The sequence below is a fragment of the Brienomyrus brachyistius genome, chromosome 23, assembly GCF_023856365.1.
Source record: "Brienomyrus brachyistius isolate T26 chromosome 23, BBRACH_0.4, whole genome shotgun sequence".
Taxonomy (NCBI): domain Eukaryota; kingdom Metazoa; phylum Chordata; class Actinopteri; order Osteoglossiformes; family Mormyridae; genus Brienomyrus; species Brienomyrus brachyistius.
Genome location: NC_064555.1, coordinates 21,807,823 through 21,944,580, shown reverse-complemented (window position 1 = coordinate 21,944,580; position 136,758 = coordinate 21,807,823). Strand labels below are relative to the sequence as shown.

The 136,758-nt window shown below is 40.7% G+C and overlaps 1 protein-coding gene and 1 long non-coding RNA gene across 6 annotated transcripts; one reads left to right on the top strand and one right to left on the bottom strand.

Annotated features, from left to right (window-relative positions):
- The first annotated feature begins 49,889 nt into the window (after positions 1–49,889).
- Positions 49,890–124,397, top strand: khdrbs3 (KH domain containing, RNA binding, signal transduction associated 3). 5 transcript variants are annotated; one of them, XR_007384976.1, is made up of 11 exons: positions 49,941–50,303; positions 80,688–80,806; positions 91,305–91,421; positions 95,205–95,351; positions 95,955–96,094; positions 98,668–98,854; positions 104,414–104,496; positions 112,826–112,884; positions 117,234–117,578; positions 119,889–119,931; positions 124,338–124,397. XR_007384976.1 is itself a non-coding variant. In XM_048993210.1 (10 exons), exons 2-10 carry the CDS (start codon positions 50,213–50,215, stop codon positions 117,323–117,325), a joined length of 1,035 nt encoding a protein of 344 aa, XP_048849167.1. In that variant the 5' UTR covers positions 49,890–49,931; positions 50,202–50,212; the 3' UTR covers positions 117,326–118,625. The 5 variants fall into 5 exon arrangements, 3 of the variants coding, with proteins under 3 accessions (XP_048849167.1, XP_048849166.1, XP_048849168.1); XR_007384975.1 differs by lacking the exon at positions 124,338–124,397 and adding an exon at positions 121,104–121,678; XM_048993210.1 differs by lacking the exons at positions 119,889–119,931; positions 124,338–124,397 and adding an exon at positions 49,890–49,931 and having other exon boundaries at positions 50,202–50,303; positions 117,234–118,625.
- On the bottom strand, positions 106,891–124,220 carry LOC125718917 (uncharacterized). The gene is made up of 5 exons (XR_007384979.1): positions 124,144–124,220; positions 108,551–108,640; positions 108,050–108,338; positions 107,404–107,461; positions 106,891–106,995 (listed from the first exon to the last, which is right to left on the bottom strand). It is a non-coding gene; the product is annotated as an uncharacterized LOC125718917 (long non-coding RNA).
- Positions 124,398–136,758: the final 12,361 nt, after the last annotated feature.

The window sequence follows — 136,758 nt, the reverse complement described above, 5'->3', positions numbered from 1 at the left end:
CCACTGAGATAAAATGGGAATTGCAGTACAGCCTGTAGACTTGAATTTGCAGCCCCAAAAACAACCCGAAATGAAGGATTGTGACCTACAGTAAGTGATAAGGCAGTGTGACTCAAGAAAGCTAATTACAGCGTCACTACTAATAGGATCCCAAAGCTGTACTTAAACAGCACCGGGTAAAATAAAAACTTACACTAGGCTGAAGGGGTTGGTGATGCGTGATATGCCTCCCTATAGCAACAGGCTGGTGTTTATGTAAAATTTGTTATATACAATTAAACAGTGAGCAGTTAACCACACAGAAAACTTATGAAGAATACAGGGCAAATGCAAGTTTCATTTTTAACATTCTTAGTTTTTGCACAGAAAGCTTCATGGCAGTATTACACTTTCCAAATAACTAGTGCAAATTAAACTTATATTCATGAATATCCATGCATCCATCCATCCAGTACAGGGCTACAGTGGAGCCTGAGGTCTATTCCAAATAGGACAAGGCAGGGATCCATGATGAACAGGATACCTATTGCAGTTTATCGTGTAGCCACATAATGATACAAGTCAGAGGTGGAAAGGTCATATCCAGAAAGTACAAATCCAGGCCAAGATTTTGTTTCAACCAACCAGTTAAGTACTCTGTGACTGTGACTCAACTGTGTTCAACTGGTTGGTTGAATCAAAACCTTGGTCTGGATTTGTATTTGATGGACCTGAACATTCCACCTCTGATGTTACTGGCTTATTACGAAAATAGGAACATAAGACGAGTCAAGATGGTGATGAAAGAAGCCACATGACCCAGGAACAGGTGAATGGAATGGAGACTTTGGGTGTCAGTTTGCAGAGGAGACAGACGGAAACAAAGGGACTGTTTTGGATCCGGCACTAAGGGGAAACACAGAGAAACAAAAGCAGGGTTGTGTCTTGGAAAGGAGAGCATGGTCTGGGCATGCAACTTGGGACTAGACACGAAACAGAAGTGTGTTATATCAGGTTGCCGACGTGCCCCAGTCACACAGGGAAATGAACAGTGTTTCAGTAATTGCTGTTTTAATATATATTAGAATACAAGGCCATTTTCAATTCATACACCATAGCTGGCTCACTATTCTTCAAAATCAGCTAAACTATTTCCTTCCTGGTCTCCAGACATAATGGATTTTTATCTGAATTTCAGTTCAACCGAGAAGCGTCCAATAAAGTTTTAATGCAAAGCATTAGTCAAATGAAACTCGCTACAATGGTTGCTATACTTTATTCAGCTTAATAAAACAGCTTCAATTGCTAGGTAACAAAACAGAGAAGAGGTCACAAAGTAACAGAATTGAAATATAAAACCTTTTTGCATCCAAGGTTACATTAATTTCTTTACAGGTCAATGGATACTCCTATTATGAATTAATTATATATATAATTATATTATGGTCTCTAGGGATGTCAAAATATCATTTGCTTTGCATCGAATCAAATTGTTTTAAATATATGTTTTAACTAAGAGAAGTGGATTCCCATTATCAGTCTTTACTGAAATCACATGCCTCACATATATCTTTTCATGGTTATTATATATGAAAGGGTTGCATCACTGAACTCACTATAACTCTCTTTCACCATAAAAATGAAAGGGTTTGTTCTTTACACATTCGGGTCTGACCAGCTCTTCCTGCTTTCAGGAGAATGCTTGAGGAGCTGTATCATAGACAGAGAAAGGCTTCAAAGCAGCTTAAATGAAGTTGTCCTTTGGGGTCTTCTGGGAAAGAATTCTCTATTTAGTGCAATGCTCAGTGTTTGCTGGCAGTTTCAATGCAATTTTCCCGGAACAAATATGCCCAAGTTCCCAAGGCTGATTGTCCAAAATGTATGCATTTTCACTTGGATCAAAGCGTCTTCTGCATCGCATTGTTGACACAACATGAGCTCTTCTTAATGCCCATTGATCAGTCTGAGCTTACAGAGTCTTACACGCTTCCACAGTTATCATTCTCTGCAGCAACCAGAAGACCCAGAATCGTTGTGGCTCCCATCTGTGTCGCTGTGTTCGCCTCTCGGGGCAGCTAAGTCACGCGGCCTTGGGAAACGTCAACACCGGCAGCCAGATAAACTGCTGCCACATGGGAAGCTGAACATTGTTACTGTGCTGGTATGTGATTTATTGAGCCGGCGAATTTGCTTCCCGGTTCCGAAAAAAAAATTGGTGGAAGGCCAGGTTGTGTCACTGGCTGACCCTCATTTTTCAAAAGGACTTTCTTCCCAAGCAAATCAGATTTGGTGTAAACGGCATAAGAACCTCACACAAGTGTGTATCACTTTACTGGGTGAAGCAGGCACATTTTCTGGGAGATAAAACATTCGATTGAGGCCACATGCTAAGTAGTTCCTATATTCCTTTTTAAAACACGGTAGCTTCGTTAGCGGACACTATACCAATGCTGATGATTACTGCTACTGGGCAGCCTGTGCAGGGAAAAAATGCAAACAAGCAAACAAAAGCTAAATTAAGCATCTTCCCGTCAGACATTACTGTCAAATTACAATGGTACAGGGCAGCTTCTGAGATTCCGCCAGGGCGCTATATCACCCCACTAGCACATAGTGGCGTGCCAAGATACCTAAACCCACAAATGTCAAAATGCAAGGCTCAAGTGTTCCTACAACACTAAAAGGAGTGTGTGTGCGTGGGGGGTGAATTGTGGTCTTAAGGAAGTGCAAGGCAAAATGTCACTGCAGGAGGACGCAGCACCAAGTGAGGGTGAAAAGGGGGCAGATGGGATTTAGCCAAACATCACAGACCATGAAAACGTGACAAATGCAAAGAGATTTACATAGGAATATTGTTAAAACTTTATTTGAGGGTACATGAATAATACTTATTTGCTTTCTTTGTTTTGGGAAATAGTGCTTACTTAATGCATTAATTACTCAGTAACTAAGTGTGGGATCAGTACGTAACTAACATTTAGTCACTGGTTAATTAATGCATTAATAAGCATGTACTACATTATTCATGTCCCCTCAAGTAAAGTGGAACATTTTATCGGTTTTCCTAATTCAAAAGCTTCAACTCAAATACAAAACTGGCAATATTCCAAATACACATAACAGATAACAAAACGAAAGGAAGCGGTTCAGTATATTGATCACATGCATTTCAAAACAGAATTTTCTCATGTATTTGGAAAAAAAAAAACAGAACAATAATTTTGAAATAAAAGAACAATAATAATTGGAAATATCTTTTATGTTTTCGTGCATCCAGATGTTTATACTTATACATAAAACATTTAATTTATTTAACGTCTCAGTAGAGATTTGAGTTTTTAAAAAAAACCCAGCAGCAGGATTATATGTGACAAGTAATTAAAATCTAATTTAGTTTTAATATATAAAATTAAATTTGCTCTCAATTTTTTTGTTGCAGATTTAATACATATTAGACTCCGTAAATCCACACCTAGAAAAACATCCGTTATAAAATTTGATCTGTGAGCCAAGAGTCTGGAAATGTCATCATGAATACTGGTTAACGCACGTCCTGCAATTCCTAGGCATTTAATATCGCCGATAAATCATGATTTACCCCATAGTCTGTTTTAAAGTGACTAAGGTATCTTTGAAGAAGAGTAACAACAAAACTGCCAAATGCAAGACAGCAGAGTGATCAAACTACTTGGACTGCGGATGTTCTTCCTTCACGGAATGGCAAGACTTCGCAAGTGTTCTCAAATGAGGAGTTTTGCTAATTAAGACTTAAATATGAATCAGTTGCATAGATATGCAAACAGCGCAGAGAAACAGAGACGACGATGGCTTTGAATGTATCATAGTTTTCCATTCCAATGGTTTAAAATGGGCTCATTGCAGCTGGTTAGCCTGCCATTTATCCATAAAGGCAATATCACCCCCACAAGCTGTCGGGTGAATCCAATTTAAATGCAAACTCCACACATTGATAATGAACATCTGGGCTAGAGCTGGACTGTTTGAAGAGTGGTGTCAACAAAGTGACTTCAATACTCACAACAAATGTATCTAAATAAATAAATAAAGCCTCATGGCCACTAACGAGAATTCCAAAACTGGCAAGATAGAATTGGCAAATACTTGCGGAACGCTGGACTGACGGCCAGCAAAATACTTTCTTTGGATTTGGTAGCTGGGCAACCGTTAATCTGGCCCTCGGTTTGATTCCTGTGTTCTTAATGGGAATTGCATCAATTAGACAACTAACGAAGTTAGCAAAATGCAATTCCTCAAAGGCAGGACAAATTATTCTACGTGCGGCACATCTAGTCCAACTGACGGTTTTCACGAATCAGAGCCCCCCCCCCCCCCCCCCGATTCGTGTGCGTAGATTGGATTGCCAGCGTCAGAAGCCTGCGATGACAACGCCGTTCGTGCCATCTTCCTCAAACAAAAGGTTAAGTGAATAAGCTGACAGTAGCTAAACTTCTTCGGGGCAGAAGCTGAAACATGAAGGGCCGCTGCTATTATAAATCAAACACTTCAGAGAGAGACGTCAGAGGAACCGTCGGCAGGTGAGGGGTGCTTTCAACATCAAACACAGCCAAAACCTACAGGTGACAATCGCCTTGACACAAAAAGCAAGGAGAGGAACATAATCCTTGCCTGTGTTTTGCACATCGTGCTGCAGAAGTACTTAGAGTACTAAGGGCAGAAATTACACCAACCTCGACAAAATTAAGGTAAGTAAATTACAGTTCTCCAGGACAAATAAATATTTAAGTGTATTTCCAAACAACAGAGTGTAATAAGCACTTGGGACACATGGACGACATAAAGAGGCCAGAATACTTTGCTCTCCAAGGTAGACTGAGTAGAGTAGCTGTAGCTGTGCTGGAGTAGAAGATGCTGTATCAGATGTCTGTGGACCTTATGGACGAAGCTTTGCCCCCAGAGAGTGTGAAACCTGCAGGAGAAGTATTGAGAGCAGGAGATGCCACAACCGAAGGAATATGTACTATAATGTAACTATAAATCTGTAGTGTATTTATTCCATTTGCCCATTGTGCTCCAAGTCCATGACCTCTCTGTGTATGTAGTGCTGTCTAGGGCAGGGTTTCTCAAGCTGTTCAAACACATAGCTCAGCTATTCGGCATCGGTTCTGCATCGGTAAATCTATAAATCGATATTCATAATTATCACAATACAATTCAAATTATTATTTCTTTACCTCTTTACTTTTTGCTTAAAACTTGTATAATTTGCCCTTAGATTCAGGACATGAAAAAGTACAGGTTTGAATGGATTTCAAAATGGGATTTTAATACGTAAATCATACAAAAATAAGCCTGTTTGTCATACGGCATAACACTAGAAAAAGCAGACAGTACGGGTTGTTGCTGGGTTTTTCTCTGACTGCCTCACTGCTCCTTCCAGGGAATGGGCGGACATTGCTGGTAGAGTTGTCAGCTGCCCTGTAATGAAAAATAAAATGCTGTGTCCCCAGTATGGGATGTGATTTGACCCATATTTCCTCAGACTGAATGTGGAAGCCCTAATTGCTGATGCTTGTGACTGTAAGCACTTGCATTCTCTATGTCCTACAGAATGGCAAAGCTCCAAGTGGTGGAATAAGTTGACGTTTAGTTGGCACATGTTTTCAGCATAGTTCACAGCACACAGCACCAGTCCGTTGGGTGTTGGACTTTAAACTGTAAAAAGTACCACCGCACCACCGACGTCTTTTTACCTTGTTTATCCACAATATCTCCTTTTTGAAAAGATTCTGCGCTGTCAGTTTCTTCACCCACAACTGAACCTTCCACTGAGGGAGCACACAATCTTCTTCATGGTATTACCAAAACAGTAGCCTGTGGCATGCTCTGCTGACTCGGTCAGCTCTGTAGGGGATAGGCTGTTCCTTTTAGAAAGACTACATGTGATTGGTTGAAACTGTGTTTGGTTGGGTGATGTGTGCTATTAAAAAGTCTTCCCTATCAACAGCTGTTTTTCAGTTTTTTCATTTTTTCAATTTAGAAAATTTTATGTTGACGATAATTCATGTGTTGTTTACACTGCCCAGTCCTACCGGTTAACCCGATCCAGTGGCTGAGAAACATGGGTTTATGGAAACCACAACTAGACGGAGTAACTGTTTGAATTTTTAATCAATGACACTAGCAGATGAGTAAAAGGGTAAAAAGCAAAATGAGTGAAATAGAAATGCATCATTTTAACTATGCAGTTTTAATTATGGCATGTTAAACTGATATCATTAAGTATGTATAGCAAAGGACAAACGGGATTTCATCTGCATAAGTGAGGTTATGAGGTGGGAATGAAAAAAGTGGTGGGAAAAATACTGAACTCTCAGAAAGAACACAAACATATACACACACATATACACACACATACACACACACACACACACACACACACAGACACACACACACACACACACACACACAGACACGCACATATATGCACAGACACACACACACATATACACACACAGACACGCACATAGACACAGACACACACACAGACACACACACACACATACACATACACACACACACACACACACACAGACACGCACATATATACACAGACATACACACACACATACACGCACGCACACACACACACAGACACGCACATATATACACAGACATACACACATACACGCACAGACACGCACATATAGACACAGACACACACATTTACCGAAACGCTGCTAAGCTTCCATTTTCTGAGTTCGCTATAAATTGCTTTATAAGTTGTAACATGTTTAATGTATAATCTTTATATTATTTATTGTGCAATTATTTGTGGAGAGCGCAAAATTAATGAAGGGTTTAAGAAGGTTTATTTTCTACTAATTATTTCTAAAATCCATTTTATTTCCTTCTAATTTTAATTAGAAACCCTAAACCTTTTTCCATTACAGTACTACACATACATTATTAATTAGTCAAAAAAAGCTCTCGGTTTATGCAAAGCAGCTGACAGTGCCTACAGTTCTGTGTTACAATCCATATTTACAATTTAACTAGTTTGTTGCTCAGCGTCTCCAGCTCATTATTTTAGATGTTCTGAAAACACTGAAATCAGGTAAAATGAAAGCTGCTCAGCCAGTCACTGGATAATAGGTTTATCATCATAGCATAACACTAAATTAATAGGTTATAAATTCTTAATTTCTTGTTAATGGACAAATACAGCAAGAATGCATGGATCTTAAACAAGTGAAGGCCGACAGAATACAGGATAAACCTCTGATTGTAAAGTTACCAGTTGAAATGCTGGTACCGCATCCTGAATTAATCACAGTTGTTCCCATTGAATACCAAACTTTATGGGTAAAAGTCAAGAATAAATAATTAGTTGCTTAATTTGGTGGGAAATCAGTTGAGGTAAATCCTATGTCAATCTCTCCGTCTTCCAACTGCTTATCTAGTACAGGGTTGAAGGGGGGAGTTTGGAGCCAGTTCCAAAGCAACATAGTGATTGCAGCTGAGGAACACTCTGGATGGGCTGCCAGTCCATGACTGTATACACACTCGACAACTATAAGAAATATAGTTCCGCCAGTTCATCTAATTCTGTATCTTAGCACTACGATAGGAAACCTGCAGGACAAAGGGAGGATGTGAAGACTCCACACTCACCAAACCTCAGCCCTTGAAGCATGAGGCTACAGTACGTCCCACTGAGCGCCACGCCACAATGTAATTACAACAGCTACGAATAAAACCACAAAGAATAAAGATCCAAGTCATCAAAAGTAATAAAATGTGAAACACGGAGACCAAAGCAGATTATTCACCCTCCTGTCAATAATCAGTAAAACCGACACACATTGTCCAAATAAAGAATAAAACCCGCATGATATTTTACCTGTATGTCTATGCAAGCTTAAACAAAATTCTACACAGGTTTGTCAGGAAGCAGACAGTTCAATGCTGGTGCACATGCTTAGTAACCTTAGATAACTATTTACAGGATCACCGATAACCTTAAACCTTAGCTACACTCAGAATAGTAACCTGAAGACAGAAAAAAGAATCACATCTGTCTTCTTTCTCAGGATGGAAAAGAGGTTCGAGTTCACCGTTTTGTATCACTGAGTAACAGGCAGATTTCACACTAATACTTATCTCTCACCTTCAGCCAAACAGAGGAACCAATCTATCCATGCAAAATTCTTAATTAATTTTTTTTCACAATTAGTCTGTGACTTCAGATAAACTGAATTGTTGCAATGATTTTACCCTGTTTGGCATTCTCCGTGACTTGAAGCAATTAACTATTCGATTTCCCATTTGGAGAAAGGTCTTCATTTAAATAAACTGCATTTTGTGGACGGATGCGTAACATTTCAGACACACAGACACATGTATATACGAGGGATTTATGTTTAACTTTCCAAGTTGTAAAAAAACTTTTGAAGTGTAATTGATCGTCGCCAGTATTACAGCATGTTGCATTATTCACTGAAGATTTTATTCGCTTGAATTAAGGATCTTAATCACAGCTGGGGCCGTTTCATGAACGGCTGGTGCTGCTTCAGGCACCATGAGGGATACGCTGCCTCCATACGAGGCCGAAAAACCGCCTCAGCTTCAAGGAGACCCAAGGTCACAGCCGGAGTTCCTCGTGCCTGGCAATTCAGGCAGCGTTTATTGTGGAAGCTGCTCTATTCTCTAAGTGATAATGGGGAATAGCAGCTCTGTCATTGGGTTTCAGTGCCAGCTACAATCGGCTGTAATGTCCCTGAGGAAGGCTTTGCAACCTTAAGAGAAGAGCAGAGACTCTGAGCTAAAAGGATTTTACTATGCAGAGCCGAAAACAGAACCATTAAGAATAAATAAACATGCATGGGGGGGGGATGTTGTTAGATCAGGTATATTTTCATTTGGGGGTCCATGGTTCAAACATGGATGTAAACCTCTGATCGAAGGTCAGATGTCAATGTCCAGTTTCACTGGTTGATCACTGGAACCAGGTAATGAACCACTTGGTAATTGGTTGAGTAGTGGAATTAGGTGGTGATTTAAAAAAATAATATCAAAGGAATATTACTCTTCTATGGTAACATTATATTGGTACCTGAGAATAACATTTTAACCCTCCCCTCTGACTGCAGGGGTAGAAAACTAATCCAAACCATAGTATTTCCCTCATGGATATTAGTACAAAGAACCAACTGTGTGCCACAGATACAATGAAGATTTTCAACGCTATTTCACGCAGAGACATAGGAATTTGTCTTTTTTTGGTCTCATTTACAGCTGGCACATACTACAGTTTTTGTTTTCAAAAGAAGCCACATGCTTGGTAGCCTTTGAAATCTGCTTGCGCAGAACATTTCTTGACTGGCAATATGTGTCCAGAGATAAACAAATTACAGGCAAAGATATTGAACCACAATCCTTGTGGCCAAGAATATTTTTCTTGTCAAATGGTGGGGTGCCAATGCCTAGCAACAATCAACTTCCCTTTGTCTCTGAAGGAATAGAAAACGCATAATCAATGTTATTGCTGTCTACCTTTTGAAACTACCACTATGAGGATTTATTTTTCCATTTGCATGCTATTTATATTGCATGATGATTATGCAAGTTATTCAGCAATAATTTGGTAGGGTGATTTTGTGCTACATAAATCCTTTCTCATGACACATAACATAACGTATGCTATTTCCAATGTGGCTATCAGCACAGAATGATTCACTTACCCAGTTGATATTACCCCTGTCCATTATAACCACAAGATTTAAAACAAGCTATTTAATTGACCGGGGAGGAAGTTCACATGGATAGCAAAGCATTACGAAATGATACTGGGTTTAGAGAAGGTCACGGTACTCACACTTGTTATTTATGTCGTTATGTGGGTCGACAAGGTGGCAGCTTTCAGTTGTGTTTGCATGTAGCTGAAGAGTTGGAGCATGGGGAATTGGATAACAAGAGGAACCTTGACGGGTAGAGCTTGTGGCAGTCAGCTAATTAATGAGGTGGCAGATAGGGCTCTTAGAGGAGCATGAGCGACGGGTGGAAAAGTTCAGAAGAACATTGTCTAGGATCTCACACATGCATCTTGGATAAAATGCCATTGAAGTTTTATTGGGGGAAGTTTGCCTGTAGGGGTGGGCTTGCAGGAGAAGGTCTTTCCGATAAAACAGTTCTGTAGCGATTAGATACCTGCAAGAATGATGACGCTCAAAAGTGCGCAATGAAGATGAGAACCCTCAAGGAAGAAGGCAATTTGAGCTCCTCCATCATTCCGATTAAGGTGTAATCAGAGTTCTGGGGCCTCATTGTGCCCCTGGGTGCTTGACCATCGCAATAAAAAAAAAAAAACACCTTTCTGACACTAACTCCCAGTTGCAGTCTGTTCCTATTTCAGATGTGTTGTGAGATGAGAGTCATGTCATGGTAAATTGATGCCTAGTTATGTAGTGGGTACATTGTGTAGAGTATCAAGACAGAAAGTGTGATTTAAGAGCTGTTTCCTGCTCTGTGGTGCACACAGTCAAAACATGCCGGAAAAAAAATGCTTAGACTTGCACAAAGTCTACGAGTAACTTCAAGCAAATTGACACAATTTTCAGATACTGTTCTATTGCCTCAGGACTGCTTTATTGCCTCTTTCATGCAGCACTGGGATTTTACGCAGGTATTACTTTCATTTTTCTACACACCTCAAAGCTGAACCGCGCCTGTGATTTTATTTGCAGTGAGAGTGGTTCCTTGTAAAATGTGGGGGACGGCCTACTGTAGGGTTCTCGCTACCATTACACCGAACTGATGGGTTTTGCTTGGAGAGCACAGTGGAGCACATTCAGAAAACACAGCCATCTTGCTGTTGGCTGAAGTGACCCGCGAGGTTGGGGCAGTGCACGTGGTCTTTGTGATGGGAAAACCGAGATGAGGAAGGGATCGCCGGGCACGCCAGTGTCGAACAGACGGCCGTGTGGCAAGGACACGGCCGTCATCAAAATCATTTAGTGATGATTAAGAGATTTAACAGACCACAGTGCTGGCAGGACTTGTCAGATTGGAGACAGGGAAATCAGCATTAATCTGGGTCAGGGATTCATTAGAGACGACCTGCGGGGCACCTTCATTTAGGATGTGAAATTAAATACAGAGAATAAATCATATGGCAGAGTACGTTAGAGGTGTTTAAAGTGGTACTCTGCCAGAATTTTTAATACAATAAGTCCCCATCTGTTACCTCCATTTGGTCTGTCGCTACTATAGCCCCCCCCCCCCCAAAATCAAAACATTCATGCGCTGCACCCCCCGCTGTGTCATCTGAATGGGGAAAATGGACAGTGCAGAAAGCTAATTTGCTCCAAATCAAATGCACCTATTTTGAGGCCCACAAACCTGCAGGTTTTCAATCCATCTGAGGGACCCTTTGGGAGGAAAGCTGCAGACTTGTGGAACCCGTGTCTGGCCTGGGACATTCAGACAGTGAGGCACGCTGTAGTCAACCCCAAACAGCGGCACAGACTGGTCAGGCGAGTTCGATTTCTTAGTTTAAGAGTAGAACTTACACCTTATATATTTTTTGGCTCTTTTAACAACTGCTGACTTTGTATTATATGTGTAGGGGCTTATTTGTGCAAACTTAAAAGCTGTGCTGCCCCTGGTCCTGACATCTGTTTGTCATTTGCTTCGCATATGAGTATCTCTCAGTTGTTGTTTCCACAGTGTCATAGCAGTATTACTAGTATTACTCTTGGTGAGTTACCCTGTGCCCCCCCCCCCACAGGACACATAGCCAGTCTGGTTAAATGGTTCTGGCCTTGGGGTTTCTGCCACTGTTTGCAAATCTGAAAATACTCATTAGACTTCTTAATTGCGTGACCTGTTATCCATTTTTTTAAATAAAGAATTGAAACAAAAATGTTGCTCTTGCGTAAATTGCTAGCATGGTTCATCCATACTTTGGTTGCCTTGGTAAGGGTACTGAAGAAGAACTTTCCCTGGTCCCTCAAGGTAACGTGAGTCGTGCGGAGAAATTATATGGCCGTACTGTCCCAACACAGCAGACAAAGCTATCTGGACTGAACTATGAAAGAAATAAAATCACTAGGTCACTTTACAACAGGTAAAGTTCCATAATGCACATTTAAAGAATAACACCAGACTTTCCCACTTAATGCAAATGGCTAAGATGGAACGGTAAAAGAGTTAGTGTAAGAAACTAAACGACCAATGGGAGGTAAGCATGACCTCCACAGCACTGTCCGTCCTGCCATCTGAAAACTAGGTGACGGTCTATTAAAAAGTGCCTCAGGGAGAATTCAGACCCCAAACAAATATTGAAATGCTTCAGCAGCAGAATGTTCATTTAAACAAGGTGAGCCTCCTTAAGCCTTGAATAATGTCTTTGCCAGCATGATGACATCAACTATTTTACATCCATACAAATCCATACCGCCAGACCATTTTATCATTCCTACTAAATTAAAAACCGACATGTGTCAGCTTTAATAATTAAACAGCGCACAGTCAGTGTGGCACATTGATAAGATGTCAAGTGTCACATTCTTAGTAATTGCGTCTCAGAAATCTGCATGCTTCCCTACCGAAGCTTCTTACTTAATGATCAGCCTTAAAGCTGCCATGTCATCCCTGAACACAAACCGCAAGCATTCCCCTCTTATGAGTCCACATTAGTCACAGCTTTGACCTCATCGACTCCAGTGACTTTCGTCTTTAATTAGCAAGTTACTTGCTAAGGGCAACATTACCTCATTAGATTCTTTATCCATAGGTTAGTCTGCTTCTGCTCAGAAAGGTTCAGGTTCCATAACATGATGTGCAAACAGTCACAATAGCAGACAATACCTTCGACGTTGCTTTGAACTGAACATTTCTCTAGGTTAAATTCTTACTGTGAAAGATCGATTTGAATGCATATCCTCTTTATATTTGTTTCTTTTGTTCTGTTAAATGCCACTGGAGCCAAATTACAGTCAGGTTTAAGTGTGATTTTCTTTTAAGCATACTATTCAAAAACCCAGAATATCCCATCCCTCAGGTGACTATTAAAATTGTGCAAAATAATGCAAAGATGTAACAGTGCTGTAAGGCTTTCAAAATGTAAATGTTTCACTTATTGGCTGAATTCAAAGGAAGACTGAGTACTGAGATAGCAAATAGCTCAATCTAAGCGTACCTCGCACATTTATAGCGGACATGGTAATTGAATGGGAACTATAAAGAGTAATGGTGAGAACGAAGTCTTTGTGGGATTCATATCCACTTCCCATTGCGGGAAAACAGGCAATGATTGACAACACAAATTTTTCCATTCGTATTTCTCCAAACACATCATCTTTCCCAGTGTACCAGCTCGCTACTTCCGGACCTCGTGCCTGCTAAGAGTGTAACATTTGGACCCGGGGGAAACCAGATGATCAGTTGAAACTCTACAGCTTACTATAATAAAGTTATAATAACAAGTATTAAGAGATTCCGGCTTTACCGTTTCACTGAATAGTAATTATCGTCACGCTGCTGTCGTAAAACCCCCGGCATGCACCCACTCACACTCACCAGGCCTGATGGAGATACTGTAGCTTCTTCCTCGACATGTAGACCAGGTGGTCCTCGCTAATGGACTTGGAGGTCCAACACTCCCAGCTATGCCCCCCCCCCAAATGTGGGCGCCAGCGTTGGCAGCGATCGCACACTCCCCTTCCATGGCTCTCTCCGCTTCATATTATCCACGAAGAACCAGTGCTTGTAATTACCCGCTTGAAGGAGAAGATTGCAGGGCCTGACCACTCCATTGTGTTTTGGGAGAAGGACATACTCAGTATTCAGTTCTGCTGCAGTGACTATCTGCAGTCGTGTGTGAGGCCTGACTCTTTTGGTCACCGTCCGCTGTCATGTAAAAGGTTGTGGATGCTACTCACTCCCCTACAAAGACTGCCGTGGTGACCCCAACCCGGGTGGAATGCTTCGGTTAAAAAAAATGTCATTCAATCACTGGAATCTTTTCATTACAAACTTCCAATATGCTACTTCTAAAAAAAAGTTCATATTCTAGACGGCATAACTTTTTTTTTTTTTTTTAGCGTACAGCATCACAAATATTGAAAGAATCGTCTAATATTACTAATATTATTTTTTTCCCTGGTTGCAGCAAAATGTACGATCACTGTCTACCACGTATTAATTTCAAGCTGCTGCTTTTGCATATAGGAAAAAAATATGGCTAGTAACTGACAGTAATTTCAGGCAAACTGATGGTCATTTTAGGCAACTGTCCTAATACGTGCATAAACTATGGGTAGAACATACAGTATCCCAGCGACTGGAAGACTTGCAACGTGGAACAGCAGCGACACCTGCTGCTCATCACAAGTACAGCATCAGGGGGCGGCGACTAATAAATCTCCTGCATTATGACAGTATGCATTAATTCCGTTTTTCCCTTAGCTAACTTTGCCTGCTAAAGAGGAAGGAAGAGAATATCGAAGCAGAGAACACAAAAACATTCAGACACTCCTAAGACGACTGCAAACGGTAGACGATCCAATTCAACATCCTTTTCCCGCCGGCTGTAAAGATTACACATTTCATACGGCCTACAGCGCTTCCCTCTCTGCAAGGCTCAGTCGTGTCAAGTATTAAAACAGGCAGTGATGCAAAACATAAACGCTGGGAGCAGGACGCGTGTGCTGCCCGCAGCTCCCTATTAGCGCTCCATCATGCTGTCAGAGCAGCCTGCAACGTGCGCACTCTTCCAACCCATCCATCCATCCATCCATCTTCCAAACTACTTACTGAGTGGGGATCGCGGTAAAACATCATTGCATTATTCATTCACCAAGCAGGTGCTTTTATCGAAGGCGCACAGCTTGCGGTTCCACACTCGTAAATCATTTATAAAAACTAAATATTTATTGTAGCGATTCAGGCTGCGTGCCTGCTCAGGGCCGATGGAGTTACATTCGCTTGTTTGTACTGCGGATTTGAACACGTACGTAATGCGTGAAAATGGAAAAAACAAACAAAAGAAACAACACAGGAATTTGGGCAGGGCGGGGGTGTTATCGGAAAGTGTACGTAAAGCAAACGGAGAGCTTATGACGTAACTAAACAAAAGTGTGATATTGTGGGCAGCGCTGTCACCTTACAGGGGGGTAGGTTTGAATCCCACGCCTACCATGTTGGTATAGCCCTGTAATGGGCTTTTTGAGAGGCATCCCTCAACAAAAGTGTTCATAACTTGTATTCACTTATCACACCGTAATACTAGTTAGACCTGTTGGCGGGACTATACAGGTTTGTGTTTCCGGCTGTCCTTTAATTCTGGCATTTTGTTTAATTAGGGATTCTGAAAACTACATTTCTCCCAATGATCATACAGTTCAGATATGTCAAAGATGATTAAGTCCTAGGAGACAAGCGGAACGAGAATAAACTGAATTGTGTCTGATTATGACGTGACATGAACTCATCGTTTGTCTCCAGTGCACGGGCCGTATAATATCACACCAAGGATTTTAATGAATTTCTGTCATTTCAACTTTAATGACGAGTTTAACTGAGGCAGTTGCAGCCAGCCTTATCAAATTATACAACCCTAACCAAATAATGAAGTTTAAAAAAAAAAAAGTCTAAGTGCCAGGAACTTCACTATAACACTTTGCTTACACATGTATGAACCTGTTGTGGTTAAGAAAATACCAGTTATGCCACTCAGAACCCACCCATTTATCAAGCTGTTCTTAAGAATTCGCTGATGGCCCTTGATAGATATGATAACATTAATCAATTATGATTACTTTATTACACAGACGTACTCCCACAGCTGACAATTTCTGACAATAAGTCAAAGATGCACATTCTGTTTAATGCAACTTGCAGTTCCCATCCTCTTTCAGTGCGTTTGGAACCTACAGTTTCACAGGGCCGGTATGAGCATTTACTTAAACACGCAGATGTACATATATCACATCAGATCCCATTCATTATGTATATAAAAGAAATAGTACGTTTTCTTACACAGCTCAGAAACCATTCTAAAGCCATTCTGAAAGTTACTGGAGGCACAACCCTGACGTTTCCTCAAGTGTGTGGAAAGCTGTCATGCTAAATTTTAAGTTGGTAAAACTGTAGAAATTCAAATGAAAACAAAAACACACAAAGGCAGAACATGTAGACACGAGAATTTATTTTATTACACAAAGTAGCATTTCTAAACAGACCTCACTCAAGACAGGCCCCACCTCAATACCTACGCGATATGCCCCACGAAATCAAACTTTCTAAACGCAAGAGACGTTTGGGCACCTTCAATGTTACCACACTCTGTAAAGCGTTTGGCATTTCAGAGCAAATTACGCCGATGAGTACTCGACTCGTACGACATTACGTAATGCATGTATAACGCTTACAATGACGACCTTAACGGAAAAGGTGTCCAACAGCATTTCACAAGAGCTGACGTGACTCAGTTACAAAATAAAAAGAAAATTTAAAAACTTTGCTAAATGTCTGCATTGTCAAAGCTTTACTTTTCCCACTTTTCCCAAAGCCTCTGGATTGGCATCCCTGTTGAGCTAAGGAAGCCTTTCTGACACGTACAACGTTCCCATTTAAAAAACAAAATCTCTTCCTCAGCAAGGGAGCACACCGGGAGGGTCACTAGAGGATTCTCCAAACCAGTCAAAGTAAACACCCTTCCCTCAGCCTTCACTGCCATGTCACAGCTGAGTGTAGGATGTTTACATTAACTAAACTTAGACCGTCTGCAAACTGAAAGGAGTCGGCTTCCAATTAGAGTCTGTGCCATGGAGAAAAACAAGCTTGACAGGCAATAGAAGGCGCTTATCTTTTGTCTTGAAATTACAGGCTTGGTCATATCAAGTCTCCAGAAGCAAAATCCCTTGACTTCGACATTTCTTCCTGACTACCTCCCCCCCCGCCCACCAAACAGAGCAGATTGTAAAACTCTGCAATTTCCCACTGAAACCTGGCTGCAGAAATATAGCAAGAAAATAGACATTCTGTACGACAGAAACAGGAGAGTCAACATCACCTTGCGCAAGTATGATCAAAGCTGCACACACACACACACACACACACACACACACACACACACACACACACACACACACACACACACACACACACACACACACACACACACACACACACACACACACACACACACACACACACACACACACACACACACACACACACACACACACGCCACAACCCAACCTAGCGAAGGTAAAGGACAGCAGTGGAGGCGAACGAGTGTGACCGCCACAGGGCAGATGACAGAGCTCTTTGCCGTTTCCAAGGAGCTGAAGGAAGCTGGCTGCCGCAAACATCTGACTGAAAGCTTAGGTGGTGCTGTACAGCTTCCAGTCGGGGATGTTTACAGCAGCAGGCCACCAGACATCACATGGCAGGCAAAATCACAGCCTCCCAATGACAGAGGAGCTGCAGTTCTGCACGGTGATAGCAAAGAATCGCTGTCAAACACCATTACTACAAATAAGACGGTTCACACCTCATTTTTTCCCCCCATTCTGGTATGCAAAGTGCGATCCAGACAAAATAAGCATTTCTCTTTTCCCATTTAAACTTCTGTGCGTCCAATTTATCTACAGAAATAACATTTTCACACAACAGCTGGTGGCTACGGATGGGAGGGGGAGTCTTTCACATTTGAGAGTATGCAGATTTGACTTATGTTAGCATGCAAGAAAGGCGACCATCATCGAAACAAAAAGTGCATGTTTCATAGACTCCAAGATAAGCACTATGAGCTGACACTTCATCATCATGTCAACACGTTGGGGTTGGGGAATCTGAGCGAGGGAGAAGACATTACAATCATGCAGACCCTGGCCTACTTTACCACCAGCCACCCTAAGTATAGCATGGATTTAACTTTGATCTATCCTCCAGAGTGAGTGGCACGGGTGTGCAGCACGTCGCTGGCTTTACATACCGCAGTGTGGCCGTGGCAGGGATCAATAACAAGCCCCCCCCCCCCCCCACGGGTGGCTATTTCTTTTTGTCCAGAGTGGATGCTCATTCCTAAGCTCAGCTGGGAGGCACATTTCCTCCGGCTGAACTTTGTTAACCAACAGATTTACGCTGATGGAATTCATAATTGCAGCTTCACGGGGGAGAAAACAAACCTTTGGTCCCATACAAAAGTGGGTGGAAAACATATCTACTGGGGCAAAATTCATGTGGGGGGGGGGGGGGGGCGTGAAAAAAAAAATAAGTTTCCTTAGTATGAAAACTTTGCAGAATGTTTATTACAAAACACCCACAAACACACACAGACATGTGTGTATATTTTTGATCTGATCTATATACAACAAACATTCATAGACACCTGGTCACCATCCTACATGCTTTCGAAAAATAAGCAAGAAAATAGTTCGTTGGCCCCCTCTGCGTCACTTTGTGACAAAAACTGCCAGTTCTGTATGTGACACACGACACTCCGGCTCCGTGTCAGATGAAAGGAGAATTTGACTCAATGCAAAAACTTCAGAGACATGCTTAGATGCATTTTCTGAACACACACACACACTATTCAGATAACCAGGCCCTGAGTGAGCTTAATGATCAGTTTAAAAGGAACAATTTGGCTCATTTTCTACTTTTATAACATACACGACTACACTAAAAGCCTGACCACCAAGGTATTATTCTAGCTCAACAACCTCTTTCACTGGTGAAGCAAAAGAAAAAAAAAGAAAAATCCAGGCCCTGAAGGTCTTGTTATATATTTAATGAGCAGTTGCACAGCGCAATACTGTTAAATATGGAAACTGCTATACAACTGGCCAACTGTAAAGAACAGAGCGTCTTTAATAATGTTTAAAGTGAACTCCCACCTCCTCAGTGCTACACTCCTTTAAACTAGGAATTCAATCAGCTACTTCATCAGGCATGGGGAGTGATCGCCTTGGTATGCATAAACATCTCTCCTCTGCCTAACCTTGATGTCAGAGCCTGCGTTGGAAGAGTGGGTATTAACCAATGCGGAATCGGCAATGCAAAAGGGCACCAGCAAAAAAAAGAAAAACTCAATTTTTTGGAGGCCACTTAGCCGTCCTGAAGGATGAAGGAGGACATTTACAGATCATACCCTGCAGCAAACACGACCGGTATTTTCACAAACCGGGAGAAATTGAAGAAAATTGCAAAGACTTCAAGTTTCACAAAAGCACACAACTTCTCAATTTCAAATTACTACAGTCATTTGCTCAAAGATTAAAATACTTGGCAAATTATGTCATTCATATAAATTACTTCTGGCAGTCTGGTATAGGCTGCCACCTAAGACTGTAAATGCATTCTGTACAACGGACGCCTGAGGTTTCAGCACTTTGCTTAAGATACATTTTTCTGCGTTAATACGGTACAAATCTCTTACTAGAGGTAGTTAACATGCCATGCTTTAATAAAGCTGTAATGAGGTGAGTCAGCTCAGAAAAGTGCCCCAGTTCCTCATCCACCACTAACTGCTTCACATACGTTAGAAAACAGGGTTTGTTCTGTGGGAAAATTCAGGGAAAGCACGGGGAGCCTGACACTGACCCCCAAGCAAACTCTTCAAATAAAAAAAGGAAATGAGGTATTAACTAGATGCCCTTTGTTAAAGTATACAATCCCGAACAAAAAACAGGGAACACAGGGCCTAAACGTACCATGCAATAGGCTCAACCATCGACCTTGAGCCCTGACTTAAGAGATTTCCAACATATGTATTTCACAGAGAATATTACTAATATACAAGTATATATTCTACGTTCTGAATATCTTCATAATACCCTGGTTTATTATTTATGCCACATTCCTATTAACCCTGTACAGTATGAGATTAAGACGCGGCTTGGCGAAAAGCTTATCAAACACTTAGCAGCCATAACCTCGCATAAACGTACAGGCAACACACGGCGGCAAAAGCTTAAAATGATAAATACTGTAAATAAGTGGGTAAATAACGGCAGCGAAACGGCGCAGGGTCGCAGTTCGTCATTGGAGTGACATTGTCCTCGATGGAGGCAGCCTGTCCCCTTAGCAGGTCATCTTAAACTTAAGGAAACTTGTCAGAATACGGCGTTTAAACGTGGGATAGCGACTGGTTAGCAGTACGTGTCCGACTAGACGCTGATCTAAAGTGAGAGAGAAGCCCGGGGTACTAACTCGGTAAGTTGTTAAGCGAACTGAGCCCGTAGGATGAAGAGCGAGGAGCCACGAAGCCGAAGTTCAGCCGAGATTAATAACGTTTCCCTTCGAAGAGACCGCAAGGACAGACAGAAGAGGAGGATAGTAACATTTCAAAGGCTTTTTTTGCATGTATTTGCATGAGGACTCGGCTAAGCGACTAGCCAGCTCGTATGGCAGCTCCAGCCAGCTGCAGCAAACTCCTGCTAATGCCGCTGCCCCTGCTTTAGGTGGAGGAAAACGGGCCCGTGAGATGCATTTCCACGGCAGAACCCGCACGAATCACCGAGCACACAAAAAAGGCAGCAAACCCGCAATGCAACGCAGTATACACTGCAATTAAAATCTGTATCTAACAAAAAAATCGCCCAAAAAAACGTTTCAAATGCGGATTTCTAACTCCGAAAGAAAGGAAAGTGGTGACTGGCCGGCGTGCTGACATTGGGGGGGATGCCGCATGAACGATCGCGGTGACCGGCCAGAACGGGCAGGACTACAAGGACCTGGCGCTAGTTAGCAAGGTTAGCCGTAACACAAGTAACTTTAAAACATCAGGGCCGGCTCCGTCTGCCAGCACTGCCCTTAGAGTGAACCAAAGTTGCCGCAGCCCGAAAAATCAAACCTGTAAAACTTGGCTCTGACAGCAGACTAAGTTTAGTTATTATTTTAAACATTGCTACTTGTCCAGCTAGCGACTCAGTTAACTACACAGCTAGCTAAATCCGAGGAAATTAACTTCCCTACGAGACTTTGCTAAATCCTTACCACTCCCTCCAACTCCAACCTGCAGTAAATTCAGAAAAATCAGCTGAATCGTAAACATTTTCCCCCCTCCGGCCTCTGCTGTCCAGTTTTAAAGCACCTCCGCCATTCTGTTCCTGTTTCCTTCCGTCTCTCTTGTCTTTAGTTTGACCTTTAGTTACCCGACACTGATATTGACGTCACTGCCATGGCAACGTAGTCCCGCCCACAACATGGCTACGAGCAAAAAATGAAGAATAACGGTGGGAAAAAAACACCAAAGCGCTGCATTTTTGTTTAGATTTCTCTGCATGTAAATAGCTGCCTATAGCGAAAGTTGTAAGGTTTACATGCACACTACTAGCGAATAATACCGTGTTAGTAACGTAGCAAATTACAGCTTCATACGGAAACAACGCTAACCTATGCAGTTTACAAGCTGTGATATGTGAGTCAGGACTTCATGTAATTTCATTTTTTTGTGAAGCAATAAACAGAAGCTGGGAAAAAGAATGAAAGAAACGGAGCTTGTAAATGAAACTGTTCTGCGCAACAGGGTAATTGACTGAATATATCATGCGTCAGAATGACCATCTTCGTTTAAGTCCGGTAGTGACCAAGTCAGAAACAGAATGAAGTTTCAGGTGCCGAACAACCTTAATTACAAACCCTACTGTTAAAAGTGAAGTTAAGTTGGAAAAAACGAAAATGTAAATATACGGTGTGCCGACTGCGTAAAAGGATACAGGATATGTAGATGTGTATGTGTACAAAAAACATGAAATTGTCGAGCATATTTCTACAATAAAATACATTTTGTGAATAATGCAATGTCTCATCGCTGCCACCAGATGGGGACCTTGTGCCACAGCTGGAAACATCCTTTGTTTTTATTTCTGCGAGGTGCAGTACTCAAGTGCTTACTTAATTGTTTCTCATTTTTTTCCATAAGACAATTCTGTGACTTGCAGTACCTTTTACGAAGATATCTATTTATATTTATTAGGCAACCGCCATTTTTTTGAGTTGCGGATAACTTCAACACGGTCCTCAACAGGATCAAACGCAGCCGGGGCATTCATGATTAAGTATAATTCATTTTAATGAGACCGCGTTATACCAATCTACGAAGTGTGATAAAACACCGGTAGTGTTAATTTAATATTCTGTCATGTCACACGCCATTCTGATTGTTCTTGGTTAAGTTTAACAGGCTTAATACCACAGCAGTGTATCAAATATCATTTACCTTTTTTAAGGCATAAATTACTCTAGGAAATGATTTAAGGAATTAAATGTTTTCATCGATGTGTCAAAAAGGCTTAAACCACTCCTTTGAGAGAAAACAGGCTTTGTACTTTGAAATAAGCACATTTCTGTGTGTAATTGGAGATCCCTCGCAATATTTTATGCATTTCAAACTTTTTGTATTTAATTCGACCAATTCAGTTCTGTACAGTATGTTACTCAATTTATGTCAATTTATATTATTTAACACAAAGTTTCTCTGTTAATGGCCCCAATCAAAATATTCCAGTATAAAGTCCATTCTAAGATATGGGGTAGTCCTCTTTTAAGCACAAGTGTCCATTGTGTTTTCACCTAAGTAGTTATTGTGGTGTCTAAATTCAGTCTCTGTTGTGTCAGTCACCAATCCAGATAGCATTGTATGATACAAAGTAGACAAACCTAGGAATGACATTAATGTTTATGTGCTAATTTGTCCATTGCAATCCAGTAGAAATATATTCTCACAAAATATCCATCCATTCATCTTCTGAGCGTTTGTCTTGGGGGAACCTGCAGCGTATCCCAGACAGCACAGGACATAAGGATCAGCACAGGACATAAGGATCAGCACAGGACATAAGGATCAGCACAGGGTGCCATCGCGGCACACATGTACACACACATTCATACTCCATGGAGAATTTAGAGACACCAGTTCTCCTTTGGCTGGAAACCAAGCCTGAACAATATTGGGAGAATGGTAGGGAGCTGGGAGGGAGCAAAAACGTGCACCGTCTGGCCCCCCCCCCCCCCCCCCCCCCGAGTACTGGGTTGGGAAACGTTGACTAAGTGATACAGAGACTTTTTTATCCATCCATCCATCCATCCATCCATCCATCCATCCATCCATCCATCCCAGAGTTTCCTACCATTTCTCAGTTGGTATAACTATTATCCCAACAAATGTTCTTGGGAGAGCATGGGGGGTCATGAGGTCGCTGGAAAGGGGTGTGTGACGCTCCCAATGTCTTTGTAAGAGGATGAAGGTCCAGGTCTTTAGAGTTCCGGTGCTCCCTGTCTTGCTGTCTGGCTATGAGGCATAGACACTATCCAGTGACCTGAGACGAAGGCTGGACTCCTTTGATACTGAGCCTCTTTGAAGAATCCTTGGGTACCGCTGGTTTGACTTTGCGTCGAACGAGCGGTTGCTCAGGGAGTCCAGAATGAGGCGCAATATCTGCATTGCGAGGGAGCATCAATTACAGCAGTAGGGCCATGTGGCCGATTCCTTCGAGGGTGATCCGGCTCGCAGGATCCTCATTGCTGAGGATGCGGGCGACTGGACCAGGCCGAGGGGACGCCCATGTAACATCTGGCTGCGGCAGATAGATGGGCACTTCTAGAGGATGGGACAGGACCACGTGTCAGCCTGAGAGGGTCACCAACCAGGATCCGGGGGTGTTTCGTCATGTGATGGGTGCAGAAATGCGCTGCACCAGTGCATGCTCCCTAACCTAGCCTGACCTGTAAAAGTTTTCACAGTAAGTGGGTTATAGCATAGATATGTCACAACGTGCAGGCGCAGGAGTCCAGAGAGTCAGGTGAACCTGTGGTTTCTTCGGGGGGAAATCCACACTCAGAACTGTGGACTAGCAAGCAGGATTGACATTATGACAGAAAAGCACTTAAATAATAATTAGATAATAAGAGGATTCCACACTAGGTAAATGAAGGGGCGTAGCACATAAGAAGATCGGACCAATCGGGATGTGACAAGATGTATGTACATCACCACCACACACATTTTATGATACTTAGGCATGATCAGGAAAACCTAAAATTATAATATTTAGTAAAACAAATATATATACATGTACAGTAAATATATATATTTTAAAATTATATAAATATATCTGGGGTGGCATGGTGGTGCGGTGCAGTGCACTGTTGCCTCACACCTCTGGGACCCAGGTTCGAGTCTCCTCCTGGGTCACATGTGGAGTTTCCATGCTCTCCCCATGTCGTCGTGGGGTTTCCTCCGGGTACTCCGGTTTCCCCCCACAGTCCAAAAACATGCTGAGGCTAATTGGAGTTACTGAACTGCCCATGTGAGTGCATGGTGTGTGAGTGTGCCCTGTGATGGGCTGACCCCCCATCCTGGGTTGTTCCCTGCCTCGTGCCCATTGCTTCCGGGATAGGCTCCGGACCCCCCGTGACCCAGTAGGATAAGTGGTTTGGAAAATGGATGGATGGATAAATATATCTAAAATGTCCCAATGCTACCATCAGAGGTGTCTTACTCCACATGACCCATAGAGGGCGGTAAAGTATAGCACACAGTACATTATGAAAGCAAAGTCCTACATTGGTCCAACAACTTTCCAACAGTTCAAACGCATTGCGGGGAGTTTTCCTAGATTAAAAATATGGTACCAGTTAAAAGTTTGGACAAACCTATCCATCGAAAGGTTTGTTTGTACTATTCTGTACATTTTAGAATAATTATATAGACATCAAAACTGTAAAATAAACATTTATGGAATTATGCACTGACCAAAAAAGTATTAAACATAGTAAAATTAATTTGCCGTGGAGGGTGGTGGTGTAGCTCTGTGGGTTGGATCTCAGAAGAGTTGGTTCAAATCCCACGGTCAGCAGAATGATCCCACCATTGGGACCTTGAGCAAGACCCTTAAATCCAATTGGTCCAGGGACCGGCTGCCCGAACTGTCTGCTATATGCCAGTTTCATGAGGTTGCCTCCTGGGATGCTTTCCCAGCTGTCCTGAAGGAGGCCCCACATATATGCTGAGCTCTCATTGGCTGCTTTTCCTTCACTCTCTGGTCAAACTCCTCCAAAACCATTTCTTCAGTGTTTAGATCTGGTGGCCAGGTCACGATGCAGCATTCCATCACCCTCCTTTGTAGGCGGCTTGGCGTGTTCAAATTTTTGACTGGCACTGTCTATCAATAAAAGGTAATGAGCACCACTAATGTGAACATATTATTTAACCCACATAAAGAGAGGGTATGATTTATTTACAATATAGTGATATAATATTAATAATACTCGTACTATAACTGTTGTTCTTCGGTTTTTCCCGTTTTTATTTAAAAAGAAACCGTTTCGGTTTAGGAACAATGGATGTTGGGGTGGTACTGTTTCAGGATGCCGGGACCAAGGTTCGAGTCTCCGTCATGGTCCCATATATTGGTGTGGGGTTTCCTTGAGAGCTTCTCCAGACCCCCCGTGACCTTGAATAGGACAAATGGTCTCAGAAAGTGGATGGATGGTTTATGGAAGTTTTTTGAATATTTTATAGGAGCTTCCCACTGGACTTTTATCTCAAACTGTCTTTCGTTTAAGCATCCATCGTCGGGGGGGATCTGTGGATGGGGCACATGACAGTAGTATACCCAAATGACAATGCTAGGGCACCACATGACTGCTATATACACATACTCACAAACACAAGCAATTTAGAGATGGCAGTTAACTGGGCTGCATGAGAAGGAAGGCAGGAAACCCACACAGCACAAGGGGAGAACGCAAACCCCACATACACAGAGCAGAGGCAGGAACTCGAGCCCCCAGCCGGGAGGGGTGAAGCAACAGTGTATCCCACTGAGCCACCATGCCCCCCCCCCATGCTATGTTCAGGTTGTTGAATATATATTTTTAAAATATGAACAGAAACGTTAATATATGTGGTGATTGTTAGTCTAGGAAGAAATTCAATATTTGGCAGGTTGAGGGCTCCTACAGACCAAGTCATGTTGCTCAGCAACAGCTATATGACTCACTGAAGCTGCATGCAATGTGCACAATGTGTCCATTTATTGACGGTATATAGAAACTACAGCACTAATAGCAGTTAGTCAATCTTACACACGCTGAACCGGCACAGACCCAAGTCGCTCTAGCAAGACGAAGACCTCAATTTTTTCAGCAAACAGCAATATTAAGGCTCAAACAATTCTTAGCTAATAAGGTCACTGGATAGTGTGGTGTGCTTTTAAAGGACCTATTAGTAATGGGGATGTAACTTAAAAAGCAATGCCAGGTGAGGTCAAATTAATAAAGCTATCTGACGTAATAAAAGGTAACCTTTTGCCACTTGACCTGCAAGGTTTATTATGGTGACATGCCAGAAATTCAAAATATCAATGTTCTATTGAGGATGTTCATTTTCTTGATTGAAAAATGTGAAGGATATGATCTTTTATATACTGTATATTTGTTCATCTTTTACTGGAATAGCACACACACTTTTGTTACACATAGGGTGATTGATTTTCATATAAAACTTTTATATTAATAAAACAAAAAAAGGAATATTAACAAACGATTAATGAATAGTCTCTTAGAAAGCAGTGGGAGACGTTGACCTTGAGAGAGGTCAATCAAAAGAGCATGTGACCTCTAGGAGGTGGAATCAATCTGTTCCTGGATTGTCTGCTCCTTGAACCGCAAACTGAGTACTGTGACGTCCAGAAATATTCTGAGATCACCACATAAAGCCAGTTTTTCATTTCCGTGGTGTATTGGAAAAGAATTCCATGTCAAAAACGACCTGATGTCAGCAATGCACAGTGTGTTGCCCTCCCTAGTGGCCGAGTTTGCATAATTTACTGGGAAGTAAGGTAGTGCTTAAGGGTATTTATTTCTGTTTGTTGAGTTTACGATCTACTCGCTTCCACAGTGTAACAGAATCATTCTCCATCAAAATAATGTAGCATAAGTACAAGCGCGTAAGTCACAGTAAAATTCAATGCTATTTTAGTTACACTGAATATTAAATTAGATTTTTTTCAACATCGCCAACCACTGCTTTTATTGAACCATGCCTCTTGAGACTTGGAGTTATTTTGGCCGAATGCAGGCTATTATACCTCAGAATATCTACACACATAAATCATTTTTTTTTAGTAGTGTAAACTTTGGTGACTAGTATGAGCAGAACGACATGTATCTTTTACATGTATTTTTCTTGCATGCATTTGACAAAAATAAATTTATAGTGTAATTTATTTACGAACTGGGGATATATCATATTGCATTACATTATATTTAATATTGATAGTTGGTACTATTGCTCTTTGTCACATGACAGCCCGATTGCTGATATGACATTTCTAGCTGTGTGCATGATGCACAGGATCTCGTATAACTGTTTTTTTTTTTTCAACAAACTTGTTTACCTGTTTTATATGTTCTCAATATAGCCAATACTCTCTTCCTGTATATATGTTATTATGTATTTTTCCTTGCGCAGTTACCATTTCGCATTAAAAGAATCCCCCAGTTAACTGAGCACCATCAGCACTTCAGGTGTGCTTATTAAAACACATTGATATCAAACAAGCCTCTGTGGGGGAAATGAGTTAATTATCCCATGATTCATGCTAGGTCTCCCTGCTTGTGTCGCTCCATTGTTAGTTCCCTGCTTTTGAAGCGTTGGCACATCCCTGAAGGATACGATGCGAGTTTAAATGACACTAAAGTTAGAATAGTCCTTCCGCCGATCTGTGTTTCTGCACCAAACTGCATGATTGCCGTCTTTTCATTCAATGCACTATTTTTAAACATCTGCAAGGATGTTGCATTGCTGCTTTGGAATAAAGACCTGAAATGTGGTACGAGCACAACAGTCTAGTAATATATAGACTATAACCAATAAAGAGAATTGTCTTCCCTTCCAAAAATTGTGCGTAATCTTAAAATAAGTGGCTTAAGAAATGTTGGCTTTAAACGCAACAGGGTGAATGGGCTATTGCCTTCTTTGCCAACTGGCATAGCCAGTGATTGCTTTCAGTCACTGGCAGTGTTTTTTTTTTTTGGTGCAGTGGTGCAGAACACTGCATGGTTATAGATCATTACATGTCCAAACAAGAGGACAGTCACTTATCAACACTGGCATGAGTGAACATCCCATATGAGTTTCAAGAGTTTCATGAGAGATGTCTCAATCCCTTTCATTTTACTCTGGTCTTGATAGACTCACGACCAAAATTCTGAAAGGACGCCTTCTGCTACTTCAAAGAAATGATGCTTGATGATATATTGGAGAGCAAAAAAGAATCTCGGAAAAACTTGGCGGATCATACTGCAGATAATATCAGCAGAGTGTTTTTATCATAATGTCAGAATATTAGATAATATTAACCTTCCCATAAACCTATATACATAAACAAATAAATAAATTTATGTATGACATCACGTAATGAATATTAAAAAGCCCGTAACGGAACAAGTGATCTGAACACATTTGTGTTACCTTGCTAAATCATCGGTTAAATTAGTCTGACAGAATATGAAATGTCACATCCTCTTGTGACCCACTGTACACGACAGATTGTAGTGTTACTGTAGGGACACAGTGCTCTAGGTTCAGCAAAGTGCATTGTTATATACAGATAACACTAAAAGCTTTGTGGGAGGATTTCATTACACAGTGATTCATCTTGCAAGACATGTCTTATGTATTCATTTAGCTTTATTAAATAAATTAAATTGAATTTTTTTTGGATATTGTCAAATGTCAGTGCTCTTACTCTTGCCTGGTAAATTGCACTGGTATATTTCAGCTGCATGAAGGCAAATACAAGTATATCTAATTTACATTCAGTCTTTACGAAAAATGTTTACATGCTTTATGAGCTGACGAAGGTTGCAGGGGATGTGGTGCCTGTCTCCTAACTGCCCAGTCAAGAGCAAACAGACAGACAGTCCTCGTCAACAGACATAGACTCAGAGACGTCGCAAGACCAAATGTGAATGTCATCCTGCGGAGGATGGTGCCCTGGTTGAACGTGCCCTGTGGAATATCGCTGGAAGGATCAAAAGTAAACGGGGCAAGCAGAGGAGGTTAATAAGCTGTCCTGTCGAAACGTACACTTGCTTAAAAGCCTTTGCCGCTTCCAGCGCACCCTGTTGATTCATACATCAGCCTGGCCTGGGAGGATTTATGTTTTGTGTTAAGTAAGGTTGAAGCTACTCATGTTATCTCACTCCATCAATAGCAAATACATTAACAATATCTAGTGGCTGCAAGCACACTATTAATTTACCGGGGCCCGTCCCAACAGGGGGAGAGGGATTGTTGGAACCAACAAGGTGTATCCATTTCCCCTCCTTGGGACACCATGTCGCTGCTGGGGAATCGATGGTAATCGAGGGAGAGGAAGGGAGGCAGCCAGTCAGGAAGAAGCCCCCTCTTTGAGGCTCGGGTGACACTGCCACCCAAGAAGCCCGGGCAGACTCGGTGGAGACAGACGTGCTGTTAGCTGCAGAAGTCGCATTTTCATTGGCTGTCCGCTGGCTCTCAAAGGTTAAAGGGGACAAAAGTGTAAGAAGGTGAGAAAAGACATGGTTCTCTGGCTTGAGGGATCCGTGCTAAAATGTCATCTATCTCCTATTTTACCCTTGAACGGGATACTTGCCCTAAATTTTTTTTAAGGTATTTTGGATGAAAGCGACAGTGAAGTAACATTAAAATGAAGAAGGTTGGGCTCAATCTCAGCTCTTGTTCTATAAATGATGTCAATTACAGTATCCACTGGAGCCCCGTTTGTCCATGAATTACAAAGCAACGTTTCAACGGGCTTTGAATGAAGGAGACTGCTGTCCGATGCTCCAGATCGATGCATTATGTGGCTCATTTTCGGGAATTTAAAGGGGAGTTAATAACGGTGAGTGATGTCTATCCCACGAGACTCGATGCACAATGGCATGATGGGATACCGTGCCTCTGGCAGAAATCCGAAGCACTCGGAACGCTCTTTAGAGAAAGAGCGAGTATTGAACCTGCTGAGTTGGCCAACCCTCCCGTGGATGTCATGATCAATCTCCACTCTGCTTAAAGGCTGGTAGTCATCTGCTGAGACCTCTTGTCAATACTCCTCCTCCAAGCCTTCAAGAAGTAGCTCCTTTTGGCCACTTAGCAAAAAGGTATATAGGTGACTTGGACCTTTCAATGTCAATCAAATGAGCCCCTGTCTGTCAAAACAAGGGCTTCTTCAACAGCTCACTGGAAACTTCCACAACAGAAGCACCTATTCAGCATAATTGGGAGGCTATGTGTAATATTTTCTAATGAGCCTTTCATACAAGACGCGAGCCCATTTTGGCAATGACTGACTGACCGACAGGGTCATTCTGGAGGCAGATCTCCGTTGGGGCGCCGATGTACAGTTCGGGTAGCTGCTTGTCAGAGATGAGAAGCTGGAGCGGGATTTGGGCAACATTCTGCTGAAATATGCAGTTCACTCGGTCCCCATATGATATGTAAATAAGTATCTCACCAACCTCCATCCCTATTAAATACATGCACAAATCTGTCTCGCAGTCTCCAAATCATATTCGTCAAGCCCGCATTCGCTCTGCCTATCGCTGTCATCTCAGGATTGGCTTTAAATAACTGTCAGCTAGTCTTTTATTTCTTGCTGACCATTGCGCTGTACTGCAAGAGTCCCCTAACGAAATCCAATGGCAAAGTCGGTAATTAAGAGAGGCATACATTCTGCGCGTGTTTTTGCGGAGTTTCATTAATTTAAATACGGTTAGGTTTCGCTTAATGTCCTTCCTCACAACGTCCGACCACATCGACCACCCAGGTCCTATGAGGTTAACGCAGAGTTGAAAAATCCTGAACAGCTAATGGGACACGGCAGACATAAGTGACCATAATGCACCATGTGTTGCTGGTGGAAACACAGCCTCCGCACTGCCAGTCGTGTGTTGGTACAGTATCGATCTAAATTATAATACCCATAAAACTTGACATGTTAACATCCATCCATCCATCCATTTTCCAAACCGCTTCTCCTACTGGGTTGCGGGGGGTCCGGAGCCTATCCCGCAAGCAATGGGCATGAGGCAGGGAGCAACCCAGGATCGGGGGCCAGCCCATCGCAGGGCACACTCACACACCATTCATATGCACATGCACTCCTACAGGCAATTTAGCAAGTCCAATTAGCCTCAGCATGTCTTTGGACTGTGGGGGGAAACCGGAGTACCCAGAGGAAACCCCACGACGACATGGGGAGAACATGCAAACTCCACACACATGTGACCCAGGCGGAGACTCGAACCTGGGACCCAGAGGTGTGAGGCAACAGTGCTAACCACTGCACCACCATGCCGCCCCACATGTTAACATTTATGTATTTTTTCTTGCTATTTTAATGTGTACTCTCTCTCATATACATTTAAGTATCTTGGCTATTTAAGCTACACAGGTACAGTACAGGTGCAGTACACTGTATTACCATGTAGGTTTGTATGCAGAGTATACGATGTCCGCATAGTGAGAAGGTCGCCTAACGTCTGTATGCACCCCTTACATCAGGTGTTTGGATAAATATATTTCTGCCATTATTGTGATACCTGCAGGGTCACTTGTTTGTTGCACTCTTTTAAAATAATTGTAGTCTAACTTTTGAGGGGTATGAATGTGTGTAAACTTTTAAATGCCAAAAACAATTTAAAGTTTGCCCAATTTACATTGGGTGATGTAATAAAACGGACGGGGACACACTTCTGGAAGTCTGCAGGTCATTACATGCTTAACGCTATCGCAACTGTAACTCAATAACCCCCCAAGCACCAAGTGGGTTCAGGGTGAGTTTACATGGCTGAGGTGACGTACATTGCTCTCTCATACAAACAGCTGCATTATTTAACCGAGGTGTATAATATTGTCCTGAATCTCACTCCTAACTGTACTCATTCCTATGTATTCATGGGCGATATATAAGCGCTGTACTGTAAGTGTGTTGGCTATGCATCAGAGCACACGCCGAGCATCTGTTGTCATTTCCATGACATTATCTCTAACTCTCAGATTTCCCTCGACGCAGGCGGCTCGCCGAGAGCTTGTCTGTAGCTGACGCGGAGATGTTTGCAGTGTGGCCTCAGATGATGAGTTTAGATTTGAAAACATGACAGAGCTGAGACTGTTTTGAAGGTTTGAGACAACTGATCTGCTTTTTGTCATGTAACTGGTAGGGGGAATATATAGCAATGGAGGTTTAAAATAATACTGCAACGAGTTTGCAATGACACTTTCTGGGTGACACGACTGCGATTGGAGGACCTGGGACTGCGGGTCCAAACGTCCTCAGCTTTTGAAGGCAGGTGTTTTTTTTTATATGTATATGTATCTCTATGTCTTTGTAGCACCACAAAGCAGTCTCGGGAGGAAGGGTGCAGCTCACGCATCCCAAGCATGAACGTGATGGTTTGTTCCTCTATTTCATACAGCAGGGTGTCCTGCAGACCCCACAGAGACACCGAGAGCTGGCTGACAAATCATCTGCAAAGCTGAGCTTTATTGTGTAGATTGTTGAGTGAGTTATCACTTTATAATGTCAAATAATACATATACACAAGCGAGCCAAAACAGGATGACCAAACTCACATGAAGTCAAGGTGGTGCGTGTCACGATCTGGGGTATATTAGACGAATTGTCTTCCAACGGTAAAGCAGCTTTGAGACTGAGAAACAAACGATGTCATCTGGGAATGGGCCTGCTAACTAGAGTTAGTGGGACTGTTAAATTGCATTAAAAGAACGCCCAGGTTCTCCATGGGTCTTTTGGGGGGCATCTCTGTGGTTAGCGCCGCATCAGGGAGGTGTAGAAGCCCCCAAAGACACCATAGCTGCAAGTGGACACTGCTGTCTAAGTAGAAATGTATGAGAAGCGATTCGCTGATGCATTCCCTCTACAGTGCCAAGATATGAAAATGAAATGATAAAGAGAAGGAATTATTTAGATGCCATTCATTTTGTGTCTGGGGCACATCAGCAAGGTATAGGACAGATAAAAATAATAAAGGTAGACTGTTTAATCGCAGGACCTGATTAGGCACAAACATGCTGATTCTTGTAACCATACTGAAGAAAGAAAAACAGCATACGATTTATTCTGTCACAAGTCCTTCTTATCACATTGGAGAAGTGGACAGGTGTGATTTATGACCACACTTGACAGGTGCTTTGAAGTTCTGCTGCCTGAAATAAAAACGCATTTTCTGCTGCTGACAGCCGTCAGCACATAAGTGACGCGCTCCGTCGGCTGGACTGCCGTGTCACTCCCCTGGGCGCCGTCCCGCGCCTCCCAAACAATGGGCAAACAATCACTTTGTATGCATGCAGTAATTGGCCAACTTGAGCCTATTTGCTTGCATCAGGCTTTCATTATCGACACTGGATTCCAAATGGATGCTTCTCAGAAGCATGTTAACTACTCATCTTTAACGCCCTAAATCACATTATCACACATTGTTCCGTGAATAGCATTCATGGGCACATATAATTAAGTCTGAAATAAGTGTTAAATATTATGCATAATGACCTGCTTTGTTAGATTGCCAATAATAAATCAATAAAAATAAATTATCACAATATTTCTTTTGCCTTAACATATAATGTTTATGCAGTATTTCCTATAATACATATGATGGTACTTATGACTATCCTGGACTCTTCTTATGAATGTTCAGTAACACTTTACTTAAAGCTGTCATCCATATTGCACTGGAGATACCTTCATAATGTATTATAATAGTCGGTATAAGAATTAAGGATGCTTTGTACTCCATTATGAAGATATCTATAGTACATTATAGATGTATTCAAGATACATGAAAACATTCATAATAAATCATAATTCATAATAAACTATAATGTGTCAGGCCTTTTCGTAAATACAGATGCTCCTCGTCTTACAAACGAGATAGTTCTGAACGGCCGTTCGTAACTTGAATTGTTCGTAAGTCATTTTAAGGGCAAACGCAAGTACAAAGAACTAGGCTGCTGGGAGTACGCACGCTACGCTGCTGCGCGGCGGGAGTGGCGGCTAGACAGAATTACTAGAAGTACAAGACAGAATTGGCGCACAGAAAAAAATAAATGATGTTGCGGACAGGAAACAGGAGCCCAATGAACACAATTTGGACTGACAATCCTTTTCATTCATATGTCTGAAAGTCCGTAAGTTGAAAGTTCGTGAGTAGAGGAGCATCTGTATTTATCGCCATGTTTTTAATGCTTTATGGATCCATTATAATTTGTTGTATTCCATAGTGAATACATAGAAAGTGGTACCAAATGTTCTTCTGGCCCTGGTCAACATTACACCTTCAAACTAGATAACTCGCAGCCATCGGTGACAGACCATGTTTTTAACCATACAGATCTGCACCAGAGCTTTGGGAAGAATGTTTATGGCTGAAGGCTAAACGCAGTGGTGTGAAACTCATGAATTTTCACAAGTGCTTCAAGATGGCAGTGTCGACAGTTAATGGCTGGAATGACATGTGACAAGACTAGGAAGCGTGTCCCAGTCATGGCTGATGATCGTCATCTCAAATATGCTGTTTCTTCCTGCAGTGTTACATCAAACCTTAAATGTACCTAGAGATGCCAATTGGTTGGCCATAGCTGCCAAATGACAGCCGCCATCTGGCTGGAGCTTTAGCTGTGCGGTCAGCCCAGAGGAGACATGCTCCTCAAGTCATTCCTTGTATACAATGTGTTAGGAGGACAGTCAGGCTGCTTCTGCCAGCTGCTCTAATAGACATTACAAGCGAGAAGTATCTCACTTTGCCTCCCTTCTTCTGATAATATTATTTACAATGAGACGTAGCTAATTACTCTTGGTGATTTGCATAGGTAGCAAATTACAATATACTTTTTACAGCTAGCAACATTCCTTGTCACTTCATACTGAGATAAAACCTAAGAATTTCTGTTTAAAATGATGACAAAAGCATACAAATTGTCTGTCTCGTAGAGCAGAGTAAAAGACAGTTTCATTATTCTAGATCTTCCTTTGGTTTTGATAAAAGGCCTTTAATACCTTAGTGGGTCTTCCATAGAGAAGGAAATATGAATCTCTTGAAATGTATTGAGGGTGTGTTATCATTTACCCTACAGGATACCTCAAAATACGACATCACAGTTCAAAACATTTATTAATACATGGTATCACGCCCGGCTCGTCCGATCCTCGTGTGTGCCACGCCCCCTGATCATCCACGTGTGCTTCCCCAGTCATGCCCAGCTGTGCCCTGTTATTTCGCCCTCTCTTTTCTATATCAGTCCACGTCTTGCCCTGTCTGAGGTCCGTCATTGATGTTAGTACCGTTGTGATGTCTGGGGTACCCCCTCTCCCCAATAAATCCCCAGTTTTCCCCGTCTTTCGCCTGCCTGCTTTGTCGTTCCCTGCCTCCTGCCTGCCAGCCTGCCCCTCCGCACCCACACCCAGAACATTATTGCATTAACCATGAAATGAAATGGGAGGTAAACACTCTGATTATTAACCTTTATATCAATGGATCCACTATTGTTTGTCTCTACCAATCAGAATGATGCATTTCATTCACACACACATGGGGGCAGATGGAAAACAGAAAATTATTACAGAATTGTTGTTTTAAAAATAGCATGAAAAGAATGAAACTTTTAATTATATAGCCTTTCATAATTATTATATTTAAAATGATTATGGTTAAATCATACTGGTACAGTAAGTTAGGTATATAAGAAAATACAGATTTGGCTCACCACTGGGAATCTGTAGAATCTGCGAGGTTACATTTCCAATCGTTATGTGTTTATGATATTACAAAAGACTAAAATATATCAATATATCATTATCAATTAGGCGGCGGATTGTACCTTATCCCTGTGGATTGCACGGCACTTTAATGAAAGCCGATGCTTTTTATAAACACATTATTAATGGTAGGCAGCTCATTTGAACATATTCTATTACATTCACTGGAGATGAAATGCTTTCCTCAACCTCTATGAATCGTTTTTGGTAGTATATCAATACTATCTTCAAATTGAAGCAAATTGTTGCATAGTCCCAAATGTGAAAAGGGAAGTGATGCTATTGATAGCAAAGTATGGTCGATCTGTAGCATTTCAATGTGTTGAATTACAATATATATAAATGACCTCCACAGCTCTGTGCAAATGTATGTACATATATATATATATATATATATATATATATATATATATATATATATATATATATATATATATATATATATATATATATACAGCGATAAGCCAGAACATTTACCGCCCCCAAGGGACATAATGTTGTCTAACTTGTAAAAATAGCACATATCAAGGTTTGGGATATATTAGTTGGTAAGTCAACTTTTGATACTAATAGGCAATGTGTTGAATGCGGTAGAAATGGTCAGGGGTAAAGACCTGAAAGACTCTGATAAGGGTCAGATTGAAATGGCCAGATGAGTCATAGCATCTCCAAAAAGGCTAGGCTTTTGGGGTGCTCATGGTCAGCTGTGGAGAGTGGTCCGAGGAGGGAAAAACCAGGATCTGCTGGCCAAAAGCGAGATGATGTGAGTGAAGGTTGCCCTGTCTGGTACAAACCAATGGAAGGGCTACAATGTCACAAATCGCAGATAATTTTGATGATGACTATGCATTCCACATATGCTTGGCAAATACCTGGCCATCCACATGATGCAACTGAAATCAGGATTCGATGGCCCAGACGACCTTCTTCCATATTGCCAAGATCCAGTACCAAGACTATCACGCCCATTATAGGTGCTTTGGATGATTCAAAGGGGTCAGCATGGACAGTCTGACACATGTTGGTCTCTGGCCATGCAGTCCCATATGCCACAGGGCTCAATCTCCCACATGAATGAAGCTGCGTTCCACTGGACAATTGTACACATCTCATTATCTTATCTTAAAACTGTAGCATAAAACTGCATAGTATAAACTCTATTATTTATGCCCCGTCAAAAATAAAATAGTGTTATGCTATTACTTATGTATTAATCAACCACAAACTAATTGTTAATTACATACAGATCTCATGTTAATTCGTGATTAATGAATCGTAATGTTTTATTGTAAGCATAGTGTATTTTTTACTGTGTCAATTCTATAGTCCTCTGTGAACTACTGAAGGAACTACTGGGTGAACTACTTGAGGAACTACTGAAGGAACAGGTAATGGAAAACACAGGTGAAATACGGATCTCATGTTTGTTCAGCAGCACGCTTCCTCGATTAAGTCAGTTACTGCACATTTTGTTCTTTATTTCTCAAAGGTTCTAACATAAAGTGGTTAGGGTATTCTATGGACCCAATAATATTGTCTCTCAGAAATTAAATGCAGTTTGTGGTAACGTCAGCTGCCCTGCGCGCTTCCGTTTCAGGCTTGGAGGTCGGGCTTAATCGCCTCCTTTAATCACCTTCGGCCAGCATTGCTGTTAGAGGGGATTATGAGATGTCAGCTTTCACGTCATGCCAAGGGAACCCGTCTGCACATCACAGGAATACATTACAGATTAACATCTGGGACCTTTAAGCAGCGATACATTGGGGTTTGGATTATCAGAGGGAGAAAACTGTCTGTAGAATAAGATCTTTGCACATTTAATTTGTTTGTTGGTTCCATTACATTCATGATATAATAATAATTATAATAATAATTATAATAACAAGAATAAGAAGAAGAAGAAGAAGAAGAAGAAGAGAATGTTATTTAAATTAAAAAAAAAAGTTTTCTGTTTGCAGTTTGATGTTTTTGGGTATTGGATATTAAATTTGAGTTAAAATTCTTTAATTGAGTGGAGTGAAACTATTGTTGCTCTGTTTGTATTTTTTATTTTAATTATTGCTAAGAATGTTCCATCGGACCTCAGAAAGTTCCCTTTTCAATAAGAAAGGGCATCCCCATTTTCTTGCTAACGGCGCCCAGATGATGCAGATTTCTTAAAATTCCCCTGAAGGCCATGTTGACAAAGTGTGTAGTGTTTTTGCGATTTCATTAGTTCATTCTCAAAGCACTGGTACCAGTGCAGAGAGGGCAGACGGCCTAGGGCAGCAGGCTAGCGTCTCTTCCTGTGAATGATACAATGGCACAGACCTCTACAGAGCCCCTTTGATGAATGTATTATTACCAGTTCAGATCTTAGCTTCCATGTTTCATCCTTGCATCATCCTACCATTGATTTAAAATAAATAAAAAAAAAACTTAAAAAAATATGTATTCGGGTCTGATATGGGTTATCAGATATTAAAGGGCAGGTCTTAGTCTTCCCTGCTGCACTGACAGGATTAGAATTCCTTCTGCTAAACGACATTTCCACTTATTTGAAGTACCCTAGAGCTCGGTATGTCGGCAGTAATTGAGTGCACTGGCTGATCATGAAGCTTAACAGGTACAACAATGAGTCTTGACAGCTGGCGGAATTATGGAATCCACCGAATTGAGAGCAGCGACGTTCTTCATGGGAAGTATTAACATCAGCCACATCCGAACGCGGTCGCTTTTCATCATTTCGACTTCCCCTTGTGGAGGAAAACACATTAATGGACAGCTATAGCAGGAAGGTTTATTCCCTGGACTTGCGTGAAATGAGAATAATGACAATAATAATATGAATAATAATAATCTCTAGAGCTGCTTTTTTTTATTTTTTGCTGCCATGTAATAGTTTACCAAGACCTGGATGGCAAATGTCATTTTTAGAGGGCGTGCATTAACTGAATAAAGTGAAATGCTAATTCAAATAAGCCCTGTCCCCAACGCAAAAATACAGTGAAATGCTAATTCAAATAAGCCCTGTCCTCAACGCAAAAATACAGTGAAATGACAGAAATTCTGGTAACACTTTTCATAATGCATGGCGTTATAATCGTCGTTATAAGAATTAATAAAGCATTACAGCTTCTTCTACTGACAGTCATAAGGAATTATAATGCTGATTATAATGCTTCATAAGTTCCAATGAAGCTCTCATCTATAATGCACTATAGACAACACATTATGATGGTTTAGTTTAAAAACTGAAGATGCTTTGTCTTGCATTATGAAGGTATCTATAGTGCATTATAGACGAGAGCTTGATAAGGCATTCATAATGCATAATAATCATATAGGCATATAATGCTTTATAATGCTTTTATAATGCTTTTTGAATATATTATAATGTGTTATGAATGTGTTCATAGATTCTTTTAGACATGGCAGTCACTGAGAGTGTTATCTAAATGCATTTTTTAGACTAGGCGACCAGAATGCAGCTATTGTAAGCTATTTGCACAAATTTTATAACAATCAAGTGTATTATTTTAAGAAAAATACCCAGCATTCCTGACCAACAATGACTTCTGGTTTCATTCAAGGTTTACTTAGGGTCAATGCCATAGAGGGGAAGGTCTGGATTGTTTTACCAGTAATTCAGGAGGTGCGCTGTACTCTTTCATCCCACACCTCTGAAATGATTTTATGTCCACGTCACTACGCAGGGTGTAAAGGAGGAATGGGAGATCTCAGTTACAACTGCAGATTTCCTGGTGAAGCAGGAAGTGTATCAGAAAAATAATCCTGTAATGGCAATACTTCCTCTCAGGATCTGAGGAGCCCAGATGCTGTATGCTTCAGCTGAATGCTTTCCTGAGCTGCTTTGGTAAAATATTTGTCTTATAAAATGGGAAATAGTAAAATATATGAGGCAGTTCAAAAAAGAAAGCTTTGGCTAATGAGGTTTTTTTCCCACCTTATTTCCATGCACTTTAAAAACCATGAATGTGTAGCAGCGAAATCTTAACTTCAGAAGATCATAGGGGTGTAGAACATTAAATTATACAGAACAATCGGTCCATATTACCTTTAATGCCTCTCTCCTCATTTCACTCCTAACTAGACGTTCCGTCTTGTTTTTTTGTATTTCTGAAAACCCTGAGGCATGAAAAGCCCCTTAATCTCGCTGCAAGATATCCAACAAGAGACAGGCGAGCTTTAAAGGTCTTTATCAAGCTGACACTCACCCTTCTGTCACCTGCACATTTGCAATGAGATATTTTCCTGCAATTACCAGAAGACACCTCCAGTGATTACCTTCATTTCCCTGTTCCTACCAAGCCATAAGGTGAGAAGACTTGGGATTGAAGGAGCTGTGCTAGCTGCCATATTCATGGTCGACATGGGATTGCACAGCGTTTGTTATCATTTGTTGCATTTGTTGTAAATATAAATGCTCTAAGTAACACTTAAGCCGGAGTTATTACATGCACTGAGTCAGTGTTCCTCTGAAAGCTTTTAGATTTAGAAATTTAATTGTATCTGATCTGGAACATGAAACAAAATATAGCAACAATTGATAACAGTAATTATTAGTGGTGATAAAAAACTGAAAAACAAAATAGATTATATACAAGGAGTCTGACACACATTTTGCAAGTAGAGATGATTTTTTTAAATGGTTTTGGTGTAGCCATAAAATGCACATCATTCTGGCTCTGACCCTCATGGACACTGGAGGCAGGTATCGCCCAATCAAATCTCCCGCTAAGGGAGTAAGATTAATTGGAGAACAACAAATTCACTCAATGGCAAGTGGCCACAGTATCCTGGAAAGTCTAACAGCAAATCTGATGATCGCTGGCGTTATCAATACTACTGATATCTATGCAGAATACATGGGAATACATTAGCAATATATTACACCATGTAAAAAGTATATAGGGTAACACTTCACTTAATTAGGATCAGTAAAAGAATTAATAAAGCATTACAGCTTCTTCTATTGACAGTCATAAGGCATTATAATGCTGATTATAATGCTTGATAAGTTCCAATGAAGTTCTCATCTATAATATCCTGTAGAAAACACATTATAATGGTTTAGTTTAAAAATTGAAGATGCTTTGTACTGCATTATTATGCATAATGCATAATAAATATGGCTATAATGTGTTATACCTTTTTATAAATATTAATAGCCATGTTTATAATATTTACAAGTACATTACGATGTGCTATGAATGTGTTCAGAAATTCTCATTAGCATGGCATTCATTAATAGTGTTCATGTATATAGCGTATATAAGCAGTAAGTACCTAATTACGCAAAATTTTAAAGAAATACATTAAGAAGTACTACTGCATTATATTATATATTAGATATCTCCTCATTTCCCCAACAGTCCTTGAAATACAGCTTAAAATGACAGATTCACCGAAGTTGAATTATTCTTTAAGTCTGAAGACCTTCAAATTAGAAATTAATATTCTAAATATGAGAATAAACATAAAACACTGCTACATTAAGGTCAAAGATAAAACATTAAAGCAGGTTAGAGCTCTCAAACTTTCCATGATGAATTCCAGTCTTGAATTACCGACATTGTCTCATTACAAAAATGTGATTTTATACTGCTGTTTTCTACTGCGAAATGTAAAACCGGAGCAGTCACATTTCTTGTGATATATCTTGTGGTCTCCCCGAAAATCTCACAAGAAACGTGCATGAACCATAGTATGCCGACATGCTACATGTTGTTTATTGTACATCTGTTCACGTCGTAGAAGCTGCTGTTGCATTCGAGCCTCGGAGTGTCATCTCGTGGATCACAAATGCCCTCAAACTTCCTGGTGCTGATGAATGCGGTCATAACAGGGAGGTACAGCGCCCCCCACCAAAGACCGGCGGGGGAGCGAGAGAACACAGGGGTCAGCACAAAGGACTAGGCAGCCTGTGACACTGAGAGGATCAGCTGTGCAGCAGCAGTCTCCCACATCTTTTGCCGTTTCCATTTCTGAAGACCTGAGTCACAATGAATATCTTAGTTCTCTTCCTGTAAAATGAACGTCTTTTCTGGCTCCTCTGCTGGGACCAGCAGGGATCATTAAACCAGTGGGGTGGCAGATTTTCATTTGACATGCAACAATTAATGTGGCACAAAATCCGCGCAGACATATACTATTTTTTTTTTTAGGAAAAGTATATATTCGAGGCATATTTATCCATCTATCTTTTCCAACATGAAAGGGAGTCTATCTTAGGAAGTAAGGAGACAAGGCAAGAAGGCACTCTGTATGAGGTGACAGTCCATCATAAGGCACACATACACAATAGGCAAAATACAGAAACCGGTTTGCTTAATTGCATGTCTTTGGACAACAGAAGGAAGGCCATACAGTTTGGGGAGAGCACGCAAACTGCACGTGCAAACAGCGGGGGCAGGCCTCCAGCTGCCAGTCCTGGGGGGTGTGAGGTGACTGGAATTCCTACCGAGTCTCCATATTAGTATTTTTAATTTTATGAAAAGATACGGAACATGCTTGGGATTATTTTTCCTGGGGACCGCAGACTGTTCCCTGTGCTGCTTTTTCTCTTTCATTTAAGCTGCATGTCAGATGTTGATCGGCTGTGTGAAGGAAGATTCATCGTGACCACCATCTGTCGGTGCTGCCTCCCATGAAACACGTTCTTAGGGGCGGGGGAGAGCTCCCAGCACCCTATGTGTAATCATATACTCTTCTTCCTCAGCCTCTTTCCACACCCATCCCTAACCCCCACCCCCCACTGCCACTCAGTGCATCGCACAGACCTGTGTCTGTTTTCCATTTTGCCTAACAGCTGGTGAGCCCAGGAGTCCTGGTGATGTCATCATGTGGACAAGGCTAATGGCTCAGAGCAGGGTTCCCCAATTCCGGTCCCCGAGTGCCAGCGTGCAACACGGTGCATGTTTCCTTACTCAGACCAACCTACTAAACCATTAGCTGATTAAGGTGTGATTGAGCAAGAAAATCTGCAAACTTTATTGCAATCTGGCCCTACAGAAGCCTGGCTTAGATGGAGACAGATGAACCAGCCAGTCTGAGCTGTCTTTGTACGCTGGGTCAGTGGCCGGCTGTGGTTAGATCGGGAAAATGGTCTTCCCCTCTGCCCCCTACACGTATCCTGGCTCTGATATTACGAGGCTCTGTTGCTGTGACAACAAACCTGCTATTCAAGGCAACAATACATTTTTCGTTATCTACTGAATGATATGGTCATTTATACTATTAATCAGTATTTTAATAATCTCATTGACTTCATCTCTTTTTTCTGTTTGAAAAACTGATATCATTAGTGGACTCAAAGTCAGCATTCTTCTTAGGAATGACCTTCATAGTTATTTGGTATTCTTATAGCAAAGCTAACTGCAACAGTTAGCCGAAACTGTGAACATACTAGGAATTGGTTAGCTAGCTTTTGGGGGAGATCGCAATATTTTAGATCATGCTGCACTGTTTAAATGATTGCATGTCAAGTATGACACATGCGTGTACTTTTGAGAGGCATTTTGAAAGCACAGCCAATTCACCATCATTAGTTTTCTTGAAAATAGTTATGCACATTGAGAGGAGTTTGATAACTGCTGTTATTCACCAAAATGATTTAAATTTGAAACAAATAAAATAAAATAATAAAAACGCCACACACACACTTGGCGCCTACCCTTAAGTCTCCAATGTCTCCGAGCGGAGGAGTCTGTGGGAGTCCATACTTGTAGGGAAGTGACATCACCCCTGTCCTGAGATCAGGGTCCACCCACCCATTTCTCACCCACACCGCCGCTTACTCCTCCTAGGTGGGAGGACAGGGACAGCTCTGCACAGCAACCGCACAGCTGTAAATAGCACTAGTTACTCTGCCTCAGCTGTGCGATGTGATCACGTAACGCTCGGGGAATGAGCTCCCATATCGTCGCTGGCTATTCCCTTTAGCACTGGTGCAGTGATCTTTAAAAGACACGCATGTTACCGTTTAGTGAGACTGGAGCTCTTTATTGGTATTTGGAATTATGGGATGGATAACAACAACCCCGATAGTCTTAATATCAGCCATAACAAAAGTGACAAGAACAGTGCTGATGTAAAAATGTTTTGATAATGCATTGCTGAACATTATCTATCCTCAATAATCAGAGATTATTGATTCCTCATGACCCTGTACTAGACATTGGGTTGGTAAATGGACGACCAATAATAATCATCATCATCATCACCATCGTCATCGTCATCTTTTTATACAGATCGTGGCCTCTGTAGTGACAGGCCTTCAAAGGCTGCTACAAATGTGATGACATCAGCAGAGCTGTCATAACGTTCTAAACCCATTAAATATTGTTTTTAATTCATTGTTCTGACATCACCCACAACTATCGTTTTGGAATAATCTAGAAGTCAGGACAAATGCTGAGTGGGCATCATTAGCAAATAAGCAATCTGGGTACATTAAAAATTCATGCAGGCCTAACTCACAAGTATTGTAAAAGCTGGGGGAAAGAACACACACACACACACAGGATTGTAATTATATCTTTATGGGGAAAACTCTCATCACACATGACAGCCTTAACCCCTACCCAGCCCTAACCATAACCATTACCAACCAAACAAAATACGAGGCTTTTGGCATTTTTAGCTTTTTGATTGCATTCCCAAATCAAAATAACAGATTTTATTACATTGTGGGGAACATTTGGTCTCCACCATATAATACAAACATAATACACAGGCACACCCTAGAAACTGAAAACTAGAAAACTCACAAAATAGAAACTGCTACACAGAGGTTCTAAAGTTATTAAATGAAAGCTAATGTATAAAAAAAAATAAAAGCTTGATATCCATTCATCTCCTGTAACTGCTTATTCTACGTTGGGTTGTGGGAGTCCAGAGCCTATGGGAGCTAGGCAGGGAACAACCCAAGAGGAGGTGCTGACCCACACTCACAGCTACAGGCAATTTAGTAATGCAAATTAACTGGAATGCCTGGAGAAAACACCATCAGAACAGGTGGAGAACATGCAAAAACTCAAAGCAAGGAGTCATGGTGGAGACTTGAACCCAGGTCCCAGAGGTGTGAGGCAACAGTGCTGAACACCACACTACAGCTCTACATACTTCAATAATTTGCTTATCAGTTTGCTTATTACAAGCTTATTACATTTGAGCTAATGCTTATTACATTTGAGAAGTGTTGTCGACTATTGTCTGTTTATATATTCTGCGTGATCCATCCATACTCCATAATCACTTGCCAGAGCTTCATGGCAGGTCAGAAGCATCATTACTAAAGATGATGCCATGATTCAGTCACGCTAATGCCACAGACTATATATTTTTCATCATCATTTGTAATTTCATTGTACAGCTTTCCCCCTGTGACTTTTATTTGAAGAAGCATTTCTACGTTTTACTTCTTTCATGGTACCCAGAAAGCATACGTTTTCTGCCTCGTTCCAGTATTTGATGCTATACGACGTCTGTGATTCTTTAATGATGCCTTTTTGGGTTTATGCTGATAATTGCTTTCGGAAACAGCAAATAGTAGCAATTTTGCTGTCGTGTTAATGGGACGTCGGTGCTGGAGAGGCGGGGATGGTGAAATGTTCGGGGTTCTGTGGGCCATGGTGCCTTTCTGCAGACGGAGGAGCTGGGTTGTGTCTCCCCGAGTTGGCAGCCGTGAATCGAAGATCACTGCGGCCTCTCACTTTGCCTTCTTCAAGTGCATGGCTGTGTCTACCGGATGAAACACCCATTTCAGATCTATTTTCACATAAAACAGTCCCATTATGTTTAAATGTAGAATATTCTAGAAATAAATTTTGTTTGCATATCATTTCACCAGTCAGCAAGTGAAGTGAATGGAAGGAATGTGGCCACTTTTGTCTCCCAGCAGTCAGTCGTGTTCCTCTCGTGCTGGATGAAGGGGTCCCCAGATTTCTCCGGCGGTGTTTGAGTGTGTGACTGCTGGCAGGTGACAGACGTCGACCTTGGGAGCACTTTTTCCAGGGCCATTGATTTGTTTGCCCAGGCCTGGCTGACAGGTTCTCATTAGGTTTCTCTTACACACACTTCCAGGACGAGAGATGGGACTGCATACGTGGCATCAGGATGTCTGATCAATGCCCCTGATGGATCTGGGTGGCAGCGTAATTCCCCTGAATATCTATTTAGCGTGTGTGCTGCGTGTTCCCCTCATTGGCAGAGGGCTCCAGCACCCCCCCCCCCCCCCCCCCCCCAATTAATTACCTTCACTGCACCTCGCTGGAAGGGAACCATCTTTGTCAGGGGGAAAAAGGAGTAATTTTACAAGCCTCAAACTAATCATGGCGGCGATATTCTTGGACCAGTTCATATAATATGGTAGTTAAATCTGGAAGGGCACAGTGTGTTTGTGTTCACTGAAGTGATTATGTACCTTTAAGGTTCACTGTAATTTATCAGCCTGCAGTGTAGCCTTAGTTTTCGGGGTAATACGGCTTGGAGAGGTTTAGGGTAGTATTGCAGAATATTCACAAATCCTACCAGTTTGCCCCTTCTTTTTCTAAGAGCAGTAGCTAAATTTAAGTACCATGTCAGCTATTTAATCGGCAGTAAGAGTTAGTTTCATTTGCAGTCGATTGCACAATGTTTTTAATGTATTTTTAAATGTGAAAAGACAACGGGCGTTGTGAAAACTCACAAGTTTACATTTGTGAATTCCTCCCTATATTTCACAGTCGTCCTCTACAAAGTAACTAGATTGTCACGGAAAGAGAACCACGAAAGCATTATACAAGCTAAACTTTTTAGATATTATCATTAATTATCTATACATTCATTATAATATATCTTATATAATATTTGCGCCTTAAATAATAACAACAGCGAAAAAGTACAGATCACGGGTAGTTTGAAACTATAGGCAGGAAAATCGCTTGTTTTATCCTAGTCTATGTTGTTAATGTAAACGCTAGGAGGCAGTATTGTTACTTCAAACATGGTAATCAGCGCCACACAATACTGGAGGTTTTAGTGTTTTGCACCAGGAAGCCCCACCCTCTAATTTAAATACAGGAGGAATCTGACTTTAGATCAATACTCAAAACTTTAGCACTGAACTCTTACATTTCTGATAGGAAGAATATGCGCATTAGATTGCTGCTGTAATTGGAAACATGATAAATAAGTTAAAAACGCGATCTTCTTGCCAGACTCATCCTGCAATAATGACTCCTGAGGATACCTCTGGGTAGATAGTTATTTTATTTGTTGGTGGCTGCATTTAAGTGTCTGCTGTTGTATAGTTTACTGCCTGGAAACAAAGCGTATAAAAGTCTCCGGTTATAAAAATAGTTCCTCAAACTATAATGTTGTTAGGTATCTGGTGATTGCGCAAACTTAAACACAAAGTGTGTAATTTTGCTTTTCTCTGCTTACATTTTTAAAATGGCTTGAAACGTCTTAGTCAAATACTAACGACATGGATAAACTACCTGAAATTAACAATTGTATTTGTTTAGTTTTTTCCCTCTTCGCAATCATCATAAATATCCTGTGCTGTTTACAAGGAATTACCTTTAAGGCTGATCTCCTATCATAATATGACGAATAAGGATCTTTTATATGGGAAAAAATGAGTGCAATCGATATCATATTTATAGGACAGGTGCTACATTTGAGACCTTTGTGCAGAACAGGTGATGGTAGTCTGATAACGAGGCAATGTCAATGTGTCAACTTACTTGTTCTGACATCCCCAGACTGTACCTTTTAAATTTTTCATCACAGCACATAACTAAGGCTGTTCCTATGTCAAAGATGATGCCCGGTCTAAGTGAATGGTTATAAGTCTATTGGAAAAATTAACATCTTTAATTCCATGTTATGCAGCTGTGCGAATATGCATTGTTACAGAGTCGTTATTTAAAATTTAAGTTTAAGTCAAACCATATAGAACAATGATGTGCTCTAAGAAGACTGTGAACAGTAGCAGATGGCCAACAAATATATAAATAATTCCTTCTTTGAAAAGGAGATTACTGCATTTGAGCCCGTTTTTACCACTACATGATTCAGATTAAACTGTAAGCTGTTTCATAACAGGTTATTTTTTTCCTTACAGCGAAACATTAGTAAACAGGTGTCGAGACAATTACTTGACAAGGGTCCTGATGTTGGAAATATGTATGTGTGGTTGGAACGCGCAAACAAAGCAGTGACTGCCAATGGAATGAGGCGCTTTCCTCAGAGATACCAGCATCAAGGATTATTTTTACACAAGATGTGATCTTACTTTCATTTTTGTGACTTGCAACTAAATAACACCTGAACATTTCAGCTTCTACTATATACAAATGTAAAACATATATCGGGTGGTTTATAAGTTATGAGCTTATTCGTATTCTGCAAGAAAGGTATATTATTATAAATTCAGAACTGGATAGCATTACGCATCTTATCTGATGCTCATTTGTGTACCCTGTGTTGATTACCACCCGTGGTTATTTTGGAGAATAACGGATAAAAGCTGACGAACAGTGGCTTCTCTAACTTTGTTGAGGAATATGCATCAAGCAGATAACTATATATAACAGGTTTCGAATTCTACCCTCTGGTCACTCATCATTGTTCTTGAAATGAAAATACTTTGCGCAACCTCTGGTTCTGAATTACATAACCACTGCCTACCAGCCGGCAATCGCCCACCAGGCTCGGTGAAAACCTTATTTTGTTTCCTGTGTCTCCCACAAAATAATGATTTTTTTTTTCCTTGAGCTCTGATACGTTTTTTCCCCCTCAGTCCTCCCCCCACATATTGCCGTCCTGAGAATAACTTATGTTCTCTTAGGATTTAACCGTATGTTACGGCAAAAATTGGAAAATTCTTAATAAACAGATGTAATCGTTGTCTGTCTTGATATGCATTGCACTGACCAAATTGACAGTGGTGCCTATAATCATATAACAATTTGGACAGAGAATGCAATGCGTCCTAGGCACACGAACTTTCTTTCTCTACAATGAACGCAATAATGACTTTCTAAGTAGTCAAAGCCAGCATTTATCATCGTAGCATTAATATCAGTGCACTGATTAAAATGCAGATTTTAAGTGGGCAGACTTCTAATCCATCATAATCAATAATGTTCACATTGCATTTATCTAGTCGACTGCGCACATAATCATAGCTACGGTCACCAAACTAATGAGGGAACTGAGGTCAAAGTATAGGTCTCAAGCATCAAGCAGATATTCAATTTCATCATAAAACCATATGTATCAGTCAAGTCGGAACTACTTTGGTTGAAACCTTCTTTCGTTTCTTTCTTTAGTATACAGTATGCAAGTCTGGTAGGTTTAGGGTCACTTAAAGTAGTTTTACTCACATAATTCTATTTCTCGGCGTTTACTTTTCGCAGATGTAACACATTTACATTTGCTTTGGCCAACATCATTGCCAAAAAAAAAAAAAGAAGTATCAATATATAGAAGTTAAACGTGTCTACTCGTAACGTTGTTGGTGCATTGCATATATATTTAGTTTACGGAGATCTTTAAAATGAGTTTTCGTCAGTGTTAGCCTTATATCAGATCTGTGTCCCCGCGTGACGCCAGATAATTTCCACATTAGAAACAAATACACATATAACTGTAATGTTGTTCTAATCATTTTTGTCTGTTCTTATATGTGGACAAATTAAACTTTTATTGCAGAAATGAGCAAGTCAGTTGGGTCTACATCTAACATTTTCAACTTACAAAAAGTTTCACGAACAATTATGTTCCGGTGCAAATCATGTAAGCCTAAACAAAGCAAAGCGATGGTGGTTCCATCTAAGGCACTGGGTACATTTCACACTGCTTTTAAAATGTGTGCATATTTAACGCCTTATATATATGCTCGAATATGAGCATCTCGTGCCAGCACCATGGACAACGCCAGATGCGCTCGAAGCCCGTCCACACCTTAGCCCCGCCTCTCCGGATGATTGACGTTAAAATAATCGGGAAATCAATAGAGTGCCATTACGAATAACAGCCAATGGCGTGGGGCAGTGGGTGGTTCTCCGTTGCTAGTGGTAACAAGAGGCGGAGCCACGAAGCCTGTTTACAGCGGAGAGGGATCTCCAGGTTGCCCCTGTTGTAAGTAAAGCGCCGCATGGTGAACACGCCTCCGATGGGATAAAGGAATTTTTACTTTAACAAGGACAATCTTCAGTCTCCGTGCAGCATAACAAGTAATTGTTATGCTGTGATCTTGGATCTCAATGCCATTGTTGCTGTTATTTTTTATTACGAATATATATTGTTAATATTTTTGTGGGGGTAGCTGACGGGATTAGGCGGAATATATATATTTTTTGTTACTTCAGAATATTATTTTCACCCGTTCTCTTTTGTCTGGACCGAAAGCACAGGCGAAGATGGATAGCGAAAAGTACTTACCGGAGCTGATGGCAGAGAAGGATTCGCTCGATCCCTCTTTCCAACATTCCTTACGTCTATTAGACCAAGGTAAATATATTTAACGCACACATATTAATTTAATAATTTTGTTAATACATTGCCTTTCAGAACCGCGTGAGGAGTTCATTAGTATGACGTTAGTATATGTCACTGCCAGTACGATTTATGTGATGTTGATATTGTAATTTATATGCGAACGATACTCATCAGGACAAACACACCAAGTTTGCTCGTTTAAATGTAGGCAAAAATTTACGCGGATACTTGTTCAAAATATTTGCATATATAATGTTATCAATTTTTCATGCCGTATAAAAAATACTGAATTTTCTCTCGTGTCATGTAAATTATACCGGTAACTGAGTCTCGAAACCTTTAGGTTAGGTGACAGAGATCGCAAACTGGTGGAAAGTGTCTCGTTACTGACATATACACCATTCCCACCTCCTCATTCAAAGTGTTTCGTACTATGCGGGATATAGATGTCATAATCCAGTAATTCGCAATAATTAGAGATGCCAGATAAATGAGTCGTATTATATATATAGATACATATAGTACCGCTCTGCATATGCCTTCTGCGACCGCTATAGTAATCCACAATAGTTTTCCTCGCATGCTATTGCGAAGACCTGCACAGGCAAAACAATTATGCCGAAATTCAAGCGACCTTTGGGAATCGTCATGCATTTACAAGGCAAAGCATGGTCAATCCTTATGGTGAATGAACTTTCTGCCCGCTGAAATTTCTGCGGTTTTAAATGCAGTTTGAAAAAAAAACAAAAAAAAAAAACATATGTAAGTACTGTCCATATTGATTGCGAAACTGCTTATTGATTTTTTTTTTTTGAGTGTACTGCTACTTAGGGCAGGCGTTCCCTTGTAAGTGCTACAAAACTAAGAGTGCCGCATAATCGAAAGTCTCCGTCGTTTCCTTTGCGCCCTAAACTGCCTGTAAAACCATCACGGCTTAAGTAATATTTCTGTCTGCACGACCGGGACTAAAAACATAAACATTAGTAGTATTAGCAGTAAACAAAAATATGACCAAGGGGGTAATTACTGCATTCTTGCAGTGCCCAAGGAATAGTTAGACTTATACACTTTCACTGTACAAGTGAAGCGATGCGAGTTATGATAGTTGGCTATATTAAAAGAAACGTTTAACTAACAAGAGAAGTGGAAACCTTCACTTTTGACACCTATTAAAACGTGCAGATCTATCTATCTATCTATCTATCTATCTATCTATCTATCTATCTATCTATCTATCTATCTATCTATCTATCTATCTATCTATACGTCAACATTCATGTGCTCATTATTTTATGTCTGTGTTGTTTGGTGCCTAACAAGTGGCTGGAATTGTTTCAGCTCTGCCATCTGACATCTCAAAGTGCTGTGTCTCTCCCACAGGGGGTTAAAATGAAGCAATTATGTAATAAGGAATTAAGGCTGCAAAATAAATAATAAAAGGCCCTGCAGAGCCAGAAGTGAGACTGGCGAGGAGGAAAGAGCAGCAGAAGGCAGATGATCATTTACATTTCCAGTGCAACATTCTGCTAGCATTTCTTTCATGGTCTTGGGCTCTAGCGCAGTGTTTTTAGCGGCTTAACCTGATGCTTAGTAACTCATATTCCATCAAACAGAAACTCCTCGATGATATGAAGCCTTGCAATATTTTAAGACGCAAAGTTTGACTGAGCAGGTCTCGCGGTGTTCTTTGGCTAGATTTGCCATATTTCAGATCATTACAAAATAAAAACATTCAATTTCACTTCATTTCTAGTCGTTAACATTTTGCTAAGAATTATGCTTCGTCTTAGCACAACTGGGCACACTTTTCAAGATACTCACTTCTTGGATCTCTGACTTCTAACTTAGTCTTAAAGGGAACATGAGTAAATGATAATACTCAAAAAGCATGAAATAGAGGGTGCAGGCAAAAAGTAAACGTTGACTACTGTCTTTAAAAAAAAAATAAAATTACAGATGCAATAAGTGAACACGTGGGTGCAGTAACTGGTACAATGAAATTTTACTCTATGACCAGAGGATTAATTCCTCCATATTCCATTATTAAATTGCTTAAAGGCAAAATTTGTACATGTAACAGACTGTTCAGCACAGAATCCAATTCTCTTCTGCAAGTCAAAATTTCTACATGAATAAATGCCATCGAGGAAACACAAACTGTTAAATATCACAGTATAATATATTGGGGTTACATTTTCATTTAAACCAATTTCATGTTGAGCAGTATTTTTAAAATTAGATTTCTGGATACATTCTACTCATGCGAGCATTTGCAGTGACATTTCAGTTTAATTCACAAGTTGTAGTCAGTGAAAGCCTCTTAGTTAAAAATGTTTGGCTGTGAAACTGGAATGCGCAAGATGACTTATGCCAGAAATCATATTTTTATCTGGAGTGCTACAGAATATCATAGATAGGCATACTTGTGTTGTGAGTGGAATGAAAGATACAGGATGATATCCCTCAGAGATTTTCTTAATGCTTTGACACATACATATTGCCAGTGGCATTAAAGTATTGAAAAAAAAAACAAACATGACTTGCAATATGTATGAATTTGGCCTAAATGTACCCCAACTGTAAATGTCAACTGAGCTGTGTACCGTGGTGTTCTGAATGCTGAAGATTGCACTCCGTTGCTTTGCAAGCAGTTTCATCACCTGCAATTCACCATTGTAGCATGCATACGATTTGGAGATGTGGTCATTCGGCAAACTGATCGGCGATGTGCCCTTTGAACGTTTGGTAGCCTTTGGCGATCCGGTAAAGGCACCAGGATTTCGGAGGATCTGGCAAATGCTGCATGTCATGCTCTGTTGTTCCGGGAGATTGCTAGGGTGAAATGAGGGCCATGAAAAATACAGATTTGCCTATCCGTGAAGTTTAATGGCAGGTTACTTCAGGTAGTATTTCTTAACATGGTACCATTGATTTTACTGTTACTGGCTGGTCTACAGTGCTTTTCATGCCTGGGGCAATGCATCAGGTGACATAACTCGATGTTCTCTGCCTAACACCGATGATACATTCATCCACAGGAGTGAGTGCTCTATCAGGGAACAATAACTGTTTATGTTACAGTGTGTAAACAGTAGTGATACATAACACCTCTGCATGTTTTAATCATTTTTCCCCCCTTGATACATATACTCAACTGCAGGAGCTTGTCGGCGATCATCTTGTTACACAGCGGAAGCAAAAGCATGTAACATAAAGGAGAAACATTGTATTTTTAAATTATGCATTTATAAAGATGTTTAAATGTCATATCTTTATAAAACTATAAATAGACTTGATAAAATCACGCATGCATGAATAAGAATGTAGTATTTATGCGTAGCATGATGAAGAATAAAATGGCTGAGAAATGTCAGAATAGTGTCAGATCACCCATGTGTCAGGCTGTTGTGGTTGCAGACGAGCCAAACCAAAGCAAAGGACCAACATTGGCTTGACAGCTACCAGCCTGACAAAGAAGGGAGCAGCCAGGAAATCCGACACACCTGCAAAATGTGCAATTTCTACACTGCAGCCTCCCCTAAAAATAGACGTCAGTCCAACACATGCGTCGCGGTATGCTGTGTGTGACAGGAGACTAGACGCTGCTTTCGGGTCAGCCTCGCTGACTTCATACATCTGCCTGGATGTCAAGACAAAATTCAGAGACGTTAACTGGGAGCAGCAAGCCAGTGATCAGAACCCCGAAGAGATTTCTGTGGGCCAGTGCTACAGAAATACGGGCATGGCAGCAGATACACCAACAGGTCTTGAGCATCTGATTTCCCAAGGGCTTCGAGCAAAATAAACAACCTGTCCGGCTGCTCGCTGCTCCAAACCGTGCACTGGGAGCTACTTTAAAGCTGCCATTAATGATTATACTCAATAACAGCGCTCCTATTATATGCTCATGTTTATTTGCCAGAAGGTAGACTAGCTGAAAACACTGGGGTATGTTTTTTTCAGTTGGGGAAGCATTTGTTGTTCCTTCATTACTCTTTAGGGGATTGGAACAGATTAGCTCTTCCGCTACCTAAGTTAAAGTATTTGGTGTAATTTACCTTGCTTTAATTATTCACCGTCCGGCTCTGCCGAAACCTATGTGATCAGCGCGCCTTTATGAGAAGGCACTAGGTTATTGTCGTTATACAGGAACCGGCTTTTAGTGATGAGCTTGGCTGTACAAGGCCTGAGTGGTTACTTAGATGCCTCACAGTGGAGTTAATCTCGCAATAAAGGCATGCTTTGTGCCCTGTGTCCTGCATAACCTGGGTATCCAGTGTCACTCAGATGGCTCATAATTCTGGACACTGAATAAGAAGCTTTGCTTCTCAAAGTGATGGTCAACTTAACTGCATTAGCTTGCAGTGAGCGGTAATACCTGATGAGTGCACTGAAGCAGCTTTTCCTCATGAGAACAGAACAAGACTCTAACAGAATGCATGTGTTTGTGGCTTAGCTTCCTGCCTGACACTGGAAGTGTACATGGTGCATATAATCTTCTTTATTACTTTTGTGTGCTTAATCCCAGCATGCAAGACCAACCTTGTAATATAGACCTAATAATAGCTACACAAGACTTTCATTTATTTTCACTGGCTACAAATTTCAACCTGGAGGAATTCTTTGGCTATGTCTGTATCAATAAAGAAATGACTTCTCAACATGAAGATTGGATATTCTTGTACCAGTGTGACTGTAAGTTTAAACATATTCAGTTCTTCTTGTTGCCCTTCTTCATCTTACATGCTTAGGCTCTGTCACTGTCCTTACTCACTTTATTGCCAGTATAGAGTTGAGTATGGTGCGATAATTCAGATTTTCTGGACTATGTAAACGCATCACTCGTCTCTTTAACCATCTCATAATGGTTAAAAGTTTCATATTTAAGTCAACAGCACTCATTCCTTCAGTAAAATACTATTATTAACACGGTGAAGTCACAGCATCATCGGGTAAGTGTGATTTTCAGGTTGTCGGACCCGAACTAAAATCACACGAAAACATAAAGGGCGGTTACCAGCGTCTGTGAATGCTGAATACTTAATGCCAGATTGTAAGAGACAGGATATCAGTAAATCAGACTTAAGTGGATTTTCTGGGTTTTTGATCAGTTATTCCCCGCGCTAAGCGAGACGGCGTCTGTATACTAACATCCTGTGGGACTTTTCAGTATTCCGTGAGCGAGTACACTTGAACTTATCTCCAGTATCTATTTTTAAGAGCTGTGCTTGTACTTAATTGCATTCCAGTTTGGTGAAGTCTCCACTCTGGTGGTTTTCAGGCCGTAGGTTTTTCGCAGACCCGTTTAAAATGTCCCCAAAGACACTCAATGCTTAGTCCTTCTAATGTTTTCCAACACCAAGTTAAATCAGAAATGATTTTTCATCCAGGCATATTAGTGAGCCATTTATGAATAAATTAATGTGCATGAATTGCGTTCTCATATTGTTGATTGTGACAATATGGGCCGCATTTGAAATTCTGATGTCAGCTGTTACTGACAGAAACCCACATTATGATCAGCTAATAATCAATATTGAATATTTTGATATTCATTTTTCTATCAGAGTTTGCGAATATGTTCTAAGAATAAAAATGTATACACTTCAACGTATATCAGAAAAAGTCCTACTTTATTTAACATGGTGGTTAAGAAACAGCTTCTGTGTTTATGTCCCTGATTATGAAAAGTCATTGTTACAATGGGAGAATGCAATCAGATGATCTTGGCTGAAGCTGACATTTATTGCCAAGTGTACTTTGCTAGTAGCTGGAAATAAACAGGTAAATCAGTGTACCAATCTGGTGTAACATATGAGTAAGAATTTAACAGTATTTAGTACTCGTGACAAGGAAACTATTGAATTTGAATCACAGAACATGCTGTTTAACTGTGCTGTTTCCGTTTCAAATATTCTTTCATGTTGTCATGCTATGCTAATTTATTTTTGCACATTTCACACTTCACACAACTGTCCCGCTTGTGTGAAAAATGCCAGACCTCTGACTGTTTTGGCCATTGTCGGCGGGCTTGAAGGTCATTTCTTGCCTTCCCTCTGCTGTTTTGTTCTCTAATTTTAATCGCTATGCTGCTTCTTGTTGCTAGATTCACTCTGCAACTCTTCCAAGAGTGAGCTTGTGTCGTTTATGAACGATTTATTCATTTTGAATGTATCTTTTGAATGAATGAAACGATGTCGGTCACCGTGCTGATTCGTCCAATTCATTCAGCGAGTGAGTCACTGTTCAGTTCGTTCACTGAGAGAGTCGTTCATTTAGTTCTCTGCGTCATCGTTCAGTTTGTGCAATGAGTCATCGAGTTTGTTACATGAGTGCTTAATCTCTCGGTTTGTTCATTTCATTCAGTTTGTTGAACGAGTGATTCGACATTAAATGAGTGATTCATCATTCAGCCAGCTAGATCATGCTGCTTGTGACCGACGGAGCCTCATTCCTCACCCAGTAGTGCAATGATGTATAGATATCTGAAAGAATCCATATGGGTATTATAGTTCAATGCACAATGATCCCAAGAAAACCCCCCAAAAAATAAAGTGAATCATTATTAAACATAAAAGGAGATCATGGAACAATATCCAAGGGGGACATATAAAAAGTAAATGAATCTTTTAGTTTAACAAAGTAAAAAGAGTTGATTCACTGAATAGAATCATGATTCGATTGACTGACCTATTTTTTTTGTTAATCCTTAATTGCTTAAGGTACTTAGTAGGCTCAATTACCATCACAAATTGGCACCTACCAATTTATACTTCAGAAGGCAATTAACAAGAAAATTAACGAAAATGTCTGTTGCAGCTCTTATGTACTGTGAATTATTTAAAAAGTTATTAACAAAACCATTGGTTAAAAGTTCTCTTGTTAAGCAGCAGACTCGGAAATAGAACAATGCTGCATATTTTCTTCATAAGCCATTAGCAGTATGTGCTCTAGCCCCCACTACCCAAAAACATGCACTCGAGTGAATCGGTTGTACATTGCATGTGACTTTCTGTATGAATGTGTGCAGGAGAAAGTCCTGTTTTCCTGTGATTTACTGGCATTCCATCTAGAATGTTCCCTGGCTCGTGTTTGGTGCCCGAGGCACAGGCCTCAGGCTCTCTGTGACCCTGTGCAGGATAAACAGTTACAGAAGATGGATGGATGGATTACCCATATAAAAACTGGCTGAAAGTCTATGACATAGAATGTCAATAGACGTGAATGCGGCAGTATGTATCAGAGTCTGCAATCACGCACCACATAGAGCAGAGCTTGAAAAAGCCCCCTGGCATATTATCCTGGAGTGACTTCCCCGTTCTTGCGCTGTCTGCATTAATCTGGTCGTGTTTCCCTGGCCCTCTTCAGCCATTAATTAATTCATCGATAGATTGATTGATTATACTAAAATAACTGCAGCTCCCATACATGACAGCCACTGGCTTCAGAAATGGACCATAAAACTTTTCAGCTTAGCTGTGACTCGAGTTGTGTGTGATTAAGAGAGGGCACTCAGATCGCTTTAACGGCAGCTCCTATAATAAAGATCCTGACCTTTTCACAGACACCAACAGCTCTGCTATCCCCTCATTAGCTAAATGTACCTTTTCACCACCTGCGGCTGATTCTTCCTGTATAAATAGAGACAGAGGAGTGGCGCCTGATAATGTCAGGACCTTATAGGCAAGCTTCATCCAGCTGCTTTGCTTCACTTACTGCTGAGCCCAACACCGTTCATCCATTTTTGCTGTAAAATATGATTAGAAAAATCATAAATATCTTCTCTGGTCCCTTTTGACTTAAAATGTGCGCAATTAGTGCGCAGTTATGATGTGAAGTAATACAAAATGTCATATGTGACAAAAAGGCGGGATCAAGTGCTTGGTATTAATCCTACTCAGCATTTCATGCAGAAGCAATCAGCTCATATAATAATAATGTAATTGAGTAAGAGAGAGGGAGTGAACGGTATGGATTGGCGGTTAGTGTGTTCGCATGTGTCGCTGCATCTAATTACCATCATCCTGTGGTTAAGCCTTGTGAAGACCCCGTCATGGCTTAGAGGTCTACGTCTGTGGTGTTGCTTTATTGACAACTTCAGTCCGGGAGGAACAATAAGAACACGGAGTGAGGGAGTCAGGGAGCAGAAGTGGATCACGTTTCAGACATCGGCACGTAAGCGCCGTGCGTCCCCAGCCATTGTAGACTGTCAGGTCCTATGGGCCAGGCGATGGGAGGCCTGAGAGCTGACAGGACGGCGGAGGGGAAATGTGAGCGGATAATCGAGATACGAAAGAAAGCGGCAGTCAGAGGTTTGCGAGCAACGGGGAAAAGCAAGAGTAAAACTGTAACTGGGAAATTATTACATTACAACTGAGCAAGAAAGAATCCTAGTATGTCTGCAAGAACAATATTTCATTTCATTATTTACACCAGGGCATGAAACCCAAAAAGTTAAGCATGAAATGAACAATTCAAAACCTCGTGACCATGAAAGTTATGTGCATTTTTAAATAACACACAGTTAGTCTTATACATTACTGAAGGTTATACCATTTTTAAACTAGTCGTGGGGGGTGGCAGGGGGACAGGCAGCGTAGTGCATAAAGGATGGGTTTATTCACTTGATGGCAGCCAACTGAGGAGTGAGAAGAAGCTGAACTGAGGCACCCTTAAGCGAGGTACTTAACCAGGATTTCAGCTGCAGAAATGGATAAATTTGTGAGTTACCCTGGAGAAGAAGCTTAGGCTGAACTGCAAAAAATAATAATACATTTAGAGTGGGAGTGAGGTGGGTAAACTTTCCACAGTCACCTGTCCACTGTCTTTGAGATCTTGGACACCAGCTTTCAAAACCAGGCCTGTTTACTCTCCCAGCTGCATTTCACTCATTACTACAGCCGTAAAAATGCCCATGTAGCCGTCAGACGAGTGAGTGAGGCGCGTGTCAGGTTAAGAAATGCCATTTGGATAATAAGCTAGTTTAAACCTAAGCTAATGTAGGTATTTAAGTTACCCGGCAAGAGTGAGGAATGGCATCTTCTCCCAGTCTGAAAATGTGCTCCAGGCCATTTCAATGTCATAATAAAAAAGGATATTAAAATATAGATGGACAGTGGAAACGCAGTATATGAAACCTGCAAATGGAAACGCTCAGATTAAAAAGTTAAACGAATTCTGGGGCTTGTTTTTTTTTCTCCTTATTATTCTTTGAGATTTTTGTTTCCAGGAATAATTATGGCTTCATTAATTAATGAAATACATCATGAGAAAGGGGATGAGTGTCAGCCCCTGTGTGATATAAATTCAGCTATATTTAGCTATATCCATTCGTATTCAGCTATAGTACTAGTATGAGGTTGCTCACGTGACGTAGCACGAATAGCCCTCCTGGCAATTTATGGGGTCCTGCTTTATTATCATATTTATTTAAAACATCCGGTTACCCACTTCATTCTCAAATTTTGCTGCTCACTGTGATCGAACGGATTCACATTCTAAGGCTGTGTCAGAGGGCAAAATGAATTAGTCAGTTCTCATTCAAATTTCGGAGAGATACAGAAGAAATTTCAGACGAGTACAAAATCGGTACATTTTGCGCGCACACTGGTCTCACCTACAGGAACGCCCTGTAGTACATAGCGTGCCTGATAGCTGAATCATACTGCTGACCCCCAGGACCCTGGCAGAACTCAAATCCCAGCCCTTGCGGAGTTTATTAGTCTAACTCCCTCGTTGTGGATGTGAGGACACATGGAAAGTTTTCCGCTACGGTGAGCACCAGCGTGTGGTGATCTTCCGTGCCCTTTAGTTCACCATATCGAGCCGACCACAATTACTGGCTCGCCGCGGGTGCTGCTCCTGCTAACTTAGCAGTCATTGTGTCGCACTGCATCTTCACTGCCGCTCATTGTTCCAACATATATTGGCATTCCAAAAAAGCGTGGGACATGCTGGCGAACTGCATATTGTTTTTGCCCCACATGTTCTGGGCTAAAATGTGGTCCATTGCATGCTATCCGGGTGTTTGTGACTCTGCCTGGAAAATCCCTGACATAGGAAGTGGGTACCATAAGGTTCCATTTGGTGTCTATGGACCGGCCGCCCGGTGCGTTGCTAGACCCTTTTTACTCAATTACCCCAGGATTTACATGCTTTGCCCCGGTAAAATCTCACATCTCAAATCATATGGGTAAAGGGAGATGAGGGGCCAGCGTCCCAGCAGAGTTTTATGTCTCGGATTGTCCCTGCTTGCCACCCTGTACCGAGCCCCCACTGAGCCCCATGGGTCCAGCTGCCTTTGGTCGGATTTGCTGCGCTACCTTCCAGGTTCGCAGCAGGCAGCTATGTCTGTCCGCTTGGCGCCTGTGCCAGACCCCCAGCGGTCACAGCATTCCTGCCCAGGCTTGCCCGCTTCCTTGGGTCGCTCTAGAAAGGTGATCCTGTGGCATGACAATACCTTCTGAGCTTATGTGAGCTCAGGTGGGGCCTCCACTGATCTCCGTGTAGAATTCAGATGCGAAAGCATCTCAGCCGCCCTGGAAATCCTGAGCTGATGCAGCTGAGCTCGGGTTCATCCTTTCGTGGCACCCGTCGGACACCCTTCCGTGACGGGGGGGGGGGGGTCTTTGTGGGGCAGAGCTACTGTCAAGGAGCGCTGAGTCAGTGCTCAGTGTGGCAGGTGTGGGGCTGACCCATGAATAGGATTAAATTTGTGAGGTGGGAGTTTGCAGCTTGTGGATTTTCACACCATTTACACCCCCAATGGCTGATGCACAACCAGGTCACTGTCCCCTCCCCATTTGCCCCCTGCCAGAATACAGTGATGCTGTGTTAGTGGCAAGTTTCCTTTGGGGGAAGAGGTGATCGTCCTCAGCTGCCCCTTAACTCACTGTATTGGGGGGGGGGGGGGGGTGGGGGGGGGTGGTGGTTTTTATCTGGGACTCTCTCAGATGCTCAACTGACAATGCTGATGGCTCCCTTTAAATTCTATTTATTCCTGTCACACTGCCACACCATACTGCTTTTTCATTATATATATATATATATATATATACACACACACATACATAAAATATATCTAATATATAAAATATTTGTTAAAAACAGCAAAAGCACAGCAATGCGTGAGTTTTCATTTTTAAACTTTGTGTTTATATGTTCTATGAACCAAATAAAGACAACAACAATATTATTATTATTATTATTAATAATAATAATAATAATAATAATATAATGTCTCATATAAGCTGAAACTAGGATTTAAAAACCTTGAAATGCTCAAAACAGCTTTCAGTGTTAATTTCATTCACAGTAAGTTAATTTGCAATGATAAATTTTCTTCCAGTATTTTTCAGAACACATCACAGTACACATTGATTCACAGCAAATATAGCACCTTTCATTTTAACGCCTTCTACACGCTCGTCTCTGCATTAGCACACATGTACAGATGACTTCTGATTGCTACACGCTCTTCTGTTGCTCTACAACATCTACATTCTTCCTCTGTGAAGTTTACACACTAACTTCCACACCTCTGTGTGTTTCTAATATTTTTGCTATAGTATGCCCAGTTTGGGTTGTTCTCTCTTGTTTACACACAGTATCTTGTTTTAGATTTAGAATTTAGTGATTAATTGTCATTGTTGACACACCACAGCACACAGAGCACAACAACAGAATGTGTCCTCTGCATTTAACCCATATGTGACAGTGTGACATAGCAGGGGGCAGCTAATTCAGCGCCCGGGGAGCAGTGCTTGGGGGTGGTACCTTGCTCAGGGTGCCTCAGTGGTGCCTTGCTGGTCGGAGATTCGAACCTGCAATCTTTCAATTACAAGTGCATGTCCCTAAGCCACCACTGACAAAAAATAGGTCAAACAAACACTGGCCAGTGTACTGAAGCGATCTGTATCTAACTGAGGCATAATGATTATCTTTTAGCATTACAATAATTACTAAATGAAATTTGCTTAATTGTTTTTTTTTCATTTATTTCTTTTAAAGGGAGTATTTATACAGTATATCTATTTATATATGTGGAATAATTTTTAATTAACTGAGCTTCAAGTTTAATGATAATATTTATTTAAAAGTACCAAAAAACTCGATTAAATGAATCTTTAGTAAATATGCCTCTTCATTTTTTTTCTGTTGCCTTAGAAACACAGCAGAAATTGCTTTGATGTGTTTATTTTATAGTGCAGGTGAGGTCATAACTAATTCATTTACATCATGTCGATTCCTGTTTATGCAAAAGAAAAAAATTGCTGAAATTCTGCAGCATTTTAAAAGTCTGAAATGTTTAGTGAGTAATTAATGTTATTGTTAGGTGTAGATGTACTTAATATAAACTTTTAATATATTACAACCTTTGGCAACCTTTGGTGTCTATAAAAGTTCATTATTAAATTTAGGAATTCATGTTCATTTCACCCCAAACCATTTCACTCTAATTGTTGTGATTGTAGATGTGGTTCATTCACACGGCTTTTGATTATCTAAACAATAATAATAATAAAAACTTTATTTACACAGCATTTTTCCATCCAGTCTTTGAATATTTATGCTGCTTTAATTCTGATATGATTTATTTATGCTTTGCTGAAGCTGAAGGTTTTTGTAGTTGATTAATTTCCCCTTCTGGTATGTAAATACTTTGAAATTCCCCCATCACGGTGTTTATGTCTAAAACTAAGCAGTATTCCACCTACCGGGAATGTCCTGTAGCATTCCGCAGTCTGTGGGAATAATCCTTATTAACAATGTTTTGTACGTGCTTCTAAATTTTTTTCACTGATTGAACCACTGTGGTTTTTATAAAGATATTGATCTACTGAACCACATACTGTAAAATGTGATGTCTTCCCCTGGGTTAGTAGCAGATATTAATTCCCAGCTGACCTTGAATGTGCTACACGTTGCACTGAAAACTGGGAGACGGAAAACACACCACCTCTGGAGCGTCTCCAGATCCAGCACATTCTCAGTAGCACGCGTCACATCAAACAAAAGAGATGGATTAATGACGGCCGAATATACTGGCAAAATACAGAGCACCAGTCATCTTCGAATCTACTCCAACTACAGAATGTCTAAAGAGAAAATATTTCATCTTCGAGATTCTAGAGAGATACAACTTTTTCTCATGTCACGGATTCAAGGGTACCCTCACTGGAGATATGGTTCCTTGTGAGATTAAAGACCCAGTGGTCCATGTAGCCAGTATTTGTCCAGAGGGTGTTATGATGTAGTATGTTTACCAAATATATATAAAAATTGGGATAATCTAAAAAACATGCACACATAAACAGGGCAGTGTGGAAATACCGAAACAAACGTAAGAGCTTATGCCTTTACCGGAGGGGACTCAGACCGTTTACGCAACCTTGAACCGCAAAAGAAAATGACGCTCGTTCTCTGCTTAGCTTAACTTAACTTGCACATGGTGATATCCTGAGAACCTGGAAAACCAGAAGTCCCTTGCAAATAGGTCCCACTTCCCACATGGGAAATGAAATACACAAATCTATATAATATCTGCAATATTAGTTGCTTCATGTTAAACCTGAAGTTTATATATAAAACATTTATTTTTCTAACCCCCCCTCTGTTTTGACCTGAAATACTTTCAGAGCAGGATGAAAACTTGAGTGCTATCCATGTTGGCTGTCTGTTCTCCTGCGGTCCAAAGTGGACAGAATGATTCCTGCTGGGTTATGTTTTGCTGCGTTATGGAGAACAATGGCACGGCAGCAGCTTGACACTGCTCCCGCTCCCCCTTATCATCGCGAACGCTGAGCATGAAGGGAGGCCCAGGCAGGAATTGGTGATAGCTCTATCACGCGACAGGGGCAGGTTCGAGGCTGCCACGCTGGCACGGATCTTAGGCTAAGTGCTTTTCAGGGATGATATCTGGCACGGCGATGGTGCCTCTGTGGAACTAAACATGGCGTGTTTATGCTTAGATTCAGAGCCATTTCCCACATTAACATGGTGTATCACTGTCTCACATTCAGCCTCACAGGAACCATGAAAACCGATTAGCATCAGAGTCACATCTCAGCTTTGCTTTCCATTCTATTTCAATTTCCATTCCTTTCCAGGTTAAATGTTACATTTTAGGGTTTATGATTTGTTCATTTTAGTGCGCTGTTATCCAAAACAAAATCGAGATGCACCTTGGCGGAGCTTTTAAACCTGCTTCTGATTTGAAGAGATCAAAAAAAAAAACCCCAAAAAAACAGACATTATAGCTTGTTAGTGTTCCTGTGGTCAGACACCTACTGCTCAGCCCTGGAAGGCGTTTTCATATGGATGAATGTCCCGAAGACAAAGCCACGGGCTCTGCTGAGTCGGCCGCTCGCTGGGCTTTGAGTTGGACCATTAGCTGGACATGCCACTTCCCTCCAAGGGTTCCAGACAGATTAAATGAAGCCTGGTCTATTTCCACTTCTGACAGCCCAGACCTCGCTGTATTCCGGAACAGGAGCGGCTCCGTGATTTCCCGGACAGCTTTGCGGGTTGAAAGGGAGCCCTATAAACCAAACATTAAGATCCAGCCATAAGCAGAATTGCAAGATCATCCTCATATCATGTACAGGAAATAAGGACAATGGAAGTTCCTCACTTTAATTAAAGGGATGTTAAAATGTAACATTTATAACCAGAAACACCAATCAGGCAGCTCCTTACTGCTCTATTTAGTCACATCACGGCCAAAGAAAGCCCAGGAACTTTTGTAAGAACTGGTAAATGTCTAATCATACTGATCAGGAATAGACTGCCCTCTTGCTGCAGAATGAGCACACGGTTATTCAACACTAACATAATTACAATATACTGGGGCAGCACATGCCTTTGTAATCAGTTAAGTTTTAATTATTTAGACCAGTGTTTGCCAATCCGATCCTTGGGGACCCATAGTCGGTCCACATTTTTGCTCCCTCCCAGCTTCCTCTCCTGTCTCTTCTCTTTAACTAGTGCTTTTAGTTTTTTTTGTAGGTTTTACACATAACGGGGTGTCATGATCCTCCTTTGACAAATCCTGTGTGCTAGAGGGCAGATATCTTTGGGACAGCGTGAGTGGGGGTGTGTGTGGGGGGGGGGTGGCGTGTACTTGAGTTGCATTGGTGTAGGGATTTCTGCTGCCTTTCATCCCGCAGGTGCCCTCCTACTCGGGAAGCCGCTACGTGTCAGGGCTCCTACAGCAACCATGCATTCATATCCCCCAATTTCCCTGATCGATTAAATTTCCTCTATTTTTCATTAGGGGACACACAAATTAAATGGCTTCGGTAATGGGAGATCTTGTGTGAAAAGACTTATCTCCTTTTGATGTCCTTTACTAGTAGTTAATCCTAAAATTTAAAATTTCTAAGTAATTGTAGCTGCTGACTTGAGATTGACCCTGTAGATAAATAGCCACAAAACAAGACTATTCACATTGACAATTAACACCACACTATACACTTTAGTCTTTTGTGCTTATTGGTCTTTTTTAATATTACATCAAGCCTCTGCATCCTTCCAGCCAGTCAGGGACAAAAACATTTCCAGGCAATTTAGTAGCTACTTGGCAATGCTAACTGTGTGACTCAGCATGCATGGAATTACCAGACTGACAGTATCACTCCTTCTGCTGGCTTAAAGTGAATCTAAGTAACGGTGATTGTGATTGATTTAATCGTGTTTTCTGGGGTGGAGGGGATCTGGGAAAAGCATTGTTCAGTGTTTCTGTCCCCGCTTAGCGTGAGCAGAAATGAAGATGCCGACCTTAACATGATATTTCCTGAAAATGTAAGACGTTTAATTCGGGCAAATTGCCGTAGCATTTAAAAGGTAAATCAAATTATCTTTGGAGGGGAAATTGCACTGAAAGGACGAGAGGTAAAAAGGCACGTATTGAGTTAAAGGCAGCAGCAGAAAGACAATATGAGCTTTGCATTCGGTGAATTTAAGATGAAGGCAAGAAGGTTATAATACACCTGTGACGACCCTGACGAAGACAGACTGTGACACAGAAAAACCGCCACAAAAATAACAGAAATCTGTTTCCCGTCAATTACAGCTCGTTCTGAATCAATGCTCTTTTGGACTGTCTTTATTTCTGCATTATTCTGGGCATTGATGTGATTGCTATTGGTAGAGAGGTCATCTTCCCGAAAATGATACTAAATTTGATTTAGCAAAGTTCTTTCTGGGGTTTGAACAAGATCTTTCTATTCGCTTCTTGTGGCTGAAATTGAGACTTGCAGGTTAAGTGGGCCGACTATTAGGTTTTCTACATTAGAGACATTTTAATGACAATACACTCTAAGATACTGCAAAAAGGATGGCAGCTGGTATCGGTTTACTCATGAGAAAAGCACTGCAATTTAACATCTTCCTTTTCAACCGTGACGGTCAAGTGGTGTTTGTGTGTCTTGTATGACCACTGCGCAGTATTGAGAATATGAGGAATTGGCTTTGAGGCTGTTTGGTTGAGATCCGCTGGGAATTAAAGTGGTAAAAGTTAAAGTTGAAGTGACACCACAGCAATGATATTTACTTGCTCAACTGAGCCCCATATGTAGGACAAGTTCATTTATTATACACAAGATAATTATAAAGAGGACATTTATATATACAGAGCCAGATGTCTTCAGAAGGAAATTAGACAGGTGTCTCTCACACTTATAGTTCTGAAATGGTCATAACCAGAATCTATGTCTAAATTGTTTTCACCAGTGTATACTATCAAGCAGACACCCATTTATTAATTTCTGACAATGTCAATGACAGACAAGCTTAAATGACTGCTGGCAGATTTGTTTTTTTTTAAGTTAAATAATACAATGCGTTGCAATTTGTGTGTGTGTGTTTTAAAGACATTCATATGTCTTCTGGGGATATTCACACATTTGTTTGGTGCAACATCTGTTGGCCCAACTGCAGAAAGTAAATCACCTGAAACCGGGAACAGAAGGTCTCAGCTGTACCCAGGATACACCAAAGCTCAATAGCTGTATATTTCAAGGATGTACAGGGCAGAGAAATACATTAATCAGAACGTACAGGTACGGAATGCCGGCGAGATGCTCAGTGGAGGATGCATGTGATACACTATGTCTTTATTAAAAAGGCGATAGCTCTCTGTCAGTGAGACTCTGATAAGCTGCAGTGTCGATCAGCAGTCCTGAGTGACACTCCACGCCTCAGAGACAGACGCGATGATAGATCTTATCATGCGGCAATGCAAGAATGGGATTAGTATCCTGTTCCTGAATATTGACTGTACAATCTTATTAGTTTCCTAGACGTGAAATAACTCCTGTGAGCATAGCTATACTTAGAGCCTATTGTCCCCTCTCTGGAAATTGAAAGGCATACAAAAAGTAAAAGTAGGCTCTGTCTTGAATGGGTACTCTTAGAAACAGGAGATCCCAAGTCTCAGGTTCGTGTCCATTCAGCGATATCATTTACAGTAAGTTCCACTTGGGCGATAGGATCCTGTGTCAGCAGGCACTGAATGGCATATTTGAGCGCATTGCAAATGCAAGCCAAATGCGAGTCAAACAAAAGGCGCATGCATGCTCCAGACGACCGGTGTCCGAGTGCATCGCGGGGAGCAATCGTGGGGGGGTGGGGGGCAATTGCGGGGAGGAAGCCCTGCTTTGCTTTTCAGCTAAATGCTATCTGACATTTTGAATATACGTTTTTATCTGAGCTTTTTTGAGAATGTTCGGAATAGTGAAAAGCAACATTATGCAGAAAGGTTTTTCATCATTATAGGAAAACATAAAATCTATACACAATGTCACAAAAATGGCAACGGTCTGTCTTGTTTATTATTTAATTCCTGATGCTGTCAGCTTATTTTCCGAAAAAGTTGGAATTTCTAAGTTTGAGTTCAACAAAAATCGACTGACAAGAAAGCAACAGTGGATTAATGAAAATCAAACATGGAAATGTCACACATTTTATTTGGTTTAGCTACATGCTGTTCAGTGTCTTTCCTTTTCTCCTTACCAGTACTTTTGTCAGGGATATTTCTGAAGACTCTCTTCTGAATTTATTAATGTTTAAGCACTGAAATGAGATGGTCAGCAAGTTTTGGTTGGTAGGTGGATATAATCAAGACCTTGCGCATTAAAATTCGCATTGTAAATGCATCATGAATTTACTGTCTGTAACCCTAGTGGAATCTGATTTTGTGCATAACGCATAAATGCTCAGTTTCACGTAAATGACTAACAGGGGATTTGTATAAAAATTTAAACAGGCAACTGTTAGCAACTGTCAGAATATCAAACTAATTTACAAAGAACGTATTTTACCAAAAGGGAGATTTTTAAGTAGTCCTTTGATGTTTCTCTATTAGAAATGTGTAATCTATTACAAATATCTTATTGTATTTGAAGTACTTAGATGAATTTTATCTCTTAATGTTTGAACTGTAAGACTGATTGCGTAGTGGTTTTTGAATGGGGTGAGCTTCTGTGGTTAAAAAAAACCTGGGAGGATTCTCGATAAAATGCCTGTCAGCTGCAGTGCTAAAGAAATATTAGCACAGACAAATTGCCTTGCTTCCTGTATTAATATTTGATCATTATAAAATTACTTTAATATCCTTTTTAATTAAACTTTTGACATTCAGATAATGACAAAATGATAAAAAATACTCCATAACCATTTAATCAGCTTCGAATAGACTTGCTGTTGATACTAAAATTAGTACCATTTTGAATGTCCACATATAGACTATTTATAACATACTAAACATAGCAAAATTTTTAAAAGTACAGGATATCTTTACTAATGTGTATGTTATTTTCATTTACAGATATGCATTCTAAAAATGAATAAAGCATAGAAGTCATACAGTAGAAGTAACAGTGTCGAAAAAGGTCCACGTGTTAAGCTCTGTTTTGTTAAACTTAAACTGAACCTATAATGTGTGACTCGATTTTAACTTCAAATATTCATTGAAACGTCAGGTTGTTTTCAAATGCAGAGGAGTCTTGAGTTCTATCATAGAAATTTGCAGAGATAGTACATAAAGTTATTCTATAATGGCCTGGAGTAATACTTACTGCTGTAATACTTGTAAATATTTGGCCAGCTATTTACCTAACAATACGTGGCATTTACCTTTACCTGGCCTAGACAAAGGTCACCTCTGGCGGATGCCTCCTAAGATCAGACATGTTTTTAAAAAAAAATGCTTTAATATAACACGATAACCTTGAAACACAGACAGGCTGTCGCTTGGAAATGTTGTCTGCCCTTAGATAATGGTGCCTTTTGTTACGTAGCCTGAAACTCTGCAGAATTGGTCTCTCGGTCTTTATATGTTTCGTGCAAATACATTCACATTTGCTTCAATTAACAAAACAAAATGATTCCAGGAAAGCAAAATGCTTAAAGCTGGAGATTACGTGTGCAAGAATTGTTTCCGTAAAGCATCTCAATCCTCACACCTAAGAAACTGAACACTGTCAGCTGGCTATTTAGCTAATTGTGACTGTATATCAGCCAAGCCTCCTCTGTATATTGTACAAAGAGCAGCATGGTGCTCTACCTCGTACGAGGGTCTGTCTGTATTGCATTTGGTTCAGTTCCTAACAGTCCCAGTCTAACTGTTTCCTCTTCGCGTCTTTTAAATGTCATCTGTGCAAATATTTCTTCTCACGCAAAAGGCGCTGCATGCTGCTAGCTATTAGATTCACAAATTGCAAAGCAAAGCTACCTTGCTAACATGTAATAAATGGCTTCACTCCTGGTTTATTGACATCGAGGCAAAAGAAGAGCTACATCTTTCTATCACCTGACAGTACTCTTTTCCATCCATCCATCCACCCATCCATCCATCCATCCATCCATCCAACCATTCATCTTCTAGCTGTGTGTGTGTGTGTGTGTACATATATAAATGCCTGTGTTCCTGATGTCATGCATATTTCTTATCCCTAAGCAGCGGTTCCCCTGTGGCTGACGCTGCCAATTAGCAGCTCAGAATTTGATCCCTTCAGTCATTCTGCTCTGGTGTAATACTGTAATAAACTGCCACGGGGTGACAGTTATTCCCTAAACAATTATGTAAAGACACTGCATGCTTTCACACACAGGCCAGAGAAGCAGCATTTAAGCACCGCTTTACCTACAGCTCAGTGTTTCTGTCACCCACACTGAGTCCGCATCACTAATTGAATCTGTTTGGGTTTCTCTTTACTGAGAACATGCTTAAAAAAAGCCATTCACTTCAAAACATACATGTGGGTCAGTGCATGGCTTAGTGGCTATCAGAGTAATCACATTACTGCTGAGCGCTAAGGCAAGGCCCTTAACCCCAAACACTGCCCAGCTGAACCTGCTGTCTGACCCCAAACTTTATGCACTTGTGCGTTGCTTTGAACAAAAGCGCCTGATAAATGATAAAAAAAATGTATGGCAAATATCACGAGGATCAGTTTAAGTGAGGTGCACTAATATTTTTGACATCTTCTGAACTCAGCAACTGGATGGATTGTTGCATTGAAATATTCCGAGACTGAAGAGGGCAGTTAAACTGGCCTCTTGATCTGCCCCTTGTTAAAAGCTGAATGGCTTTTGATTAATGGAAAGAGCGGCAGGTCAAAACAGTGGCAACGTACTTCTTAGGAAAAAAAAGAAAAAAAACACAAAACAAGCTAAATACAGGCGGTAAATTGTTTTTAGTGATTATAGTAAAGAATATCACAATGGAATGAGATTCCTATTAACCTTTAAAAATAAAAATGAACCCTATTTCTCAGCACGGCAGGAGATGATTACTCCTTTTCATTATTAGGGATATCATACCAGTATTTTTTCTCCTTGAAAAAATTCTCTATCTCTGAATCTACATTAATGTTCTGTTGAGAGCAACACAGAATGCACACTTTCATTTAGGATATCGGATTATTTTCCGGTGCTTTGTTTGATGCCTAATGCCACAAACAGGGCTCAGTGTAATCCAACAGATTCATGCCAGGAGCCTTTAAAGGACAATGCAGAGTCTCGGTCCATTAGGATCACTGAATTATTTATCACACATTGTAGAAAAGAATTCATATGCACAGGCATTCAAATGAATAGATATTGCTATTGATACAAGTTTGTATTCTCTGACTTTGTGTATTAAAGGTGAAAGGACATTATGTATCCAATTTGTGAAACAGTTTTTTGCTGCGAGTTTGCACATAAAAGGAAATGTTACATTGGTTTTTATACACTGGTGTAAATATGAATGAAAGTAAGCCTTTATTGATGTAATAATACCAGTCATGTGGCAAGTTTCTCAAAGAAATGTATTTAGGAATATTTGGTACTTAATGTGGAAAACTGGCTATGGAACAAAAAATACTTCACTGTTTTCGTTCCGCTCTCAGATCTGGAAATTTCAGAGAACATCCTTTCATTTTGCAATCGATTGCCGAAAAGTCGGTGGAAGCAATGCGCTGAAATGTCCCCTCGTTTCAATGGCATAATGCTGTTTTCAGACAGATGTGGCACAGTGCTTATAACCTTGGTGAACGTAAGAGCTGAGGCTGATGTCCTGAGGACGTCTTTCAGCTTTTGGGGCTCACACGTCGGCACCGCACACACACCCCGTTCTCCTGTGAGCAGAATTCCTAAAAATTGCGTTCGGCTTGCCCACGTTTTTAAAGGGTATCAATAATGCAGACAGGCCTGCAGCAGGGGCAAAGGAAGTTAGTGTGCTTAGTTTGCTTGGTGCTGTTGATTAGGGGAATTGTTTTGCTCTGATCTGATTTGGATGCCAAAGCTGAAATATGCCGCGATTGACATGAAAGTGGGAATAATGAAAACTCAGTTAGGAAGCCATTTGATTTCAACATGCAAAATCTATAAAAATGAATTTAAAGAAATTAAGTCACAGTTTAAACTGATTTAGTATGACTTGAGATGTGGATATACAGCAATAGACATTAAACAGAATTCTTTTCATTTCAGTTCATTATTTTGCTGTGTGTGTGTGTGTGTGTGTGCATATATATTACAAACCAGTTTTCCCCACAAGAGGAAACTCAATTTAATGAAAAGCTGAATGCAACCAAAAAAACTATAAAATGCCAAAAGTCTTGTATTTTGTTTGGTTACTTATGGATACGGTTAGGGCTGGGTGGGGGTTGTCAGAGTTGAGATCAGGGGCGTTTCTAGCTATTGAAAAGATCAAGGGTTTTACCTGGGGCTTGACTTTTATTTTATTTTTATTTTTTTTTTGAAGGAGGTCTGGCATGGGGACTAAAATACTCGGGGCTACGCTTAAAATACTCAGGGCTATAGCACCGAGTAACTGGCCCTAACAATGCCCATGAGTGGGACTAGGATTATGCCCATAGAAATGAATGGTGAGTCCCCACAAAGACATACTGTAGATACCTAATCTGTGTGTGTGTCTGCTGTGTGTGTGTATGTATATATGAATGTTTTGAATATGTATTGTTTAGCACTAATAGTACACTCAATTGTCAGGGCATATCTTTAGTCCCACAATGTCTGAAACCTGCTAGAGCAGAACAAGCTCAGAGAATGCTGTCATTCAAGCTGGTTGTTGAGAGCCACCAACTGAAATGCATTTAACTGTAAAATAACGATGGGCTCCAGAATGTTCTTGTCTGTCAGGTGCCCCTAGTGACTCTAATATCAATGTGTCTGTCAGCTCTGAGCTAGTGATCTCACATAACACTTTCTATTAATGCCATGTCTATAAGAATCTATAAACAATTATGAACATTCATAACATGTTATAATGCACATTTAAAGCATCAAAAACATGGTTATAAATATTTATAAAAAGGGCTAACACATTATATTACATTATTTATTATGCATTATCAATACTTTTATAGATTCCTTTACAAATACCTTCATAATGCAGTACAAAGCATCCTTAATTCTTATAAAGACCATTATAATGCATTATGACAGCATCTATAGTGCATTGTAGATGAGAATACTTCATTACTGCTTGTGAAGTATTATAATCAGCCTTATGAATGTCAATAGAAGATACTGTACTGCTATAAATTCTTATACAGCACCAAGCATTTCAATGCATTATTTATACTGTAGTGTGTTATAGACGACAGCTTTAAGTAAAGTGTCACTGTAATCTCTACTGTTGGTATAAACCCTATACTCTAATGGTGTTCATTGGTGAATCAATGATCAGGACTGAGGCATCAGTCTTCCAGCGTGTCTCGAACCCGATGCCCAGCTCTGTATCTGATCATTCTGCCCTGCTTTCTTCTTTCTGCTTTCTGCTGCCTCCCCCCAGTCATGGCCCAAGGTCACAAGGTTTACAGGTTTTCCTGGACCTGCATCTCCTTAAATGAGTGCGTGTGTATATAAGTGCTTCATTCAGAGTGGGCCTCTTCAGATTGGCAGATCACCATCCTGATTGGCTGAGAGGTTAAAAGAATGGGGAGATGAGTATTTTGGAATGCTCTTTTAGACAATATTTTAGACAAGCTGAAGTGAAACTCACTATTTGTATAGCAATATCATGAGGGAAAACAATATTTATATATACCATATAAACACAAACGACATGGGACCCAACTGGGCAATAATTAAAGATGGCTTCAGAGGTATATGAAAGCGCTCCTTTTATTGGGGAATTTTATTTGCCCCCATGAATCACTGTAGGTTTTTCCCTTCTGCTAATCGAAGACATTTTTCAGCACCGATGAAGGCTGTTCCAGACCGCCGCTAACCACCTGTTTCAAATGTCACAAATTGGTAGTAGGCCAGGTGCCACCGGAGAGTTTCAAGACGCCTCTTTTCACGGCTCACAAAGGGGGGAGGCACCTGGCCCTCGCCATGCGCTTCCGGAGCTCCCCCAGAAAATAATCATTCTCCCTCCGAGGTTGCGACTGTACTGCTCCTGTGCGGCTTATCTATTGTTTTGTTGCGAAACTGAATATTTTATAGCTGAATATTTTAAATTATGCACAGGGAATCCTATTAACCTATATAACAGGTTTGAGGCGGAGGCTTGAAATAGTCCTATGAGGTGTCAAAAAATGGCTCAGGCACTCAAAAGGATCCAAAACGCAGCGAGAGGGTTCAGACTACAAAGTTGTGGAACATCACTGTCAGCTCTGGACCTCCCTTGATATTATATTCTTTTAAATATGTTCTAATTATATCCTGCCAGTAATTCTAAAAGTGTCTCAAATGTGTTGGTAAACCAAGCGATTACATAATGTCTGCAACATGTCTGCAGTTCAGGCCGCGCTCTGTAGGGAAAATGTTCCCATTTATGCGCACGTACCTCTCAGACTTTTCGGGCTTTTGCATGGTGCTGTGAAGTAAAAAGTTCTTCTCAGTTCACTTCGGTGACCTTGTTATGTCTGTCAGAGAGTGCTGCCATATTTTCCAGTTTAGTATTGTCTGTGGAGCTGATACTTAGTGAAACCACTCTAGTGAAATTAGTAGCGAGCCACATACTACTTTGTGAGCTACAGGAAATACGGTGTCAACGTTTGTTTGCATTCATCTGCTTTTGTCACACATGTGGCAGATTGTAACACTTCTACCTCCGATAATCTATTTATAGTGTTATGTGCAGAATATGCCTTTATATGAAATGAATTTGGCAAAAAAAAAACAAATAAATGAATAAATAAACAACTCAGGCAGGAATAATTCTATTATCAAAACAATTTTGAAATTATTATTTAAATTTTTTTTTTTTTTTAAAACTATGCCTGGGTCACATGACAGAATTGGCTCAGGTACAATGGGATGTGTGCTGTAATTAAAATTATGGTTACCCAGAAGGCAATTTCTGAAAGTCCATTTAAATTGGAGAGTCAAGGCTGAGTTTGCCTACTAGTAAATTATTAATTTATTGTGTTCTGAGATGTAAGTGCACTGGAAAATAAAATAAATCCGACATACGAGACAACTATATAGAAAGATGAGTCATCACACAGTAATTTTTAAAAGTAATTAAGCATACACTGAAAATGACAGTGCCTGCTATTTGTCTTCACTGTGTCTCTTCCGATACGCGGAAATCCTCCTACTCTGGGATTCCACGTCTTGTAGACATTGAGGCCGTTCTGTGCCAGGGACCGTATGCAAAGACCACGTCCCATTTCACACACGGATATTTTCTGAGAAGTTAAGAAAAAAAAAAAAAACCTTTTTTATAAAATGTAAAATGAAAAGCTGTTCATTTTTCTCTCAGCTCTCCCAGAAATATCTTTCGAGTTCTAAAAAATTCATGAAAATTATAATTAGAATATTAAATTAATAAATATTACTGGAGGATCTCATTTCAAGTCAGGTAAGCAGAGAGCACTCATTCTCATTCAATTATTCTTCATTAAATGGCAGCTTTAATGAAGTCAAGACAACCCTACGACAATGGGAAGTAAAAAAAAAAATACATTGCTTTATATAAAAATCAAACTCAAGCAACACTTTTTAATTTCTGTAATTTTCATCTCCGCATTACTATGAGGCATCACACTTGTCCACAGCCAGTTTTGTTTCTCAGATCATTTGCATAGTACAATAAAAACAAAAAAACGGAAAACAGGAACAGACGGAACTGGTTTGTGAGAATTAACTAGTATCTGGAAGGTTGTTGAAATGAAAGAGGCTCTATCAGGGCCAGCCTGTCATTTTAATCTCCGGATTTAATTGCGCGTCGGCCCATTGCCCCGCTGGCAGGCACTGAAGCCGGGACAAGCCGCGGATCAGGATCAGGGCAAACAGATTCCTGTTCAGCATCCAACCCTGACAGCGAATCAGGGAGTCTTACTCAAGAAGAGAATTTTCGGCCAAGTATGAGTGGGTTCAGTGGGGCATCTATCGCTCTCTCTGTCTGTCTGTCTATCTAGAGCCCAATTTCGGAGGCTTGTTTATTTCTTCAGATTTACATTTGATCTCTGCCCTCTGTCTTTCCACCTCCCTTTATGAGAACCTGGCAAACGTATAAAACATGCCATGTCATGATTTTCCATCGAACGCACATGCTGCACTCTGAAGTATATTTAAATAGATAAAAGACCAACCCCTTCGTATTTGTTTACTCTTTCCACTCCAGCGGAATTCTGTGGAAACCGGTATATAATAGCACAGTCCACAGAGCATCCTATTAACGTCTGTTCTCATCGGGACGGACAGTGGCTGTAAAAAATCCATACGTGCCTGCGAGCATCAGGGCGGGGTAGGATAGCCTATTTGTTAGAGCAGACACTGGAGGGGAGCTACTGCAAGGCCGCGGCTGGCGATGCCCTGTTATGCATTAGCGGTCGGGTCGATACGGACGCACAGGCTCTGCCCCGGCTGGGGTCCCCTTTGACCCGAGGCCTTTCAATGCAGCCCGGAATGTACATCAGTCCCGACCCCACAAAGCAGGACACGCTGATGGGGAGAACGGAGCAACCAGCAGGGATGCGCTGTTTATATCACGCTCATGAACTCTAGAAATCAAATATAAGACAGTCTCTATTAACACCTGAGTGTCTAAAAGTGCAAAAAATACATACACACTAGGTTTGCTTTAGAAATTATATTGGTGTCCCATACATGTTCAGTTCAGCTTCTCTCTGTTTGCTCGACAGGGCTGATGGGAGGAGGGGCTTAATGAGACTGGACATAACACTCACATTTCCATACATTAACAGAAGCATGAAACATTATAATTGTTGCGTTTATCATCCAGTCTGGTTTTTTCCACAGTTTCCTTGCCATTTCTGCAAATGTTTGTACTGGTGAATTTTCTATTAGGTTCTTTGCTAAGAGCGGCATCATGGATATGAATTACAAAACATGTGTCTCTGATAAAAATACGTTTGCTTAAAAAAAACATTTTGAGTTATATCGAGTCTAATATAAAAAACATTATTAATTGGTAACGGGAAAATGTAACAATTCAGATAAAAAAAAGCTTGAATCTTACATCTGATCCTGGTTGAAACGGGAACAGAACTACCTGGATGTGAAGAACAAACAGGAACTTTATTTGAAGGTGGGAGTGAAAATGGATTTAGGAAGGTAGTGGAGAGGAAACAGTAAATACCAAAACAGCTGTGTCAACGAGAAGCAGTGCGGGGTGACAGGCTGGAGGGGTCTGGAGTGGCCAGGGAAGACAGAGGTCAGTCCCATGGACTGATTGGTGATCAAGCACCAGTGAAGGGAGCAGATTGTTTCACCTGGCCTTAAAGCATCCATGCCCCCCCCATCTCCATCCCATATTATAGTTACAGTACATTCACAGAATATCGTCAGAATCAACGGAAAGGGGGGTGACAATTTTTCCCCAAAATATTTTGCTAGACATTATTGTGTTGATTCATGTTTGCATTGGGATCATCCTTTAGAGCTTAAAAGAAAAGCAAAAAAAAAAAACATCTAATATTAGGGGAATTAAATGCGCTATTTCTCTCTTTTCGGCTCCTCGACGAGAGGCTGATGAGTGAAGCGTGCGCGAGCTTTCAGAAGATTCCTGCTTATAAATTGTAAATAGCGGGGCTCAGCTTTTCCTGTTTGCGAGCCGATCCATTTTTAATGCAAGAGGAGACATGGAGGAGACCACCTGCCGGACGCAGCTGAAACCGAGGCACACGAACACACACACACACACACACACACACACACACACACACACACGCACACACACACACACGCATCCTGCAGATATAAATACAATTTTAATGCATTTTTGCTTTGCCTTGAACTCACGATTCCCCTCAAAGCCTGTGAGATGTCAGCTCTGTCCTCCTTATGTTTCATTTGAAAGTCTCGGGCTCACCTGACATGTGCTGCGGACCGACTGTGCTGCTCTCATGGGGAACACAGTGCGTCTTTGTGTCACCATTACTCTTCTTAGCAGCTGAGGATGAATGCCTAGCGCAAGTTGGCCCGTAACCAGTTGAATCTTATCCAGTGCATCCAAAGTTTAAGACTTACACTCTAGTCAATAAACATTTAATAATTTATCATCTTAAATACAATGTTTCATTTTATTGAAGCCTCCATACATTACGTTACATATTACCCAGAGGCTGATTAAAAGTAGTAAGACAATATGATATTTTATAGATGTACAGTGCAGCATGATGACATCAGGAATTACTTGACCAAGAACTTGTAAATTCGACGTAATGGAGACCATGCAAGTTCTGTTCCATGCTGTTTATTTTGGCTTTGCACTGTCAATTATTTCTGCTAATTCTCCTTACTCTGCTTGTGGTCATTGTGCCTTAGAGTCTCCCTTCAATTAAAATCAATTTAAAAAGGTGTTACTGATTCTGTGCCCACGCTCCTGGTTCCTGAAGACGACTCTCGGGGTGACTCGTGTCCCATCCCACATCGCTGAATTATTTGACTGCCGGCGTTAAGTTGAGAACTAAATTATACTAAGTGAAATTTTAATTGTGGTCATTATTGGATGAAAGCAAGCCCTTGATGGTCCCATCACAGTCAGATAGACAGCGAAAAGTTCGAGGCCAGCTGACCCTGAGAACTTGCATGACCGGCGTCATAGAACGATGTGTTATTATCAATAGGCGGAGATCCCGCATCTCGCCTGGTATTACATGATCTTACACAGGGCTATAATTTGCATGCATTTGACGTTTGAGCTGGCAAGATGGCCGCCTCCACGGTACTACGTGCACCGCCATTCGTGCTCCATGCGAGGGGGCCGCAGCGCTGGCGACTTTCGCCCCGCCTCACCCATGCTTTCCCGGGTGTCCGGCCTGCCGCTTCGTTCGGCCCAGATATCACTGCGTTGCCGTGCGCTGTTCTTGTCTGGATCACAGGACTGTGAAATGATATCCTACAAAGGGGTCCTTAGCGATCCATTGCCGTCTGCGGGGGTTGGGGGAGGGGGGTAGCTGTTACGTGCGCTGGTCCAGCAGCAGAAGGGACTCAAATTATAAATGGTCGAGCTTAAATGTTATTCCTGGCTTTTTTTAGAAGGTAAGGGGACATATTCCCCTTTGGGATCCGCTCGGCTTGGCAGATGTGCCATCTCACAGTGTGTATACATCTGTTAAATTTCAATCTTTTTTCTTTTAAAGGCCACTCTCAGAAGTTTTAAGTGAGACATTCTCCTTGAAAGCCTGTAGGTAATTTATGTACATTTATTTATGTAGGTAGCTACGTGATGTATGTTTCTTGTGCAAGCTCTATTGTCTAGAGCAGTTAGCGACAAGTCCTCAGCAGGTAAAAGCTGTTGACTCAGGTCATGAGCCACTCCTGTCAATTTCCAGACTAAATTAAGGGGCCTTTTTCAGGGAATTGTGATGCGAAATTGGCACAGTTTGTTCTAAGGGCATAAATTGCAAAGTTTATGTTCACCTCATAACCTTGATGAGAGGGCGGCTGTGTCGCTGTTAGTTTTTTTCCAAGCCGCTTGCCCCGGTCCCCCCACACACACACACACACACACAGGAGGGGCTATGTGGTGCATGAACGATTAAAAGCTCCAAATAAGGCTGCAAGCAACCAAATACTCTATGTTTGCTATCACAGGGAATGAAGAATTGCCTTCGTATGAACAGTTGCTGGATGCAATGATGCAATGGTCCTCAACAGTCCCCTCTTTGTGAAGAGGGCTGAGGATTGGACTCAAATCCTCTCAGTAAATATTCCAACAGAGGCAGGCGCTTTCAATACTATATTTAACTAGGATGCCCATGGGGTTATTATTGGCTACCCTAAAGACCTTCCTGGATGAGGCTGCAGGTGGCAGAGGAGACACTATACTATGTATATACTGTACACTGAAAGATTTATGTCAGCGCTAGACCAGCTGGGATTTGACTCACTGGCTTCTGAACAGGAATTAGGGGCATAATTGAGTGTACTCATGGCCACTCGCGAGCAGTGAAACAATGTTGTTGCCATTCTGCTTATTTGATATCTATTTCATATCTTATTGCCTTGTATCGCTTGATTTAATGTTGACGGGATATCTTATAAATGCATAAATCTTTTGCTTTGCACTTAATTGCAAGCTTCCCTTTTGCCTGATCGGGACCGCAAATGAACTTGGTTAAAAATAAATAAATAAAACATTTACAACGAATGAAAAAAAAAACATACATTGAAGCCAGCGGTGTAATTGTAAGATTTGTGATAGATAAAAAAAGCATGATGAATAAAACAAATGGGTCTCCTATATTTATAGCCGTATCCAATTAAATTATAGCGTGACCAAAAGAGGTAATTTCACAGTCGGCTGAGCAGCAGGAAGGTGCGCGCGAGAGTGACAAGCGGCGGGACTCGTAACTACTCTTTGGCATCCTCGTCTCGTTTAGATAATCGCGCTTGGTGATATAATAATAATAATAATAATAATAATAATAATAATAATAATAATAATAATAATTTCTTCCTTTTTAGAAATCGAAAAAATTCAGAAGGACGAAGGGAAAGAAGACGAGAAGTTCATCGACGTTGTCATCAATAAGAACATGAAACTGGGACAGAAAGTCCTAATACCCGTCAAACAGTTCCCGAAAGTAAGTGTTAAAAAACAATGGTCGATATGGTACAATACTACAAATGCTTACATAGGTTCAATTATCTAACATACCACAGTTTAGAAAAAAGGTTATACTGCTCTTAAATTAGATATTAGATTAGATTAAGTATTACATTTTACCGAACATTTTGTCCTTCACATTTGTGGGTTGCTTTGACCTTGGAAGACGTATCAGTTCCAATGACAACACGCTCAATCAAGATTTTTATTTATCTGCATATGACCACTGAAATCATCTTCGGCAGAAAATAAATATATTTTTTAAAGGGTACGTTGGCATATTTATCTGTTTCACAGCAGGCATCCTCCACCCAAACCTCCCACCAAAATAATAAGAGATTTTGAAGTTGTTTATGATTATTCTGAATTATTTGTTATTGTACTTGTGAATGCAAGCAGTGATAATTATTGGTATACAAAGGAAATTCCCTGTGGAAAAGCATTTCCCAGCTCAGGGACGGGAATTAATGTATGCTTTGTGAAGCAAGAGTCTGATCCCTACTCACGCAGGCTAATGTGTCTGTCTGACTAAGTGACAACATCTTTAATAACCCTCCCTCTTGTCACTGGAATAACAAGTCCTGACTGACATGTTTGTTTGAGATCACCACCAACATGGGACCGAGACGGAACGCCAGACTTGATGTTCAGATATGGGATGTCGCAACTCCAGCCCTGCCAAGGCAAAAACTCTCCCGATTTTGCGGCTACTGTGCCAAATTGTGGGAACATGTGACCGGGTGTCCCGTTGGGAGGGAAGGCAGGGAGGCAGACACAAAGCTATGCGGTTCAGCAGGTGACACTGTGAACCTCTCACCTTCCAGCTTCACCAGTGCCAATTAATGCAGCAGAATCAGCAGGGCCACAAGATCCTACAGAGATATAAGACCTGCCATTGATGTTTCGGCTGATGTGAAGGGATTCTGAGCAGGCATTAGGACATTGTTTGTGAGCATAAATCCGCGTGGTGGATCTCACCAAAAATAACAACGGTTTGGCTAAATAAAAGTAGTCTCTGCTGAATGTATGGGAATGATAACAAACCAGCCCAGGGATATGAAATATCGCTCTTGTTTTTGTAAGTTATGATTCCTGCGGTCTGTTTTTCCTGATTATGTTTAACACATGGCTGTTGACGGGAGGAGAAATGTTATTTTTACTGTAGAAAAGTTATGATAATGAGGCCAATCATGCCTGCATGTACTATATAAGCATATTAAGTGTTATAATATTTTATTGCCTAAAATACCTAAACACCTGAGGTATGCTGTGAAATGGCACATACTGTAACCTCCATCCTTTGACAATTTGTGAAGTATCCCAAAATGACCCAACAACACTTTTAAAAGTGACAAAGCACTTTCTCCGTTTACCACATTTCCGCTCAGCTTCCCGCAGTCCAACTACGGTTCCCTAGCTAAAATCCACATGAGCGTCAGGTGACCTGTGCCTGGCCTTCGCTTGGGGCGGGGGGGGGGGGGGGGGGGGGGGTGGATACATGAGGTCATCCCAGGGGAATCTGGGATCTTGGCCACGTTATTGTGTGAACAGACAGGCACCTAGAAGGCTGTACATGCACTTGCATATATATATATATATATATATATATATATATATATATATATGGGGCGGCATGGTGGTGCAGTGGTTAGCACTGTCGCCTCACACCTCTGGGACCCGGGTTCGAGTCTCCGCCTGGGTCACATGTGTGCGGAGTTTGCATGTTCTCTCCATGTCGTCGTGGGGTTTCCTCCGGGTACTCCGGTTTCCCCCCACAGTCCAAAAACATGCTGAGGCTAATTGGAGTTGCTGAATTGCCCGTAGGTGTGCATGTGTGAGTGAATGGTGTGTGAGTGTGCCCTGCGATGGGCTGGCCCCCCATCCTGGGTTGTTCCCTGCCTCGTGCCCATTGATTCCGGGATAGGCTCCGGACCCCCCGCGACCCGATAGGATAAGCGGTTTGGAAAATGGATGGATATATATATATATATATATATAAAGCAATCACCATAAATATATATATTGAGAATCTTACATATAACTCAATACATTCTCTGTACTGATATTAAAACGTTTTTGACATTATCCTTTATAAGGTTGTGCTAAATGATCCGTGCGATTAGCAATTTGAGAAGTTTCCCTACAACTTCCTCACAGCTGTGAGAAAGGTTGAACGCGGCAGAAAGTGCTGCTCAGTAGGAGCACAGGCTCACTTTTGATGGCTGCGCCCCTCCTGAAGACGTCTCCTGGACCCAGCTGTGTAATTTGAATCCCCCGGCGGTGCTGCCATCGGCTTTGCCTTTCAGAATAGGTACTGCAGTTTCACGGGCTGTTTTCAGGAGGTCGTACTGAGTGGGAAAGCGGCTACATGGGACCCTGGGTCGGGCCATTTTCTAAGTCCCACTCAGTGTTTCTTTTGTGTTACTAAAGCATTCAAGCAGTCCTACTGACATACATTTTCTTACCATCTGTCCCTGACGACAATAACTTAAAAAGTAATATGTGTTAATAATTATTCACATAATTATTTAAGAAGTGCACCTACTGAACAAATTTTAAACAAACACGAACACTGAACATTATCGGTCGAATATGTTCATGTTATCTAATCCCACCTCTGAAACCGATGAACCGCAGGAGTTTGTTATGCCTCCCTGATTGTATTTTTTGTATACTTACGTTAAGTAAAAAAGCCAAAAACACCTTCCCTGGAGCACTTACACAACCTTCCATTCTATTCAAAATCTAGCCCATGACTGTGAAATTATGTACCGTCAAACAGAGGCTTGATTCTATTCTCTCACAATGCCAAGGCAGGGGGTTGGATTATTGCTCCATCTATGCGCGTGGGGAGTTTCCTCCCCCAGCCCAAACATCTGCAGTTTGGTGAACTGGCATCTCTAAATTGCCTGTAGTGGGGCGTGTACCCCATCCTGTACAGAGTGTCCTCATGCCTTGTGCCCCCATGTTGTCCTGGATAGGCTCCAGCGCCCCCCCCATGTGTCAGCAGTTCATAGATTATAGTATTAACACTATTAACAATCACATTAAAAATAATCCATCTATTATTTATTCATTTATCCTGGTCAGGTGTCTTCCCATACCTAGAAAGACTGGCCAGTCCATCACAGGGCACACACACCCATGCATACAATCTTACAGACACCAATCGACCTACCTCCATTATTATTTTTCAAAATTGTAAGTATTTTATTGCATGAGGGAACATTACTTCATATTTGATAAACCATTACCGACACTAAAACCAGCGCCAATGTAACTTAGGCACTGGAGCAGACCTGTCATTGCGACAGACTCATATTTCATTATAAACTGGCATCTTCGACTTCCATCAGATGGGGGCTCTTTGCTTATTTGTCCAGTTACACCCATGCCTCACGGTGGACGCTGTCATATTTCGATCTAAATAAAATGTGTCTGAGGATTACAGTAATTGCTCGTCGACACGTGTGATGCCGCAAAGTAAAATGCATATTGAACTGTAAGTAATGTCAGCAGGAGGCCTCCGGACCTTACAGAGCTAAGCAGATTTACGGCCTACTTTGACGCGCGTGATAAGTGGACCGACTAATATACTGTTTATAGGTCCGACACGCGGCTCAGAGAGGGGACAGATTTGATTTGTGGGATCTGACAGGGTGCAGCAAGCACTCTGCTCACTGGCTTGCGCTCCAGCTCTGGTACCTTGCCTCCTGGGAGGAAGACATTACCTTTGGGCAGAGGCGTGCAGCGAGTGTGTGCGGATGCATCTGAACGGAACCATGCTGATGCCACGGAATACAATAAACACAGCGGGCGGAGGGGGGGCTTTGACAGACAGCACAACATTGCAGGGAGGTTTTCCCTTGGTAATCCTGCACTGAATGTTAAAGAAGTCCTGCGTATTTATATAACTACCGGCCAGTTTGGTCATTCAGTCAGATTTATGCAAGATATTCAAACATGGATATAAAGCAGATAACATTCATGTATCCAGATGTGTACTTGAGCCTTGAAATTATGTTTTCTTAGAAAACAGGTTATATGACTGAGTGCAGTTAAATCTCAACTTCTTTTTCAGAATCCGGATAATCCATTCGGATTACAGGCTCATTCGTTTTTTTTTTTGGCGTCTTTTTACTAAAACTAAACAAAAACAATAATGTTGCAGGAGAGAGTTTGTGATTGGGAGATACACAACTTAATAATTAAAATATAACGGTGTGTTTATTGGGGGCATGGATGAAGCCAAATGAAATACTCTACACCCCTGAAGAGAGAAATACCCATTTAGAGATGTTTCTAGAAAAAAAATGTGAAGAATAATAGGATTGACTGTGCTGGTTTTCACAGGCCGTAGCACGTGGACGGTTTGGTAAGTCGGCTGTTGAGTTGTGTAGAAGCGGTGTGCGTGATTCGCACGCAACACCGGGACACTTTACATTCTGAATCACTTTGATGAAATTTCCCCTTCATAGGAAATATATGACAGACAAATCACATTCAAAATGACCCCACAAATTTGAAACTTAATTAGCATAGTATATGCTTAATCAAATTCTTATTTTTCCCTGTGGTAATATTTTTTTATATTATATATATATATATATATATATATATATATATATATATATATATATATATATATATATATATATATATTATTTTCATATTCGGTCTTAACACCTCATCCCTATAGTCACTCACAGTGATCAAAGGTCATTGTTAGAAAAAGCAGTGATTTGCTCCGCAAAGCAAGGCCAAGTGTGGAAAATAAGATGTGCATAAAACATTTGGTGTTGACTCCGTACTGTCTTACAGCAGCTCAGCACACTGAGTACTGCTCACACTACATCAACTAGTCCGTGGCAGATGTTCCTCAATAATTTAACACCAGCTGTAAGGAGGCCATCCCAGAATATAGAACACGTACAGAGAATCTTTATGTTACTCTTCAGTTCTATCACCCTGTTAACAAGTACACACTTCCTGTATTCGTAAAAGTTACACCAGTGGAGTGTAGGCCACTACAAAGAGAGTTTACTATCGTGCTGAGGTTTCTTCAGGCTCACTCCTGAGTTTTCGGCATTACAAATCGTAGCTCAATTTTAAACGGGGTATATTGCCATGAGAATTTGCGCTGCACACCTAAGCAGCTCCAGCAGGTTTAAGAGCAGGAAATCGGATTAAAAGAGGCATAAGTTCCGCTATTTAACCACAAAAACGTAGCGCATATAAGAGTTGCCCCTTTACTATATAGTAGGGATGGGCAATACTGTAGATTTTCTTTTTGATCTGCTTTATCCCCCTTTTTTATCCCCTTTGCGGCCCCTTGCCAGGATTGGATGAAATTTGCCAGCGGGGGTGGGATGGAGTGGGGGGACGATAAGGTTTGCTGAGAGGTGATAAGGGTTAGTAAACCTGGCTATGTAATACTTACTTTGTGGTACACCCCACAGGAAGAATAACATGGTGTTGGATCATGTAAGATTCTCAAGCTTGACTTCTGTATTGGAGGAACAAACATATACATGAGTACACACCTACACACACAAACACACACCTACACACACACGCACACACACACACTCACAGACATAGACATAGATACAGATGCACGTATTCTAATGAGGCAGCAGTGTGAGTCCTGACTCGTCAATGTTTGTATTGTAGTAGACACAATATCGATCAATTTCAGAGTTGATTCTGTAAGGCAGTGTTCCCCAATCCGATCCTTGGGGACCCAACGACAGTCCATGTTTTTCCAAAAATGTGGACTATCTGACAGGGAGCTCAGAGAGAGCAAAAGCGTGGACTGGCTGTGGGTCCCCGAGGACCAGACTGGGAAGCACTGATCTAAGGAATGTATGTAAGGTCGTTCCCTGTTCTACATGGAATAGACTCCAGGATCCCCGCGACCCTGAGTCGACGGTACTAGTTCAAAGTTAAAAGTCCTTAACAACAAGCTTTCTGCTCATTACCCATTAGACATTTATGAATATTAATAATATAAATATTATACACATGTAAGCTAATGGCATTTTTAAGATAATAAGTGAAGCAGGGTTTCACTAAAGAAAAAGTAACATTCATATCACAAATATTATTTTATTACCAGTGTATATTCACAATAACCATTTTCATGTGAAACCAACAAAGTGCGGTTCTTCAAAAAAATGTCTGACAAAGTATTGTGCAAAGCAGCACCACACTTAGCTTGATAAGAGAAACTTCACTAAAGCAAAACATTTACTGTTTCACTGAACTCACTGACTTCAATGTTTTTCTCATCACCATCAATTTAGTAACTGATTGGATTGTTGTGGTATATAATGTATTTTCAAACCCAGTCAGTGAAGCATGCTTCACCTGGCTTATGTCAAAATTCAGTGCCTACTGTGTAGGTATGCCATTTTGGACACACCCTTCATCTGTGGTTGCTGCTCCAGTGGCCTTGTGGGATAGCGTAGTGTCCACTGGTTGTACACTTTGGAATTTCGAAGAATGTCGTATGTCATCCGGGTCCTATTTCTTACTGTCTCATCCATTCAGACATACAGCCCACATCACATTATTCCTTGTTGGTTTGTGGACAAAGAATTGGTATACGTTAAAGAGGAAAGAGGAAAGAGTTTAAACTTACTTAAATTTGTAAATACTGCTCTGGTTTATTGTACTTAATATGGTGTATATACTCTCAAAAAGAATTTTCATTGCTTCGTTCAGATTTTTTATTGTGCAAAAGAAACACGTCCGTGCAGTTATGCAATTAAGTCTTTTGGGAAATGTGAGCATTAGAGTTTGCACCTATCCTGGTTATTATGTGATGAAATAAAATGCTGTTTCAAAACTATATAGGATGCAAGTTGTCTCTTATTTTTGGACGGCGCAGTTGAATCCCGCTACAAATATTATTGCTGTGTATCTGGGGAGATGAAGAAGGGGGTGATCTCACCTTATTTTTTCAGATCGAAAGTAGCAGCCATAGTGAGGGCTGATAATTTGATTGACGTCGGCACACATTTTCAGTTAGCTAAACACAACGGCATGGTGAGGAAGAACCATGAGATTCTGAAAAGGCTGATCAATGTGATTTTATCCAGCAGGAGCTGGCATTTAGAGGACATGATGAGAGTGAAAACTGACAACAAAGGAAACTGTAGGGAGTTTATAGATGTGCTTTCCCGCTACGAGGATGTTCTGGCTTTTGTTGGTGCATTTGTATTGCACATGTAATGTAGCACAAAGCAGTAATGCAATGCTGAGTACTGTAGTCATATTTTAATCAAGACACACTGTTACCTTTACTTTCTATTTATTTATTGTATTTCACAACAGGGTGCACCTGCTGAAGACTGTTAAGAACCAGTTTTTGTCAGCATTGCTTTCTAACCATCACTAGGCTAATAGTTACACAGTTGAAGGCTCTGGATACCCAGCTAGGTAGCGTTACATTTCACTGAAATTAGCAACCATTTGTACTGTGTTATGAATATTTTAATATTTAGCATAATATTTATAGTAATGACTAATTGACTAATATATGATCAGGGCTGAAATTAGAGCGGGGGTGGGGGGGGGGTTAGGTCAGTTGAGAGTTTGCTTCACTAACCATTTTGGTGAGCGACCCCCACTGCAGTGCGTGTTGCATATTGTGTTTTACTTGGCCGATCTTTCGCAGTCATACGTATTAGTAATCAATAATCAAAGACATGGTCACGGATGCTAGTTCAGATTCTGGCAAATGGAGTTGTTCATTCTAACAACACATATTTATGTGAATAAAGAAACAGAGAAATAAAAAAATGATATACTTTTACACACACAGTGCATACAGATCGTAATAACACCTGCTTTGTTAAATGCGGGTTATTCAGAGGGCACCGAGTAAAAGAGGATTGGAAGCCGTGCTCTTAAATATGGTAATTTATTGTGATTTATGGCGCTGCTTTGCAGAGTACTGGGAGGAGTCCCAGTGTGCTATGGGAAATTACCGGGGTGCAGGGAGGCCTGCTGCCGCGTTTCAGCGAAGGTTATGCCTCCTCCTGAAATGGTCGTCGTGTTTCATCTTTCACTAATCTGCTCCGGCCCTCAGTCCTCAGCAGAGACACACAGCACGCTGTCCCTGCTGCGGCAAGGAACCCAACGAAGGCCTCAGTGGGACACAGCTATAATAATGAGCTTATAAATCTGCATTCCCATTAATAAGTACCTGCAAGTAATTACAGGTGATTTTGACCTTTTAATTTACAACAGACTATTCATACTTATGCCAAGATTCTTATTTTTAAATACTAGTTTGTTTACATCTGTATTTTTATTTAATAAACTAGAATGCAATTCACAGATGCTGTAGAGTTTATGCAGTAGTGCAATGAATATTAAAATGATTAAGACAACAGACTGTATGAGAAATTATAATAGCATGAAGTGGGATCTATATATGAGGCACAATGTGTTAAAATGATATAATATTTATTTTCCTTTTTTTCCTAACTGCATTGAGAGTTTGTGGTTATCGATTTGGCCTCTGTTTTCCTTAAGGTGACTTTATGCAGCATATTTTGTAGATTCGGCTTGACTCTGAATGGCCAACATGTAACATGTCATATTCCATAGCTACATGGTTACAAAAATCATTATCAAGCCAGACGTTTAGCTAGATTTTAAAAGCAATTCTCATTGTTAATACATTTCTGGTTTAGTGGATGTCTTGTGCGATGTAGAAAGCAGCATGATGGATTCTGAATGTCGTTGACACGCATGGGAGATAATAGTAAGTGATCGCAGAATAGAGTTGGCTAAATGATCAGATATTAATGACAGACCTCCCACATTTGTTACCCATCGTTACCCATGTTGTTGTCAGTGGGATTTTATTTTTCTCTTTTCTGGACCAATGTTTTAAAATTCCACATCCTGACTAGGATGCGCTCATCAGAAGAGCTGCACGCAGGGCCATAGCCTTTGTAGATGCACCATGAAGCTCACTTGTAAAAGCAAAAGAGAAACTGTAAAAGCGAAGACATGTCCTAATTACAGACGGCTCCCATCTGCATACCAAAACCCAGCCCCAGCACTCACACACTGGCCTGCAGCAGAGCCGCAGAGGCTACCCCCGCCATGGAGACCTCATCTACAGAAAGCTCCACTGGAATCCAGTAATAAGTAAACTGAGAAGAAACAAAGGGTTAGAAGATATAGGTGAGGTAGAGAACAAAGACTGCTGTGTGTTTTGTTCCTGTTAATTAATGGCCGGGAATATTCGTCAAGACAGGAGAATAAGTCATGGTTGGGTGGAGCCCAAAACGATACAAAACGCTTTCCTTTGGTCTTTGTCTGTCGTATTGGTCATAGCTCACTGCTCTGGACTAAAGAATTTAGATTATCTCTTTAAAATATTGATTTAACTCCACATTTAAATGTTTCAAGTGTGCTCAGTGTACCAAATTCAGGAGTGTTTTTGTCTCATTACACAAAGGGTATGTCCGATATGGCATTTATGACTAGACATAGGATTACGATTCATTTTAATGACGTACAAGGAATGAGAAATGAAACATGCCTTGAAGGAACTGCCAATACTGGAAAACATCATTCTCTTTGCTAGGAACAGTATCATCCCATAGTTACATCTGGCATGCCAATGACATGCTATCCGAGCTGAACCAAGGGTGGCATACTGTGAGTCAGACAGGCTGGGTGGGCGGCATTGTGCTCTTGGCCGCGTTTTAGCTGGTTCTGGCCGGCCTCCTTGGGTATGCAGAATACTGAACACAGAGGTAAAAAAAAAAACTAAGAACTCGGCTACCTTGCATCGTGGAGATGGCCAAGGGAGAAGTAACGAGATTGGTCAATGTATTTTTATTCCAGCAACATTTTGTGCTGCAGTGGAAAAGGTCTTGCGTGACCCTGATTAGATAACCACAGTTAGTACCTTACTTGGGTTATGAGCATTTTGCCTCCCATCCATCCATCCATTTTCCAAGCCGCTTATCCTACTGGGTCGCGGGGGGTCCGGAGCCTATCCCGGAAACAATGGGCACGAGGCAGGGAACAACCCAGGATGGGGGACCAGCCCATTGCAGGGCACACTCACACACCATTCACTCACACATGTGCTCCCACGGGCAATTTAGCAACTCCAATTAGCCTCAGCATGTTTTTGGACTGTGGGGGGGAAACCGGAGTACCCGGAGGAAACCCCACGACGACATGGGGAGAACATGCAAACTCCACACACATGTGACCCAGGCGGAGACTCGAACCCGCGTCCCAGAGTTGTGAGGTAACAGTGCTGACCACTGCGTCACCATGCCGCCCCCATTTTGCCTCCCGCAGATGCTATAAAAACAGAAAGCAGGTGCATAGCTAGCAAGAAACATAATCCGATTTTCATGCCACTTTCCGCCCTTTTTCCCCATGTATGTTGCTAATATACTGTGCTAATAGTACTGTTTCTTTCTTCTATTTAGTTCAACTTTGTTGGCAAATTGCTTGGACCAAGGGGAAACTCATTAAAAAGGCTACAAGAGGACACACTGACAAAGATGTCCATTCTGGGAAAAGGCTCCATGAGAGACAAAGAGAAGGTAGGGACCCTCTTTATTGTTGACGTCTATAATTCTGAAGCTAGTCAACTTGCCATCAGCAGAAGCATTGTCGCTGGCCTCATCAGCAATGCCATATGGGAGATTCCCTTTGATTGTCTTTCCTGAGGTTTGTCGCTGATGATTTGTAGGTTCAGTGATTTTCTGTCTCACACTCTTTGTCCCCTTTGATAGTCACAATCGATAGACTTGGCTGACATGCGCTGTAACATCAGGGGCGAGAAGGTCTGTCAGAAAATACTCATGCTTGCCTATACAAAACACGCTCAGAGGAACAGTCTTCCTACTGACCAAAACTCATGACTCAGACTCTTCACTGCAATCCATATTCTTTCTGCTTCCTTGGTCATAGAAAATTGGTGTAATATAGCTTATTTGATGTAATAAACTCTGTAAAATATAGGCAACTTTTATTATTATCTTATCCAAGAATTAAATATGTAATCCTATATGATATATATGGAAAAGCCACTTTGAATACCAGTCCGTGAAAAGAATAAGTACTATTTTATTAGACTATAAGTTTATAATATTTTATACCCAAATTCATCACATCGTTTTGATGTAACACATAATTATTATTATTATTACATGAGGCAGTATGGTGATGCAGTGGTTAGCATTGTTGCCTCACACCTCTGGGACCTGCGTTAGAGTCTCTGTCTGGGTTACTTCTGTGTGGAGTTTGCATGTTCTCCCCATGTTGTCGTGAGGTTTCCTCCGGGTACTCCGGTTTCCGCCCCCAGTCCAAAGACATACTAAGGCTAATCGGAGTTATTAAATTGCCCATAGTTTGCATGTGTGAGTGAATGATGTGTGAGTGCGCCCTGTGATGGGCTGGCCCCCCCATCCTGGGTTGTTCCCTGCCTTGTGTCTGTAGCTTCCGAGATAGCCCCCGTGACCCCGAAGGATAACCGGTTTGGAAAATGGATGGATGAATCATTACTATTATTATGATGCTTTAGAGGACAATGAGTGGTATATTGTAGGATAACAGAGGAAAAAGGGCCCAGAGGTATAATTATAATGTGGAGTCACCTGTCCGTTGAGGAGAAAGCATTGTATTGCGACTAGAGGGATCACTGCGAACATTAGCCACTGCATCCCCAAAGGAGCTGGTTTGGGAAAATTTCAGCAAGTTCTCATGGATGAGAGGCGCAGCGAAATTATTTACCATCTGCGTGTAGATTTTAGCTGTGCTGCTCAAGTTAAAGAGCGCCAGATTCATGAAAACATTCAAAATCTCCACAGAAAAGCCCATATATCTGTAAATCACCGTGAAACATGCTTGGCTTGTGATGCATAGCAGCAATCAACTAAAAACAATGAAAGTGAAGTTTGGAGGGGCTTTTTTTTTTTTTAAAGATCCCTATAAGTGGAGAGGAGAAGTGTTATTGCAGACTGCAGGGTAAATGTAGGAAATAAATTTTCAGGTCCGTAATTACATACCTCGACATGCAATGTAAGAGTGCTACAAATGAATGTACCACAAATGCAGATCTTGACAGAGAGGCATTAATCAGTGCAAATTACAGCCTGTGAGTAATTGCATTCAGACAGTGTAAACTGTACCAGGCAAGTTAATAAACCTACTGTACCTCATTATTATCTGATATTTGACTCCTGACCCTCCCCCTATAAATTACACAACAACAGCAGGATGTCTTCAAAGTAGGGGGGTTACGGTATTGGTATTGCAAGCCATGGTGTTACTTTTGCTTGTATACATGAATGATGTGAGGCGTTTGGCAATAAGAAGGTAATGTGCGGATGGAGAGGAGATTGTACATTCAGTGCTTATTGCCATATACTGTATGTGGATTGAGTCAGCTGGCCATGCCTGTTTCCCCTGAGCACTGCGGCCACTTGTCACAGTGTATTTATGGACTCTGGAGAGTAACACAAAGAGCTAATGGCATCACTGTTGTTATTATTTTCTTATAGCTTTTGCATTATGAGCCGTCTTTCGATTGTACTTGTTGGTCTATACGTCAGTCCACCCTTTATATTTTATTACATAAAATGCTATTTATATATATATATGATGTAATTACACCTGATTCATGTCTCGAGCTATGCTAAGAAGTGCATCCCACAGCTCAGCTCTTCGTTCATTTCCTTCAAGCAGCAATAGGCATCGGTCCAAACAATTTTAGCCTGTGTGAGATGAAATAGGATCCATCATTGTGAAAAAAAAACTAATGAAGCTAAATTTAGTCTAACTGATAAAAGCTCACTTAAAAGATTTGTTCCACTGGAGTAAGTAAATATGCAGCATAAAGACATTGAAATAGCATTTAAAACTTTTATTTGGCTTAATTATTATTATAGCATTATATCTTCACTTCATTTTAATGCTGTCTGAAGTTAATCAGCGGGCGTTATGTGTTACATGCTGCATGTTAGACCACATACGGATTGTGTTTGTCCTCTTTGCTGTTTTTCCTGTGGAAGTCATTAATTTAAAGCATTGTGTTTCTTTTTCTAGAAAGAATTGCCTTCATAATCAGATTTTCTGTTAGGAAAAAAAATAACAGGGGAAGATTCTGCCAATAGATAAACAGACTAGACACCTCTAATCTTTTGCCATTGGCTCCAGAGACTCTGCACGGAGCCTCTGGATTATTGATGTCTGTTATCTCTAATACACAAAGGGCCCAGTTTTCAGAGCCTTCATAAAAGGCGGAATTCTCGGGAGCCAGCAGCAACGAGCTGCTCGCAGAGGAGATGTCCTCTCACGGAGTCAGGCCCGCAGGGGCCCCACTAGCCTGTTAGCTCACTGGCCGAGAGGACAGTCACTCACGGCGATGTGGCATGTCCAGGCACTAAGGGGCTCTCCCAACGCGCTGCCTCATGCTTCCTAACACTCCCATTCAGGCCCGGGCCTCCCCTGAGCGAATTTCATTTTGTCATTGCGTTTAACTTTATCATTTGTCAGTTTGGTTGGGAAGAGAGTTATAATCATTTAAAGTTGCATATTAGCTTCTCACAAGCATTTTTATGCTCAGCCTCTGTTTCCCGGGATACTCTAAAATCCGGTATATTCTGCCAGAAACGCCAGTTTCCAATGAAGATGAACGAGCTGATGGGTATATTTTAAGTTACTTACGTTACGCTACAGTCCTTTAGCTGCTTCTCTTTATTTTTTTTTGTCTTTTCGCCTAATCATTCTCTTACTGGGTCCCATAGGTTTAAATTCCAAGCCTAGAAAATATGTTTTATTATACTGTCAGAAATACTGTCATAATGTACAAAAAAACCAAAGCAGTCTGAGTGCTTTTCCTTTATTACTCATTGTTTATCTCACTTGAGTACGGTTCTAAGGGTAAACCGGGGAGCATGAGCCTTAAAGAAAGCCTTTATTAGATGAACTCAGCCCTGACTCATTCTCTAAAATTGGATTTTACCATAAGCACAGAAGTCCTGTGTTGTCATTTTGCAGTAAACACAGCGGCCATAACAAAGGCACTAATAGCCAAATGAAGCGTGTTAGCTGAGGGTCAGACCTGTGAAGTTCAATTAGTGACCACAACATCCTCTTTTAGCAGGAGTAAAGGGGACAAGGCATTGTCGCATGGGAAATAGTTTCATATTTTTATTTGTAATACTGTTCTTCCATCTCTATATTTTTTACTCAGCTATTCCAGTCATTGCATGCTACTGAAATTCTATCGCGTGTTGAAGTTTTATATGTGTTTACTGTTACTGTAACGTAAACGTAGTGATGGATTACGTGGTTTATGTAGAAGCTGTGGCATGTTTCAGGAGGAGGAGCTGAGGAAGAGCGGTGAGGCCAAATTCCAGCACCTCAACGAGGACCTCCATGTTCTCATCGAGGTGTTTGCCCCTCCGGCCGAGGCCTACGCCAGGATGGGCCATGCGCTGGAGGAGATCAAGAAGTTCCTCATCCCGGTACGTGTGCAAGAAGCTCATCTCATTTCTATTATTAATGTCCCCATTCATAACTCAATTGCAGTCTGAAGTGCACATAAATGCGCAGTCAGCATCAATTAGGACTGATTCGTACAGTCATCGCATCACCAGAACACACTTTCTTACTCTCCCAGGTACAATCATTTTCGTCTCATACAACAATTACCTTTACAATCACCAGCCTTGTTTGCCCATGACCATATGAATTGTCATCATAATGAAAATTAACTGGCCGTTGATTCACTTATAGTATATTTATACACCTGATATGACAGATCCCTTTTCCATTAGTAAAGGCAATTTATAATTAACCAAGATTTCTATAAAGTATGATAGAATATAAAATCCTCATTAGCAGTATCTTTCTTTTCTTAATTGTATATTGCATCAATATACATAGTAACCCCACCAAACGATGTTACATATCAGCATGGAATCTGAAAGATGGCTTGCCTAAGGAGAGCAGGTTACAGCACTCTGAGTACATTAATTATATATTCCCCGGCGGTAACCTAGAGATAAAGGGGGTAATTTAATATGGTGTAATTGAATGGGGTGCTGTGTGGTATGCCTCGTCTGTAGGATTACAATGATGAGATCAGACAGGCACAGCTGCAGGAGCTGACATATCTGAACGGGGCCTCTGAGGACGCCAAGGTGCCGGCCGTGAGGGGGAAGCCAGTGGCCAGAGGAAGAGGGACACCTGCTCCGGGCCAGCCCAGGTACCCGGGAATGCTGCCCTGCAAGCGCAGGGGGGGGGGGGGGGGGGGTGCACGGGTACAGTGGGCAGAAGGAATTCCCCTCAGACTGGCCCCTGCTGTCCCCCAGCCTGACGCACACGTAGCCACAAAATAAAATTACTGGTTTGAATTCCCTCCAAAATTTGTTTGCCCCTGACCAAACGTGTAGCCTGGTAGTAAAAATTCAAGGTTGAATTCTCTCTGATTGGCAAAATCTACTGAGGGGAACCCCCCCCAGTCTGTGAAGTCCACTGAGGCGACAGAATCTACCGAGAGGGACCTATCAGTAGAGTTACCTGAGCTCTCCAAAGCGTATTTCTGGATATGGTCCCCGCTGACACTAAAGTTTCTGCCAGAAGGTGCCACAGGGGCAGGGGCCGGAGGGTGGGTTGGTGGAACGCTTGAGTTTCATATTTAGTATTATTAAACTTCAAAGCACTAAGTACCGCAGTTTTGAGGCATCAAGGTCCATGAATATTAAAGCAATAAGAAAAGAAATCAGTATCACCCTTGATGTCCTCTAAGATTCAGTACCGTGGAAAAATAGGACACTGACATGTGCATTTATATAACTGAAAATGAAAATTTTTGGCTTCTTAAATTGACTGAAAAAGAAAATGTGAGTATAGAGAAGCAGGGTTTTTCTGTATTGAATTTGCATATTGTCATGGTATTAAAATCTCCCGCTTGCGTAGACCAACACAGAAATGTTATTTAATCCTTAATTTACCTTTCAGTTCAGCTCATGGAGCTAAATTATCTTTAGTACAAAACGTCTAGTGCAGTTAAGAAGAGATACGTCAAGTTTCTTATTTTGGGTTTCATATTTCTGGTTACTTGATATTAAAATTAGCAGGTTTCTGATAGCAGCTCTTATTGAAGATATTTTACCCTTACAATTATACACCTTTAGATTACAGTGTCCAGTTAAAACCGCATTTCTCAGTGTACTAACATATACATAATATTAAACTGACCAACGCAGTCATCAAAACCTGCAGTCATAAAAGCAGAAGTGTATTTTATACAGTCGTGGAAATAGCTGTGGTTAGAAATATCCATTTGTCAAAGTTCCTAGAAAAGTTACGGAAAAAGCAAATGACAAGGGAATGTCAGGTGTTCAGGCAAGGCTGAACACCGAGAGGTAACGTTACAATTTATAAAGCATTTTAAAAAACATACAAGTACATCAAAAAATATTTCATACACACATGGAGTAGCTAGCTGTATAATTCAAATGACACCATACAGTACTGTACATAAGCTGGTATGAACAGATTAATTAAAACTTTACCGTATTTACCAGAATATGCATGTGTAGCATTACCGTTTACAATTAATCATTACTGTTGTCTATCACTGGTTTAATTTAATGCTTGCTGATGATGGGGAAATATTTAGTATTTATTTCAATACTTGTTTAATTCTCAGTTTATATGGTTTGTGTTGCAGTTTCAGGGTGATTTTCATTCATATGATTCGTCCTGTACATACAGGACTCTTTCAGTTTATATGATTTGTGCTATACAAGATACTTTGGTTTTTTGTTATAGAAAAGCAACACACATTTGCCTGAGACATATAGTCAGAGTGAATTGCTGCACTGCTCTTCTTTGTAAATTGCATCCGCAGCATGTATTTTGCTGTTATTATAAGACTGGCAGGTTCTCGATTATACTGACTGGAAAGAAAAAAACACGCTAATTAATGACAGTCTTCGCATTTGGAATGATTTCTCCAGTCAGTGGCAATGCAAATTTACATCTGATCAGATTTAAACAATGCAAGCAAACAGTGCAAGCCTAGATTTTTGTTCCAGAACATCTAAAGAATTTCCACAGCTGACTGTCGGCGATAATCTCATTAATATTGGCTAATGGGGCACACATAATGCAGAAAATTGTATAATTGGAAGTTTTATGTGCGAGATTTTATAATTATGGGATTTATAAGAAAATTGTGGGATGATGCCTATTCATATAAACTCTTAGTTAAATATGGTTTATTTGTCTTATTGTGTTATTTGTTTTTAATAGCTTGGCATTCACAATTTAAATAAAGCGCTGGGCTTATAATAATGAGATTGTCCTATACAAAGCCGCTGCTAAACACATATATTCCATCCTCTGGTTTGGCAGTTCAACCCTGAGTCACCAGCCGCCTTGTTTTCAGGCAGCCTTGCCAGCTAATCTGTGATCTTTCCTGAAATGAAGCTCTACTGTGTATTTCAGCTGAGTTTTAAGACCGTTGTGTGATTTACATTGACTCTGTGTTTCGTCTATGGGGAGCCTGCATCGAAATACACAAGCCCAAAATTGCTCTTTCGAAAGTAGCTTGACTTCTAATAAGCCAAGTCCTTCAACACAAATTGATTTAATTCCCTATTTTTTAGATTTATTTATCTGCAGGAAATACATAGATTAAGCAAGCAAATATTATACAATTAAGTCATATAAACAAGTACAATGCAAATATAATGCAATTACTTCTCCTGAGATTGAATTACAAGCAAAATAGATTTGGCTTTCTATTTGGTGACCATTACTGTGTCTCAGGAGTCGCGGGGGAGTGCCCCCTCCGCAGGCTGCAGTGCCACGTGGGGCAGCACCCAGGGGGGCGCCACTGAGCCGCCCACCAACCACCAGAGGCCGAGGAGTGCCAACGCAGAGGGCCCGAGGGGCACCCTCCACGGCCGGGTACCGGCCCCCACCGTCAATTGTACAGGAAACATACGGAGAATATGTGAGTAACCGTACTTACAATTCATGGTCATTCTTACATAGCTACAAATCATGCAATATTTATTTAATCAGAGTAACAGGCGGTTTGACCTCGAGCCGAGCTCTGCGCAGTATGACAATTCACCCACGCACGCAGTTAACTATTATTTTATCGAAGTGATCCAGGTTAAATACTTGACTCAAGTGTCCTCTTTGCAGCCCCACCCGCCTCATGGGACTCTGGCCTGGGGACTCTCGTTTTTCGGCACATTTGAACTATACCTTGCAATATATATTGGCTTGTTTTGACTGGGCTGTAAAGTCACACTGCAGTAACAACAATATGTGTTTATTTACACTATAAGAGGATTTCAGGTAATCCCAAGCAATTGTCCTTCAGCCCATTCCCGTGACATTCCGTGCATTTCCATTATCAACAGAGCTTGCCGTGTCTGGTGCCCCCCCCCCAGAATGCTCTCTGATCCCTGTCATCGTCCTGTCAGGCTAAGCGTATTATTTAACTCAGCGGGATAACTTGACCGCTCTTGCATTACAGATGTTCCCCGCTCCCGTCATAAGCAGTCTTAGATAACTTGGTCGGAAAAATGAGGTCCCACTGACTATTAAAAATATGGGGGCGGAGGGTGGAGCTTAACTGATTTTGTTTGCTTCTCCGACAAGTTCGCTGAAGCATCCCATGATTTGAAATAAAGCTCGCAATTCCATCTAGGGGCAGCGACTTTCGCCCGATCTCTGTACACAGCGAGCAATTCACTGTGCAGTAAGTAATAATCTGCCGCACAACACAGGTGCATAATTATATCACTCGTAATTACAATATATTTCTTCGGTATTTCTGAGGCGTAAAGGAGAGATGCAGATGAAGTGGTGCGAGCAAATGTCTGCTGAAGCGTCGCGTTTTATATTTGCGTTATTTCGAAATCAGGTATTATGTGTGTTTTAAGCTATCATCCAGTAGCAAGGCTAACGAAGGGCATTTTTCGTACATCTGTTCAATCCGTTGCCCCCATTGAAAGGAGTAAATATAAATACTGCCAAGGAATATAACATCACCAGCTTAAAAAAACACATTTGGCTCCTCAAGCACCTATATATATGGAATCTTACATACCAACACACACACACATATGTATTCATGTTTGTATGTATATGATGATATATGTATAAACTCTGATAAATGGCATGTACCTCGAAGCAGGTGCCAGCTAGACAGTTGGCAGGAACACTGCATACATTACGGACAGAGGGGTGAAGAGGTTCACCCCACCTGGAAATTGGCATGCTAGCCCATAGCTAACAGCATTTGACGGATTTATTCAAAGGTGGCGATTTGAACGCGAAGAGGTCATAGCTAATGCCTCCTAGACCAGCTGTTGCCCATCATTGTCATGGCTGTAAACTGCTCCCCAGACACCTGCACATCACTGGAGACGGCGGCGTCTGGTGAGCCATTAATCTGCGGGAACGTCACAGCATGCCGGCGGAGGGAGCGAGCCCACCCCGGGAATCGAGATACTTCCTCCCTCAGGACGCTCTTAATTCCCGCCCTGATATTATTGCCAAAAAAAAAAAAAACGTCACACCAAATCAGCTTGTCACTAGGCGATGCCAAGGAATGAAAGCATTTTAATCCTTCCGTCGCAGACCAATTCATTTCCTTGTTTGTGGATGTGATTGGTTTCATTCTCCCACCCCCCCCATTTTTCACTACTAGCCCACCCCCTGAGAGAGAAGCAGTGCTTTTCACCAAATATCCTTCACTGAGCAGCACGAACGGCTCCCACCTTAATTACGTGCTCAGGAACGCATAGGAGGGGTGTAATGATGGCAGTGAGATATACGCAGACTAGCTCTTTAAGACTAAGGCTGTGAGCAGGCGTCCGGATCGTGCCTGCGCTGTGCCGTGGGCCCTTTGATAGCTGGTGCTGGGAGAGCAAGCAGCCGGGTGCAGAGCTGTGTGGGGTTAAACCTGCAGCAAGTATGCAAGTCAAGGGTCAGACAGGAAACAACACTGGGATTTATAAGAAATGAATGTCTTTCAGTGCCTGTGGATTTATTGTGGCCTTTTGGAAATGTTATGCATAGATAGATAGATAGATAGATAGATGGATGGATGGATGGATGGTTGGATGGATGGAACAAGACATTTTTATGGTTGGCATTCTCAATAAATAAATGTTAGTGTTGTGCTTGTAAGTGGCAATTTCAGTCACAGTCATATCTGAAATAGATTATAAAAGTAGCCATATCTGATTGCTGAAAATGACTAGGATTAAAATTTATAACAAACCGAAATGTGATTATATAGGGTAATTGACTGAGTGTTTTAATCTGCTCGCAGCGTAATTGGATTCAGATCTGTTTTGATGTATTGTACCAGGCAGGCTCCTTTCTGTTGAACACATGAGCAGCTGACGGAATGTTGGTTTTTCATTAAATTACCAAAAGAATGAACTACTTCTGTGAGTAAGATTAGTCATATTGCAGACCTCTATGCTACCTGCTATGGAACTCAAAGTGCCACATCAAATATGAAGAGAGGACGTCTGAAAGGCAGGGATGCCCCCAAGCACCGTGGTTAAAAAATAATAATAGTTTATCCATTATTGTCGTTTAGTAGCTTGATTCTCTTATCTGCTCCACAGAAACAAAATCTATCAGATAATATTTGCAATGCATTTCTTTTTTTTTAAAAAAAGAATAGCTTTGAACCATAAAATGGTATAGCAGCAGTCAAAACACAAAGGTGTTGACATTTTTAAGGGGGTTTCAAGTTTTCCCACACTATGCGGCAGTGGTACATAACCAAAGCACCAGCGTTTTATGGCCATAGTGTGGGAAACACTGACTTTTGAGGGAAATAGATGGGCAAGGTCATCGCTGACAACTGGTTCATCAATGGGAGGCCAAAAAATGGATTCTACTCTGAGACTAGTTTACATCAGAACAAATAAAACACAATCCTCGAAGTGGGAGGGGGGCACAGTCCTTAGATTGGTGTAAATAAAGTTTTATCAATGCCGGAGAACATTGAAGTGACGTTTTGGGCCATAGCATTTTAGGATGAATTAGCCCTTAATGTTACTATTGTCATTTGATCATGCCAAGGATCAGTCTTCTCAGAGAAGAGAACATCAGCGTTTTTCTAACTGCCAGGTTCTCAGACATATCGAGGCATGCAGATTACGCCTCAGTGCCTCAGACATGTGCGAGCGGATAGTGAGATCTGTCATCATTTATTAGCTTTCATTTCTACACTTTAATGATTTTTAATAGTATTAGTAATTATATTCCCATGAAGTGACATGACATGAAGGCAAGGAGAACATTAAGATAGATTAAATACCCTATAATACCCCACATATAATTATATTTTACTGATTATAATAATAATTTTCATTCAAGTTCACTAAAAATGTCCTGTATATACGTTCAGGAATATTGTATATGCCGGCAGTAAGATTTGTCCAAAGCAGGATTATATAACAGCTTGTTAATGTGAATTTCAGACAAGAAAACTGTGCCAAGAAAAAGCCTTGATTCGGGCCTGTAATGAAAGCATGGTTTTCGCACAGAAGCGATTTGCCAGAAATACACGATCACACCAGTAAAGCTGACTTTATTTTTCGCGTTATAAGCATGGGCTGTGCGGAGGGCAGCCTGGGACAGACATCGGGCCGGTGAGCGTTTCAGGGGGCAGAGACGTCCATTTCTCTTGCTAATGTAGCATCTCCAGTGATTTGTCGGACAATGAAAGGATTAACTGACTCTTTGCCGAATACGGGGTCAAACACGCACCTGATAAACTCGAATGTCCTGCATTATTTTCAAAAAACAGTTCAAAGGGACAGTTAAGGGGGAAAAAAAGACACGACAACCTGTACATTCAGGGCTGCGGTAACATTTGATGCATCATTGAAGTTTTGCTGTTTTACTTGTCATTCTGTGCATAAAGCTCATTCAAAGCAATCAAATAAATTGAAATTGGTTTGAATCGATTAAAACAATATTCTTATTAAATCTTTATTTTGTGTTTTGTCCCATAACCTTGTACTGAGTAAGCAGTTAGAAGATGGATGGATGGATGGATGACATTTTGTGAATTGTAGACCCAGTTCACTTCTGTAAAATATGATTTACTAAAGTCATTTGGACTTATTTTTACAGCTTATCCTTGTCTTCATATTATCAACATTCACCTATCTTGTTTGTGTAAGTCCTTGCGAAAATAATGGCCATTTAGGGCAAGGACTTCTGCTCAAAAATTGCTGGACCGGGAGTCTTAATAGTAGGAGCAGAATCCAGGAGCAAGATACTTATCGTAAATCATTCCAGTGAAAATATTGGCTTTTATAAGTGCAAAATAATAATATAGAAACGGGTAATAATCAACTAAGCAACAAAACACAAGAAGCTGTGAAAAACATGACCTCAAAGGGCTACTGTACCCTTTTGAATATTCAGCAATACATTTTGCAGTTGCCTTGTGGTTTTCTCCTTGCTCCTTCTAAATAAATCCAGCCATCCTTCCATCTACCTATCCTGGTCAGAGTTGCTTAGAAGCCTATACCAGGCAGTACAGGGTACAAGTTTGGGGTACAGCCTGGACGGGATGCCAGTCTATTGCAGAGTGCATAAGCACGCACTCACACACTATGGGAAAAGTAGAGACAATCAGCTGAGCTGCATACCTTTGGACTGGCAGAACCTGAAAAAAACCCACGTGACACAAAGAGAACATGCAAACATGCCACAGAAGTGGGATTCAAACATCCCTACCCTGGATACATGAGTACTAACCACTTAATCACCATGTCACCCTATGTGATGCACGTGTATCTGCAGTTCCCTAGTTGTACCCTAAGCTCTCTTGATGAGAAAGGCTCCTGCTATGTAAGACCAGGTGTATTTTTAATGATACCTGTCACAAACATCCCATTAACACGCTCCAAACCTGGCAGATGGAATTACTGCTTAAATATACGCACAGTGTTGCAACGGAACTGCGAACAGACGTCTCATGTCGCCTAAATGAGGTCAGATGCAGAATGGCATGTCTTTGACGCCTGACCTAAGGGGTTAAGATAAAGTGTAAGCAGATGCTCATTGCTGTATACATGTGTAATAATGCCCAGGCATTGCATGGGAGATGCCGGTCTGTCAGGCAATGAAGCATGTAAACGACATGATGAGATCAACACATTGACCCACATGTCAAACAGTAACAGTTTTTACACTCTGGTTGACAATGTACATAAGGCCTCGATATATTAACTGCAAGCGAGCTCATATATAACTGCTCTTCTTAACCGTAATGTATATTTTAGTAACATTTCACTGGAGGAGGCACTTAGTAGTACACCCTTACTTATTGTATTAATTCATTAATTATGAATTAATTATTGTATTAATTAACCAGAAGCTGTTACTTGCATATTGATCCCATGTTCGTTCGCCATTAATCAGTCATAAAGGTTCAGTTTCTCTATTTGTTGAGTCTCATCCCTATGTTTAACTAATTAACCCCCCCCCCCCCCCCCCCCACCACCTTGTCTTCTAGGAATATGATGACGGCTATGGAACTGCATACGATGACCAGGGTTATGACGCTTATGACAACAACTACAGTAGCCAAGGACAGAAGTAAGTTCCGTTCACAAAGCTACATACTTGAAGATTCAATGTATCTCAGTCATTTAGCATTTTGGATTGAATGTTAAGTGTAAGCAGCTATTTAACAGGAAATCTGAAGTTTTTTTTTACTATTTTATATACGGTTACGTGATACATTTTCATAAATTATTTGTGCAGCCTTGTGTCAGCTTTTGTTCACATTTGGGACACAAGTGAATCTGGGCGTATCTCAGTATTGTAGTTGCCCATCACATAGCCCAATGTATTACTCTATACATACTGTATTACTACTTACATATGGATGCTCATTATACCTCTGGCAGCGCTGCCCAATCTCCTGCACCTGTTACAATAAGCGACACACCCGATAAGTGCTGTGTCGCTTCCAGGCGTCTCTTGATCCATGTATAATATTTACCATGAACCTCAGACATAACTCGACGCAAGACTGTATAATGCACATACACTCAGAACCTTTTCCTGAGGTTTGAGAGCACTATCCTTAATTTGAGGGGTTTTAATTATTAAGGCTTTCTTCTAAGATGAAAGGCATGACTTGCATGTTCTTGGTGTTGCTGTGATTAATTGTCAGGTTAGGTATACAATTTCCATTCAGCGAAATGTAGTACGTATAGTCCTTGAGTTCTCTTTTAGAATTACAGTAGGAACAATAGCCATTTTGATGTGAAAACCATTAGGAAGTCGGTGAAATAATTAAGACGTATTCTGAATCATAGTAATTGAACTTCTAATGGAAAAATTAGCATGGGGTATCAGTTGGGGTTGTAATATGAGGCATGTGCCTTAATCACAAGTCAGTTGTTTGAATAGAGAACCAAAAGGAAAGGAAATTTAATTGAAACCCTTTTGATGGCTATCACATCAACTCAAAGCCAGTTGGTATTTCAAGGAAACAATGGTAACCTTGCCACCCTTGAGCACCTAATACCATTTTTTTTAATAATCTTTCATCATTTTCCGAACTTTTCTAATCGTTTATAATGAGCATGGTCACAGATTTAGCTAAGCAGTTCAAACCAGAAGCTGTGAGGGATAAGTCACTCTAATGTTTGAATGTATGGCCATGATGTCTCTAGCTTAAATGAAGTCAGCATCTCAGATCATGATGCAGCCGAAGATCCATTTGAAGCCAAATACAGAGTATTGATCTGGTGCAGAGAGCTATCGTCCTCCCCCGGTCACATCAGGTCAAAGGCTACACTTCAGCCTACCGCTGCCTGGCTCTCAGCCTTCGATTTACTGTGCTTTTGCAATGACCTGGTTTTTGCCTGCACAGCTTCTTTCAGAGCAGGGCTGTGATTGTTACTGCACTTAAGATGTCAAAAAAAAATTGCATTAGCGGCAACTGCACACGCCCAGAAGAATGTATTAGCCCATTCTGTCCTCTTTTTTTGGAAGTGACGCTTGATGTATTCTTTTGTTGGCGATGTCAGAATCCGGTGGCGGGGGACCTGTGAGGGATTATGTCTCCGCGATGGTGCATTGTGTTTCGGCCTATCTGAAAAGCTGCACTCCGCCCGTACACACCAAGGGCTGCCTCCTGCAGTACTGGCTGTTAGATGTGCAAACCATGTCGTGGAGCTCAAGCCCGGAGTGGCTGCCTGTGCCTTAAAAGTAGCATCTGAAATAAGCAGCGGCTTAAGGCGCAAGAAAAGTGTACTCCGTTGTGCATTAGAGGTACCCAGAGGCCTTGTACATTCAAAGAGGTCTCAGATCTCTAGCTGTTATCTGTATCTAGGGACTTTGCAACTAATGGGGAAAGTCTACATGGTCGTTTCTTCAGAGAATGTTTGTGGTTAATTCATGAATTTTGACTTTGATTTTTTTGGCTATTTCTTTTGCTTGTTTTATTTCTGATTGTTCAAATTGTGTTGTATATTTAAATACACCAATTATTCTTTGTAGGCAGCATGAGGTTAAAAGACAGTATATGAAGGCAGATTGAGCAGATACATTGATGGTATAGATCTGCGTTTCTCACAACGGTCCTCGACCCCCCCCCCCCGACAGTCCACGTTTTTGCTCCCTCTCAGCCCCTGGTAGGAGAAAAACAGGGACCGTCTAGGGGTCCCCCAAGGACCAGGTTGAAGAACACCGATACAGACTGGAACCATAGTGCTGCCGTAAGCTCAGGCTGCACAGTAACAAAACAAATTACACTTTGAATGTCGTAAAACAATTAGAACGCAAGGACCATCACAAGAGGATCAGAAGACAAGGCTTATTTGGTCTCCATCAATCCACAGAAGATTAAACCAGGTTCAGCCTTGACAAAAATGCATCTGATCATTGGGAAACCATTTCAAAGCAGTAGAAAGGATGCATGATTTCCACAGCTCTCCTGTGGATATGAACTTTGAGAGATCATGTTATGGTCATCCACTTAATTCAATTAGTCAAAGAGGGAAACCTTTTCTGTCTCACGCATCATTTGTCCATCCATGGTCCAGGGCAATGTAAGACGATGCCATCAATGCCTAACGAAGTCTATGGAAAGCAGAGCGAAACAAATTCTGAGATTTCCCCGAGAATGACGTGACTCGTCGCTTGGGGAAAACATGCACAGCAATATGTCACTTCTGGAACATGAAATTACTGTCATGTTCTTTATTTTCCCTTGTTTACATCGTCAGAATCTACAGATCTCGCGGTTCGTGGAACCCTTTTCCCTGTGAGCCACACACGGCAGCAGCATAATGGGCGGCAGAGCTGTCAAGCGGAAAGTAGGCAGGGAAATCTCCCGTTTCATTCGTCCGTGGAGGCAGGGCCAACCACTGTGGGGCACGATAACACCCACATAACACCGTGACCTTGCCAGCTCCCGCCGTCACGTTGTTTGCAATGGATGTTCAAGGGGGGGGTGTTCAAATTCAAGCCCTTTAACAGTGCACATACCTCACAAAATCCATGCTACGTCTATCTCTCCATCTCCGCCTTTGACTGATCAGCCGCCCTATAAAGGAGACCTACTGTCAGCTCTGTGATCACCACCCTATGTGCAGTCCAGCCCAGTGGAAGCTCCACGATAGGTAGACGCATTCATGTACAGGAAAAAGCGGCAACGGTCTGTTTAAAAATCATTAAGGTATATAACTAAGAGAAAGAGAGTAAAACTGATGAAGCCTTAATTCTGATATCGGTGGAATTATGTATAATAATTTATGACGAATAAAACGGCAGACTGGCTAACACTTAGGAAAACAAATATGGGGGAGAGTTCCTCCTGATCCATTACAGTTTTTCTTAAATCCGGTCCTCAGGGACTCCCAAACAATCCATGTTTTTGCTCCCTCCCAGGTGTGGACTGTGTGGCAGGGAGCTGTGCAAGTCTGGACTCATGCATGTGCTGACCTGCGGTGCAGGGGAGCCCAATTTATTTTTGTCTAGTTGTTACAGCAGCATTTTATTCTGTATGTAGGGTCCCAACAACGAGTTTAACCCCCCTAAATTCGGCCCTGGTTGGAAGGGAACGAAAACGCGGACTGTCTGGGGGTCCCCAAGGACTGGGTTGAGAAAAACTGATTTATCATATATTACTGACATTTTTATGTGGGAAAGTGGTAAGACTTGGAAGATAAATGGAGACGACGGGAAGTGAATCCTGTTCCTCGTGGGTCTCTGGAAAGGCCACACTCTGGTCAGCGTTCACACTTCTTTGTGATCCAAGTATTATTTCATCCTGACACCTGGGAGACTGCAGGCTTCTCATGTCCGTGCTTCTCTTCCGCAGTTTGCTCCTGATCCGACTCCCAATGTATCTTTAATATGTGCACAGCTGTCTTCTGATGTCGAGTTTTCAAAAGGGCATCCGCCTGAAATGGGCCTGTGTGCTTATCAGAAGAAAACATTTAAGCTCAACACAAAGTGACCTTTCCTCGATAAAAAGGAACAGATTAAGGAAATAAACGAGCTCATGTTTGGAATTTGGAAATCTGCTATTTTTAAACCATCGTTGTCAACAGCTGTGAAAGAAGCACTAAAATATTTTCAAATGTCAGTACAATTATTCTTTTGTGGAAACTCCTTGAAAATATGACTTTACCTAATATTCTTGCAGCATCCCTTCATGTTAGGCTTAACAGCCCTAAAACAGGTAGATGGCCAACAGCTCAATGTAGCAACGTAAAATGCCCTGCAGAAAACAAAGTGGAAATATTAATTAAAAAGTAAAGGATGGAAGGCTTCCGGATAATTACTGGGAAGCACGGTACAAATATTAAAATACATGTTACATGGCAAATAGCATGAGATATATACAGTGCATCCAATACAAAGGGGTGCAGTTACGCAGTTTAGTACACCTTGTTCCTACACATTTAGAAAGAAAGCTATACATATCCAGAAATAGTTGTTTTGTGTTAAATTATAAATAAAAGACGAAGTATTTCTTGTACAGACATTTTTGTGCATATGAGACATGTATAGTTGTTTTTTTTAACATATTCTCTTGTTAAAATGAAAAATTAAACATTTATTTTTTAAGTATTTTGAATTAGAATAAACTCCACTAAAATTAGCTCATGTCTCACTTTATTGAGAATATTGATCGTGTATCACTGAGTCGAATTGAATTGTATCGTATAGCAGTAACATTTCAAATATCGTCAGATATCAAATCTCTGCCTTGTAAAATCGAAGTCGGATCATATCTTGGCAGAGCTTTCGATTTACACCACTAGTCTGTTAAGAATATGAACCTCTGGCTTTGCCGTGCACTGAATTAATCAGCACCCTTATGATATGCCTTCAGTATAATCCCAATACTGCAACATTCCAAGTGCTAACTGTCAAATTGCCCTTTTTTTATTCCCACATGCTTTTGTAAAGTGAAAATGGGACATTTTAGAAAGCTGTGTTTACGCTGCAAGTATTTTCCAAGCTGTGCTCATCTGTCCCCTTTCTGGTTCGAATAAAGTGCACCGTTCATCTGAGAATCAAAGCGGCTTCAGAAGGGACAGTCGGAGAAGAAGGCAATATATATATATATATATATATATACGTATACATACATACACACACACACGTATATAAATTTATACGTGGTCCTTTCTCAGGGAGTCTGTTGTTACCAAGCTATGGTGAACATAACAATTTGTATTGCAACCTGAAATTCTCTTTTTTTACATGACGGGGAAAAATGAAACAATTTACAAAATTTAGCAGGGCCTGAAGTTGGAATCGATGTGCGAACTGTTGAGCGTTGAGGCCAACAATACCGTTTGTCGCTGCAGCCTTCCTGTCCTCCTCGTTTCTGAGGATATGCCACTTAGGGATTGAGGAGCCACAGTAATATAAGAGAACACCGTCCGCCAGGGATGTGTAATGCATCATTCAGACTTAGCATTGCCATCTGTTTAATGGTACCAGGATAACGACGTGCATACTTAAGATCAGCCATTCATGGTCATGACAGATGTTGCGGAGACCTGCCAATCCTTGGGATGTGAGATCGGAATTCAACTCCAGATCGCGAGGCAAGGTTACCTACAGTAATAGTGCTTATGTTTATTTTTCAAGGTCCAGGCCGACTGTTAAGGCAGATGATTATCCTCTTTGTCTTCACCAGCCGTGAGGCGAGGGAGGCACCGGACTGGGACATGTCTGGCTAATGAATGTCAAATCAAAGCTTGACCTATTTAGAAAGTCAGAGCGGTTTGGCAATTATGACAGGGCCGCTCTTCTAATGGGATTTAAAACACGCCCAGCCGTCTAATGGACCACTGGAGCACAAGGGCAGTGCTCCTATTGTTTGGTCCGTGCACTGTAGCTGTAGATAACACCGATATCCATTGCACAGAGGAGTCTCTTTTATTATTTCCTCATAAATGATGAAAAAGCTATTACTTGCAATGTTTAAATATGACCGGCTGATGCATATTTAAAGCATCTATTTTTAGAACGCTGGAATTTTTAAAAGGTGTGAGCAGGCTTTGCCTTTGAAGTCAGCAGTAAAAATACAAAGTGCCATCATCAATTCTTCCTCATCATTAGCCATTATGTACTGCTGGAAGATGTCCTATGGGTCCTTTCACAGGCAGGTCCCGCGCTTGCTTTGGTGGTCATCTGTGTTTCTTTGGCTAGTTAGCAGTAATTAGGACGGCAGTAGATCTGTTTGAGCGGGGAGCTCGTTTGCAGTTGGTCTCACCTGGAATCTCGTCCTCCTGGACTCTCCCAAGAAACTCTGACAAGGGTAATTGAGTAGAAAAGGACACAGGGTGAGGAGCTGAACAGGGATATTGACAAAGTGCCACGGTAGAAATTAGAAGTTTCTAACAGCATTTGGAGGTCTCTCATCCACTTGGATACATGGATTTATCAGCTCTCAAAGGTCCTGATCTCTACTTTATCGTCAGTCATTTGTTTTTTGTCCTGGTTGCTAGCTCTGGGAACATTTTCCATAGCATGGTTCAAAAGTGAGGACACTCGGAATGTGGGTTTTCAGTTCACTAATACAAGGTCAAGGAAATTCAAATTAAAAATTCCATATCGCTATTCCAATTTTCTCCAGTGTAGTGGTGCAGCAACACAGTTTATCCCAGGAGGGATGGGGCACAGGGCACAAAGCAGCATTTATGTCCTTTTTGATATTCATATAGTTACCAAAAAAGGCTGCAGTGCTTCACCATATGTGACGGATATTTATATTTCAGCTTCCATCAGCTACATTGTTCTCCCAAAACTGACAGTCAAAACTGGTCAGTGGAGGACAGATCCTTCAATCTTGAATAACACAGGTATATGAAACAGGAGTAGTATAAGATATGGTAGAAAGCAAAAAAGAAGAAGAAGAAAAAGAAGACAACCTTCAACTTGTTCAAGTGCCTTTTCATATCACAAACAAACTGGAAGAATTTCATTTTTGACACAACAGGCATTTAAGGAAAAAAATCTAATTTGAATGAACTGTGCTGATAGTAGCATGTCAAGTAATGGGAGACACATTGCTCTATTTAAAAAATAACAACAGAGCGCTGGTCGCTGAACTGAGAATTCCGTTGCTATCTTCTCTGGAAATGGAAGCGGCCGGTCAGTGAGGCACATGCCCTGCTGGTTGCCGGCGCTCTGTGGGTTGCCCTGGAACTAAATTAGCAGCAAGCCTTTAAATGTGTTTTCTGCCAGCCTAAAAGCTGGGAGAGGGAAAACACAGAGCTGTCGCGGGGAAGACTGACAGGTACAGGAAGCGGGGGCTCAGCTGCGATCGGCTGTGCGGGATTGATGACAGCCTTACAATAAATTACCACTTGGACTTGAATGATAGCAGTAATGCTGAATGATGCCAGGGTAGGATTGTTTTTTCGGCATGCGACTGGTGACCCAGGCCAAAATACTGAATAGCCTCCTTTATTTTTGATGAGGACTTGATTCACTCATATTTCCATATGTGAAATAGTGAGATAGAGATGCAATATTGTGAAATTATAGGAAAATATAACTTTTATGGGAAGTTTCCAGCGGGGAGCCAGGGGAACCTCTATTCACACTGGCACATGTCCGCAGTGAAAGTGGACCTTAAGTGTTTGGCCCCATAGTTGCTGTAGTCATTCACCACAGCAATACAGCCCTCTGTTTGCCCCCCACTTCCCCCCCATCATAAATGCAAGCCATTCTGCAATTGTTGCTGTTTTTTTTTTTTATTCATATATTTTTTGTTTGTTTGTTCATATTTGATTTTGCCCACTTAGCTATTCACTGTCACAAAGTAATAAAATACTGACCACAAAACATTATTTGGTAATCAGGATATTTAAAAATAAAATCATGTAAAATGCTCTGTAAAATCAATCTGCCAGAGACCATCCCCTACTCCCCCCGCCCCGATTATATATGACGTAAACAGTCTACAGACATCAAAAGGTTCAGAAGGCCTAATGTACATGTCATCAAATATCCAACTATAAAATGCTATCTTTCCTCTGCAAAAATATTAATAAGTATGGGAAATGGAATGCTACCTCATAATCCCACCCCTATATGCAACGTCGAATTTCTTTTTTTGTGTAATAATTGCCATTTTCTTTATAACTTCCTGTTACTGCTGTAAGTTGTCAGTTGTAACAGTTAGTATATTTGGCATATAATGAAATAGTACCTAATACTCATTGCCGATGCATTACCGTACACAGGTTACAATGTAGTCATGGCAGCACCGAGGATGGAGATGCACACCTGTAATAGTCATCGAGCACACATTCCTATAATTAATGCATTCATTAATGCATTCATAATTATGGACACTAATTTATTGCACATACATTAAATTTGGCTCCATCTTTGATATTGAGAATATTAAAAAAGGCATCCTTTCATCTCTCCACAGCTCAGAAGAATATTATGAGTATGGCCACGGCATAAGCGACGAGTCCTATGATTCATACGGTGAGTTCAATGTACATTTTCATGAAATAATGCTGTAACTCATTTCATGTTTAATGCGCATTTGCAGCTCATTAATTCAGCAGTGCTTCTATTAACACCGTCATCACAGAGCCCACGCTACATTTTACTGTAATATTTTGCAAGGAGCGGTGCCTTTATTCTAAGTGCATCAAAGACCCAGGGCTGTTTCGCTTTGTATTTATTTTAATGATGCAGCCACTCACCTTGTCTGAAGATAAGATTGTCGATACAGCCTTTAGAGCAGTTTCAATCTACTTCTGCTCTTGCTCCTTTAGGGATGGTCTTTGTTCACTTGACAGACCAATCCGTTCTGGCTTCTTCATTTTCTCCGTTCTCCCTGGAGCCCACGGCTAACGTGCTTGGCTCACCGCGTCGGGCTGCTTTGCACAGTTTGTGGCTGCACTTACAGTAAAGCCACACTAAGTGGGAGCCGCCATGATGCTCGCGATGCCTTGTTTTATGGACACGTCTCTGCTCAGGGCATATGACAACAGTATGGAGCCGTCAGTAGCAGTTCCGTGCTAGTGCATACCGCATATTAACAGGGCACATATGTGCTAATCTAGGGAAATGAACTGAAGCTAATGAGTTAGTCTAGTTTGGTTCTAAGAAACAATTATATAAACTTTAGAAATTATGAGTTTTTGACAATCAGTATAGACTGTAGTGGTCCTCTTGCCAGGGGACTCTTTCATGTTTTGAGAAAGACCGTGAGAAGTAAGATGTTTAAAATGTTGACAATTTCTGAGAGTCGAGTGTTTGTTCATTCACGTGGTATTAAACAGAAAATGACATGCAATTAAGCTCTGCTATCGTCTCTTGACTTCATCAAGCCCGGGATGTTGCAGAAGTGCGGGATCAGAAAGTACTGATTTAAAAAAAGTTAAGTTCAGTTAATTCAAAATACAAATGTCCTAGTGTTAGAAATTCATTTGACCATTTTTCCACTGAAGAACAGAAAAAAAAAACAATAAAACGGGAATTTTAATGAAAGAAACATTTATATTAGCACGCTGTGGAGGTCATCAGTTGCCCATTGGCCCTTAATACTGTGGTCTGTTCATTCCATTGGGTGCTGACCAGTCATCTGGCATCTACTCTATGGAATTTTCAGCCATAACATGAGATTGCCCTTGACCTGGAAATTATACCAACATGTGCACACTTTAGAAAGGTGAACACGTCAAATAAACAGTTGGCGAATCACTGTTAAACAGGGGCTGGGGGATAGAGGAGGCTCGTTAATGGAGAAGCAGAATTTAAAACACAGCATACCTACAGTAATAGGGAGCCAAAGTGAGTGTTAAGCTGTATCCTATTTATGTTTCTGTCTTTGAATCTGCATATGGTTTCAGTAAATACAAACCTTATTTACTATATACAGTCAGAGACGGATTACGGACCGGGCCAGCGGGGCCGCTGCCCAGGGGCCCTTGGGGTGCAGGGGGCCTGTGGGGCCCCTAGCCTAAAACAATTTGCAACGCTTATCAACAATGTATTTTCGTTTGTCTATTTTAGAGGGCCTACATTCTTTGATCCTCTGCCTACAAGGGCCCCTGACCCTATAGGGAGGTTGTTTGGCTGCCAAGGGCCCTTCAATTGTGGTGGTTGTGGTGGTGGTGCTGGTGGTGGGGGGGGGGGCTTCGCGAACGTTTTGCCCAGCATGAAGGCTTGAGTATTATATTAGCCGTGACATGTGATCAACTAGAACCCTGTTCAGAGGGGTCCTGGACTCTACTGTACCATACCCTGATTTTCCCAAGTTTGATGTACCCCTGGATCAACAATGGATGTGGTTGCGTTTGACCTTTTTAACCAATCACAATCTTGGCTGTATGACATCACCAATTTGATCTGTTACATTTCTGATTTTCAAATTCAAGACTTCCAGGCTCTTGGGGAGGCATGTATTCCTGGTAAAACCTTGATATTATTATTAATTATTATTATTGTTATTGTTGTTATTATTATTATCATTAAAGAAAGACAAGCCCTTACATTGTTCCTATGTTTTGTATCTTTACAAAAGGCATACACAATATAATGGGTACTTTACAAATCCATGCACCTTGCGACTAAACAGAAAACGCAGGTTTTAGTTAATGTGGTGATGTCATACAATGAAGACTATGATTGATTAACGAAGTGTCATATTCTAGAAACTCAGGACACGCCCAGACCCTAACCATGAATAGTGGTTAGGGGATGGATTACAACAGTCATACGTATCATTTTTACTGATATCTTAAAATACAGAGAGCCTATCATTTTCATAAAGGTTGCATTAGACTTCACAGCACATAAGTCAGTTTTGGGCAGTGCATGAGTATCCATGAAACCATCTTCGTTCCTTTACACTTTGTTCAGCTGCTTATTTCGTCTATCTTTCCTAAGACTAGCCCTTAGTGACAAATGGCTGAATTAAGTTTCCTTGTCCCTACTACTCATTGAGATGGCATGTGCTAAAAGACATTTGCTTCAGTATATGGCCCTCTCTATTATGAAAGAGACAAACCAAATATTTCTTCTTTGTTTCATGTTTGTAGCTAAGTCTCGCCATGGGAAGTCATTAGAATTAAAATAGCATCAATAAAATACGTCAGATAGCTCGAAATCTTATGGAAGTGTGATCTCTAAAGCCACTGTACAAACGAATCTTTTGTTTTTAGTTTTATTTTCGTTTTTGCCTTCCACCCCAGGAAACCTCTGTGCCTTTCTAGCAACTTTGTAGCTAATTATTTATGGAACGATTCACGCCGGCATGAGCAGCTAGCAGCCTTCCAGGAAAAGGCTCCACGACAAAAACTTGAAAGCTAGTCGCTGCTTTCTTCTTTCAAATTTCTAAGTTTGTCATTGAATAAATAGGGCGCCTCATTTTTTGAAGCGACAAGCCTGCACTGATGTTCGATGGTAAGGGACGTCCGACCCCAGGGAGCATCAGAACAGGTGCCTCTAATTTATCCTTTCCCTTTAGTGCGTTGAGCTTTCGCGTTGCCATTATCAGAGTGCGCTGTAGGAAACAGGGTAGTTTGCAGCAACAAAAAGCCGCATTGATAAATAATCATAATTAGTGTAAACTAAACAGCTGCTCAAACTGCATAAAAACGTTATGCTATTTCTCACAGGAACTAACACCGAGAGCTGTTTTAGCCTAGGTAGATGTAACTAGAAATGGAGAATGGAGCCAAAGTGATTGTTAAATAAAAGTTGTGAGAAGGTTAGCATTAGCATAAATAAAGAAATAATTTAGCACCAGCTATTTTTCCAAACATTTTGTACCAAGTGTGTGTACATTCTTGTTGTCGACATTGAATGGGAGGATGAGGATTGGTTTGCAGATGGGCAGTGGAAGATCTCCTTCTCTCAAGTCAGTACTTGTGTTAGCAGTTCAAAAGAGCCCTGCGGTGTACAGGCGGTGTACAGGCGGTCCCCAGGCTAAGAACGCCTTACAGACAGCTCATACTTACGAGTGGACTGCCATAAGCCTATTATATTAAATAATTGAGTTAAATACAATGGTTCGCAATAACGAATGCACACACCGCTTTGTGATACTCATGAAAACATTGTGCAGCTCGAGGATATATACTACACATTAAGGCAAAAATTTGACTAACCTTATGTGCCTGTTCTGATTTACCTACAAATTTCACTGAAAGACAAACACAGAGAACAGAAGTCATTCGTAACCTGGGAGCTGCCTGTACGAAGTTGATGTATAGTCCTGCATGAAAAGACAAGGTTACCTTGTTCAAATCTGCTTTTCAAGTGACATTAAGTGAAAGGGTGACAGCCTTAATTAAAAACTATTGGTTATGGGCTTTCAACAAAAAAGCCTGTCTAGAAACAATAAAAGATATACTACTACTGAAACAGCCAGATGCAACTTCCTGCTCGGGGATGTATCTTGGTTGGCTGAAGATCAGACAAAGGAAACAATCAATGTAGACACTTGCACATTGACAGTGATGGGCTTGAATGAATGCTGATTTTGGTTAATGGTGATTGTGACCTTTTTGCTGGGAGACACTAAACAGACTCTTTTCAAGTACCCTTTGATGTTCTTTTTCAATTAAATAAATACACCTGTCCAGGTGGAAGACTGATAGTGCAGCTTGGTCGGAGTTTTTGATCTTGAACTGGTGATAATTGGTTTTCTGCTAATGTCATTCGAAATCCAAACAAATTATCAGCGTGGCAAACTTAGAAGGGGTCTGCGGCGGGCACTTCAAACGTGCCGTGAGCTCTTGATGCAGTGCTCTCTCAGCTAGAAAGCAAACAAAAGAACAATGCATTCTCCCATAGCCCCTCCATTCTTCTTCCACCAGGCCAAGAGGAATGGTCCAGCAGCAGACACAAAGCCCTGCCATCCAGAACATCTAAGGGAGCATACAGGGACCAGCCGTACCCAAGATACTGAACTGCTACATCACGACATGTCCAGCGTTGCCCCAAATGATGGATTTTCTATCGAGGACCCCCTTTCATCCTTTTGGAATAAAATAAACAAAAACAAAGAAAAGGAAAAAACAAACTAACAGAGGTGGAAAAAGGAGATGGTGAAAAGACCATTATATAGTTGTAATGCCTGTTTATAATGCTGTGGACACTATAACAGAGACCAATAACGTATGTAATGACAGCTTCTTCTGGAAAACACAACTGTAAAATAGGTAAACTATCCATTCTTTATAAATTAGAATTTGAAGCCACTCAGCCTGTTATGTTAAATAGAGGGTTTTATTTCTTTAACATGTTAGTTGCTTTGTTTAATAGTTTATTTCTATTTATAATAGAGGGTTGGGGTAGCATAAGTAGTGTTTTGACTGGTATAAAAGATGTTCCTTGTAAATCTACCTTTGAAAAACAAAGACAGGAGATCATGTTGCAAATATTGTTGTATTGTTCCTTTTTGTAACTGAGAGTATTTTAGTGTTAAAGGGCTTATAGAAGCATGTTGTGAAATCTTGTAGGGTCCTTTTCGTTTTCTTCTTACGCACTATTTTGGCCTGATCAGACATACCCAACATCGTACTTAATCGCAGCAGTGTTTCTTTTCATCTCATACGCATTTCCTTAATAATCGAACCTCGCCGTTTCTGACAGTAATACCTGCTTCTAGAAGCATTGAGATGCTTGTTGGATATGATGATCATGCGTTCTCATTATCTCCAGAGACTAAAAGAATTCTCGTAACGGAAAGCCAATTTACTAAAACTTACCAAAACTTCAACACAGGAAACTGCAACTCTGGTTATATGAAATTTATAGAAAACAGACATATAATAATAATAATAGTAATAATAGTAATAATAATAATATGAATAATATGAATAAAAATGATAATGCACATGTTTAAATTGGGATATAAAAATAACCACAGCAATCAAGATAAGCTGGTAGGATTCTTTAAAGAACCAGTGGAGGTTTGTATTATTAAAATAATGAGCTTTTGTAAGCCCTTTAATTAATATTTTCATCTTGGTTGATAATAAATAAACTTTTTGAAAAAAGAAATCCTTGTGTGAGAACATAGTTGTATTTTTTTGTATAAAAATAACATTAAAATAACACTAATTTAAACTAACAAGCAAATAGCCGAGAATATAATATCAGGCAGTTTTAATATCTGCAATTCCTATCTAGGCCAAATTCCAAGTTTAAACCCTTAAAATATAAATTTCATGGTGGTGGCACAAAACTTTTTGTTAAAATAAAAAAAAAAAATATTGAAGTTAAAAATAACATTCTATCAACTTGAACCTGTCAAGCTACTGATATGTATTACATAGATGTGAATGATTCAAGACACCTGTCTAATTTATGTCAGCAGTTCCAATGGTAATAGTGTTCAAGAGATATTTTAAGTGTGCAGCTGATGGGCCTCTGTGCTATACCGATAAAATTGCCTATACTATCAAATGTACTAAATATCCATAGATTCTTCCTTAATAACTAAACACTCATAACGTTACAACTATTAAAATAAAAAAATTGTCAAACATAATTTACATCATTTATAATGAATTTTATCCAAACAGGTAATTAGTAATCCTGTGTGCCCCTGTTTTCAAGCAATATCACAATATAGTGTTCAGTTTTATCACAATACTTCTGAGAACCCTTTAGATTCTAGTCTTTGTATATGATAAGCCAGTTAAATGACTGGAAGGCCTGTTCAGCATATTGTAATTGATTAGCTAATCGGCATAACTGGTATATTTACAAATGTTCCCATCTTTTGGCCTCTATCATTAGAGGTTGTTTGGCGACTTACTGAATGTAAAGAATTAGATGGAGCATTTGCTTTAAAATTTTTTATGTGTGTTCTGTGTGTGTGAGAAAATATATCTACACAGAATAGAATACTTAGGACAGTTAAGATTTGGAGTAAAAGTTTATGCAAATAAAAGCTTCATTCCGTTTGTAGATCTTTGTAGTTTTTTTTTTCTTCACTGTTTCTGTTTTTACTTTTTTTTCCTTTTGGTCAAGCGAGACTTTTTCAGTGTCTAAACAGGGTTAAAGAGAGAATCTAAATGATGTTCACCTTGCCTGAAAGTGGATGGGAGGAGCTAATATATGCTCTCCAGCTGACAAGGTAAATAAACCAAGTGGGCATTTTAATCATACCTAATATACCTTGACCTAAACCGTTTTTTCCCCCTAAAAGGAATAAACAAAAACAGTCTAATAACATGCTTAAAATGTTTTCTTAAACACTGTTAAATGAATGAAGATTTAAAATAGGTAGATAAGTAGTATTATTGCTTATTAGATTTACGCTATTAAAAATAGTGTTGCCATAAAAAAATACATGATAAATAACTATAACACATTAGTATTTTATACACAATAATTTCAAGACATTGATAACATGTTGTCGTTTAAATAAAGTGCCAGCATGCTGTCTTTTTGCAAATTCTTACGTTATTTGAATTTTTAATTGTAGGTCAAAGGTTAAACTGTGTTGCCTTCCATTGCAGGACACCCCAAAAAGACACCCAAAGGCTGAATTTCATTTGAAAGGTGAGTAAATGTCCTTATTAAATGGGCTTGGGAGGGCTGACCTTGATTCTATTACTGTATTTTCATAAAACCAGAATGACGATAATGGAGTTTAAGTGTAAATTCAGTTTATCATTATTGTTAATGCGCAATTTCCAAAGCTGACAGTGATATAGGCAACATTTTGCACGAAATGTTATGAAATGTAACAGGAAGCTCAGAACAGATGCTGTGTATTAAGACAGATACAATCCTGTCAATGTCACGGTTTGAAATGTCAGCTACATGCCTTGCAATCTGTGGTGAGAGTTGAAAACGCCTGTCCACAAGCAATTTGTGAGCAGCTTGAGAGAACTTGAACAGATTTGCCGACAAGAATGGGCAAACATCACATGAAACTGGTGTCAAAAGCTAGTAGACACTTCCCAAAAAGACTTTAAACTGTAATTACTGCCAAAGGTACTTACGAGAAATAATAATCTCAAAGGTTTTAGTATAGAATATTTCAGATTTATTTTAAAAATATCCCCAGGCTTGGAGGGCGTCATGGTCACACCATGGCTGGTGTGGTCACCTCACACCTCCGGAAGACAGGGTTTGATTCCCCACTCCAGCTCCATGTGTGTGGAGTTTGCATGTTCCCCTCCTGTTCTCCTCATGGGGTTTCCTCCAGGTCCTCTGTCTTCCCCCACAGTCCAAAACATGCTAAATTGAATTGGATTTGCCAAATTGTCTGTCTGTGTGTGTGTGTGTGTGTGTGTGTGTGTGTGTGTGTGTGTGTGTGTGTAGATTAGGCTTATATTACATTGTGGGGACCAAATGTACCCAAAATGTGATAAAAATTTGTTATTTTGACATTATGGGTACCGTTTTCCGGGTCCCCACAAAAATCTGTGAACGCAATCAAAAATCTAAAAATGCCAAAAGTCTTGTATTTAGATTTGTTATTTATGGTTATGGTTAGGGCTGGGTAGGGGTTAGGGTTCTCATGTTGGGATTAGAGTTTCCACCATAGAAATGAATGGAGAGTCCCCACAAGGATACAATTACAAACCTGTGTGTGTCTATGTGACTGTGTGTGTGTCTGTGTGTGTGAAATTCTGCTACATACAGCAGCAAGATCACAGTGCAGAGATGAGCATACATACAGTGGCAAACAGGGTTATTCCCCGCCTTTTGTTTGTTATTTCCAGGATAGGCTCTGGAGCCCTGTGACCCAGCACAGGACAAGCAGTATGGAAGATGAATGAATTTTGTGATTTAAAACTCATCTATCCTTCTAAGCACATATTCCGGTCAGGGTTGCAGAGGGAGTCTGGATTTTAGACGTGTAAAACGTTACTTAATGTACTTCATTTTGAGTATTATCATTTTGAATTTAATTTTCACAGGGAGGTAAATATCCAAGCATTGTGTTATTCAGTAATAAGCATTGTTTTGCAAGGCACTGTATGTCAATGGCCTTGTGACGCACTGAGGGGGAGCAGGCAGGCGGGCCCCTGTCATGTGACCTGTGACAGGGTGTGTTTCAGCTCTGCTGCCAGCCTCTTACTGAGCCCCCCCCGGCCTACTTTGCACCACCCTTGCTGTTTCGTGTAGGCACAGGAAATTGAATTACTTGAGCTGCTTAATAGCCAAACCAATTTAAAATGTAGTGAATGAATGACTATTGGGATTCAGCGTACGATTATTTACCGATAAAACAAAATGTATCAGTTTAATCACATCTGATCTAGTGATTTTTAACTGAATGCTTATCTTAAAAATAGGTATGAAATGGTCTATTTTACGTATTAGTAATATGGTTTTATCTATCTTCAGACACCCTGTGAAGATTCACTTAATTAAAAGTGACCTATAAAAATTAGATTAAATAAATTTTTTTTATTATTTTTCTCTTATTTAGGGTCTCGATTATGCACAGGGAACCACAGTTTTTGATGACATGTCAGTCTCTAATGACTTTGAAGACACGTCCCAGTATTAAATCACAGTTGGTTTTTAATTTTTTTTTTAGAGATGACACATTTTCTTCCACAGACCACAGGAAGATGAAAATATTTGTATTGGCCCATTGCTGATTCAGACATTCTAAAAACGGGATAATGGCTGTCTGGAAATGTATGTAAGTTGTAAAATAAAGCTGAAAATAAATGAAAAAAAAAAAACATTTTCAGGAAGTGTTTTCTTCAATGAGGGATGTAACTTGAGTAGTTTTTTTCTGTGAAACAAATACAAAAATGTAATTTATTTTGTTACATTTAAAATAAAACTGCCTGTTTGCCAACTGAGTGTTTTGTTTGCTTAAATGAAATACGCTTTTTATATATTGTCTCAAATGTAGCAGACCCTCTGGAGCAGAATAAATTGTGCACCACTGAGTAAGTCACAGGCCATTTTAAGTGGGGGATAAATAGCAAGGTAGGGGCAATATATCCTTATAAGAATAAAGTCTTGAGGAAAAACAGAACTTTGTTGATTTGATCCTGCTATTTGGAGAACCCCAGAACATGAATAGATGCCCCATTTTTTTAAAAATGGCTCCTTAAAGCAGGGAGGGGGCAGTTTAAGAGAAAACTGTTAGAATAACACATTGTTAGGTGGAAATTAAATTGAACAAAGTAATGCAAGGAGTAACTGTGGGACCCCAGACTCCCCTACACAAGTATATTGGGTGAATATCGATGACATTTACTGATCATCCAAGTAACCCTTGTTTAAGGTTTTTTCACTCTGAGCTATAATTAATATGATCCTATTTATCAATTCATTGCAATAATATAAAACTTCAAATAAATTTTTTGACTTCGGTTAAATCTTAAATGTTCATTAAAGGTCTAAGATAATTACAAATTAATTTGCTCTGTATTAGATCTTGGTTAATACGGACAAACACACAAATCCTTGCCTTTTTTTAGGCCAATATCTGAGCCTTTTCCAAGATGACATGTGATATAGACTCTCTAACTTTGCAACATAAATATTTTCACCATTGTTGCACCGTAAATCACATCTATAAATGGAGGTGATGGAATGGGTCTAGAGCAGGGGTACTCAATCTTCTGCATATTTCATTCCTGGAATCGTTGAGCAGATTTCATAATAAAAGTCTCTGTCAGAAAAGCAATGCATTGTTTGATTTATAAAATGCTCAATAGCCAAAAGAAGGCATTTCACATCCCAGTTCAGGAGAGATGAGAGCCCCAGGTGTAAAAGATTGATGGAAGATAACATTCATGTTTCCAAAGCCAAGCACTGACAGTATATAGCCTATGGATTATATAAATATCTTCTTGTAAGAGTCCATACCCCAGCATGGAAAGAACTCTGGATTATATGCTTATGGCTTTGTAGTATTTATAAAAAATATCTATGAGCTACAAATCATCTAAACTCTAATGGAATATTTTCCCAAACCAACACTGAACTGCCTAAATGTATTACTCTTATAAGCAAGTCATCTCTGCAAGTTGCCAAGTATTATGAGGTGTTAGCATACAGAAAACCAGTGATTTAATCCAGCACAATGAAGGTTTGCTCCATAACCCATATGGCAGTCTGCTACTGTTGTTAACCTCTGTATAAGTGGTAGAAAGAGGTAGATGCCAAATGCCAATTTCGACCTCATTTAGGCGCAATGACCGCAACTAAAATTGCTTATGAATGAAGACATGCAGTGAATCATTAAACATTTTTCATTTTAGTCACATGTGTGTCACATGACCACTATATGATTGCTATTTGTTATTCACCACTATCAACAACTCATATTAATCCTTAGAGTGCTATACCGACCTGTGCATATTTACTTCCAAAAAACAGATTCACAATAGAACCCTAAACAGCTCTGCTAAAGGACTGTTCTTTATGATAAATCACACTATTTTATATATATAATTACCCATCAAGCTATAGCTTAGATCATAGTGTTTTGGTGGTACAAGGCTACAGCTTACAGAAGATCTGCCAACACTGATCGCTATACTGCTCCGTCAGAAATTGGCTGTTTTCAACAGAATTTAAAACATATACAGTGGTACCTTGGTTTGCGAGCATAATTCGTTCCCGGAAACGTGCTGTTAATCCAAAGCACTCGTATATCATAGTGAATTTTCCCATAAGAAATAATGGAAACTCAGATGATTCGTTCCACAACCCAAAAATATTCATGTGAAAATGATTAATAGAAAATATAAAGGAAAAATACATAAAACAAATTAAGCCCCACTTTACCTTTGGAAAGATTTGTGGATGGTTTGAGGGAGACGAGAGAGTGGAGAAGAGGAGGGTTATTTTGTAGGACGACTTTCACTATAACTAACGGAATCACTGCTATCTGTTGGCTCACTGGAATCTTTTTTTTTTGTGCGACTTTAAAAGGAACCTATCGAATGACAGCTGCTTTTGCCTGCATTGTTGGTAAACAGATTCATCGCTCGCACTGCTACGGCCTTATTTGGATGGCGCTTTTCTACAAAATTCTGACTATAAGAGTGAGGGACACCAACTGAGACCGAGCATGGGAGAGGATTACCCACAATCCCGCAGTGAGAGAGAAGAACCTTCGGCTCAGTTGTGATCACGTGGCGCTCAGCAGACAAAGTGTATATGTAACACTCGTATTGCGAGACCTCGCTCGTTTACCAAGTTAAAATGTATAAAAAATTTGTGTCTGTGTCAATTTATATATAAATATAAAATATAATAGATGACAAATTGAATGAACTGCAAAAAAAAACTTTTATATAATCTTATGAAAATAGTCACATAGCTTGACGGAATTTGTGTAAAAATAGTGCATTATAATTGTTAAGGCTCTATCACAATAGTCACCGTATTCAAATTGAAGATGCTATGAATGTTCATAATAAGATATTTCATTGATATGTGGCCCAGTTTTAAATAATAATAAAGAAGATCCTATTTAACAAATGCTGCTATATTTATTGAAGAAATCGTTTAAACACCCATCAAGATCACTGATGAAAACCTTCGTAAATCTCTAGGGTAAATACAACTCGAGAAGAAGGCAATTAGAACCAGGTGTTCCAGTCGATTTAGGTGTGGGTTTCCTCTGTTCTGCCATATAAAAACACACAGGTCTTGTTACTTGCTCTTCACAACAGAATTTTGTTCAAGTGTAATACGGGCAGATCAAAGAAGATTACAGAGGACCTCAGAAGAAGAGCTTTTGAGTCTAATAAGACTAGAAAGGGTTACAAAAGGATTTATAAAGACATGGACTTCCATCTGTCCACAGTCAAGCAGACTGGACTGTTGCTACTCTGCCTAGGAGTCAGAGCCCAACTAATATGCGAGGACACACCAGCACCATGTAACCTTCGGCTGACAGCTACGGATCTGAAGTCATCTTCTGCATTTGATAATGTCTGAACAAAAGTAGTTTTTAAGGAAGGTTATCATCGATGAAAAAAACTGCTGTGCATCTTAGGATGGCTAATGACCACTTGGATGCTCCATAGCATGACTGAAACAATGTTCTGTACACGAGTAAAAACTTCTTAGTAATTATACAGTGTTGTGGGGGAGTGGTGGAGACGTTATGATAGAGATAGGCTGCTTTGCTGCCCCGGGGCCTGGACAGCTTGCAATCATTCTGAGACCAATGAATTCCAATTCGAATCAGGAAATTCTACAGCAGAATGTCAAGGCATCTTTCTGTAATAAAGATACTCGAAGAAGTTGGGTCATATCATATTACAATGATCCAACCACAGAAGTAAATCCAGTCCTATCAAAATGCTGATATGATCTGAAGCAGACTGTTCAAACAAGAAATACCAAAAAACTGAAAGATTTTTTTTACAGAGGATTGGACCAAATACTTCCTAACCCCTGATTTGATCTAATCAACAGCTATATTCATGCAGAGATCCAAGTAATTCCAAAGGGCTCACAAACGTCTTTTTATAAAGTACCAGTTAATTATACAACAAAAACCCAGTACATATAGTTCCATTCTATGTTTCTAACGATTTCTCTTACATTGAAATTATTAATTTTTCTCAAGGCTCTTCTGTAAATGAACTTGAGATGGTGGAATTAGTACAGGATTGCTTTTTTACTTAGTTTTTTAATATCCCTACCTGTGGAGAAGCCCTTCTTGGGCTTGTGTTCTCTAATAACCAGGATAGGACTGGGAAATCAGAGGTTTTAGAACCACTGGACGGTAGTGATCATAACATGGTTAAATTTGAGGTTAATATTAGTGTCCGAAGAGGAAAGTCCAAAACAAAAATATGACCCGTCGCCACGAAATGAGTCTTAAGTCGCACTGGTAGAACTTCACCCATGAGACTAATTTCGTGGTGATGGGTCACAAATATACAATGTTAGAAAGGCTAACTTTAATGGTATGAGACTGACACTAGAAACTGTAAACTGGATGGAATTAAATAGCAAAATGGTTGAAGAGGCATGTGAATTTTTTAAAAGCACATTGTTGCAAGTGCAAGAGGACTTCATACCTGTTTCCAGCAAAACTAAATTTAGGAAACTGCAAACAGAGTGGTTTACTAAGGAAATTAAGAACAAAGTCTGGTGGAAATGGGCTCTGTTCCACAAATGGAAAATAACTAATAATTTCAAAATAAAGCAGGAGTATCTAAGTCTACAGGTTAAGTCTACAGTTAAAAAATTACATTAGACTCTCCAGGTGGAATGTAGAAAGGAAGATTGCATCGGAAGCTAAGGATGACATTAAAAGCTTCTTCCAATATTTTAACTCCAAAAGAGCTTTAAAAGCTGAAATCACTAATTTGCAGGGTAGTAAGGGCCTTATAATTGAAAATGAAATTGATATAGTAAATGAGTTTAATGATTATTTTACACAGGTGCTCACAGTAAGGAACACGAGTAACATACCACCATTTAGTACGAATACAGCGTCGTCTATGACCAATATATGTATAACTGAGGCTGATGTGGTACTAAGCCTAGCTAAGCTCAAAATAAATAAGTCATAGGGGCCTGATGGTATCTTGCCTATAGTTTTAAAAGAGATGAGGGGGCCTTTAATTTTATTATTATCTGCTGGTGTGGTAGCCACTGATTGGAAGTATGCTGATATAACGCCCATATTCAAAACAGGGGATAGAAGTAATCCAGAAAACTATAGGCCAATCAGTTTAACTTGGATAACTGGAAAAGTAATTGAAGCTACAGTATAATCCAAGTGAAAATGGTAGATTACCTGGATTCAAATAACATTCTGAGGGGTAGCCAACATGGATTTAAGAGAGGTAGATCCTGTTTAACTAATTTACTTGAGTTCTTTGGGGAAGCTACAAGAGCAATTGATCACAAAAAGGCCTACGATGTGATCTAGTTAGATTTCCAGAAGGCCTTTGATGTTGTCCCCCACAAACGGTTCTTGCTTACTGTAAGCTCAAAGCTGCAGGGATTTTAGGAACTGTAGCAGCTTGGAGTGAAAACTGGTTAACAGACAGGAAGTAGAGAGTAGTTACAGTATTACAGGCACAATGTCACAGTGGGCCTGCGTTCATAGTGGGGTACCGCAGGGTTCAATTTTAGGACCACTATTGTTCCTAATTTACATTAATGATATTGACATCAATACATACAGTAAACTGGTTAAATTTGCAGACGGCACCAAGGTGGATGGTGTAGCAGATACTGAACTAGCAGCACCGAGGCTACAACAGGATATTGATTTAATTAGCGACTGGGCTGATACCTGGCAGATGAAATTTAACATAGATAAATGTAGGGTAATCCATGCAGGGAGCCGAAATATAAAGTAGATATTTTATGGGTTCCACTGAAATAAAGGTAGCTGATTATGAGAAAGACCTTGGTGTGTATGTTGATGCTTCCATGTCCCACTCTTGCCAGTGTGGGGAAGCAATAAAAAAGGCCAATAGGATGTTGGGTTACATGTCTAGGTATGTGGAGTTTAAGACAAGGGAGTTGATGCTACGATTATATAACTCCTTGGTAAGACCCCACCTAGAATATTGTGTGCAGGTTTGGTCACCATACCTTAACAAGGACATTGCTGCCTTGGAAAGGGTGCAACGTAGGACTACGAGAATGATTCCTAGTCTTAGAGGAATGTCTTATAATGAGAGGTTAGCTGAACTGAATCTGTTCAACCTTGAGCAAAGGAGACTAAGGGGCTATGATTCAGGTGTATAAGATGCTAACAGGTCTGGATGCTGTTCAATATTTCATTGCAATGTTAGTTTAAATACTAGAACTCGTAGCCATAAGTGTAAATTAGCAGGAGAGCATTTTAAACTGAATTTGAGGAAGCATTTCTTTACACAGTGTGTAGTTAGAGTATGGAATAGTCTTCCTGCTAGTGCAGCGCAAACTACTTATATACTGAGTGTGGACTTCACAATGCTTTGGGTTGCCTTTTGTTCCAATGATGGTTTTTGATGATTCTTGAAGATGAAAGTTCAGAAGGAAGGACCAAATAGAGGCATTCTTGGCCTGAGATCACAGTATTAGTGAAGAAAAAGTACTGCAAGAAAGGAATTATTAGTTTAATAGAAAGTCACATACGTACAGTAGCATTTACTCCTGCAATTTCTGCATTTTTTAATTGATGGTTTTCTCTGTTATGCAACTGAGTTGAACCCATTGAAAAGAGACCATAATTCAGAAACTAGACAAGTTCAGCTTTGTATGCAACTATAAATTCATCAGCTAAAGCAACATGTTCACCAATTAACTGAAACATTTCATTCAGCAAAAATGTTGCAAATTTAACGTATTGATTTCATAGCAAAAATCCATTGACAATGTTTAACGTATCTGCACCTACCACACATTTTCCTTTTATTAAGTGTCTTCATTTTTGATGCACTCATTCAGTTCTGTTACCATTTTGCTATTAATTGCGATTGCAGTCATTGGCTCCCAAAGGGATGCTAAACACAAATGTTTGGTGGTTCATGTTATTGCAAAGGTATCATTAATTAAAAAGCACCATGTGTGATTGCTTCTCAATTAACATGGTAAAGGTAGTTCTTGTGTGAACACCAGCATCTGACCCCATATATTGAGTGCTTGGCACACTGCTGTCAAACAGTTGTCACTGGGAGTCATTTTGAAAAATAGATGCCATGATGGCTCAATATTCAATCGTTTTGGAATGTCTTTGGTGATAAGTGTACCAAATTATTTGCTTCTATCACAAACTGCACAATTGCAGTGGTTACATGCACTAGCACTATGATTTTAAAACCAAATGCAAAGTGTTTTTCCTGTTCAGAAACAACACCGCATATGGACACGTATGTAAACACTGACATGCTATTGTCATTCAGTTTTTAACGCATGTAAAAACTTCAGAAATTGAACACTCTCTGAATAACAAATTGGCGGATCACGACAATGCAAATCTGCTGGACTTGGTATATGAAAGCCTTCATAAAAATACATTTCTTTTGTATCATAAAGATGTTGTTTGTATTTTTTGTGCAAAAAAAAAAATAAAAAATTGGCATGGGTGTGAAATGGTCTTTACTTTGGAAAAAAAAATGAGTTCTATCCACGATCCCCTAAAAATATTCTGGGGGAAAAAAGCAAAACAGGCAATTTCCTGCTAGCTATTTCAGAATATATAGCTGTGGTAGGCAGGACCATACAAATACAGCAATCTTGACAGTGACTCTGTAACAAATTGGTAACATGGCATAAGGAGAAAAAAAAGACTTTCATGAATTTAGGGCACGGAAACTCCCCTGGTTGAAACTAATGCAAATTACATAATATAGCGTAGCTGTTTTATTATAATGGTGAACTGAAAATGGCTTTAAATATTTCCCTGCTGAAATAAAAACGTGCAAAAGAAGGCAGAGCAACGTATTGAGGTGCTGTGTGAAACTTTGCTAGTTCTTCTGATTTCATAAATTCCAAACAGCAAATACAGTTAACAGCCTGAATCTGTCATTCTCTTGTACATAATTTGGGACTATAGCCCTTACACCTGCCTCAGATAACAGTTATTCCCAGCAGGTATGTTATGTTTTTCCCAAAGTCCTGAAAGCCACTGATAATATGTCGGGTCAGGTTCATGCCAGGCACCCAACGAATTTAGTCAACTTCTGCCAATAAGGGTGGACAAATATCCAACCAGAATTCTGCCAGTGGTTTGTTAATGGATACCAAAAGTGTTTGATGGACGTGAAACATGCCAAGAGACATTTAACCAAATATCATTTGTGCTGTATGCATATTTTAGACTCTGTATGTATAATTTATAATTAATAATTTTATTTATAATTTACAATAAATTAAAGTTGCGTCTCACCATTCTGCCACAGAAAAACAGTCCTAGAAATCACTGGAACTCAGACTTGACAAATGTTTGTGAAAGTGTATGTAGCCTCTCATTTCTGAATACTTTGTTTACAGATCTTTCTGTCTATTAATATATTATCAAATGACTTGGTAACAGCTTATTAATAGTCAGAGACCTTAAACTGAAGTGTCTGGGGCATTTTCAGCAACAGAACAGCACCTGATTAGATGGCTTTTGTTAAAAATCCCACGTGGGCGGCTGCTTCTAGGGTGATGGAACGGCCTGGTCTGGCACCAGCAACCACACCACGTTTAAAATTGCTTAGATTAAATATCGTAGACATTCTAATACATAGTCAAACAATAACGGAACCTATTGTCCCTCTCTGTTTATACATGTGCTGGGTGTATTCAGTTGTAGCAATAAGCTGGTGTACCTAATAAAGTGGCCACTGAATGTACTTTGTGTAGTTTATATAACCCACTGCTTCTGGTTCAGTATTTAAAGTGAAGCAGCAGAATAAAAATGATTAGTCATTATAATTACATAGTTATGTAATATTTAGTATAGTGTTGCTGTCCTTAGCTCACTAAAGTTTAAGTTTACTTTAAAAAAAAGCAGTTTTTCTAGATTTTCACCCTCACAGTTGACATTTGGTATTTGACATTTGAAGTTTTACCTCTCCTAGTAAAATAGTATTTTATGGGTGGCCTTTCATCCATATGTGGGTGAAAAAGGCGGATTTTGTACTTTCGAGCCACTAAATCTGTGTTCCGGGGACGGATCAATCGTTCGCGAGGCAGAGGCTTAGCTAGACAGGCTTCCATATAGAGTCATAAATGGTGGAATTTCACTAGAAACACCTGCAAATCTTAATCTTTTTCAGGTCAAAGATGCTGACTCGTGATACTCCCGTGGCCGTGCGCTTGTCTAGTCAACTTAAATAAACCATAAAATCGATAAGAAAACTTTTCCATTTTTAGGAGGGTCCAGATAACCCCATTTGCCTTCCTTTTCTGTAATGTCCAGCTAAAGCACATCTCAGAGGCCCTGCCCAAGTACACAACACCTCCATCAGTGACTCTGCTGCCAAGTACCGGCTTAATTTCCCTCCGTTTTCTGGGGCTTTAGAGGGAGAGCTCTACTCTCTCGGTACCGCCTACAGCCCTGCAGGCGCCCGCCTGACCACGTACACCGCCGCAGAGGTGAGGAGGAGAGGCAGCCAGGCGTCTGGCTCAGCCCATGAAACCTCTCACCCTCTGGAACTGCATTCCTGCGTATCTGGGCAGCGCGGAACAGCCCACGTCCGACCACAGGGCACTTCCTGCTTTCATGACGCATTGCTGCTGAGGTCAGTCAGAACTATCGTTTAGAATTTAAATACGACAAGGAATCTAAAAATAGAACAATTCACAGACACTTCTTCCTCATTAGTTGGCCACATACTGGCATTTCTACTGCTCACCAGGTCAAATGTTAGCAACTCTAATTAAATTAAAATTCCCGCTCTCATGCTATTGTTTATTTATGATTATCTTAATGCACTGCTGCTATGCAATGTTCAATTCACAGCTATGAAATAGCCCCTAATGCTAGCTGTATGAAAAAAGGATTGAGCAGAACACCTTGGTCCCAGTGTAGTGATATAACAATGTTCAGCTCAGGTAATTGCCTGCTCCCTTGTTCTGTACACGAGGGATCTCCAAAGGTCCTGAATATAATTTAAGGCACCATTTTATCCAAGTGCTACAGTCCTGTTCTTGGTACTATTTCTTAAAAGCATATCAAAGTCAGACACCTTGCCCCATTTTGCCGATCATAACATCGGTGATGCATGTAACCACGCATCCATTTCCATCCCTCTAACACTGGACAGTTATCAGATACAGGCTACAGGAATACTGTCACAAATTGTCTGAAACCATGCAGAGTTTTGGGTATGAGACTGTCCTAGTGCTGTTTCATTCAAATGGGAATAGAAGCAAACCCAGGGAATAATACTGTTTAATTGCTTTATTGTTTGAGAGCATGATTATAGCCTGGCCCTGTTGTACTGCAAGTCTGAGACACACTAGATCAGCACGGCTATACTGGCCTTTATTCAGTTCAAGTGTCGCCAAGCCGTGTGCTGTGATCCCTCAGGGAAGCATTAACGCACCATCCTGCCCGTCAGTCATGTAGAAATTGAGATAAAAAAAAATCGCTTGGGAAGTGTAACCTGTCTGGGTTGTGTAATACACAATTGTATCCTAAATTTTCAAGAACATCGACATCCAATTAGAATGAGCAAATTAGCATATTAATGTACTCTTAATGTACTTTTTGTGTATTTAATAATTGAAATACATGGCCCAGCTTGACTGACAACTCCGAAGTAAACATGAAACCATGATACAGACTTAAATACAAACTTTGCAATATTGAGCCAGATGATAGATAGATAGATAGATAGATAGATAGATAGATAGATAGTCCTGTGGGCCGTGGGAAGATCTTGGTTTTGGAAGACTGTGGCAAATTTGTAATAATTTGTACTGAAATACATAAGTAATTGTGTGTGACAAAAATTACGAACATGTGCCGCTGTGTTCGGTTCATTTCAGTACCACTCAAAAAGCACTCCCACCAATTCATTTAATTTAGATTTTTCTCAGAGTATAAACACTCACCTCCAATACTAAACTAAACCAGAGAACATTATTCAGCACTGACTAGCTATTCCAGCAAATCAAAGAAAAGGGGATGAATTATCAATATCTGAATTCATGGGCAATTAAATATAGAAGTAGGTTTACCAGTATGTGTTCCATCCATCATTTCATCCATCCTTTCATCCATCCATCCTTTCATCCATCCATCGTTAAATACGATCTTAATATAAATTTTGAGATCATGCATTGCCTTTCGGGACATCATGTTATCCTTATATAACTGCTACACAAATAGTATTTTTTTTTGTTTTATATTAATCATGGGTTGTACCTATTTTTTCTTGGCTACAAGGCAACAATTATCACCAACACGAGTTTCATGTTTTTTCTTCAAACAAGGAAAAAGAGAGGGAACTGACAGGCAAAGAGAGGTTGAGGAGCCAGTGATTAATATGTGACCCGGTATGATCGCCTCCGAGCATGCTGGGAGTCTCTGCTCCTCTGCCAGGAAAAGTTGACAGGACGAAAGCGGCATTCAGTTTGAAAACACTTATTGGCATCGCCTCAAAGGTTGCACCCCTGCTGCCCTCCCCCTTAGCAGCTGTACGGCTGTATTAGTGTCACGCCACCATCCCCAGAGTCACATGTGCAGTTTGGGTTCTGCCATCACTGGTGCCTGAGGGGGCCGCGTCTATCCTGTAGCACAGCTGTGCAACTGCAAGCTGACAGTGGGACGACCTGTGGTGACGGGAAACAGCTGCAGGTATGACAATTAAGACAGTGGCCCTCCCCTTATCTAAGGGAGAATCTAGGATTTTTCAAGGTGGGGGGCATAAGAGGAATCATAATTCATACAGAGGAGACTATAAGTATTTTGAATCATAGTGACAAGGTAGGGGGCACTCCAGGGCCAATCAGATTTCAGCTCCAGTGAGTGCTCCTGTGAAAATCCCTTCTCTTATTGTTCCATTTGATTGTGAGCTATATTAGTAAACCTTACCTTTGACTTTGTTTTATGAGAACCTATTAAATTTAATCAAATGAGAATGTGAATACACTTATTAAGTATAATTACATTTATTTTCCTGCCCATCTATAATTTATTTTCCTATATTCTTTCAGGCACATCTTTGAGGCACCTAATGTGTTTCTCAATGAAGCAAGTGATGTAAGGGCTGTGTGACAGTTTGGCAGTTATCTGTACATTGCATTTTCTGTGATAGGTAACTGTTGGCCTCTGTACAGAATCTGCAATCACTGCATTTTATGCACCATAATAACTGTCATTATATATAAGTAATAGTGTAAATGACATGCTGTGTGTTCCTTAGAAGTAGTTCCAGCTGCGAGTAGCATTTTCAGGAAGCATGCTTGCTAAAGGGGACATTTCAGTAGCTTTACACTCAGTGTCTTTTGTTGATGTGCGGTTGACATCTGTGAAAATCTGGGAAGATGTCCGCATCTCGTAAGCAAAAAAGGGACGTGAGGACAGATGACATCACAGAAGAGCTGCAGGGATAGGAAATATGGCGTCGAAAGGCAAGCAGCGGTGGACAGTGATGTACTGAGGTCATTGTGTCATGCAGCCAAACAGTATCAATGGAATGAGTTATAAGGGTATTTAACAGAGCACTAATGCAACACTTGACAATAGCTATCTGCTGGATCCGTAGTGCAATGAACATATGTTTATCACCAAATATAAATAGTATGTTCAGTAACACATTTCTATAAGAATTGATGAATACATTCATAAAGCATTATAAACATGACTATAAATACTCATAAAAGGGCATAACACATTATAGTCATGTTTATTATGCATTATGCATGATTTGCAGTATGAAGTGCTAATTTATAATGCACTTTAGATACTTTCATAATACAGTACAAATCATCCTTCTTATACCAACCACTATAATGCATTATGAAGGTATCCATAGTATATTTGAGGTTCATTGGAGCTTATGAAGTATTATAATCAGCACTATAATGTCTTATGACTGTTAATGGAAGATCCTGTAATGTATTACAATAATAATCATTATTATTGATCCTGTGAGGAAATACTCTTTATGCCTCCCCCTGCTTGCTCTGTGTAGATGAGAGCAAGAAGACTGTGAAGGCCAGTCAGGGGGTTAAGTGTTTTGCTCAAGCACCTGCAGATGTGCCAAGGCTGGGCTTGAAGCAGTGACCTTCTGATCACAGACACAGAGGGTTAGCCCACTGAGCCACCTGCGGCCCTCCATTAAAATGCATTATGAAGGTTTTCTATAGTGCATTATAGATTATAGCTTCATTGTAACTTATTAAGTATTATAATCAACGTTATAATGCCTTATAACTGTCAATAGAAGATGCTTTATTATATCACGCTGTGGTGGGAGAAGGACGAGACGAATGCAGGCTGCCAGCAAGTGAACCCCTTGCGGGGGAGTTTATTTAGGGAAACAGGCAGGAAAGCGCACACAGACAGAGAACAATGACTGAACAGGGAGCACAGGATTAAGAGACGCTAATATACATGACTAACAGAGGAGTAAATGTAAGGCCGTTGTGGCTGGTTACAAGAGGGCAGGAACAAGAGGTAAGACTAACAAGCTTCAGGTACGGCTGATTAACAGCCATGCTCAAGGGAGACGAAGGGGGCAGACAAGCAGGGTGGGGCTGGACGGGACAGTACCTCCTCCTAAATGTGCACACTCCAGGTGCACCAAGCAAGCTGGGGAGGGGACCCAAAGGATCGGACAAGAGGACGGGCACATGGGGCCAGGGCACAGGGCGGGACAGGGGCGCTGGACAGGGTTGGACACCAGGCCTGCAGACTCTCAGAAATGAATACCAGGCGAGACAAAACAGAATAGAAGATGCTGTAATGCTTTATTAATTCTTATACTAAGCAGTATAATACATTGTGAAGATATCTATAGTGTATTATAGATGAGTGCTTTAAGTGAATTGTTAGGCAGACTCTCAGGAATGAAGACCTGTGGAAAGGAAACAGACGCAGGAACAGGACTGGGCAGACTACACCAAAGAGATGACTGAAGACAACACAGAGGACACCCAACAGGTGACATCATGGGGAAAGTCAAGACGTTACTTAAAGCAGGGGATGGACAGAGGTAAGGTGAGGGACTACAGGGACAACTGGCTGGACAGACAAAAGGACAGGGGCAAGACATGGAATGACACCAGGATAGGGACAGAGACAACAGTGCGGACCACAGTGGGGATGGACTAGGAGAGGACGACAGGACAGGGTGAAAACCAGGGGAGGATCACAGCCAGACAGGAGAGAAGGGCAAAGCCTGAGGCAGGAGAGGGAGTACAGTCCAAATGGGGAGTCCAGATGATCCCAGGATGCTGGGTGTTTTTTCCCACAGCATGGGCCTTGGCATCGGCGGATCTATGGAGCCTGGCGGCATGGTGTGTCAGCTTGGGCCAGATGACATTGTGGGGAATGTGAGGCAAGGACCAGGAGGCATGGAAGGACCTGCAGGGAAGGAACCAGGGCCGGAGCAGGTGGGTTCCACAGGAACTGGTGCGCAGAACTCAGGGCAATACCCAAAAGGTCCCACTCAAGTTCCACCTCTGGGCCTGACTCCTCCGGGACATGAGTGACTGGCATGCCAGTCGCCGGGTTGTCGGCTACTGGTGCGTCAGGAAAAAGACTGGTGGTGGCCAGGAGAAGATGCCAATAATGTGGCCATCAGCCATCTTGCAAAGGGCTCTGGGAGGGAGCCCGGTCATGGTGTACTCAAGTGAAGGGCCTGGCGACGGAACAGGTTCCTCCTCTCCAGACCAAACCACACCCCCCTTACAATGGCCTCCTCCAGGAGGGCGCTGGAACAGGCTACCGGAGGTGTAGGGAGGTGCCGATCTGGCGGGAGTCTAAGGGGC

What these genes read in the sequence shown, in the direction of transcription:
- khdrbs3 (XM_048993210.1), top strand. Translation starts at nt 50,213, where the DNA reads ATGGATAGCGAAAAGTACTTACCGGAGCTGATGGCAGAGAAGGATTCG. An exon ending in CCGTCAAACAGTTCCCGAAA is followed by an intron (nt 80,807 to 91,304) that starts GTAAGTGTTAAA and finishes TCTTCTATTTAG; the next exon opens with TTCAACTTTGTTGGCAAATT. An exon ending in CCTGCTCCGGGCCAGCCCAG is followed by an intron (nt 96,095 to 98,667) that starts GTACCCGGGAAT and finishes ACTGTGTCTCAG; the next exon opens with GAGTCGCGGGGGAGTGCCCC.